At 41.6% G+C, this 144,179-nt stretch overlaps 1 protein-coding gene and 1 pseudogene across 4 annotated transcripts; one reads left to right on the top strand and one right to left on the bottom strand.

Annotated features, from left to right (window-relative positions):
- Positions 1–30,700: 30,700 nt before the first annotated feature.
- Positions 30,701–114,010, top strand: LOC112258323 (glutamate receptor 1). Of its 4 annotated transcripts, none has more exons than XM_024432627.2 (16): positions 30,705–31,125; positions 31,331–31,465; positions 62,200–62,439; positions 75,426–75,613; positions 80,847–80,900; positions 83,227–83,385; positions 83,494–83,661; positions 84,212–84,316; positions 85,172–85,282; positions 88,467–88,673; positions 91,985–92,475; positions 104,255–104,453; positions 105,185–105,432; positions 108,006–108,120; positions 110,186–110,320; positions 111,941–114,010. In XM_024432627.2, the coding sequence occupies exons 1-16, from the start codon at positions 31,041–31,043 to the stop codon at positions 112,103–112,105; spliced, it is 2,805 nt and encodes a 934-aa protein (XP_024288395.1). In that variant the 5' UTR covers positions 30,705–31,040; the 3' UTR covers positions 112,106–114,010. The 4 variants fall into 4 exon arrangements, 3 of the variants coding, with proteins under 3 accessions (XP_024288397.1, XP_024288395.1, XP_024288396.1); XM_024432628.2 differs by lacking the exon at positions 108,006–108,120 and adding an exon at positions 108,652–108,766 and having other exon boundaries at positions 30,706–31,125; XR_006084115.1 differs by lacking the exon at positions 108,006–108,120 and having other exon boundaries at positions 30,701–31,125; positions 111,941–112,065.
- A 16,609-nt stretch (positions 114,011–130,619) lies between these two features.
- LOC112259158 lies at positions 130,620–133,034 on the bottom strand (annotated as a pseudogene).
- Between the last annotated feature and the right edge of the window lie 11,145 nt (positions 133,035–144,179).

Below are 144,179 nucleotides of genomic sequence, written 5' to 3'. Positions count from 1 at the left end.
TGTTGTCGAATTTAATCCCGCTAACGGGTTCGGTGCGCAGAGAGGTTAAGTTATCTTTACTTTTACTCAAGTATGACAATTTAATACATTTTCCATCACTCGATGTGGCTGGGGGTTATAGCATTTCTTTCACATGACCCATCAATTTAGACAAATAATTCTAAAATATTTTTATCTGGACACACTGTTGACCTGGAATTCTACCTTATTGTAGGCTACTACTTTTAACACTTGTAGTCTTAATCTGTACTACACTACTCACTGTTAATTGGAAGAACCGATTCTGGAGATGATAAGCAGGTACAGAGAGTGAACATTTAATTTACACAGACATGGAACAGGAGAGGAACAGCATCAGAACCAGGTAGTACAGAGACATACGACAATCGATGCTGAAGCGGGGAACAGAGCTGGGGAACAGACAAATATAGGGGAGGAAATAACACAGGTGAGTGAGTCCAGGTGAGTGCAAATTAATCGCTGATGCGCGTGAGCAGGTGTGACAGTATCCTCCCCCCCTAGGGGCGCCACCCGGTGTCCCACCTGGACGAGCTTGACGGTCCGGCCGAGACATGGGCGCAGGCTGGGGCATAGAAGCCCAACAAAACGGCAGAGGCGTAGGAGCCTGGCAAACTGGCTGAGGCGTGCGAGACTGATGATACCCCTGAGACGTGGGAGCCTGGTGAGCTGGCTGAGGCTTAAAACCCTGTCGATCCAGCTGAGTCCTGATGTGGGATGGGCGAGCCAACCGGGGCAAGAAAACCCCTTGAGCCAACTAGGATGTGGAAGCCCGACGGGCAAGCTTAGGCACCCCTGGTTCCATCGGCAGCGGTCTCCGGACCCGACATCAACACAAACCGAAACGCCAGCACTCCCCGATGCTTCGTTTGATGGCTTCAGCATTATGTAAGAACCAACACTGGAGATGAGAAGCAGGTACGGAGATTGAACATTTCATTTACCCAGACATGGAACAGGAGAGGAACAGCGTCAGAACCGGATAATACAGAGTCAGATGTAGGGGAGGAAATAGCACAGGTGATTGAGTCCAGGTGAGTGCAAATTAATCGCTGATGCGCGTGACGAGAAAAGCAGGTGTGCGTAATGATGTTGGCAGGAGTGCGTAATGCAGGGCAGCCTGGCGCCCTTGAGTGCCAGGGGGGGAGAGCGGGAGCAGGCGTGACAGTTAATATTCCTTGAACATTGATCTGATGTCCAAAAGATTTTTAGGGCAACATTTCAATCCAAAGGTTTTTGGACATCAGCTCAAAATTGAAGGAATTTTATTTGAGTCAAAAACAGATACTCATGTGATAGGTAAGTGTCACGACTTCTGCCGAAGTTGGTCCCTCTCCTTCTTCGGGCGGTGTTTGGCGGTCGACGTCACCGGCTTTCTAGACATCACCGATCTATGTTTCATTTTCGTTTTGTTTTGTCTTGATCATACGCACCTGGTTTCTATTCCATTAATTATGTTCCTTATTTAACCCTCTGATTTCCCTCTCTGTTTTGTGCGTTATTGTTTGTCATGTGGGTTCTCGTTGTTCGTGATTGGGATTATTGTATTTGTTCCTTGTTGGAATCTTACTTATTTTGGAGTAAATTTTGGATGATTACTCAGAACTGTGTCCTGCGCCTGACTCTGCATTTTTTCATGTTACCAACGTCCTCACAGTAAGACATACAAAACCCTTACAGAGAGTCCATCCAACTGTCCATCTCTTAGAAAAAAATATAAACTATTGGAACCAAGACTTAAAAATAACTGATATTGGCGGGAATGTTGGAACATAATGAAAAAAATTACAGTTAACAAAAATGTACGCTTAATCCAGTGTAAACTAATGTGTAGAATATATTATACAAGAGACACAATTCACAAATTCTACTACAGAGTCATGTCCTATGTGTAAAACGAACAATGATTAAATAATGAATGATTTCCGGGAATGCAATAAAGTCCAAAAGTTATGGGCAGAGTTAGAAAGCTGGCTGTTAGAAGTTTTACAATGTAAGTTTACTTTTAATCCATCTACCTGCATATTTCAAGACATATGAAGGGCTGGTGAGATACCTAATGGGTTGGATAATTTTATTTTTGTTACTAATATTTAAGAACTTATTAAATAAATACTGGAAGCCAAATCATACCCCAACATTAAGACAATCAAAGAATCAAATACCTTATTATTTAAGTATAACATGTTTTTATAACATTTAAAAAGCATCATTTTTAGATAAAACTATACTAAATATAATCACTTCACCAAATAATTGATAAAAACACACTATTTTGCAAAAAAGGTCTACAGTAGCCTCAACAGCACTCTGTAGGGTAGCACATGGTGTAGCCAGAGGACATCTAGCTCGTGTCCTCCTCTGGGTACACTGACTTCAATACAAAACCTAGGAGGCTCTTGGTTCTCACCCCCTTCCATAGACTTACACAGTAATTTTGACAACTTCCGGAGGACATTCTCCAACCTATCAGAGCTCTTGCAGCATGAACTGACATGTTGTCCACCCAATCAAAGGATCAGAGAATTATTCTAGTACTGAAAGCGACAGCTAGCTAGGACTTCAGTGCATAAAATGTAGTGAGTAGTTGACTCAAAGCGAGAGAAAGAAAATAGTTTTGAACAAAATAATTTCTTCCAAAATTAAAGAAGAGAGAAATAAAGAGAGAGAGATAGAGTTTTTTATCATTTGTTTCAGTTTCAGTTTCACTTACTTAGCCGCAAATGCAGCTAGCTAGTTTAGCCTACTGAACCCCCCTGCTCAAACAGAGGGATGTTATGTTAGCTAGCTGGCTATGACTATCCAACACAGCACTTGGAACTCTTCCAAGTCAAGGTAAGCTTTTGGTTTTACTATTGCCACCGGGGCCCGCCGGTGAACCTGCTTACTGCTTTCACTGTAACGTTACTGCATGATTCTAGCGGGTTTGCTAACACGTTCGTTCTATTAGCTATGCTGACTATGACGTTACTTTAGCTACGGTGACAACGATGTAGGTTACGTGTAGCGGTTTGGCTTGGAAAGGTTTTTTCGCCTGGTCACATGCAACTGATGTGTTGTGCATTGGAGTCCACACGCAAAAGGAAGAGGTGAAAGGAGGAGAGCGCATAACGTAGACACAAGAAGGAATACAATGTGACTGCTATGAAACTGAACTGTGTCATGTAGAGTATTAGAGTATCATGTAGTAGCCTAAACCTATCGCTGTTATATTTAACTGGGTGAATGGGATATAAATGGCCGTCATTGTAAAGAATAAGAATGTTATTAATTAATTGACTTGCCTAGTTAAATAAAGGTAAAAGAATAAAAATAAAATCCAATATGCTGTAATAGAAATAAGGCCATGCTCATGAAAAATGAATCCTCTTCCCTCATCTGAAACGGCACTGATCTACTGCACACAGAGGGCTAATGTCAACAGTATGCATGCCAGCCTCTCTTGGCTCAAAGTAGAGGAGAGATTGACCTCATAAATTCAATTTTTTTGTGAGAAATATTGTGTTAAATTCCAAATTGTCTGTATAATCATAACATTCTGGAGTATATGCAAATTGCCATCATACAAACAGAGGCAGCAGATTTTGTGAAAATTAATATTTGTGTCATTCTCAAAACTTTTGGCCACGACTTTATATAAGAAACACTGTCAGCTTTACAAAAACAATAACCCAAGGTATCTCGCGTTCAACAGTGTTCCACAACAAACATTTGATTTGATTTGAACATACGTCGCACTCAGATGACATCCCTAGTTTGAATTTCTGAGTTTAGATGAGAAGGTATCTGCGACAAGCGGACCCCTGCTCCCGCTATCGGCTGGGGTAGAGGGTATGGCTGTCCTCTAGACCTGCCCCTCCAGGTGGAGTCCCGTGAACTTTCCCCCAGTTTCATCGGCCCTTTCCCCATCTCTAAAATCCTTAGCCCTTCTGCTGTTCGTCTTCTGTTGCCCCGCACCATCACGTGTCCAAGATAACCTGTGATCAACCTTGAGATTGATTTTGAGTGTGGATTTGGTGCCTTTTCTGCAGAAAGAAATGAACAGAGATGAGATGCAACACATCTAAATCACTTTTATATCCATACCATAATTTGCAAGACAACTTGTACATATCTTCTGCCCTCTTACACAACACCCTTTGACTTGTAGAATGACATAAAACCATTTTTTTGTCAAATAGAAAATGATGGAGAAATGAGCCAACAAGATGTGGGTGTTCAGGAGGGTGGGGTAGCCCCTCAAGTTTTTGCACTGAATTTATTCACTGCGTCTAATTAATCTCATCCAGTGATAAATGACCAGAACTGGCAGCAGTGTGTCCCATGTCCAGTCCATCTACATGCACTACAACACAACATAGAACATAGCTAGAGCGCAGTAGACAGCACATTCACACAAGGCCCAGACTGGCTACACCAACAATCAATAAAGTTCCATTAAGGAACATAGTAGCTTAATTACTTGTGATTGTGTTAGGGCTCTATTCAATCCGTCTCGCAGAAGTTCAGAGTTACAGCGTGATTTAAATTTGAAGGCAATGTTCACTTGTTAGTGGAGTCTGCATTCACGGTAAACGCTGCATACATCGGCTCAATCGGAAATTACCTTTACATTTCTATTGCTCAATATGTAAAGCTTCAGCAATACAGATTAAATAGAGCCCTTAATCTGTCAGGGGAGAAATGGCATGAAATTAAGTCAGATATACATTACCAGTCAAAAGTTTGGACACACCTACTCATTCAAGGGGTTTTCTTTATTTGTACTATTTTCTACATTTGAGAGTATTAGCGAAGACATCAAAACTATAAAATAACACATATGGAATCATGTATTAAGTGTTAAACAAATAAAAATATATATTTTTATTTGAAATTCTTCAAATTAGCCACCCTTTGCCTTGACGACAGCTTTGCACACTTTTGGCATTCTCTCAACCAGCTACACCTGGAATGCTTTCCCAACAGTCTTGAAGGAGTTCCCACATATGTTGAGCACTTGTTGGCTGATTTTCCTTCACTCTGCAGTCCAACTCATCTCAAACAATCACAATTAGGTTGAGGTCGGCTGACTGTGGAGGCCAGTTCATCTGATGCAGCACTCCATCACTCTCCTTCTTGGTCAAATAGCCCTTACACAGCCTGGAAGTGTGTTTTTGGGTCGTTGTCCTGTTGAAAAACAAATGATAGTCCCAGCCAAGGGAAAACTGAATAAGATGGCGCATTTCTGTAGAATTCTGTGGAAGTCATGCTGGTTAAGTGTGCCTTGAATTCTAAATAAATCACCAACAGTGTCACCAGAAAAGCACCCCACACCATCACACCTCCTCCTCCGGGCTTCATGGTGGGAACCACACATGCCGATATCATCCATTCACCTACTCTGCATCTCACAAAGACACAGCGGTTGGAATCCAAAATCTCAAATTTGGACTCATCAAATCAAATCAATTTGTATTTGTCACATGTGACATGCTTACTTACAAGCCCTTAACCAACAATGCAGTTTTAAGAAAAATAAGTGTTCAGTTTTAAGAAAAATAAGTGTTAAGTAAAAAATAGATAAGTAAAAATAAAAAACAAAAGTAACATATAATTAAAGAGCACCTCTGCTGTTTTCAATCAAGATCTCAGCGATCACTACCTCATTGCCTGCATCTGTAATGGGCCTGTGATCAAACGACCACCCCTCATCACTGTCAAACGCTCCCTAAAACACTTCTGCGAGCAGGCCTTTCTAATCGACCTGGCCGGGGTATCCTGGACTGACATTAATTTTCATCATAGGTACACTTCAACTATGACAGACAAAATAAGAAAAAAAATCCAGAAAATCACATTGTAGGATTTTTAATGAATTTATTTGCAAATTATGGTGGAAAATAAGTATTTGGTCAATAACAAAAGTTTATCTCAATACTTTGTTATATACCCTTTGTCGGCAATGACAGAGGTCAAACGTTTTCTGTAAGTCTTCACAAGGTTTTCACACACTTTTGCTGGTATTTTGGCCCATTCCTCCATACAGATCCCGTCTAGAGCAGTGATGTTTTGGGGCTGTTGCTAGTTGAGGTGTACCTATGATGAAAATTACAGGCCTCTCTCATCTTTTTAAGTGGGAGAACTTGCACAATTGGTGGCTGACAAAATACTTTTTTGCCCCACTGTATCTACCTCAACCCCATACTGTATTTATTTATTTATCTTGCTCCTTTGCACCCCAGTATCTCTACTTGCACATTCATCTTCGCACCTTCTTTTTTCTACTGTATTATTGACTGTATGTTTTGTTTATTCAATGTGTAACTCTGTGTTGTTGTATGTGTCAATTTGCTATTCTTTATCTTGGCCAGGTCGCAGTTGCAAATGAAAACTTGTTCTCAACTAGCCTACCTGGTTAAATAAAGGTGAAATATATATATTTTTAAATAACAGTATATACAAGGGGTACCGTTATAGTGTCAATGTGTGGGGGCACCGGTCAGTCGAGGTTATTGAGGTAATATGTACTGTACATGTAGATAGAGTTATAGTGACTATGCATAGATAATAAACAGAGAGTAGAAGCAGCATAAAAGAGGGAGGGGGGGGGCAATGCAAATAGTCTGTGTAGCCATTTGATTAGCTGTTAAGGATTCTTATGGCTTGGGGGTAGAAGCTGTTATGAAGCCTTTTGGACATAGACTTGGCACTCCGGTACTGCTTGCCATGCGGTTATAGAGAGAATAGTCTGACTATGGTGGCTGGAGTCACAATAATGCGAAAAACACACACAATAGCACAATTGGTTCGGGGACCGTAAAACGGCAGACATCTCCTCCGGGGCCATTATATGTCTCAGACCAAAGGACACATTTCCACTGGTCTATTGTCCACTGCGCGTGTTTCTTAGCCCAAGCAAGTCTCTTCTTATTGGTATCCTTTAGTCATGATTTCTTCGCAGCAATTCGACCATGTCTGATTCACATAGTCTCCTCTGAACAGTTGATGTTGAGATGTGTCTGTTGCTTGAACTCTTATCCTCTGCAGCAGAGGTAACTCTGGGTCTTCCTTTCCGGTGGCGGTACTCATAAGAGCCAATTTCATCACAGTTCTTGATGGTTTTTGCGACTGCACTTGAAGAAACATTCAAAGTTCCTGAAATGTTCCACAATGACTGACCTTCATGTCTTTAATTAATGATGGACTGTCATTACTCTTTGCTTATTTGAGCTGTTCCTGACATAATTATGGACTATCTTCTGTATACCACCCATACCTTGTCACAACACAACTGATTGGCTCAAATGCATTTAAGAAGGAAAGGAATTCCACAAATGACCTTGTAACAAGGCACACCTGTTAAATGTGACTACATCATGAAGTTGGTTGAGAGAATGCCAAGAGTGTGCAAAGCTGTCATCAACGCAAAGCGTGGCTACACTGAAGGATCTCAAATGTGAAATATATTTTCAATTGTTTAACACTTTTTTGTTACTACATGATTCCATATGTGTTATTTCATAGTTTTGATGTATTCACTATTATTCTACAATGCAGAAAATAGTTTTAAAAAAATAAAACAAATAAATGAGTAGGTGTCCAAACTTTTGACCGGTGCTGTACATGGGCGCACACGTGTCTACATTCATATACGTGAAAGTAACCTGAACAATAACAAGGTTCTTATACTTTGAATGTTTTGTTTAGAAACTATAAAGAATGCAGTAGTAATTAACATGGTAACGGGGGGAACAGATCTTTGCATTAAAATACAGTGCCCAAGCACGGAAACTATGGTGAATCTATTAATGGGTTCTACCATGTTCTAACCTTGTCGTTGCCGTCTTATGCCCTGTTGCTTCCTGTTACTTTCGAGTCATGACCCTGTTATTTCAGCGCAGTAAACTAAAGTGCTAACCATAAATCTACCCTCTTAATATTGACATTTTCTTTGAAGTGCATAAAATGTGCATATTAAACACGCCACTATGATATGGGAACTCACATTGTTAGTCAAAAGAGCGTTGAGCATTTGACAAGTCTATTTTTGGTGCATTTGACACAAAATCGTTTTTTTATTAGTCCATTACTTAATAGACCTGAAACATGGCATCTAAATGTTGGCTTTTTCTGTTCTTTATGGCGCGTATGCTGAAGCACTGCTGACCCCTCCAGGAGAGGCCCAGGGGTGAGCAGAAGCGCCTCCCAGCTGTGAGCCCTCAGGCTGGGCAGCTGAGGGAATGACAAGCCCCCTGCTCATGGAGCTGACTCCCTTTCCCATTCCTCTTGCTCAGCTTTCACTCCAAAAAACATGAGTAAAGGTAGTATCTGTGAGAGGTGAGCTAACTATACATGTGATTGTCTGTGTGTTTGTCTTTGTGGGTGTGCATTAGATGGAGGCAGCATTAGCAATGAAGCAAGCATGAATATAGATTGATTGAATGCAGCAGGTTGACTTGGATGTTTGCCTTTCACCCACTATAGGGGGTGTAAGACTGAGTACACACAGAACTCATGATTAGGAGAGAGGAAATGTTCTGTTTTCTATTACATTAGCCCTATTTCACTTGAGGAAATACAGTGCATTCAGAAAGTTTTCAGCCTCCGTGACTTTTTCCACATTGTTTCATTACAGCCTTTTTCTAAAATTGATTGAATCATTTTCCCTCATCAATCTACACACAATACCCCTTAATGACAAAGCAAAAACTGTTTAAAAAAAAACATTTTTGCAAATTCATTCAACCAAAAGAATGCAAATACCACATTTACAGACCCATTACTCAGAACTTTGTTGAAGCACATTTAACAGCAATACAGCCTTGAGTCTTCTTGGGTATGGGTATCTCCCATTCTTCTCTGCAGATGCTTTCAAGCTCTGTCAGGTTGGATGGGGAGCATCGCTGCATAGTTATTTTCAGGTCTCTACAGGGATGTTCCATCAGGCTCAAGTCCGGGCTCTGGCTGGGCCACTCAAGGATATTCAGAGGTCTGTCCCAAAACCACTCCTGCGTTGTCTTGGCTGTGTGCTTAGGGTCATTGTCCTGTTGGAAGGAGAACATTCCCTCCAGTCTGAAATCCGGGGGGCGCTCTGGAGCAGGTTTTCTCTGTACTTTGCTCCGTTCATCTTTCCCTCGATCTTGATTAGTCTCCCAGTCCCTGCCACTGAAAAACATCCCAACAACATGATGCTGCCACCACCATGCTTCACTGTAGGGATGGTACCAGGTTTCCTCCAAAAGTGAGGCTTGGCATTCAGGCCTAAGAGTTCAATATTGGTTTCATCAGACCAGAGAGTCTTGTTTCGAATGTTCTGAGTCCTCTAGGTGCCTTTTGTCAAACTCCAAGCGAGCTGTCATGTGCCTTTTACTAAGGAGGGTCTTCCGTCTGGCCACTCTACCATGAAGGCCATGATTGGTTGGGTGCTGCAGAAATTGTTGTCCTTCTGGAAAGTTCTCCCATCTCCACAGAGGAACTCTGGAGCTCTTTCAGAGTGACCGTCAGGTTCTTGATTACCTCCCTGACCAAGTCCCTTCTCCCCTGATTGCTCAGTTTAGGAAGAGTCTTGGTGGTTCCAAACTTCTTCAATTTAAGAAAGATGTCCACTGTGTTCTTGAAGCCCTTCAATGCTGCAGAAATTTGTTGGTACCTTTCCCCAGATCTGTGACTCGACACAATCCTTTCTCGTGGCTCTACGGACAATTCCTTCGACCTCGTTACTTTTTGTTCTGACATGCACTGTCAACTGTGGGACCTTATATAGACAGGTGTGTGTCTATTTGGCTAAGGTGTGTGTGAACTTCTGACTTCAACTGTATAATCCAACTGAAATGGTTTCTTACCAATGTGGAGGCACACTCTTAGCCACTCCACTCTCACTCATCAAAGTCAACTTATCTCACAAGAAGCAAACGGAAGACTCCAAGTTCAGTCTTTATTTTTTGGATTGCCCAACAATGTTTGACATTATGTATTTTTATGCACAGACAAAACAGATGACTAGAAAGTACCCAGGCAATTTATTTCCATTCTTCGCTCATCCAATCTGTAATTAGCTGATAAGGGGGATTTTGGCACAAGCATGGAAAGTTCCATTGAATTTCCCATGTTGGAATCTAAATTAAACATGCCTTGCTATGAACAGCACATTGGAAATGTATGAGTTTGTTGCCTTAATTTTAATCATCTTCAATGACAGATTATGTTAATGTCTGTTTTTACTGGAGGGCATTGTGACTAATACTTGTGCAGGGGAATTGAGAAATGATAGGACACCAACTGATGCACAAATTGAGAGGGCATGCCCAGATTTCCATTAAAACCACACCATAGCTCTGTCAGTTGGTACTTTTAGTTCATGGGTGAGAGGGCCACATTTCACATATTTGTCCACTTTGGGGTGGCAAAGTCTAATGATGATTTTCATGTCTGTAGTGTATATTTTGGTATGATAACCACATATTGGAGGTCGCTAAATGTGGTTATCACTGTCATTAAGGTTATGACCCCTATGCGGTTAGTTGGGCCAACAGGTTTGAGGATATGAAATGTAATGTTGTATTAGGGCTTGTTCTTTGTGGAGAAGAAGGACAAAACCCTGCACGTGTGTATCGACTACCAGGGCCTGAATGAAATCACGGATAAAAACCGTTACCCGCTTCAACTCATCGCCTCGGCTTTCGAACAGCTCCAGGGGTCTACCATCGGAAAACTGCATTCAATACAGCTAGCGGGCACTATGAATACCTGGTGATAACATTTGGACTGACCAACTGTGTTGCTGTGTTCCAGGCCCTGGTTAACAATGTTCTTTGTGACATGTTGAACCGGTTCATGTTCATCTACCTTGATGACATCCTCATTGTTTTCCTCACTGCGCAAGAACATCCTCCAGCGTCTTCTAGAGAACCAGCTGTTCGTCAAAGCAGAGAAATGTGAAATCCATCGCTCCACCATCTCCTTCCTTGGATACATCATAGCTGCAAGCAACATACAGATGGATCCTGGAAAGGTGAGAGCGGTGGTGGATTGGCCACAACCCACCTCCAGAGTGCAGCTGCAGCGCTTCCTGGGATTTGCCAATTTCTACCGCAGGTTCATCCGGGGTTACAGCATCCTGCCTTCTCCCCTTTCACCTCTCCCAAGGTCCCATTCACGTGGTCTCCAGCTGCAGACCAGGCGTTCTTGGACCTCAATACCAATTCACTATCGCCCCCATCCTAATCCATCTCAATTCGTGGTGTAGGTTGACGCCTCAGAAATTGGAGTCGGGTCTGTCCTGTCCCATCGTTCGGCCCAAGACCAAAAGCTATATCCCTGCGCTTTCTTCTCCCATCGTCTCAACACCACAGAAAGGAATTATGATGTGGGTAACCGAGAACTACTTGCGGTGAAGATGGCGTTGGAGTGGAGGCATTGGTTAGAGGGGGCAGAACACCCATTCATAGTATGGACAGATCACAAGAACCTGGAATATCTCTGCACTGCCAAGGGCCTCAACTACAGGCAAGCTCAATGGGCCCTGCTATTCACTCGATTCAACTTCAACATCTCCTACCTCCCATGGTCCAAGAATGTGAAGCTGGATGCACTGTCATGCCTCTATAGCCCCGCTGCTACACCATAGGACCCAGAGACCATCCTCCCTACCTCTTGTCTCACGGCTGCACTCATCTGAGGTATAGAGAACCAGGTCTGTGAGGCCTGGTTCTCTATACAGCTGCAACACTTCCTGGGTCAGTACCTGGTTGACTGTGAGGGTTATGGTCCAGAGCAGAGGTGCTGAGTCCCCGCTAGGAACATCCTGGACACAGCCCTCATCGCTGAATTCCACCAACGGTACCCGGTCAACCAGGTGTGTGCCCGGGTAGGACAGGTGGTGTCCCTAGGGGGGGGACACACCCAGATCTGTTTCACCTGTCTTGTGATTGTCACCACCCCCCTCCAGGTGTCACCCATTTTCCCCATTATTATGAAATACAGAGATATCTCATTTAGATAGGTATTCTCACCCCTGATTCAATACATGTTACAATCACCTTTGGCATTGACTGCAGCTGTGAGTCTTTCTGGGTAAGTCTGCAGAGTTTTTAACCATTTGGAGTTAATGAAGGGAGCTTGGGTTTACGCCATAAAGTAGTGAGTTTCAGTAATCTAGTTGGGAAGAGATACATTCATTAATGAGGGTTTTAGAGCCAGGACGGGAGAGGGAGGACCTGACTCTGGAGAGGTGGAAGAATGAAGGTTTGACAGTCTGTTGGATGTGGTGGTTGAAAGAGAGGGTGGAATCCAGGATGACGCCAAGTTGCATGCGTGGTGGGAGGGAGAGACAATGGTATCTTCAATGTTGAGGGTGAGTTTGAGTGTGGATTTGTTGACTTGTCTGCAGAAAGAAATGAACAGAGATAAGATGCAATGCATACAATGTACATGTAAAAACACAGGTATTAAAACAAAGATTTCTGAAAATCAACCTGCAATAGAGCATGCTGGGAAATATGATGATATATGTGATTTTGAGCAAACATGAATTTGTTATTTTACTCAACAAGCTTGTTCAAATTCAGCTCACTTCGAGCAGAGTCTGCTGAGTAAACAAACTTGAACACATTAGCTCAAATTCTTGTCCCTTTGAAGTCCACTCATAATAACGTTGATTAAGCAATTGTGTGTGTGTGTGTGTGTATAGAGATGGTGAGAGCATTAGTACATGGGCCTCAACACACACACAAACACAGTCCCACGATCTTTGAGCGCAGTCTGCATATTAAATGGCACTTCCATTGAGAAAATAAGCCTTTACATGGGGAAATATGATTAGCCAATATGAATACAGATAGGCCAAATGAAGATGATTTAATGATGATGTTGAAGATGGAGGACAGAAGATATTCTATCCTGCTGCATTAATATCATATTGATATAACATGAAATTTTCCAGTCTTTGATTGCTCTTTTACTGACGGCAGGGATTCACATGATGTCCCTAATGCCTGATCCCCTGTATCTGCCACATGTGCTGATGTACTATATATGGAATTAGCCTGTACATCAGAAGGCATCATGTACACACCAGCTCCAACTCATGGAGTCTCTCTCTGCAGTTGATTCCAGCCATTTCCAGCAGAATCCTTATTTAAATATAGCCTGACGAATCACACAAAATTATTCCGGTGCTCTGTCATTCGCTACATACTTTAGTCTGAGACTGCCAACATTGAAGTTGTTTGTGGTGAAGAAGGGCATGAGAGGTGTTCTACAAAACAAAGTCACCAATGATTGGATCTTCTCTAACCAATCAGAGTGTCAAAGCCAATGACAGATTTTCAAAATGCCGCTTTACCCACGTGTGTACTGCCTCTGGCCCAACCCATTGCTTTCTGGACCAGTCAGACGGCCCGAATTCCCCGCATTCGGTAAAGGGTTGGGGAGGTACTTAGATCCAGACTCAATACAGATAAGAAACTAACGTCCGTGGGCGTGGCGTAGTGTTTGGCCTTAGCAGGGAATCTGGGTATCCAGGGAAATGTAAATGAGCCGTGCAACAATGCACTTTCCAGCTGCAACATCAAGAGTGGCATATTGTGGATCTTCTAAAATAGCTTCCCAAAAGACAGGAAAAGCATTTGCACAGAGAAATAAGGCCTATACACCTACGCCGCTGCTTTTGCTTTGAAAATTCCACTGCTAAGAGTGATCAATATTTCAGTTAACTAGAAAAAATCCAGAGAGGGGAAACTTTTGCACACAAGAATCAGCAACAAAGAGGTCCATGAAAAAAAGGTTCCTATAAAAATCATTACAAAAAGGTGTTATACAGTGCATTCAGAAAGAATTCAGACCTCTTGACTTTTTCCCCATTTTATTACTTTACAGCCTTATTCTAAAATGGATTAAATATTTTAAAAATCCATCATCAATCTACACACAATACCCCATAATGACAAAGCGAAAAAACAGAAATACCTTATTTACAGTGGCTTGTGAATGTATTCACCCCCTTGGAATTTTTCCTATTTTGTTGCCTTACAACCTGGAATTAAAATAGATTTTTTTGTGGGTTTGCATCATTTGATTTACACAACATGCCTACCACTTTGAAGATGCAAAATATTTTTTACTGTGAAACAAACAAGAAATAAGATAAAAAAACTGAAAACTTGAGCGTGCATAACTATTCACCCTGGGCTTTGACTAGGCCATTGCAAGACATTTAAATGTTTCCTCATAAACCACTCAAGTGTTGTTGTGTAGGATCATTGTCCTGCTGGAAGGTGAACCTCTGCCCCAGTCTCAAATCTCTGGAAGACTAAAATTTCCCTGAATTTAAAGCACTCAAACTTCTACAGATGCACAATCGAGAGCATCCTGGCGGGCTGTATCACCGCCTGGTACGGCAACTGCTCCGCCCATTTAGCTCCATCCATCATTCCTTCATTCCGTCCCTGCCGATGAAAAATATCCCCACAGCATGATGCTGCAATCGCCATCCATCACTGTGGGGAAGGTGTTCTCGAGATGATGAGAGGTGTTGGATTTGCGCCAGACATTGCGTTTTCCTTGATGGCCAAAAAGCTCAATCTGACCAGAGTACCTTTTTCCATATGTTTGGGGAGTCTTCCACATGCTTTTTGGCGAACACATTAAGCAATGGCTTTTTTTCTGGCCAATCTTCTGTAAAAGTATACGGCTTAAGTGGTCCTATGGACAAATACTCCAATCTCCGCTGTGGAGCTTTGCAGCTCCTTCAAGGTTAACTTTGGTCTCTTTGTTGCCTCTCTGATGAATGCCCTCCTTGCCTGGTCTGTGAGTTTTGGTTGGCGGCCCTCTCTTGGCAGGTTTGCAGTGGTGCCATATTCTTTCCATGTTAAAATAATGGATTTAATGGTGCTCCATGGGATGTTCAAAGTTTCTGATATTTTTATATAACCCAACCCTGACTTGTACTTCTCCACAACTTTGTCCCTGACTTGTTTGGAGAGCTCCTTGGTCTTCATCGTGCCACTTGCTTGGTGGTGCCCCTTGCTTAGTGGTGATGCAGACTCTGGGGCCTTTCAGAATAGGTATATATATACTGAGATCATGTGACAGATCATGTGACACTTAGATTGCACACAGGTGGACTTTATTTAACTAATTTTGTGAACTCCGAAGGTAATTGTTTGCACCAGATCTTATTTAGGGGCTTCATAACAAAGGGGGTGAATACATATGCACGCACCACTTTCCTGTTTGAAAAAAAAATTCAATAAGTTATTTTTTTCATTTCACTTCACCAATTTGGACTATTTTGTGTATGTCCATTACATGAAATCCAAATAAATATCATTTTAAATTTCAGGTTGTAATGCAGCAAAATGTGAAAAACGCCAAAGGGGATGAATAATTTTGCAAGGCACTATAGGCCCTCAAAGAAAGGCCTTATGATATATGTAACATATTGTCATAAAGAATTTAATTTGAATGATAACATTCACTTAGACATTCACTTGGTGAAGACTACAGGACTGAATACAACAACCAACAATCTGTCGCTAACAAATACAGTCATGGGTGGTAACTACAATTTACTTGAAAGGCAAGGCACTGGGAAATATACAAATAAGGTAAAAATCAATTCTCAAGTTGAAATGTATGGTCACTCAAACTAAAATTCAATGCTGAGTGAACTTAGAATTCCGCTTCAGAATGTATGTTAGTTCAGCTACAGTATATGCCTAAATGTTGAGCAAACTCACAAACCAATTGCAGCTCGTTGCTTTACAATTGTATGTTGAATTATTATCATTTTTTTACTGTGCACACGCACACACACACACACACACACACAAAATTGAAATGTATTTTTACCTGGAACCCCCCACCCCCAAAGATCTTGGTTCAAAGGAATGAGGGGATGAGTTCAGTGGGTCATTGTCACAGAACAGGTCCGAAATGAGTCACACAATCATGCTACTGAGAGAACGTGGTGCTATCTCTCCTGCACAGCATCTCATTCTCAATGGCAAGGATGGACACTTCGGGATAAACAACAACAAGGAGACTGACAGACAGAAACACATGGCATGAGGTTCAGACAGAAAAAAAGGATTTTGGTCAAAGTTTCCAAAAGCCACAACTGGCAAGAGAAGGACCAATGAATAATGGCTTTATTTACCTAATGTTAATCACATTCTATTTCACCTTGAGTTAAAAACAGTGGGAGCAGATCAATCAAAAATATCTTTAAGTGAGGACCTCTCATTGTCAGCTTTCGGTAACATGTCTGTAACAGAAGTGTAGATGCTACTTCCAGTATTCAGACACAAACACAGATGAGACACACTCACAAATACACAAGCAGAACATCTCTGTTGTTAAAAGATCAAAAGCGTGTGTAGTTCACTTGTGGAATTTTGAGGATGAATTGAGGACGAATATTTTAGTCTGTCAGCGGATTAGGGCCATACCTTTCCACTCTGCCTGTTAAATCATACAGAGTCACAGGCATCCTGCATGGCTGCAACAAGATTATGGCTTTGGGAGGGAGAAATCATGCTTGTATGAAATTACCCGAAGACAAAAAATCCCAGGATGCCCCAATATCTAAACGGGTACTGTACACATATACACTGAACAAAAATATCAACGCAACATGTTAAATGTTGGTCCCATGTTTCATGAGCTGAAGTAAAAGATCCCAGATATTTTCCATATGCCCAAAAAGCTTATTCCTCACAAATTTGTTGACATTCCTGTTAGTGAGCATTTCTCATTTGGAAAGATAATACATCCATCTGACAGGTGGGGCATATCAATAATCTGATTAAACAGCATGAACCTTAACCTGCTGGGGACATTAAAAAAAGACCACTCTAAAATGTGTAGTTTTGTCACACAATACAATGCCACAGATGTCTCAAGTTTTGAGGGAGCGTGCAATTGGCATGCTGACTGCAGGAATGTGCACCAGAGCTGTTGCCAGGAACTGTAATGTTCATTTCTCCACAATAAGCCGCCACCAACATCATTTTAGAGAATTTGGCAGTGTAACCCAGCCAGCCCAAGACCTCCATATCTGGATTGTTTAACCTGCGGGATCATCTGAGACCAGCCACTTGGACAGCTGATGAAACTGTGGGTTTTGCACAGCTGAATAATCTCTGCACAAACAGTCAGAAACCGTCTCAGGGAAGCTCATCTGCGTGCTCATCGTCCTCACCATGGTATTGACCTTACTGCAGTTCGGTGTTGTATCTGGCTTCAGTGGGCAAATGCTCACCTTTGATGGCCACTGGCACGCTGGAGAAGTGTGGTCTTCAGGGATGAATCCCGGTTTCATCTGTTCCCGGGCAGGTGGCAGACAGTGTGTATGGTGTCATGTGAGCGAGCGGTTTGCTGTCAACGTTGTAAATAGAATGCGGTGGGGTTATGATATGGGCAAGTATAAGCTATGGACAAAGAACACAATTGCATTTCTTTATGGCAATTTGAATGTACAAAGATACCTTGACAAAATCCTGAGGTCTGTGCATTATCATGTTTCAGATAATGCACAGCCCCATGTCGCAAGGATCTGTACCTAATTCCTGAAAGCTGAAAATGTCAGTTCTTTCTTGGCCTGCATACTCACCATTCATGTCACCTATTGAGCATGTTTGGAATGCTCTGGATTGACATATACGACAGCGTGTTTCAGTTCCCGCCAATATCCAACAATTTTGCATAGCCATTGAAAGGAGGGGGACAACATTCCACAGGCCAAAATCAACAGCCTGATCAACTTTATGCGAAGGAGATGTGTTGCACTGCATGAGGCAAATGGTGGTCACACCAGATACTGACTAGGTTTCTGAACCACGCCCCTATCTTTTTTTTAAGGTATCTGTGACCAACAGATGCGTATCTGTATTCCAGTCATGTGAAATCCATAGATTTGGGCCTAATTAATTAATTTAAATGAACTGATTTCCTTATATGAACTGTAAAATCTTTGAAATTGTTTCATGTTGCATTTATATTTTTGTTCAGTGTATATACACATCAGGACATAGTGAATTCCTACACAGTGTAAATATGAAAATTAGAATACAGAATTTCAGAATGTGACCCACCGCTTGCAGGTCAGTATCAGACTGGAAATAATTTACATTTGCGATCTCCCGTATCTGCAAGCATGACCAATGGCATAACACCTTATTGACATCTGACTTGAACCAACCAATTAGACTATATAAACGTCAAATACATACTTATGCAGTGTCAAGTGGAAACATAACCAACCCTGTTACACTGGCAGGGAGAGATTTTAATGTCAAATATTTCTATTTTATAAAAGTTTGTGAATTATTTTTTTTTTTGGGGGGGGGGACTAAGCCAAAAGCAACCCTGAAAGTACGTTGTAGAACTTGTGTAACCACATGAATGTGATGAAACAGGTCACAGACAGGCAGGAGAGTTAGGGAAGCTGCTGAAGCTTCGTGAGCACACTGATTGACCTTGGTCTCTTCTAATGGGCTGGAGCACCACTGTGAGCAGCCAGGGTTCCATGTTTATTTACGTCACCTACTGGAGTAATCAATGTTTTCCTGTTAGAGAATATAAGAAAATGTGTATCCTGAAAGCTCTGCAGTGATGACCTACACAGTGTTTTACTGAGCAGCGTACCATAATCCCTGCAGTAGTGAAACTCATTAACTGGTGTAGTAAAACAGATCAACCTTTGTATAGTCTTTAGTGCATGATGTACATTATTATACATCATGTATTTATCTGGATCTAGATTCAAAGAATAGTAATACCCTGTTCAGGTTTCAGGGGGAGCAACCCAATTTGGATTGTAATAAGATCTTAATAAGTAACCACATACATCACTTCCAGTATTCCAAAAAATGTTTGGTCAGATACTGTATTTGAGTGGTGAGCAAGAAGAAAATCAGAACCACCCCCGGGTTAGGACTGGGGGTCATTTCTTTAGGTTGGGATATGATCCAAATTGATATGAGCCCTAGGTTAGAGCTGGGGTGATCATGGGTGTGCAGGAATCCTAATACTGATGACAACCATGGCAGGGTGATTGAAGGAGAAGGAACTCAGGGAGAACAGGAGAACAGGTCCAACTCCAGTGCCTTTGTCATATTGGATGTCCTCTCCCCTTCTCTCTGAGGTATTCCTTGGCTGACCGCCCCTCTACACAGACTGCACATCAGAACGGAACTTTGTCTGCCATATGTAGAGGCAAGCTAAGTTAGCTCAACAGACTGATTGTTGGCAGCGAAAGGAAGTTTGCGTTCCAGATTTGTGTAAACATTGCAATTAGTTACCTTCTGAGTTCCACTCCACTGAACAAGTGACTACAGGCAAATTTTCTAAGCAGATGAAAGTGTCAGATATGCATTTCCACCCTCTTATTTGGAGCATGTTTTATGATGTGTTTTGATTGAGGAGTCCAGGAGCAGATGTGGGGGAGGCTATTTTATTTAGGCTATATGTGTTTTCAATCACTTTTCACTCTGTTCATTATCCATATGAGTTGGCACAATGACACAATGTAAAAATTCTTACAGTAATAAGCTAAATCTGACAATACGTATTCCAATCATGCTCATAAAAGACAGTATTTTGTGACAACATGAAAAGTGAATGCACATTGAATGATCAATATTCAATAAAGAGCACAAATAATGTTTATAACAGCAGAGCCTCCACCTTTATTAAATAATTCCTTCCCCAAATATTAATGCTGTGCCATGAACAATTAGATTGGATGGCTGGCACAGAGCATCGTTTAAATATTAATTGAAGGATGTATTTTAATGTTTGATGGTGCTTAAGTGAGACAAAGTGTGCAGGACACCCTTGCTGACAGTACGCACTGCACTGACTACACTTCCTGCTCTGCTCTCTCCACAAGAACCTCCAATATACAGGTAATAGTAAGTAAAAGTAAAGTGAGTAAGTAAGTAAGCTCTACTTAGTAAAGTTAGTAATTCCAAGCCAGAACGGCCCAATATATAGATTTAGCCAAACATTATAGTTAGTTAACCATCATATTTAAAAGTTAACCTGATGATGATGGTAATGATGATACATTTAACGTTTTTAAATGATGGTGTATTGGGCATGCTCCCTGTTTAAGGACAAATGTAACAATATATTATGTTATGAAAATGTATTATGTTATGTGGTTTCATGCATAACACTGTAAACACTTGGGTTTATGGAACCTGAAAAAGTACGTTTTGTTTTTATGTTTAAATATACATGTGAATATGGTGTAATCCAACTCTTTACAGTACAGTTTTCTCTTGTAAGAGAAACTCTAAGAAATTATATTCACCAGTTTGCAGTTCTAAAATGTCTAAATACAGTAGTTTCGAGCTATAAACGTCCATGTTTCAGTTTCTTTAGCACTTTGTAACAATTTGCCTGCAAGTTGATATGAGTCACATTTCTATTTCCCCATAACTTTCTTGTTGATTTTTATTTTCTGCTGCAAGCTCAGCTTTCTAGCTTCCCGAATATAACAACATAAAAAAAAACATGGATAAAGCATTGACTTCATCTCCAACTTTCAGCAGGAAACCTCCAACACATTAATTGTCATATTATAAATTATTAATCACATTATCTGATGAGTTATTCATCAGCTTGCAACCACAGCAGAAGCCTGGAATGGAACACTGTGAGTGATGTAAGGTTGACTTTAGGTGTGTTTGCTTCTCTGCTTTCCCTCCGCCTCCTACAACAGGTATCTGACAGATGGGTGGGAAACGGCAGGCGAATAAGCAAAACAAAGTTGTTATCCTCAAATGACTGTATCTAGTCATGGCAACTTTGTAAACTATTTTGCTCTATCTTTTGTTTTGCTTTTGCACACTCCGTTTTTATATACTGTTTTTTTATTTTATTGAGTATGCCGTTTTGTAACTGATATTAATCAGTTAAATATATCTGGAAGATTGTTATTTTATCTGGCTTCTATAAGGAACAACACTGTTACTGTTCTGTGCTGGCACTTGAATGAATCATCCGCAAAAATATAAGGCCCTTTAGTTAGATGAGTGATTTACTGATGGAGCAGAAGAAAACAAGAAAATGAGTGTTGCGGAGGAATGTCTGAGAATATCCAACTGTTCTGAACCACTCCTCTCTCTACATTCAGGTTCCCCTTCTTTCCATGCCACAACTTAGCTGGAACCCCTACTAACCATTCCCTAAGCTACATATTTTAGCCTCACTTTATTCTCAGCAAAATGGCTGATGGGGGAGGAACATCAGAGTCAGTAATACAGCTATGGGTTGTAATAGACAAAGGAAGCACTTAAAAAGCTACCATTACAGAGGCTGTACTAAATATTCCTGTTGGGTGTCTGGTAACACACAAACACACCACACACATATACACTCAAAAAGTTTTCCATCTCAAATCAATTCAAATCAAATTGTATTTGTCACATACACGTGTTTAGCAGATGTTATTTGTGGGTGTAGCGAAATGCTTGCAGTGGGGCAAAAAAGTATTTAGTCAGCCACCAATTGTGAAAGTTCTCCCACTTAAAAAGATGAGAGAGGCCTGTAATTTTCATCATAGGTACACTTTAACTATGACAGACAAAATGAGAAAAAAAATCCAGAAAATGTTGAAGCATGTGGGGACAGTAGATTGGGATAGGAAGAAATTGAACATGTCTGTAAACACTCCAGCCAGCGCATGCTCTGAGGACGTGGATAGGGATGCCATCTGCTCCTGTTCTTCTGTGATCCATCACTTAAAACAGCATCTATAGAATTACAGTAATTTATTTTTTTGACAGCCGATATCTTAATTCCAGCATAAAACTACTGACTCCATTACCGTATTAATTAGGCTTCCATGATGTGTGATGAGCTCTGCGGTGCCTCAGTTCTGGCTGCCAGATTCACTTACTGCCGTATGTTTCCTGTCGTCAAGCATCTCAGAGACAATAGAAAGCTGAAAGAACCCTCTCAAAAAAGTTTTACTATGTGCTGCCTGTTATGTTTGCAAAGCTGCACGTTCTCGTTTCAATGTATGGGCTTCATTAGCAAGTCCTCACAGCAGGTGTCTGTCACGTCTTTATCTCATTTTTATCCTTCTCCGCCTCCTCTATCTCTACGCGTGTCAGTTTTTCTGTTTCACAAAGCCCAGGGTGCACGATGTTTATGCTCCAGCGCTGCACAGTCTATTTGTGGTGCTATAAAGTTGAAAGTCATTACAACCCCCAGAAGCAATAAAATGGCTTCAAAGAGTTCCACAGTTGTCATGACAACCAAAATAAAATAAATGATATATGATTTAAGGAGATAAGGCTGATGAGACGGAATTTCAAAGTAGCCCATGGAGTCACCCACATCTTGGTTTAGAACTCCTCCCCCAACAATGTTTTACCTGCAAATCAGCATGCTTTTACTTAATCAGGTTCCCTTGAACCATGAATCATAGTCTTCCTTCTCATGGACATAGAATCAAAATATGGATTAACAAAGAGGCCAATAGTGGTTTTCCTGGCATGTCAGTTTGAGCTTAAAGTTTGTCTGTGCATGGCACTTTATTTAACTAGGCAAGTTAGTTAAAAACAAATTCTAATTTACAATGACGGCCTACCCTGGACAAACCCTAATGACACTGGGCCAATTGCGCACTGCCCTATGGGACTCCCAATCACAGGCGGTTGTGATACAGCCTGCAATCGAACGAGGGTCTGTGGCGACGCCTCTAGTACTGAGATGCAGTGCCTTAGACCGCAGCGCCACTCTGGAGCCCCGGAAAACATGACATCTATTGAGTAACTTTAATTACTTAGTGTTCACATTACTGCAATATAATTACTGACTCATATTGCCATCACAATCACTTTCATTGTATGAGGCCTTAACTTTTAATAGCAGCTTGAACGTTTGCAGTTCCTACAGGAATATTCAAGAAGAAAATTCAGAACGTGTTTCACCTGAGAACCTGAGGTCTCCACTCATAGACTGGCTCAGTCAAAATTCTCTCATTGTCACTTAGGCAGCCTGCTTTCCCACTATGGGTTGTGGGTAGTTGTTTTCCTTTTCAGTGTTTGCACCATACCGGACTGTTTCGGTTTTCATTTATTCTCTTGTTCTTTTGTATTTAGTGTTCAGTTAATTAAAGGAAATATGAACACGTACCACGCTGCGCTTTGGTCTACTCCTTCTTCCTCAGACGAACATCGTTACACTCATGAGGTGACTTGCTGTGCTCATCCACTTCTTCCCTGCCATGACGGTGACAAAGCCATCCCAGTCTTCTTCAATCAGTGGAGTAATTTGACATCTCTACACTTCATGCTAAGGACACTATCTTCCCCTCTGGCTCTCCAGTAATAACATTTGAGACACAGAGGATGGAGGTCAGAATGTTCTGAGAAGTGTTAGAAGTTCAAGGGAAATGAGAGAAATGAGCTCTCGACAGATCCTCTCTTGCGTTGGGCCCCTAAAGGTCTCAGATGAGGGGTAGCATTTGCAGTGTCTTTGATGGTGTTTCTCTGACCTTTAGTGTTAACCTGCTTTAAAGTCTGACTGATCTGATACAATGTGGATAAGCAATGCCCAAAGAGGAGGCATACTGTTATCAAGCACTCTGTGATTGCTGGTTACTATTGCCACTCAGAACTATGTACGTTTTGATAGAGCAGTGGTTCCCAACCAGGTGTACTAGGGCCCCTGGGGGGTATTTGGCCTATCCACAGGGGGTGCTTGAGAAGACTCATGAGGCCATACGCCTGCTGATAAAGTGCCCTTGCAACAGGGAATAGAGCTATAACCATGTGTAGCTTATGTCTCTTTATACCAGGCCTTTAGAGGACATTAACAGACATACCTGTCAATCCAATTCTTGTGCAACATGTGAGTAAGTATTAGGGAGATCCAGACATGATACAGTGAAATTCACAGGCCAAATTTAAAAGGGCAACACGCTCCATGATCTCTGTTTCCTGCAGTTATGTCAAATGTCTCTATTTTCAGAGGTAGCATTGGAAATGAATTCACCGTACTTCCATTGTTGGGTAACACTTACAGTATGTTGAGTAACACAAGTCAGGTAACACTTGTTTACAGATATCCAGGTCTTCAGAGTATGCAGAGTTTCCTGGGTTAAGGTATATCAACACTCTTCATGCACTGGGAGAGTGCTGACTTGATAGTTGAGTTTCTTTTGATTCACACAGTGTTTTTTCTGATTGATTTAATCAAAACTCTCATTCTAGCAGCACACTCAGTACAAAAGCCACAGTTAGATCTATCATCTGTTATTCGATATAGTGTGTATAGAAATGGCTTATAAAGGCTTCGACTTAAAAATCAAAGATGCACAATCAAAGGCTCGCTCTCTTCTTCCCACATCAAAGACTTTGAACAGGAAAAGCTGATGTAGCCAGTCCTTCACAGACAGATTTGACAGTATGATTCTTACCCCTCATCATCCCATCTTGTGAAAAAAACTCCTGTGCGCCTCATTTTGAGACAAACACTTGCTTCTCCTCTCGCCTCCAGCAATAACAAGATATGACAGTTGAGATGCCAAAGTAAACTTAATATGAAAGGCAGGGGGCTTTTTTTGCACCACCGACTACTTTCTGTAATAATGACGGTAATAGCCCTTCTCCTTCCTCTACGTGGGTGAACGCACTGAGACCACCTGTCTCACTGTCTGCTTTTCAAAGGTGAAAGGCTTTTAAAGCTGCAAATGTTACCTCTGAGCACCAGTGAATTAGCCATGCTCTATCAACTTTCTCGCAAGCCCAGGAAAAGAGTCAGGACCTGGAGAGAAGCTAAAATAGCCAGTGTTTTGATTGCGCTGTGAACAAAAATGCACAATCAATGCGACACATAGTTGAAGAATAATGGAAGTCAGCTGGTCGAATGATTTCGTTCCATTATTCATCTGTTTAATATTTAATCCATTGGCCTCTTTACATAAATGGGTGCCATGTTGAAACGTGTCGTGCCTCAGGACTTGACCAATTACTACACACAATGTACAAAATGGGCCTGCCTGTCTGGGGCTATTTGTCCTGGCGTTCGACGTCTCAGATTCAACCAGTCTTTGAGATTTTAGTGGTCAACTCGTGTAATCAATGCACACACTATACAATTTACAAATTAAAGCCTCCAGTGATTCATGTGGAAATGTAAATCTTAAAGAGATACAGTGGGGCAAAAAAGTATTTAGTCAGCCACCAATTGTGCAAGTTCTCCCACTTAAAAAGATGAGAGAGGCCTGTAATTTTCATCATAGGTACACTTCAACTATGACAGACAAAATGAGAAGAAAAATCCAGAAAATCACATTGTAGGATTTTTTATGAATTTATTTGCAAATTATGGTGGAAAATAAGTATTTGGTCAACAACAAAAGTTTATCTCAATACTTTGTTATATACCCTTTGTTGGCAATGACAGAGGTCAAACGTTTTCTGTAAGTCTTCACAAGGTTTTCACACACTGTTGCTGGTATTTTGGCCCATTCCTCCATGCAGATCTCCTCTAGAGCAGTGATGTTTTGGGGCTGTTGCTGGGCAACATGGACTTTCAACTCCCTCCATAGATTTTCTATGGGTTGAGATCTGGAGACTGGCTAGGCCACTCCAGGACCTTGAAATGCTTCTTACGAAGCCACTCCTTCGTTGCCCGGGCGGTGTGTTTGGGATCATTGTCATGCTAAAAGACCCAGCCACGTTTCATCTTCAATGCCCTTGCTGATGGAAGGAGGTTTTCACTCAAAATCTCACAATACATTGCCCCATTCATTCTTTCCTTTACACGGATCAGTCGTCCTGGTCCCTTTGCAGAAAAACAGCCCCAAAGCATGATGTTTCCACCCCCATTCTTCACAGTAGGTATGGTGTTCTTTGGATGCAACTCAGCATTCTTTGTCCTCCAAACATGACGAGTTGAGTTTTTACCAAAAAGTTATATTTTGGTTTCATCTGACCATATGACATTCTCCCAATCTTCTTCTGGATCATCCAAATGCTCTCTAGCAAACTTCAGACGAGCCTGGACATGTACTGGCTTAAGCAGGGGGACACATCTGGCACTGCAGGATTTGAGTCCCTGGTGGCGTAGTGTGTTACTGATGGTAGGCTTTGTTACTTTGGTCTCAGCTCTCTGCAGGTCATTCAATATGTCCCCCCGTGTGGTTCTGGGATTTTTGCTCACCGCTCTTGTGACCATTTTGACCCCACGGGGTGAGATCTTGCTTGGAGCCCCAGATCGAGGGAGATTATCAGTGGTCTTGTATGTCTTCCATTTCCTAATAATTGCTCCCACAGTTGATTTCTTCAAACCAAGCTGCTTACCTATTGCAGATTCAGTCTTCCCAGCCTGGTGCAGGTCTGCAATTTTGTTTCTGGTGTCCTTTGACAGCTCTTTGGTCTTGGCCATAGTGGAGTTTGGAGTGTGACTGTTTGAGGTTGTGGACAGGTGTCTTTTATACGGATAACAAGTTCAAACAGGTGCCATTAATATAGGTAACGAGTGGAGGACAGAGGAGCCTCTTAAAGAAGAAGTTACAGGTCTGTAAGAGCCAGAAATCTTGCTTGTTTGTAGGTGACCAAATACTTATTTTCCACCATAATTTGCAAATAAATTCATTAAAAATCCTACAATGTGATTTTCTGGATTTTTCTTCTCATTTTGTCTGTCATAGTTGAAGTGTACCTATGATGAAAATTACAGGCCTCTCTCATCTTTTTAAGTGGGAGAACTTGCACAATTGGTGGCTGACTAAATACTTTTTTGCCCCACTGTATGTGCTTTTGTGGATCTGATTATTTATTGCTGACACAGACAAAGAGGTCCGTGGGACTTACCTAGAGACAATTCAAATCCTAGATGGTTCATTCAGCAACAAACACTAACATATGATGCATCGCCGTCCCATGATCTTTAACATAGTGGGTGAAATGATGAGGCTTATCTCCTTGCACTTTAATAGCCAGTTTTGAGGGCTGATGTTAAAATCTCTTTCACAAACATACCAGTCCTATTTCCTATGTTATTTACCAAATGGACAATTACTTTGTTTATTTGACTTGCTTAGTATACTGTAGGGGGCATGTCAGTGCTAAATACATGGTTGAAAAAGTTTAGTGCCACACAAGGCTGTGAGACAAGCTGTCCTTTCCCCTTTTCTGTCACTAGGGTATCTTTCCCCAAAAAGGGCAGTACACACTCTGTAGTCACCTTACATATAGTCACACAAGGATTACATACCCTCAGGCCATACTAAATTATTAAACTTAGAGCATTAATGTATTATTTAGGAATACTCAATTATATATTTGTTTTGTGTTTCAACCGACTCTCAACAACAACAGTAACTAACTCCCATAAGGCATATTCCTGGCACTTGCTTCAGAGGCAAAATCACCATGGGAGAGCTGGGTGAATTCCACAACGTAGAGGCCTTTTGATGCCACCCTGGTGTTACTGCTATGTGTACATTTAATATTTAAACAGCAAAAGCCATAATTGTAAACTAACAAGACACTGTTTAGTAAAATGGCATTCCAAAGCAAAGTTGTTCTTTCCCTATGTAATCTAATGATCTCCCGAGTTGGTAGTGCTCGTGCACACCTCTCTTTTAATTACTTTTAACAACACACTGTAAGAGCTCAGCATTCTATCTGTTGCTTGGATATGAAAGAGAGCGTTCGCATCCAAGTGAATAATGCAGATCTTGAACATTATAGCCTTGTAGGAGTGTTTGTGACATCAGTCATTGTAGTTTCAATTGAACAAATCAAGTGTCCATTGAACACATCAATTGTAAAACATCCATTATATTATTTGGGGATTAAAAAAAATCTATTTTCAACTAAGAACATAAAGTGATAATCACTTGTGCGTGTGTTGCTGACGACAGGCATCAAACTCTTTACCATCTGCACAACTCTAGAAGACAGTATAGCCCAGTGAGCTAAAGCCAAGACATTGGCTCTTGGAGCTAACACAAGTCTTCAGGTCTGAGTTAAGGTTATACTCTTCATGAAGGAGTGGTTCAGTGAACCATCTCTGATACATATGAAGTGACAGTGGTACCTTGCATTCCTCCTCCTACTCATCTCATTAGTCATTGTCCAGTACCATGGTGACGTTCCTGTTGAGGTGACATCCACACTCACCCTCAACTGTCTCCAAACACATTCACAAGTCAAACCATATTCCTTCTTACCACATAGTGTTTGTGTTCTAACCAATACACTGAAATGTTCATATTTCAGAAATATTCATCTTCTTGTACGCATTGTGAATTTAACAATGGCTGTCCCTCTGCTTGTGAAATTCTGTGATTCATTGTGGCAGTGAAAATGCCATCTTTACTCTGCACTACTATATTGCTGTATTTATGATATCTACATTTTCATCTAGAATCCAAGGTGAGGAAATGTGTTTGGATGACACTAATGTGTTATGAATACCACAAAACAACATGCCATGGATGTAAGCGCAATGAATGGGCTTTACTCCCGCCCCCTACTGCAAACTGTGCCCACAGCACATAGCAGAACTGATTTAAACAGCATTTAATTTCTCAGGTTTGTAATGCATTGTCATTCTGCATTTTATAGATGCTGTGTATGCACAATGCATTCATAATTGATTAATTTCCTGGTTTCCCACTGTAGTTTGTGGAAAATAGAGAAGTACGTTAACATGAATCGTTCATGTGCTCTTTGCTGTGAGTTTGCAATGTATAGAATTGCGCAGTAGATGCTCATGACAACAATGTTGTTTTAAAATGTTGCTTTACTGCTAGCATGGAAACATTGTAAACTCTGGGATGTGGATACAGATATATAAAGATATGTAAGATATGTAAGAGATGAAAAACTTTTTTTAAATCAAAGGCCTTTCACAAATCCAGTGTCAATGAGAGAGAGACTTCACTTGGACTAGACTATTTTATTTAACCGTTGAAGCAAGTAATGTCTTTATCTTTGTATTTGCCATTCAATTCAAACATTCCATATAGCCTGTGCTGATTGCCACACACACCCCAATTGCTAATCAGTGGTGGGAAAGGTACCCAATTGTCATGCTTGAGTAAAAGTAAAGATACCCGAATAGAAAATGACTTGAGTAAAAGTGAGTCACCCAATAAAATACTACTTTAGTAAAAGTATTTGGTTTTTAAATATACTTCATTATCAAAAATACATGTAATTGCTGAAATATATCTAAGTATCAAAAGTAAAAGCAAAAGTTTAAATAATTTAAAATTCCCTATGTTATGCAAACCGGACGACATAATTGTATAGTTTATATTTTTCCAACACTTACAAATGAAGCATGTGTGTTTAGTGAGTCTGCCAGATCAGAGGCAGTAGGGATGACCAGGGATGTTCTCTTGACAAGCTATAATTGACAATTTTCCTGTCCTGCTAAGCATTCAAAATGTAAGGAATACTTTTGGGTGTCAAGGAAAATGTATGGAGTAAAGAGTACATTATTCTCTTTAGGAATCTAGGGAAGTAAAACAAAAAAAAATCCTAAATCTAAATAGTAAAGTACAGATACCCCAGAAAACTACTGAAGTAATACTTAAGTACTTTACACCACTGCTGATAATTGTCTTGTCAATTGTTACTGTGTTCTCCTTGGTTGTGCAGACTGACACAGGTGCACATGCTTTTACCTAGTAAAGGAACATGCATTTTTAACCTGTTTCAGACGTGTTTGGAGAGTTGTCCTGCCAAGGGGATGTTTTACTACCCATGGTTTTACTTTTGCTCTGCAGTTTTAAGTAATGTTGAACCTCTTTGTATCGCTGTATTGTCCCGTGTCGCTTAGTTGGTATAGTATGCTACTTGCAACGTCAGCGGTATGGGTTTGATTTAGTTGGTAGAGCATGGTGCTTTCAATGCCAGGGTTGTGGGTTCGATTCCCACTGGGGGAAAGTAGGAACATATATGCACTCATTACTGTAAATTGCTCGGGATAAGAGCGTCTACTAAATTATTTTAAAAAAATATTGTTTTAAGCCTTTCAAGTGTTCGAATAAACAGGATCAATTGTTTCTTCCGTTTGCAAAAACCTACAGTATGGCGCCAAATCTGCCCATCTAAACAGAAAAACAAATATTATGCTGTCCAAAAAGAGCAACCACTAAAAATATATTCTCTCTCAGTGTCTCTCCCACGATCCAAAGTCATAAGGCTCAAGACAAGAGAACAATCGTGGGTTCAAACAAGGCTGTAATGAGGTTATTATCAGGGCAATCACGCAGCATTCTACGGCGCCCATTATTTTCCGATATCCTTGAATAGTGCGCGCAGAGTTGATCTCGGTTGCCAGTGAAGACAATCCGACGTCTTGTTTTCTTATTTCTGCTCCAGCAGCATAATTTAAACACTTTGTCCTATATGCTATTATGTGACAGAGCAGGTGATTGGGCTATACATTTTATAGTCTGCAATAACCTAATAAAGTGTCAATATTTTTTACTATACTTGTGTACATAAATATAATTATTAACTAATCAATTTAGGTTACACTTTATTACCAAAAATAGACAGGTGCATGCACAATCATTATGCCACAAACGTCTTGGCAACTCCGCTACTTTAACAGCTACAAAAGTGGTACAGTCTGGGCAAGGGATTTGGGCATTCCCAGTGCTGTGCCAATTCATTTACGCGTCATTTTCCGTGTGTGAATACTGTGCTAGAATGATAAAACCATCGTTCCCTCCCATTTCATACTGATATAATAATTGAAACTCCGCAGTCTATATCTAATGTAGGTAGGGCTCTCAGTCGGTTCGTTTATTGGCATGGTTATTCTTCTTAGGTCTGCGTGCACAGCAGAGTCAGCGAAAGAGAGTACCACCATAGGGAGAGAGCGGTTCTGAAGCTGCTATGAGACCAGGCTGCAATACAGTTCTGCAAATTCAGTTTGTCTATTACAACTATGGATGCATTGTGAGTCAGTGAACTGACAGAGCCTTGTGAGAAACAGAAGCAGACCTTTTGGAATTTGTCTCTTTGTTCGTCGCCAATGCAAAAGGAAATATGCAGCGAAGCTTTACCTTGGTCTTTGTCAGTTTTTGTGTTGGGTTTTGCTATGGGTCAAGTTTCCCAAGTAATATCAATATAGGTGAGTATTATCAACACGGAATGCTTATTATATCACTACTGCATCCTGTTAGTTTGATATCTAAACTGCTGCGTATTTCCAAAGTTGCATGACAGTCTCCAAACGTCAAATTTTGTAATACATTCAAATATTCGTTGTATGATGACAGTTGATGTGAACCTATTTTCAACCTTGTCTTCAATGATTGTCTTTGTCTTGCTAACAGGGGGATTGTTCCCAAAGGGCTCCCATGAAAATGAGGTTTTTCATTTTGCACTCTCCCATCACCAGGATATCCCCAGACTGGTACCACAAGTGGACATGGTCGACACCGCAAGTAGCTTTGCTATGACATATGCATGTAAGTTTAGCCTTTATCCCCCGAATGAAGAGTACATGTGATTGCAGTGTTCCCATTTTGATGACAGTGTTCAAGGTGTTCAAATGCTGTCTGGATTGCATTAACATATGTTGCTTTAATAAATGTCAAAGATCATGTCATTCACCCCTTCTACATTCTGACATTTTGATTTTGGAGGTAGGAAATTATCCTACCTAGGCACACATACCTCCATAAATCTGCAGTTTTCTGATAGATTAAAACAGTTTCATTCACCATATGTTGGCATCGTGCAACTACTTTTTTTTGTCTTTCATTTTGTCTAAGGAAGCTGCCCAACAGTTGGAGAATAACGGGCATTAAGGGCACCAGAATCTACTAAGAGATGTTCTTTTATTAATCATTTCAGTCATGAAAGGTGTCATCCAACAGGGGGAGTTGAGCTGTATCAGGGGGAAATGATGTGCAACAGCACTATCAGGGAACCATCATTTACAAAATATGAGAAGCAAATGATCTGAAAAATGACACAACCTACTCAATTGAGTAGCCTATAATAAAAACATTTCAGGCTTCCTAAGTTTCCTCAAGCTTCCAAGAATGTTAACCTCAGCCCTGTCTACATAAAAGGCATTAGACTACTAGACAGTGGCTTTTGTGTCCAGGGCTCTTGTTATAAGAGATCAGTGATTCAGTATTGTTCCTATCAATGCCTCCTGATTCTAGACATTAGTGTGAGCTGTTCAGGACATCAGGATTAGCTTTAGGAAGGGAGAAGCTGTGTTTTTATCAGTTGATTTAAATGGTCAATGTCTATCTAGATTATGTACTGTACATGTAAATAAAAGGGGCTATATAGGTTACGTGTATGTATTGTACATTTTAATAGACTGGACTATCTTGATTCTGTACTTTACATTTAAATAGACTGGACTATCTAGATTCTGTATTGTGCGTTTTAAAAAGACGTAGACTATGTAGGTTATGCACTGTAAATGACCTTTTTCTTCGGATAGCACAATTGATCATAGTCATGATCAACGTCATACTGATACTAGGCTGTATAAGACAGGAGACAACCTATTGATGGATTTCACGGTCGCGCCACTCTATTGTGATGGACGTTCTCAGCCCGACTGACTCCCATTCTGACTGTGCTGCCCCAGGCATTCTCAATGGGGGCCACTGATGATTTTGTCTTAAGTACACTATAGTGTCTTGGGAATACAAGGATATTTTTAAAGAAAGCAAACCATTAGTAGGAAACCCTTTTGTCATCATTTATCATACTGTCAGATTTACTTTAGACAGATGACTATGTGGCCATAATCTAGCAACCATCATCATAAAAAACATAATTTAATTGCCCAGGGTGAGTGAGACGAATGACAAGACATGGAGAGTCATAATAACAGTTACAATAATAACTGTATAGTAGAATAATAATAACATCCAATTATTATATTAGAACCATTAACTAGGCTACCAATAACTCAGAGAAACCACTTGATGCCTACCATGGTGAAGGATTAATGCGGAATGCATTGAGGTTATTCAGGCTAATGTGACTGCATGCATCACAAACACGTTCACACACATCTTCAGCCAGGGTCTCAGGAAGTGCAGACACAGCTGCCTGCTTTTCCGAGGCAGCACAGTATTACTCACCTTGTAGAGAGCTTGGACACACATGGTAAATGGAGTATGTGGACTCTTGACAGTCTCTTGTGCCACACATGACCTAAGGTGTCCCACATAGCTACATATCTTAAAGGGATATTTCAGGATTTTGGCAATTCCCCAGAGTCAGATGAACTTGTGGATAAAAATGTTATGTCTCTGCGTGCAGTTTAAAGGAAGTTGCTAACAAACGTTAGCGCAATTGCTAACTAGCTTCACCACAATACCTGGGACTCTTACGTTGACTGCTAGCATGCTGTCATTGCGCTAACGCTAGTTAGCATTGGCACACAAAACTAGATCTACCTTCCTACTGGATGCAGAGTCATCAAAATGGTATCCATGGGTTCATCTGATTCTGGGGAAGTAGAATTGACCAATATCTAATTAGAAATGCGCATATTTGCAGCATGTTTTTTTTTCTGGAAACATGAATGAAGTCGGCGAAATATTTTGGTTATATTTTGTTAATACACTCCAGGATATGTCCAGAGCAGATTATGGATAAATACTTTTCATCTTTTTATCTGTAAAATACTAAAGACATAAAATGTACGTAAGACATAAATAACATTTATGTAAAATGCATTTTTCCAAAGAAATTTTTTTACAACATATTAACAATTCCCTCTGGGCAGGTCTGGATAATATAGCTAAGCATAACCACACAAAATGTGAAATGTGGTGAATGCAGATTATTCTGAAGCTGAGAAAAATGAATTGCTGTGTGGGGAGAGTCTATCTTTCGGAAAATTGCAGTTAAAGACAAGTACACTGAAATAAGACTACCAAAATGCCAAACACCGATTTAGATCAAATCACTTTCTCTTCAAAGTAAGTTAGTAAATATAGTCCAGTTTGTAACATTCTGTATGAAATGGGCTTTTAAATTATGTGTAATTCAATGTAGAGAGCTTGTACATTTTAAAGTGGTTCAAATGAAAAAATGTGACATTTTTATGTTTCTTTTTTGAAAGTACTAATATGAACGGACCAAAATACCAACAAATCTCAAAATTGATAGTTCGATGCAAAAATGACATTTCAGCCTATAAGGTATTCAAACATTTCTATAAGTACTTGATATTTACTCTCTGACCACCTAAAGCTAACCACCACAAGTGTATAGGTTGAAACCATAATGTCATGCCCTGTATCCTGACATCAGGCCTATAGAGGGCAATGTCGGGGCATAGACAAAATAAGTGGTGATGGTTACAGTGTATTCTAGTCCAGTAAAACCAAGTGATGTCTATTCAAAAGACTGTTTTCCAGTGAAAAGGTTGAGAAAACCAAATTCAATGACTAGATATACTAGTTCACTAATCAATCGAGTCTAGAATTGTCATTCATTTTGGAGGCACAAACAGATAAAGATGGACAAAGTTGAATGGAATAGGATTTACCAGTCATCCCAAACCGCTATCTGTATGATCTATCAGTGCTGGAGTATTTTTTTGTTGAATTATACATTGTACTAGAAGCTAATCCTCATTGAGTGAAGAAGTTTTCTAAGTAGTCCATGGGTCAGACTAGAAGTTTGCCCACTTTGGGGTGGCAAAGGTCTGATGGTATTAAATTGTTCCCCACAAGCCCCTGTTCAAATTGATATATGATAACCTCTCTAAAAATGTAGCTATCTGTTTTTCATATTTATATATGCCATGTTGTGTGGGAGTCTATGCAATTGAATGTTCAAAGGCAGATTTTTGATAAAGGATTGTTGAGACAAGTTGGAACGTTCACATGCTCATTGAAAATTAGTTTCTCAAAAAACAATGCCTGAACATTCTGTTGGATCTATTGGATCTCATCTTAAGACCAGGTACCACAGGCTAAAATTACATTTTGAGATTTGGGTATTTCGGTGTATTAAAATTAGTTTTTTCAAAAAGTCATATCATACTACGGTCATCAAATTGTGATGAATTGAAATTACTTTTAAATGGCCATTTCATATAAAATGTTACAAACTGGAATATATGTAGTAACTTACTTCAAAGAGATGGTGACTGATTCTAAATAGGTGTTTGGGAATTGGTAGTGTACTTGTCTTTATCTGCCCTTTTCCACACACTAACTACTTTTTATGCCTCAGAAGGATCTGTATTCACCACATTTTGTGTTGTTATCCTCAGACGCATTCTCCAGATTTATACATAGGGAATTGTTGATATGTTGTCAAACTTTTATTCTAGATAACATGTTCTTGTAAAAAAATTGCCAAAAATGTATTTTAAGTACCTTTCTGTAGTATTTTACTAAGAAAAATTTATTTGCACAATCTGCTATGTAGAAGTACCGTCCTGGACTGTCTTAACAAAATGAAACCAAAACATTTAGGCAACTCAATATTAGGATGGTGTTCTTAATGTTTGCTATACTCAGTGTATATATGATTTATTTATATATACACACTACCATTCAAAAGTTTGGGGTCACTTAAAAATGTCCTTGTTTTTGAAAGAAAAGCACATTTTTGTCCATTAAAATAACATAACATTGATCAGAAATACAGTGTAGACATCGTTAATGTTGTAAATGACTATTGTAGCTGGAAACGGTAGATTTTTAATGGAATATCTACATAGGTGTACAGAGGCTCATTAACAGCAACCATCACTCCTGTGTTCCAATGGCACATAGTGTTAGCGAATCTAAGTCTATCATTTTAAAAGGCTAATTGATCATTAGAAAACCCTTTTGCAAGCATGTTAGTACAGCTGAAAACTGTTGTTCTGATTAAAGAAGCAATAAAACTGGCCTTCTTTAGACTAGTTGGGCATCTGGAGCATCAGCATTTGTGGGTTCAATTATAGGCTCAAAATGGCCAGAAAACAAAGAACCTTCTTCTGAAACTCATCAGTCTATTCTTGTTCTGAGAAATGAAGGCTATTCCATGCAAGAAATTGCCAAGAAACTGAAGATCTCGAACCATGCTGTGTACTTCTCCCTTCACAGAATAGTGCAAACTGTCTCTAATCAGAATAGGAAGAGGAGTGTGAGGCCCCGGTGCACAACTGAGCAAGAGGACAAGTACATTAGAGTGTCTAGTTTGAGAAAAGACACCTCACAAGTCCTCAACTGGCATAGTAGTACCCGCAAAACACCAGTCTCAACGTCAACATTGAAGAGGCAACTCCGTGATGCTGGCCTTCTAGGCAGAGTTCCTCTGTCCAGTGTCTGTGTTCTTTTGCCCAATATTAATATTTTATTTTTATTGGCCAGTCTAAGATATGGCTTTTTCTTTGCAACTCTGCCTAGAAGGCCACCATCACAGAGTCACCTCTTCACTGTTGACATTGAGACTGGTGTTTTGTGGGTACTATTTAATGAAGCTGCCAGTTGATGACTTGTGAGCCGTCTGTTTCCGGTGACCGGTTTGCTGATTTCAATGCTGTGAATAGAGTGCCCCATGGTGGCGTTAGGGTTATGGTATGGGCAGGCATGAGCTACGGACAATGAACACAATTGCATTTTATCGATGGTGATTTGAATGCACAGAGATACTGTGACAAGATCCTAAAGCCCATTGTCGTGCCATTCATCCACCACCTTCACATCATGTTTCAGCATGATAATGCATGGCCCCATGTCACAAGGATCTGTACACAATTCCTAGAAGCTTAAAATGTCCCAGTTCTTCCATGGCCTGCATACCCACCAGACATGTGACCCATTGAGCAGGTTTGGGATGCTCTGGATCAACGTGTTTGACAGCATGTTCCAGTTCCCGCATGAGGCAAATGGTGGTCACACCAGATACTGACAGGCTTTCTTTTTTTAAGGTATCTGTGTCCAGATGCATATCTGTATTCCCAATCATAATTAATTCATTTCAATTGACTGATTTCCTTATATGAACTGTAACTCAGTAAAATCTTTGAAATTCTTGCATGTTGCGTTCATATTTTTTTCAGTATATATACAGTCAAGGTAAAGTAAAGTCTATGTTCCCATTTATAAAGCATTTATAGCTAAGCACTTGATATTAATCAATTGTACAGTTTGCCACTGCTCTATAACACCAACATTAAACATCTATATATGAATTCTATGCAGTCAATGTAATTTAATTTATATTTTCCCATTCATAAAGGATTTATGAATAATTGTAAAAGAACAGGACCACAACACAGAATTGTAAAGGAAATTTTCCAGATGTAGCACATAAAACATTTGCTGAGGAGATCGCCGAAAAATCCTACTATAGACATTTTTCAGTTTGACTTTCAACAAATATTCACTGCATTGAAATTCAATTCCCCATTTCAGACTTGTAGCTCGAAAAAACACATTTTGTGAGTAAAACATACTTACACAGGGTGGTAAAGATAGTTAGCATTTTCCCCTTATTCACTAATGTAGCTAGCTCGAAGCTAGCTAAGCCCCTGGAAATGTCAACATGTCTTCCAACTTGGTCAGTAAACATTACAAAATCATCATAAAACTCATAAAACATTTAGTTAACAATGGTATCTATCTTACTATTTGAAGACTTACATTGTACTTTTGCACATTACAAACCTTTAACAACATGACAAGTTAAGCGACAGAAACATGACATTTTTTTCCATTTTGTCTGCACAGCCACAGAAGGAAAGTGTGCGAGGTCTTTGAGATGTCACTTCCTGGTGACTTCTCGCTTCTACAAAAATCGTCCATAAAACTAATGAAACATTTAGTTAAAACCTGTTGGTAACTAGGGGGCAGTATTTTCATTTTTGGAAAAAAAACGTTCCCGTTTTAAACAGGATATTTTGTCAGGACAAGATGCTAGAATATGCATATAATTGACAGCTTTGGATACAAAACACTCTAACGTTTCCAAAACTGTAAAGATATTGTCTGTGAGTATAACAGAACTGATGTTGCAGGCGAAAGCCTGAGAAAAATCCAATCCGGAAGTGCCCCAGGTTTCGAAAGCGCTGCGTTCCAATGAGTCCCTATTCAGCTGTGAATGTGCCATCAACGAGCTTACGCTTTCTACGTATTCCCCAAGGTGTCTACAGCATTGTGACGTAGTTTTACGCATTTCTGTTGAAGAATAGCCGTAGGCGGCCACATTGCGTAAGTGGTCACATGGTGGCTCCGAGAGAGATTCTCATGTAAAATACAGAGGTAGCCATTACTCTAATCGGTCCTACTGAAAAACTAATTGTCCCGACGGATATATTATCGAATAAATATTAGAAAAACACCTTGAGCATTGATTATAAACAACGTTTGCCATGTTTCTGTCGATATTATGGAGCTAATTTGGAATATTTTTCCGCGTTGTGGTGACCGCAATTTCCAGGCTCATCAAAGGTAAACGATTTAATTTGATTGCTTTTCTGATTTTCGTGACAAGGTTGCCTGCTGCTAGCAAGGCATAATGCTATGCTAGTCTGATAAACTTACACAAATGCTTGTCTAGCGTTGGCTGTAAAGCATATTTTGAAAATCTGAGATGACAGGGTGATTAATAAAAGGCTAAGCTGTGTTCCAATATATTTCACTTGTGATTTTCATGAATAGGAAGATTTTCTAGGAAGATTTACGTCTGTTGCGTTATGCTAATTAGTGTCAGGCGATGATTACGCTCCCGGACCCGGGTTTGAGAGTCACAAGAAGTTGTTTTGGTTCACAATTCCATGACTGAAAGTGTACGTACCATGGCTTGCAAAAGTATTCACCCCCTTAGCATTTTTCCTATTTTGTTGCCTTACAACCTGGAATTAAAATGTTTTTTTTGTGGGGGAGGGAGGCTATATCATTTCATCTACACAACATGCCTACCACGTTGAAGATGTAAAATATTGTTTATTGTGAAACAAACAAGAAATAAGACAAAAAAACGGAAAACTTGAGTGTACATAACTATTCACCCGCCCAAAGTCAATACTTTGTAGAGCCACCTTTTGCAGCAATTACAGCTGCACGTCTCTTAGGGTATGTCTCTATAAGCTTGGCACATCTAGCCACTGGGAGTTTTGCCCATTCTTCAAGGCAAAACTGCTTTAACTCCTTCAAGGTGGATGGGTTCCGCTTATGTACAGAAATCACAGATTCCACAGATTCTCAATAAGATTGAGGTCTGGGTTTTGCCTAGGCCATTCCAAGACATTTAAATGTTTCCCCTTAAACCACCAGAGTGTTGCTTTAGCATTACACTTAAGGTCATTGTCCTGTTGAAAGGTTGAAGCCCTGTCCCAGCCTGAAATCTCTGGAAGACTGAAACAGGTTTCCCTCAAGAATTTCCTTGTATTTAGCTCCATCCATCATTCCTTCAATTCTGACCAGTTTCCCAGTCCCTGCCGATGAAAAACATCCCCACAGCTTGATTCTGCCACCACCATGCTTCACTGTAGGGATGTTGTTCTCGGGGTGATACGAAGTGTTGGGGTGGCGCCAGACATAGCGTTTTCGCAATTTTAGTCTCATCTGACCAGAGTACCTTCTTCCATGTGTTTGGGGAGTCTCCCACATGCCTTTTGGCGAACACCAAACATGTTTGCTTATTTTTTTCTGGCCACTCTTCCGTAAAGCCCACCTCTGTGGAGTGTATGGCTTAAAGTGGTCCTATGTACAGATATTCAAATCTCCACTGTGGAGCTTTGCAGCTTCTTCAGGGATATGTTTGCTCTCTTTGTTGCCTCTCTGATTAATGCCCTCCTTGCCTGGTCCGTGAGATTTGGTGGGCGGCCCTCTCTTGGCAGGTTTGTTGTGGTGCCATATTCTTTCCATTTTTTAATAATGGATTTAATGGTGCTCCGTGGGATGTTCAAAGTTTCTGATATTTTTTTATAACCCAACCCTGATCTGTACTTCTCCACAACCTTGTCCTGACCTGTTTGGAGAGCCCCTTGGTCTACATAGTGCCACTTGCTTGGTGGTGCTCCTTGCTTAGTGGTGTTGCAGACTCTGGGGCCATTCAGAACAGGTGTATATATACTGAGATCATGTGACAGATCATGTGACACTTAGATTGCACACAGGTGGACTTTATTTAACTAATTATGTGACTGCCGAAAGTAATTGGTTGCACCAGATCTTACTTAGGAGCTTAATAGCAAAGGGGGTGAATACATATGCACGCACCTATTTCTTTTTAGAGTTTTTTGAAACAAGTAATTTTTGAAATTTCACTTCAACAATTTGGATTATTTTATGTATGTCCATTACATGAAATCCAAGTAAAACTATGTTTACATTACAGGTTTTAATGCAACAAAATATGAAAAACACCAAGGGGGTGAATACTTTTGCAAGGCACAGGGTGGCTACTTTGAAGAATCTCACATATAAAATATATATTGATTTGTTTAACACTTTTTCTGGTTACTACATGATTCCATATGTGTTATTTCAAAGTGTTGATGTCTTCACTATTATTCTATAGTATAGAAAATATTAAAATAAAGAAAAACCATTAAATGAGTAGGTGTGTCCAAACTTTTAACTGGTACTGTACATGGTTTAGTGCCACTATGTTGAAGCCAATAGTTTTGGCTATAGGGAAAACTGAGCTGTAACCTACAGTATGTGTGTGTGGTGGAAGTGGTGAACAGCACATTTACAGTACACACCCGTTTCCCCTCATGATAGTGGTGAAAAGTCATAGCTGGAAAGACAATCATGTTAAAGGTCCATGTGTAATACAGAACTAATCCTGTGTGATTACTTTGATATAGCAAGAAATTGTAACCTAAGTGACGTTGGTGTCTCCAAGGAGCTTGTGCCTGTTATGTGAATTGTTTAGCAGGCCCCTGCCTCAATGAACCCATTTAACCTTTTCATGCGCGAGTTCCAAACATCTCTAATGGTCGCCCCAGCGTGAGTTTTTTTTATGCACGTGATGTCAGAATGCACTCACTGTTCCAAAATGTGATTGTTATGCAACAAGACAGTTAACCCACACTGCCTTCAAACCAAGGTACACTGCCTGCTAGTTATCTATAGGCTGTTTCAACTTGTCAATTTCAGATTAGATTTTCTTACAGTAGTATGAATTGAGGTGTGTTCCGCCTCATTACTTCACCTGTGTAGCCCAATTCACTGTTGCAGACAATTTGTTTCAGGCGGATAAACTTCTCTCTTTGACAAGAGCCCAAGCGTTTCCCCAATTAAGTATGAAGTATGAAGACAGTGCGCATCTAGTCAGCACCCCCTGGCACATTGTCTGGCTGGTGGCCGCATTGCTTTCATTGTTTCCCTTACAAATAACGTGTGCATTCCTATCAAAGTAAGTCCCTTATTTTCTGTGTATCGTGTTGTCCTTTCTACTCTTGCATACCGTATATATGTATGCAGAATAATGTAGTGTTTTATTCAAATTTCTTCAAGTACTGGTGACAAATCATGCATTCCGATTCTTGCATAGATTGTAATAGACACGTGTGTAAAATACTTTGAAGGATGGACTGATTATGAGCTTATGCTAAGCTATTGTCCAGCTATGTGTGGTGCCATGTTTGTTGACATCATACAATGCATTCTGGTTGTCACTTTAGGGTCTGTCAGACCAAAGATGTTAGAAAAAACCAAGGTGAAGGGATAGTTCACTTGACTAACATATGGTACTGGGAACTCGGAAAAATTGTGAGGTCAAATTGACGTCAGTGATCTTCAGGTTGGAAAGCCAGAGCTCTAGAAAAAGACCCAAGTTCCGAAGTTGGAATTCCGGGTTGGATGACCGGTTTCCCAGTCGGTGCTAGTTCCTCCCCCAGAGTTCCCAGTTGTTTTAAACACGGCATCAGATTGTAACTGGTAGTCAGGATTGCCAGCTCAGACCCCCCTTTCCAAGGGTTTTAATTTTATTTAGTGTATAAACTTCCTGTGTTTGAAACCCCATTTATCGATAAATCCCCCAACATAGTAATATTTCCTGCATAATTTCCCCCCATGATACCCTTCTCCATTTCTACCCCCCATAGACTTGAAAACCCAACAAATCCCCCTAAAAGGGTTTCATGCCCGGTTTTCGCACCACAGTTAGTATCAGGAGTCAAGGTAAGACCCAAGTGCAGACTGTGTGAAGTAACAATGTTTATTGTAACCACTGGAGCAGGCAAGCGACAGGTCAAGGCAGGTAGGGGGTCAATAATCCAGAGCAGAGGCCAAGGTACAGGACAGCAGGCAGGCTCAGAGACAGGCAGTGGTCAGACAGCAGAGGTAAAAAAAAAAACCCAGAAGGATGAGGAAAAGAGACTAGAGAAAAACAGGAGCTGAGACAAAACGCTGGTAGGCTTGAACAAAAGACGAACTGGCAACAGACAGAAAACACAGGTATAAATGCACAGGGGATAATGGCGACACCTGGAGGGGGGTGGAGACAAGTGAAACCAGGTACTGGAATCCCCTGCCCCGAGGTCAAACCTTGAGGAGGCATCTCACCATGTAAGCTGGTCAGCCATCGATGATACGAGGGAGAAGAGTGGGCCTGGAAACAGGAGACAAGGGGCAGTCAGACATGGTGAAGAGAACCGGGGAAAATGTTCAAGCCCAAGGCAGGCAGAGCTGACTTCAGGCAATGAGTGTGGCAGGACGGGCTCCAGCCCACGATGGCACCAGTAGCCCAGTCAATGGAGAGATTGTATCGCTGGAGCCAAGAGATTCCCAATCCCACAGGACCCTGCGGAGACTCAACCAGCAGGAATTGGATCGTCTCACTGTGGTTCCCCAACACTTGTAGGTTGACGGGTGGTCTGGTGGGTGCCTATAGAGCACCAGTGTAGCTCTCTAACACCCAGGGGGAGGGAGAGGGGTTGATTGGGGATGCCCAGCTTGGATGCCAGGGTAACGTCCATGAGACTCATATTGGCCTCCCGAGTCGATGAGTACCTGAAGAGACTTGGACTGGTCGCCCCACAGCAGGTTGGCATGGAGAGGGCGAGTAAAGGAAGAAGAACAATTATCTTTTAAGACCCACCAGAGTACTCACACCAACAAATGAGCTGGGTCTCGTGAAAGGACAGGTAGACACAAAATGACCAACAGTACCGCAATACAGACAGCCTAGCCCTGCATCAGCTCGGGAAGAGGCAACTCGGCAGTCTTCGGAGGCTCTTGGATTTCCTCGGGTAACCTCGGATTCTCTTGGGGTCTTCTGTAGTTCATCAGATTTAAGGTGGGATCCTTGAGTGAGCGATTGGGACTGCAATCAGACCTCTTCTCCCTCCTACGTTCACATAACCGTCCGTTGATTTGGATGGTTAAGGTGATGAGTGAGTCGAGACCCGTCAGTAGTTTCCGGGCTGCAAGCTCCTCCTTTACCCCCACCAATAACCCGTGCAGGAACGTGACGAACAGCGCTTCCGGGTACCAAGTACCCTCCGCTAACAGCGTGCGGAACTCCACCACAATGTGGCAGACTGAGGGAGTCCTGCCGAAGCAACCTCCGTGCAGCTTCTTTCCTGGACACCGGAGCCTCAAAAACCTCCAGACTGAGGCAGATTGTTGCTCCCACACCGCCGCGGCCCAGGCGAGTGCCCTCCCGGACATCAGCGTAATAATGTACACCATCTTTGAGCGGTCCGAGGGGAACGAAGGCGGCTGCAGCTCGAAAACGAGGGAGCACTGGGAGAGAAAGGCTCAGCAGGTTCTACAATCTCCGTCGTTGTGCTCCAGGAGAGGTAAGTGGGGTTCCTGGGAAACTGGTGTCGTGACGTTGAATTAGTTAATGTGACGACTGTTGTTCATCGAATGATTAAAGTTTCTAATTGCGTGATTAACTGAATAAAGCAATTATTAACTCATTAACCTGGGGCACCATGGGAAAACAAGTTTTTATTGAGTTCCTATTTCCCAAATAAACTCAAAGAATATCAGAATATCGATTTTACAACAGCCGCTAATTAACCAGTTGCCTCTACCAATATCGTTCTGAACGTCGTATAGCCCGTGAATCTGCACGGAACTGGGTCTCACCAATGAGTTCGTACCACACCAATCTTAGTTGAATATTTATTTACTAAAAAGCTAAAAGGATGATTAAAGATACACATAGACAAAACACATTATAGGCTATTGATTAGAACTTAATATAACGGGCCAACACACTATGGCGCGTGTTACCCACAATGGGGATTTCAAAAGAGAAAAAAGAAAGTACACAAGAGAAATATACATTTGGGTGAATTTGTCAGCTATGCTATTCTAACCCTAGCTGCTGCTCTTATGGGTCCAAATTTAATGATGTAATTACGTTGGGATGATCTCCGAGGATTCTCTGCGTGGACCATCCAGGCTGCTCGAAGACGCACTACTCTGGCGCACCTCTCTGACCGTCCTCCCGATGTCAGTGTCCTTTTGGCTTAGGATTCTGTTCCCTCACCCTTTGCTCTGGAAGGGGTCTTCTGAGGACAGACAGCTCTGTAGCTCAGAGCTCACAGCATAGGAATGAAACCCTTTACATACCACGATTCGATGGGAGATGGAGGCTAGGTGGTTCGACTTGAATTCACCCACTTAGACACAGCTACTCATCCGTAGCTTGGGTAGAAAATAATATCTTTGTCTTCAAACTTGCGTTGCGTTCTGGGTTCGACTTTTTAGACCTTGCTGCAGCTAGGGTCACGTAGTCTTCTCTATAAATTCTATACTCACAGGTTTTATACCCTTGGGTCAGAAGTGGGCGTAACCGCCTTTAGGGCAATTCTCTGGGCGTACCAAGTTAATGAGGCAAGGTCTAGATTTTATTCAAATCCAATTTTAGACAACTAACTTAACATTTCATCTTCCCCAAAACATTCTCTTTGATTTGGATATTTTCCATACAACGTACAATGTATAAACATCAAACATCTATGAGGAAAACTCTTCACGTTACAATGTTTTCGTAATAACATAATCTATTAGCCTTTAATAACAAAACAAAAATGACATACATTTTCATATTCCATCTATCTTCATGACCACCATTGTGGCTGACGGAAACCATTGTTCCAAAGTCCCTTTATTTCATGTTTAATGTTATGAGGCTGGTTCTCCATAGTAACAGGACAAAGGAATTTGTCTGTGGCCTGAGATTTACCAGGGGCGTGAGGGGTCATAAAACCCCCCACATCTTCAGACCCCTAGATCTCTCCTCCTCTGTTGGGGTTGAGAGATAATCTGTAGGGTTGTGGTCTCCTGTAACCTGACCTGGTCAGGACAGTCATGACACTGGGGTGACGGCACAGCTACCAGCTGGGTTACTGAGGGGCTGGGAGGTTACCGTTGTGTCAGGCTGCCTAGTAGGCAACCCACGGAATTGCTCCCGCAATGCGTCCAAAGCTAGGTCGAGAAGTTCGGCCATGGCCTGGAACCCTTCAGACCGTGACACATCTCCTCGGGTCTACCAATGAGGTCTCCTTAGTAGGAGATGGCATTGCAGAGATGGCCCAAGTCTGCTGGATCAGTCATGGCCAGTTTGTACTATCAGGAATCAAGGTAAGACCCAAGTGCAGACTGTGCAGTAACAATGTTTATTGTATCCACCGGGGCAGGCAAACGATAGGTCAAGGCAGGCAGGGGTCAATAATCCAGAGCAGAGGCCAAGGTACAGGAAGGCAGGCAGGTTCAGGTCAGGCAGAGGTTGGTAATCCAGAGGCGGAGCAAAAGTACATGACTGCAGGCAGGCTCAGAGACAGGCAGTGGTCAGTAAAAGAAGAAGAAAAAAACCCAGAGGACTCAAAAGAAGAGTGACTTGGGACAACCAGGAGCTGAGACAAACCGCTGGTAGACTTGAACAATCAAGATGAACTTGCAACAGAAACACAGGTATAAATAAACAGGGAATAATGGGGGAGATGGGCGACACCTGGAGGGGGGTGGAGACAAGCACAAGGACAGGTGAAACAGATCAGGGCATGACAGTTAGACTAAGCAGTAGGCTTGTATTTGGGGTGATGATCTGTGAGGTGATAACATTTTATTTGCTTTGTGATTTGTTAAAAATGGTTAGCTTCTTGTCAAGTCGTGCTCCGGTTCTTGTATACAATGTCACAAGTACGTCGAAGATTTGTAATATGCTGGAAAGGGGCCAAACTCAGTTCATATTTTTCAGGCAATGGGCGCAGCCATATTGACTTTGACTTAGTTTATTTGCCTCTTATAGTGAATGGCATTCTGGGATTAGGGCATTTTCGCTTGTCAAACATAAGCAAACATGGCTGCCATCATAAAGAATTTAGCTGCTGTTAGCTTAGCTGACACATCTCTTTTATAAACAATATTACATTTCTCCCTTGTGGTCACCAGAGATGTGATACGTTGTAAACAAGTCTAGCTGTCATGTCACTAAATTATGTTTCATTTTTTTGTCAGCGCAACCTGTTATTTAGACTTGTTTATGTAATACGTTTGGCTGTGGATGTGTTCCATGTGATGTTTGGATGATGAAGTTTGCATTTATCCTTTACATTGAAAGATCAAACTGAGGACTAAAGTTGTGAAGACCTTTATTTCTCATCAGTAGAAAACATTGTTTAGATGCTTTTCAGACAAGAATGCTGTTTACGCATGTTTGTTGCGTCATGTGTTCTGTTGCTACTGTTCCAATCACGTATTTGCGATGGTACGCCGCAGGGACCACTCAACAATGATCACAAATATCTGATCGTATGCGTCAAAGGGTTAATCTATTATTCATTACATCATAACTAAACAGATTATTTTCTGCAGTTAAGAATTGTGAATATGTGGCTATTAACTCTGGGGTAATGCAGAAGGGGAAGTGCAGTTGTTAAAAATCTTTTTAAGTAGGAGGGGATTGAAAGTATTTAGCAGCTGTAGGACAAATGTTCTCCTGTGGTTAGGCTCTGTAATGCTTAGATTACGATATCAAGGGGAGTAGCAGGTATCCAGATGATAGCCATACTCCGTAAACTGTGGCAAGACATTGCTTGTTTGTAGAAAATGACAATGTGATCTGATACAAATGGGGCGCAGGAGCAGCATGCTTGATCAGGAGCCTGTGGGGTTGTGCCGCGGAGGAGGGCAGTGGCCATTAGGCATGGCATGGACCTCAGTGTGGGCAGTTGGACAGAAGAGTATGTGGGAATCAAAGGCGAAGTGTTGTTGTCCTCTCCAGTGCGCATGGGCAATTTCATGGTAACGGAATTACGCTGAGACTCGGATTTTCACTTTAAAATGTATACCAAACAAAAAAACTTTGATTCAAAACGTTAACAAACCATGCACTTTATGCACAAGGACTACTTTTAACTATTTCCACAGACAATTTTACAAAAACACATTTACATTAAGAACTGTCCAGATACAAACTGAGGGAGATTTTACCATAATTCTGTTACCAAACTTTAGTTGTGCACATTTTTTCCAGTAAATGTTTTTTAGATTTGTATTTACTGTGTAAATTGTTCAAAAGAGTCATTGTCCAAAGAGTGTCAGTGTAATTCCATTACAGGCAAAGATATTGTGCCACCTTAAGCCCCTGGTCTACTCCCATTGTTTGGGTATTCTATGCTTGTCAGTCTCAGACTACTGTCTCTCTATTGTGTGGCATACATCCATCAATGTGAGTGCATTGTTTGCCTCCTGCCTAAAGGTGTGGCTAGAATATGGAGGAATGAGTAACGTGACTATCTGATGTATTGTCTGATGCAGCCTCATCAATTTACATTGATTCTGAACAAAGTCACCGTATTTCAAAAGAAAATGCAAAGCAATTGATCTTGGTAGCTCTTGAGGCCTAAGGGAATTAATGTACAATATGTCTGGATAAAACAATTGGCATGTTGTCAAATTTTGAATGTGTGTGTGTGTGTGTTTTGTCACATGAATAGGACATCTGAACTAACAAGTGCAATCCTGTACACAATCAGTCCTTCTCAGTTTGAGCATGACATGGGGCCTTGTATTTTTCTAAGTCAAGGTGTTTCCAATAGATGTGTAGGACTATGCATTTCAGCAGTAAGAGAGAGGCACAAATAAATTCAGGTCCCCACTGTTCAGTCCTGTCAGGACACCCACACTAGTAGCACGTCATCCTTGTGTCAGGCTGTCCGGTGTGTTCGTTTCATCCGTCAGAGAGTGCTTTTGGTCATCCTCCCAACACGTCAGCTCCTTCAGGGTGGTGACATGCATGCAGCCAGGCCAGACACCCCAGTCATGTCACTCAACCACAGCCCCACAGCAGCCTACATGGTGATAGCAGTGTTTATGTTAAACACGCACAGAGAGCAGAAAGCCTCTCCCCTCTTCTTCCCCGCAGTCTTTTCAACAAGAAGTCCTTCCTGGCTCTCGTTCTCCACACACTACCGCTGAAGGTTCTGAATCATGCAGCCAACACCTACATTTTGTGAGGCATTGTCTTTGAAGCAAGGACGAGCTGCAGGCCCTGTAGCAACTATTAGCAGGGTTCTGGGATCTTTAAAAATAAAGCGCTGTCACACTTGGGCATTGTCTTTTAGCTCGCTGTTGTGGAATAGGTTGGTTTTAGGGGGTTTCTATGTTGATTGTATGTGACATATCTCATTAGCTTGATAGAGTTTGCCGACAGGAACAGACCCAAGGTCAGAGAGGACAGCTGGTCTCCTTGTGCAGGGTTGTTCAGATATACTGTCTGTTTTTTTCTGTCCACTCATATATGAGCTTTAAGTATTTGGTTGTATGGCCATATTTCAGACCGATTTTATGAAATGGCTTAGAACCCCTAAATGACTTGGTCCGCATTAAGTGACATTATGTCTGTATCCTTCTTACACTGGGTGAATTAGTGTCACAGCAGTCGGGAGTGCCACTAGGGCGCATCACACAATTGACAGAGCTCATGTAGCTATATAGTCTGGTGCAGTCTGGCTCTACTGATAGTGGCTATGGCAGATATCTTTTGGGAATCATAAAGCACCAAATCTCACTCAATAAACTCTGTAACAAGTTAACTTTTTTTGCACCAAAGCCAGCAGAACACGAGGGCAGATTGAAAGCCTTACAATTCACGTTAAGAGCCTGAGTCTAGGCCTAAGAAGTGGATTGTATTGAGCTCTGGCTCTGATTCATGATGAGGCCTGGCTCCAGTTCCAGCATGATGCTCGTAAAAGTCAATATGTGTTATCACTGTTTGTCAACACAAAGTGCCTCAGCAATGATACGGCTGTGTAAGACAGTCCCAACTGGACGGCCGGTCTTTATTTGATCCTCTCTGTAGCGAGAGAGCAGGCTGCCAGAACAGAGAGCCCCAGCTGCCATCAGCTGATCTTCACTGGGGAGCCAGAGGATCAGAGAGGATCATTCACTTCTGGAGCGTTCTGCATTTCCCCCAAAACACCCCAGGAGAAACACCTGTTTTTCTCACTGCTTAATGCAGGCTGTGACATGAACTACCTCAATTGAGAACAGTCCAAGGTCATGGTCATGAATAGGAATGTGTTGTATAGTTTGTATGAAATACAATGCAGGGTAAATTATGACGAGATTAAAAGGTACATGGGAAAATGTACTGTGGTAAAAGGAGATAACAGAACTGTGGAGTCTTGTATTGCCTTTGTATCTCCTAAAGAGAAAGATGTGTATCTTGAAAGTAATAAAATATCCTTTGTTAGCTTCTGGTATCTTTGGCATTGGAGGAAAATATGGCCGTGGCTTTTACAAGGACAAATTAATCAGAAGTTGTGATTTAAATAGAAACAACATAACGGACACAGTAAAGCTAATCAAATCAGCACAATATAATCAGACAAACTAGCATAATTCATCATAATAATAATAATTCATTCAAATCAGCATTACAAAAGTCATTCCAATTCTGATTCTTTTTTGGGCCAGTCTCCCCTAAAGGGGCAATCTGAATTTGAGACAATGACAAAGCGTTCTCGTCGCCACTATTTCGGTAATAAGCTGAGGGATGGGGTTGGATGCATTGACCATTCATGATATAAAAATGATCGTAAAAAAAAAAACGTTTTGAGGCTATACAGTGTTTGTTTACATTTACTTTGTTTACAAACATTGAAAGTAAAACAAGCTTATATTTTGTGTTCTGATGGGCTACGACAGTTTAACTTAGCTAATGAGGCATTTCTAACTTATATTCTTCAAAAATCTATGGGTGCCTACCAATAATTTAAGTCCATAAATTGATGTAGCAACTGCAGTTTGCCTATTTAAAAGGTACTGTTTGGTTAGCATTGGTTTTCTTTCTCCAGTGAACAGCCATGTCTACTTGAATTGAAGGAAGCTGAGTTGCTAGCAGATAATATACATACATCAAAATGCTCTATATAGGCCATGTGTATACAGCACCATTGCGGCAGTCATTTATCACGTCATTTTATGCCACCAGCTCTAGTCTTTTTAGATGGCTTTTGGCTCCAGGCTGACTCCCTACATGAGACTCATAATGAATAACAAGCAAACAATTGAAACTGAAACCTGCAGAGAGATGCAACAATGAGTGACAGTGCAGAAATGATTGCGCTACACTATGGAAAGAAATTAAAAGGTTCCCAGAATGTTTCATTAGGTAGTGGGAACAGTCTGGTGAGAACATTATGGGTTTCCAAAACACCACACCTGTCCAGTTGTGCTGACATTCAGATAGTTTTTTTATCAGGGTGAACAAAACATTCCTTTTGATGTTGCTAGAATGTTTACAGAAAAGCCATTGAGTTCTTTAAAATGTTCCCAGAACATTGAATTAGGTTGTGGGAACAGTTTGGGTACATTACAAGAGAGGTTCCCAAAACACAAGATATGCTCAGTTGTGTTGACATTCATTAGGTTAGGTTGGGTTGCACAGGACATTCCTATAGTGTTGTAAGAATGTTGACAAAAACACCTGGTCTAAGTTATTTAAAGGTTCCCAGAATATTTTATTAAGTTATAGGAGTTGTCTGGGATGTTGCAAGAATATTCTTGTGATATACACAGTTTCCACAGAACATTCCCACAATATTGCACAATTTCCAAATACAGTAATTCTGTTTTTATGACATTCATAACATTTTTTAAGTTTAAAATATGTTCATATACACCCCTAGGAAGAATGACACTTCCAAAACAATATTAACTTAGGACATTCCTATAAAAATCTAAATGGGTACATACCAATATTTTAAGTCTAAAAATGTATGTAACAACTGCAGATTGTCCCTTTAAAAATGTACTCTTTGGTTAGTATTGTTTTCTTTCTCCACTGAACAGCCATGTCTACTTGAATGAAGGCAGCTGAGTCGATAGATGATATGCGTACATCAAAGCATTCTATAGAGGCCATGTGCTGAGTGGCGCAGCAGTCTAAGGCACTGCATCTCAGTGCAAGAGGTGTCACGACAGTCACTGGTTTGAATCCAAGCTGTATCACATCTGGCCGTGATTGGGAGTCCCATAGGACGGCGCACAATTGGCCCAGCGTCGTCCGGGGTAGGCTGTCATTGTCAATAAGAATTTGTTCTTAACTCACTTGCCTAGTTAAATTAAAGGTTAAAATAAAAATAAAATGTAGACATGGTCATCACGTTTTCATAAATTCTTAGAAATGTTTGGGAATTACGTTATACTAAGGCATTTGTGAAAATCCTATAGCAATATGGAGTGGTGGAAGTGGCCGTGTGTTTGTAAAATTAATAGACGCTGCAGTAATTACAAACGAATAAAAACATCCGTCTTGTCCAGGACCGGAGTGTACGCAGACCGGTGAAACATCAAATCAGAGCTACTGTGGGCCTTTATGCAAACAAGCCATTGCCACACAGGCCTGCCATCATTCACTTTCAACTGGACTGTGTGTTTACAGGCAGTTGCAACAGTGCGACTTTAAAAAGTTTGGACACACCTACTCATTCAAGGGTTTTTCTTTATTTGTACTATTTTCTGCATTGTAGAATAATAATGATGAAATAACACATATGGAATCATGTAGTAACCAAAAGAAAGTGTTAAAACAAATCAAAATATAATGTATATATTTCAGATTCTTCAAAGTAGCCACCCTTTACCTTGATGACAGCTTTGTACACTCTTAGGCTCCGTGTTTATATTATTATACATAATAGAAACGCTAGCCTATTAGCCACATTATGACTGACTTGTGATCACTGCCCTTGTTAGTTTGATTGTATTAACATTCCTAGCCTTAGTTACATTTGTCCCTTTTTTGTCCAGAATATGGAGTCATTGAAACTGAAACAGTGCATCCCAAATGGAGGCGGCAAACAATGTAGCAGGCCAGAGGTGATTTACAATCTGATAGCAATATTTTTTGAACTACCAAGAAATGTATTGATTAATTATATTAATCATGCATTGAACTGCCTCCATCTACGTTGAGTCAAATATACTGTATATATTTTTTACATTTCTTATAAAGTTGGTTTTGTAGCAAAAACTGGGAATTTGATATTTTTGACTGATGATATGATTGGCTGTTTCAAATCTGCAAAGTAGTTAAAACGCTGTCAATTTCACTTGAATTTTAAAAACTTTAGGTTCACCTGTTACTTTGTGTGCTAAACGTGAAATGTTTTTTTTGCAATGGGAAGTAATAGTTGTACATTTCGATTGGGAAAGGCTTAAAATGGTTGTGTTTTTGTATTCTTATGATTGGGACCTACTGGCTTATTATGAGTTCATTGACTACTTATCCTTTAACATAATGCTGTGTGTGACCGCTGTCTTCCCATCTACCCTATGCAGTGGTGTAGTGGAGCCTAGAGAAGTGGATATACTATACTCTAATTTTGCCAAGAAGTTCCCAAATGGCGCGCCCAGCGAAGGAAAGGCACCGTGTGTGAAAAATGTTTTCTGAAGTTTTCCTATAAATTTTTAAGATTTTCAATCTCAAAAATCACACTTGTTTTCATAGAAAAAAAAATACAAAACTGTGATGGTCTAAGTCCACAACAATGCTTAAACCACATCAATCTGTTTGGGTGGGCCTGTCAGGGCCTGGCTCCCCAGTGGGTGGTTCTCTGTCTACACCCCTGATTCATTGTGCATCACAAATAGCCTACTAACCACCACTTCAGAATAAACTTTTTCAATGACTGGCTTGCATACCCATTGTTGCCTTTACATGCATGAGTAGCGTCCGCCTGCATGTCGATTTTGTCCATCCACACCAGACACGATCAGGACATGCAGGATGAAATATCAAAATTAACTCTGAATCAACTATATTAATTTGGGGACAGGTCAAAAAGCATTAAACATTCATGGCAATTTAGCTAGCTAATTTGCTGTTGCTAGCTAATTTTTCCTGGGATACAAACATTGGGTTGTTATTTTACCTGAAATGCTCTCTCTCTGAAATGGTCCTCTGACAATTAATCCACAGATAGAAGGGTAAACCGAGTTCATTTCTAGTAATCTCTTCTTCTTCTTCTTCTTCTTCTTTTTCTTCTTCAAATGGCGGTTGACAACCAACTTTAAGTTGCATTACCACCACCAACTACACTGTAACGTGGACCTCAGTTCACCTTTCAATCACCCACGTGAGGATATGTTCCTGAAAACCAATGAGGAGATGGGAGAGGCGGGACTTGCAGCACGTCAAGAGTCACACATAGAACCAAGTTCTATTTTTGTGCCTGGCTACGCAGACGTTCGTTGACACGCGCGAGCAGTTTGGATGCAATGATTGAATAACATTATTGTGTACATTTATTTTGCAACGCTCACTCACGTAATGCGAACAGTGTGGTCACTGAAACCTCTATTTTAGGTCTGTATTTTTACTGCTCTAATTAGTTTAGTAACCAATTCATAATAACAATAAGGCACTTCGGGGGGTTGTCGTATAAGGCTAATATACCACGGCTAAACGCTGTATGCGTCGTGCCTAAGAACAACCCTTAGCTGTGGTATATTGGCATATACCACACCCCTTCGTGCCTTATTGCTTAAGTGTAGCCTCCTCTCCACCACTCATCACTTCTTGTATTTGTGAGAAGTTTTGACATGTTGAATGCACTGAGCTTTCTGTAAAAACTACTAGCATAGAGCTCAGACACCCCTGCATACCCCACAAGACATGCCACCAGAGGTCTCTTCACTGTCCCCAAGTCCAGAACAGACTATGGGAGGTGCACAGTACTACATAGAGCCATGACTACATGGAACTCTATTCCACATCAGGTACTGTAACTCTTGCAAGCAGAAAAATTAGATTGAAAAACCAGATACAAAATACACCTTATGGAACAGCAGGGACTGTGAGGAGACACACACATACACATGATAACATATGCACTATACACACACTACACATGGATGTTGCGTTGTATATATGATGTAGTAGAGTAGTGTAGATAACAAATACAAATACCCCCAAGCCATAAGATTGCTAAAATAGTCCGGGTAGCTATTTGGTTAACTATCTGCTTTGACCCTTGCACTAACCCTTTTTGACTCGATGCACCAACACTGAGACTCCAACACATACACACCTACTGTCTAGTATCTATTCTGTTGCCTAGTCACTTCTCTCCTATGTACATATTTACATGTTGTATTTAAACCTTATTTTACCAGGTAAGTTGACTGAGAACACATTCTCATTTATGGCAACAACCTGGGGAATAGTTACAGTGGAGAGGAATGAGCCAATTTGGAAGCTGGGGATGATTAGGTGGAAATGATGGTATGAGAGCCAGATTGGGAATTTAGCCAGGACACTGGGGTTAACACCCCTACTCTTACGATAAGTGCCATGGCATTTTTAGTGACCACGGAGTCAGGACACCCATTTAACGTCCTGTCCAAAAGACAGCACTCTATACAGGATAATGTCCCCAATCACTGCCCAGGGGAATTGAGATATATATGTGTTTAGACCAGAGGAAAGAGTGCCTCGTACTGGCCCTCCAACACCACTTCCAGCAGCATCTGGTCTCCCATCCAGGACTAACCTTGCTTAGCTTCAGAGGTAAGCAGGCAGCGAGATGTTATGGGTGTTATGCTGCTGTAACCCTGCACAAAAACTCGGTACTGGAACAAACTACAAAAATCTCTGAAACTGGAAACACTTATCTCCCTCACTAGCTTTAAGCACCAACTGTCAGAGCAGCTCACAGACTACTGCACCTGTACATAGCCCACCTATAATTTAGCCCAAACAACTACCTCTTTCCCTGCTGTATTTATTTTATTTATTTATTTATTTTGCTCCTTTGCACCCCATTATTTTTATTTATACTCTGCACATTCTTCCACTGCAAATTTACCATTCCAGTGTTTTACTTGCTATATTGTATTTACTTTGCCACCATGGCCTTTTTGTTGTTGTTGCCTTTACCTCCCTTATCTCACCTCATTTGCTCACATCGTATATAGACTTGTTTATACTGTATTATTGACTGTATGTTTGTTTTACTCCATGTGTAACTCTGTGTCGTTGTATATGTCGAACTGCTTTGCTTTATCTTGGCCAGGTCGCAATTGTAAATGAGAACTTGTTCTCAACTTGCCTACCTGGTTAAATAAAGGTGAGATAAATAAAAATATATATTTTTTAAACTGGTACCCCATGTATTTAGCCAAGCTATCATTGCTCAGTGTGTATTTATTCCTCCTGTTACTATGTTTTTCTGTTATTATTGAATTGTTTTATTGTATTCTGCATTGTTGGGAAGGACCCATAAGTAAGCATTACACTGTTAGTTTACACCTGTTGTTTACGAAGCATGTGACAAACATTTGACTTGAAAGAAAATAGGAAGCCGATTCTAGATTTATCTTCGGATTGGAGATGCTTAATATGAATCTGGAAGGAGAATTTACAGTCTAGCCAGACACCTGGGTATTTATAGTTGTCCACATATTCTACGTCGGAACCGTCCAGAGTAGTGATGTTAGTTGTCGGGGAGCGATCGGTTGAAGAGCATGCCTCTTGTTTTACTAGCATTTAAGAGCAGTTGGAGGCCACGGAAGGAGTGTTGTATGGCGTTGAAGCTTGTTTGGAGGTTTGTTAAAACAGTGTCCAAAGAAGGGCCAGATGTATACAGAATGGTGTCCTTCTGCATAGAGGTGGATCAAAGAATCACCCGTAGCAAGAGCGACATCATTGATATACAGAGAAAAGAGTCAGCCCAAGAATTGAACACTGTGGCACCTCCATAGAGAATGCCAGAGGTCCGGATAGCAGGCCCTACGATTTGACACACTGAACTCTATCTGAGAAGTAGTTAGTGAATCAGGCGAGGCAGTCATTAGAGAAACCAAGGCTGTTGAGTCTGCTGATAAGAATACGGTGATTGACAGAGTTGAAAGCCTTGGCCAGGTCGATGTAGGCAACTGCACAGTATTGTCTTTTATCAATAGCAAGGACTTGTTTGATATCAAATGATGCAATTATGCAAATTATGCAACAGGTTCTTGGTTCTGATCAAGAACCTGATGGTCACTCTGACAGAGCTCCTCTGTGGAGAACCTTCCATAAGGACGCCCATCGCTACATTACTCCACCAATCAGGCCTTTATGGTAGAGTGGCCAGACAGAAGACACTCATCAGTAAAAGGCACATGACAGCCCTCTTGGAGTTTGCCAAAAGGTACCTAAGGAACTCTCAGACCATGAGAAACAAGATTCTCTTGCCTGATGAAACCAATATTGAACTCTTTGGCCTGAATGCCAAGTGTCATGTCTGGAGGAAACATGGCAAAATTCCTACAGTGAAGCATGGTGGTGGCAGCATCTTGCTGTGGGGATGTTTTTCATCTTGAGGGACAGGGAGACTAGTCAGGATTGTGGGAAAGATGAACAGAGATCCTTGTTGAAAACCTTCTCCAGAGCGCTCAGGACCTCAGACTGTGGGCGAAGGTTCACCTTCCAACAGGACAATATCCCTAAGCAAACAGGCAAGACAATGCAGGAGAGGTTTCGGGACAAGTCTCTGAATGTCCTTGAGTGGCCCAGTCAGAGCCCGGACTTGAACCCGATCGAACATCTCTGGAGAGACTTGAAAATATAGCTGTGCAGCGACGCTCCCCATCCAACCCAACAGAGCTTGAGGATCTGCAGAGAAGAATGGGAGAAACTCCCCAAATACAAGTGTACCAAGCTTGTAGCATCATACCCAAGATGACTTGAGGCTGTAATATGTACTGAGCAAAGGGTCTGAATACTTATGTAAATGTTATATTTCAGTTTTTATTTTTAATACATATGCCCAAATTTCTAAAAAACAGTATTTGCTTTGTTATTATGGGATAGCTAGATTGAGGAGGGAAAAAACAATTTAATCAATTTTAGAATAAGGCTGTAAAGTAATTGTGGAAAAAGTCAAAGGGTCTGAATACATTCCAAATGCGCTCTATATTTACTATGTGTATGTGATGTGAACTTCCATGAGGGCAACCAATGACGACACTCAATCTGCCACATTTTCTTGTCTACCAAACAGAGCTAGCTGGTAAATCAAGCTCTTGGCGAACTTCAGTCTGGAGTAGAGCAAATATGTCTTCACTCCTGAGAAAAGCCTTCAATGCTGTTATTTTCTTTTCTTTCAATTAAGTTATGCCCTCCAGTTCTGATATAACTGCTGCTATACCAGCATCAACACTAACCTCCTCAAGAGCAGACAGTTTTGTTATGATTTGACTTCTGCAAACCACAGGTGATCAGAGGATGTCGATTGGTCTGGCCATACTGTCACGTTCTGTCCATCGTTCGTATGTGTTTTCCTTGTTTTAGTGTTGGTCAGGACGTGAGCTGGGTGGGCATTCTATGTTGTGTGTCTGGTTTGTCTATTTCTATGTTTGGCCTGATATGGTTCTCAATCAGAGGCAGGTGTTAGTCATTGTCTCTGATTGGGAACCATATTTAGGTAGCCTGTTTTGTGTTGGGTTTTGTGGGTGATTGTTCCTGTCTCTGTGTTTGCACCAGATAGGACTGTTTAGGTTTTCACTTTTCTTGTTTTGTATAGTCTGTTCATGTATAGTCGTCTTTATTAAAAACATGAATAACCACCACGCTGTGTTTTGGTCCGCCTCTCTTTCACCAGAAGAAAACCCTTACAGAATCACCCACCAACCAAGGACCAAGCGGCGTGGTAAACAGAGGCAGCAGCAACAGCAGCAGCAGGAGAAGCGACAGGTGCAGCAGGAGCAACAGCAGCAGCAGCAAAGGCAGCAGCAGGAGAAGCAACAGAGGCAGCAGCAGCAGTGGGAGAGGCTGCACTCTTTGGATAAATGGACTTGGGAGGAGATCCTTGACGGACAAGGACCCTGGGCAGAGCCATGGATGGAATTGGAGCTGTCGGCGAAGCAGAATGCTGAGTCTGAGAGTGTGGAGGATGTATTGGACAGAGTAGAAAGAAAGCTGTTGGCTTGGCATAGTATGCACGGCATACCAGTGCCAGCACCACGCATCAGGCCTACAGTGCGTCCCACCTGTCCAGCGCTGCCGGAGCCTTCCTCCACTCCAGCGCAGCCAGAGTCTCCCGCCTGTCCGGCGCTGTCAGAGCTACCGCCCCTCATGCCAGAGGCGCCAGAGCCCCTCATTCCAGAGGCACCAGTGCTCCTCAGTCCAGCCTGCCCAGCGCCGTCTGAGCTACCCGTCTGCCCAGCACCGCCAGTGCCGCCAGTCTGCCCAGCGCCGCCAGTGCCGCCAGTCTGCCCAGCGCCGCCAGTGCCGCCAGTCTGCCCAGCGCCGCCAGTGCCGCCAGTCTGCCCAGCGCCGCCAGTCTGCCCAGCGCCGCCAGTGCCGCCAGTCTGCCCAGCGCCGCCAGTCTGTCCAGCGCCGCCAGTGCCGCCAGCCTGCCCAGCGCCGTCTGAGCTACCCGTCTGCCCAGCGCCGTCTGAGCTACCCGTCTGCCCAGCACCGCCAGTGCCGCCAGTCTGCCCAGTGCCGTCTGAGCCGCCAGTCTGCCCAGTGCCGCCAGTCTGCCCAGTGCCGCCAGTCTGCCCAGTGCCGCCAGTCTGCCCAGCGCCGCCAGCGCCGCCAGTGCCGCCAGTCTGCCCAGCGCCGCCAGTGCTGCCAGTCGGCCAGGATCAGTTAGATCCGCCATTCAGCCAGGATCCCCCAGTCGGCCAGGATCCCCCAGTCGGCCAGGATCCCCCAGTCGGCCAGGATCCCCCAGTCGGCCAGGATCCGCCAGTCGGCCAGGATCCGCCAGGATCTGCCAGTCAGCCAGGATCAGTTAGATCCGCCATTCTGCCAGGATCCGCCAGTCAGCCAGGATCCGCCAGTCAGCCAGGATCCGCCAGGATCTGCCAGTCAGCCAGGATCTGCCAGATCCGCCAGTCAGCCAGGATCCGCCAGTCAGCCAGGATCCGCCAGTCAGCCAGGATCTGCCAGTCAGCCAGGATCTGCCGGAACCACCAGCCAGTCAGGATCTGGTAGATCCATCAACCTGCCTGAGCTTCCCCTCGGTCCCGAGTTTCCCCTCGGTCCAGTGGGGCCGTTGTTAGGTTTCCTAGGCCAAGGTTAGCGGCGAGGGTCGCCACTCAAGGGACACTAAGGAGGTGGACTAAGACAATTATGGAGTGGGGTCCACGTCCAGCGCCAGAGCCGCCACCGCGGACAGATGCCCACCCAGACCCTCCCCCATAGGTTTAGGTTGTGCGTTCGGAGTCCGCACCTTGGGGGTTCTGTCACGTTCTGTCCATCGTTCGTATGTGTTTTCCTTGTTTTAGTGTTGGTCAGGACGTGAGCTGGGTGGGCATTCTATGTTGTGTCTGGTTTGTCTATTTCTATGTTTGGCCTGATATGGTTCTCAATCAGAGGCAGGTGTTAGTCATTGTCTCTGATTGGGAACCATATTTAGGTAGCCTGTTTTGTGTTGGGTTTTGTGGGTGATTGTTCCTGTCTCTGTGTTTGCACCAGATAGGACTGTTTAGGTTTTCACTTTTCTTGTTTTGTATAGTCTGTTCATGTATAGTCGTCTTTATTAAAAACATGAATAACCACCACGCTGCGTTTTGGTCCGCCTCTCTTTCACCAGAAGAAAACCCTTACACATACAGTGGATGGAAGGGAGGGGCTCAAATAGTTTGAATCTGGTCGTGGCCAGACTATATTTGTAGCAAAACAGAATCTAAGCTATGAGTTTGCGCTCGCCCAGTGCTGGGCAATCTTTTTTAAACATTTTTAAATGTATATATGGACGTTCTACATCCTTTTCAAATCAATGTCTATTTCTAATGACCAGCTTGGATATTAGTTAGTGCAAAAAGAAATTAAGACATTATGCAGTCCTATTTTGACAGTAACTATAGTCTAATTGTCAACCCAAAATTAATGATAATCACTGGATTAAAGTTGCCCATTAAAATATCTTGAATCATGCATTCCTGCATGGAGCTGTTAGATGAAACCATTTATTTATTGAATACCTCAGTCTATGTATCATACTTCTTGATAAAGCACTATGAATGACTTCACAAGATGATTACTCATGATTTTGGGTCCGACAAAATCATGGGCTGATCCCACAAACTGTAAAAGTTAATGGCACCAGTGATACCAGGGGAAAATGTTAGTCGGGAGCCCTGTAATATTAATTAAAACTTATGGTAGGAAAACACATGACAGGCACTAATTTGCAATATATCTTAAGTCATTAGCTTGGCTTTAATAACATAAAGGCATTAAGACAGACAGAGAACAAGAAGAAGCACATAATGACAGCAGAGAAGATGCTGAGACAGATAGACGGCACAACAGGGAGGCAAACAAAATGGCTAGAGCAGAGGCGCAGGTATAGTATTGAGCAGTATCTCCAGTGGTGTTTTAACACATTGTATTTGTTTTAAACATGAGCTGGTTAAAAAAAGAGGAGCAGGACCATGTTTCAGTCACTTTTGTGTTTTGGAACTCTAGTCATATCCCCACAATGTTCCCAAAACCCAAGGAAACATTCTGAGAACCTTTACATATCAGACAAAATGTGTTCTGAGAATGTTCTTGTAACATCAGGTGAATGTTTTTTGCAGCCTAAAATAAACATTGTATAATCATTCACACAACAGGACAGTTTTGGGGTTTTGGGAACATATCTTTTGTGATGTCCCCACAATGTACCCGACCCGACTGTTCCCACAACCTAATTAAACATTCTGTGAAACTTTAAAGAACAGACGAAATGTGTTCTGGCAAATGTTTCATACAAACATGGTTTAATCAACAGCACAACTGGACAGTTTTTGTGTTATGAAAACATTTGCCACAACCTTGACGAATGTTCTGGGAACTTTCCAAATCAAATTTTGGTTTGCTGGGAAAACATTACAGGTACATTGTGTTATCACCTGGAAACCTAATGAGAACTTTTTGGGAATGTTCTATGGTGGTTGGTACAGATGTTGTGCACAACATTTTAGTGAATGCTAGCAGAACATTCCAAGGATATTTCATTTAAAATAATTAAATAACAATTTTATTTAGCAAAAACATTATCATCCCAATAGATAAAACCCTAAATAGAACTTAATGGGAATCTTCGCTAGTGTTCTGGAAATGTTCCCTGTTTGCTGGAATAATACTATGTTGCATTCCTGATATGATGTTCTCATACAAGCAGGACTGTTTCCTCGACAGAGGAGAGAAAAATTTTTATGTTTTATAGTAATTTCCTCCAAGTCTACAAATTTTGCCATGAATAGTAAAGACAATGTTTGCTTTAAAGCAAGTTTGCTGCAATTCAAAAATGTTGCCATGGGGCAGAGAGAAGATTTAGAAATTTCACAAGTAATTTCATGCAATTCTACTGATCCATAGGGTGGAGAGAAATGTTTGCAGTTTTTAACATGATATCCGAGAGTGGGGGCCACCCGGGTCGGTAATTCAACCATGATCACTACACGCTTAGAAAGCTGGCTAGACTAATTAACCGATCACATTTTTTTTGTTTGCTGACACGGGCTAATTGAGTGACTATCAGTGACTGACATAAGAGAAAAATTGCTGATGCACAAACAAATTTAGAATTTGCACTTTGTGTATACAGTAAGTTGAGACCTCGACTGAGTTCCTTTAAAATATCCCCGGGCCTACTTAAGGCGGTCCCGTCTCTGTTCTAGGGGAGTTAACATGTATGTCTACACCCATTCTAATGTCTCACCGATTTCCTGTCTGTTCAGTCTTTTGTATGAATAAACATAGCAATCAGATGTGATCACCTTTCCCATTCTTTCTTTTCTCCTCTCCATAGTTTGTTCACAGTTTTCCAAAGGAGTCTACGCCATCATCGGACTGTATGACAGGAAGACCATGAACATGCTCATGTCATTCTGTGGGGCTCTCCACGTCTGCTTTGTGACACCCAGTTTCCCCATAGAAACCAACAACCAGTTTGTGATCCAGCTGAGACCGGAACTCCAGGAGCCCCTCATTGCCCTAATCCAGCACTACAAGTGGACCAAGTTCGTTTACATGTACAGCTCACATTCAGGTACTGTTCATCATTCGGTCATTTTTGTTTTGTGGAACCTCTTGAGAAAGTCAAACTGTACACTAGGCTACTTGGCAAAAAGAGATGCATACTTTCACAATACACAGATAAAGCACAGTTGATCAATGTTAAGCTCAGGCGTCTGCAATTGTTGTTGTGGATACATTTGAAGTAACCGAGCTATTATTCTGGATACGTTCTATTATTGAAGTATTTGTGGATATATTGTTGATATTTGTTAGGTGTATTCTCGCTCAGTTCAGAGTGGCATTAATTGAAATGGTTTGGAACGTTGTACAGTCAGACTCGTCCAATTAAAGTTTGCTGTACTGTTTCCTCTCTGACTACGAGTGTTGCCATGCTGTATATGGTATGTGATATTGTTTTACAACATCTGTGGATGTATTTGTGTTTGTTAAATGCGTTGTTTGGTATTCTGCCAGAAGCTCCTCTAGATGTGTAAGCTGTACTCTGTAAACTGTACGTCCTCAATGCACATTTTGTGCTTGGATGGGCCACTCAACTGTAACCATCACTCAACTTCAGTGCCATCAGAAACAGATGCAGCTAGTAGGAGATGTGAAGGTTAATGATGCAGAGTCTGGTTGATGCAGTGGATGTGCCCAGGACATGTAGACCTAAGTGTCTGAACCGTACTTGTTTGCTTATTTTTTAACATGTACAGTCTGTGATCTGCACATAAGTGGTTCTTTGACAATGGATCGTTTTTTGTTGTTGTATATTTCCGGTGAGATCCATGCAGCGGGACAAATGCTCCATCGATTTGTTTATCTAGCCGTAGCGCTTTAGTCTTGGATAAGGAACTCAAGGTTGTCGATTTCTTCATGACACATCCGAGTGACACACCCCCCTCACCGCCATTGATTCAAGCCCTGTTGCATGGATACTGCACTGCACAGTCAGTGGTTATTTAAGCCTTTTAGGGAACTTCACTACAATGTTTATGTCTGTGACTATGTGACTATATGTCTGTGTAATGTGTGTGTGTGTGTGTGTGTGTGTGTGTGTGTGTGTGTGTGTGTGTGTGTGTGTGTGTGTGTGTGTGTGTGTGTGTGTGTGTGTGTGTGTGTGTGTGTGTGTGTGTGTGTGTGCATGCGCTGTGGCTTACATTACATATGTACTCTTCAGGATATAACCAGAGATGAATCACTCCTGCATTACTCTAACTCTAAAGCCAGAGCTCAGGTCTCGAGATACCACACTGCCCTGCTCCGTAGTGTGACGCCTCAAGGCTAGACTCCAGAGAACAGTTTTGTAACCATACGGCAAGACATGATTCCCCGTAGTCTGGTGGGTAGGACCATTGGGCCAGTAACTGAAAGGTTGCTGGATAAAATCCCTGAGCTGACAAGGTAAAAATCTGTAGTTCAGCCCCTGAGCAAGCCAGTTAAACCACAACAACTGCTCTCCGGATGCAGATGATGTAAGTGTAAGGCAGCTCTGATTCAGAGGGGTTAGATGTGGAAGATGCATTCCGTTGTACAACTGACTAGGTATCCCACTTTCCCTTAAGTGTTACATTACAGTATGATTGCTAGGGTTGGAACGATAGCAGTTTCACAATATTTTTTTCCCCCATGACTAAACGTCAAACATGAAGCAGACCTAACATCTTTGGTCCTTTAAAAACCTTCTGAATGTAAAATATTGTGTGTTATAGATTGGAAAATAAATACATGTGACTCTGGATGACAACAACATCCTGATGTTTGTTTACAACATTAGGGCTGCATTTCTAAAGAAGTTAAATTCCTTGCCTAGATACTAACTAGTATCACGATACTGGTATCGTCCTGGCCCTAATGATTGCCCTCACAGACTACAAGAGGACTGTAAAAGGTTTAACTTGTTTTTTACTTTTTGTGTTGTGTGGTATCTTTTGTTTTCCGTGACTCTTTATAATTGTAATCCAGTTTTCTGGCTCCTCCTTGCTAGTTTACACATATGTTTGCAATAGTGAAAAGGAAGACAACGCCATTGTTTCGCAACAAAGGCTCAGCCTCTTAAAACCTAGACAGGGTTTATATTATAAAGACCAAAATCCGCACTGTATATCGGGGTTAAAAAATCTACACTTACACAAATAGAGACAGTGCAGAAATTGAATTTGGGTTTGTGCGACATTTTAGAGAAGCTGTGATGGGCAGGTCAGTGAAAGCAGCAGAGAAAGGGACCGATAGCAGCCCAGGCTGCTTTCTTTGCCAATCCCAACACTGATCTCTTCCGTTTCACTGCTGCAGTGGTGTGACGCGTTGCTAGCGCTAGACAGATAGAGGGAGCACAGCGTTTGTCTCCCTAGTTTATCTGCAGGTTAGTGCTGCTCAGTGGACGATAAAGCTGGTTTGCTCTCCGGTGTGAGACAATTTCACAGCTGCTGAGACGAGCTCTATGTGCCTGTACAGTGACGTCAGGAAGTGTATTGCAAGGCGAGCAGAGGCAGTTTAAAAATTTGATTCGACAGTGTATTAATTCACATTAAATGCATTTAAACCTCACTGTTACTTCTGACAACCTACTTTTGTCATCTGTTGCGTAATCCATGTCGCAACTCAAATTTGAAAAACGTTACTTTCTGTTTCTATATATGACAGAAAATAACAGACTTAGATAACCATTCAATCTCTCTCAGAGCATGAAATATTTTGTTTTTACTGCTAATGAATGCAAAGGCAAAATTATTATACATAGCACACATCACTAGGAGATTTTTCTTGTCAGATCACATGGTCAGGAAAAGTCTTAGCCCCGTGCATCACGAATGCATGATGTAATTGCTCTATCTGCATACAAATTAAAAGCTGTGACTAATTTTATGAGGGCATTACTACATAGACTGCATGGCTCCAGTGATAGCTTGATATAGAAAGGCAGCAGCTTGCTGTGGTTCCAAATGTATGATCTCCATTTGGGTGTACTTGGTTATTTTTGGTAAATGATATGCATTGTTAATGTTTATGCAAATCATATGCGGTGTAGAAAGAGATCTATATTTATAATTTCTTCTCTACCCAGACCTACATGTCATCTTATGCTCTTCCTTCTGAACAAAGCTGTTGTTTTAGAGAGAATTCTGAGGACTTTGGTACTGAGGTCGCCCACTGGTTGATTCAGACAACATGTACTACTATAAACAGAGGGCAAAGAGAAAAACAACAGCAATCTCTCCCACATCACAACTAAAGAAATCATCTCCCACTTTGTTCATGCCAAGGAGGTTTTGGGGGGCTACCTTAATCAACATCATCTGCACCCAGGGAGCAATTGTTAGGGGTTAACGGCCTTGCTCAAGGCAGTTTTGTTCTGAGGGAATACGGAATGGAGGATCGCACAGAACTTTTGGAAGAGTTAGAGAAGGAAAGTGAACGTGAAGAGATTGAGGACAAATTAATTGTGGGGGCGGTACAGTGATGACTGCTGAGAAGGAGCTGAGTGTAGAGGGAAGCGGTGTGGTGAGGAAGGTTGCTGCCAAGTGCAAAAAGAGGCATACAGGTTCTAGTTTCTCAGAGATGGAACCTGCCGAAAGTATGGATGTAGTACGTGCGGTGAGGACCGCCGAGGTCGGGCCTCGTCCCGAGGATGAAAAGGATCATTCTGGCTCAGTGGCAGTGAGATTTGTGGCGAGAGTCGATCCTTGCATTTTGGCTGATCCATATGTGGTGTAAGGTTGGGTGGAGAAGAGGTTGGGGACTTTTGAGTTGGTGAGAGTAACTCGGAGCGGAATAGTGATGATTTATTGTGTTTCTTCGGTCCAGAGGGAGAGGGCGCTACGGGTCACGTGATTAGGGACAAGAAATGTGACTTTCTTTGCTCTCCGGAGCAGGGCGCCTTTGAAAGAAGTGATAACGGAGGTGGCATTGAGTGTTGAGGAGGATCAGAAATGTAATATTGCCAGTGTCTGTGATGCCCACCATTTGGTGCGATGCAGACCCCCGGTGGAGAGCGTGGGGAACCAGAGAAGTGATTGTCTGTCCTGCTGTGTTTTGGTGTAGAGTCTTTGCCTGACAAGGACAAGTTAGGAAGTGTAAGTTATCCCTTGAGAGCTTTTGTTTTGAAATACTACAATGTTTAAGGTGTCAAGTTTATGTGCATGTTGCAGCAGTGTGTAGAAGGGAGATTCCTAGATATGAAAGTGTGCAGGAGGGCATGAGACGAAGGAATGTGTAGTATCGGTGAAGAAAGTTGTGGGGGTGCCAATGGGGCTGGAGTTTCGAGGTGTCCAATGAGAGAAAGGCAGGTTGAGGTTGCCAGGGTTAGAGTAGTAGAGAAAGTGTTGTATGCCGAAGCAGTGAAGAGTGTGGTAGAGGAAGATGGTTTCAAGGTGAGGGATACTGAAAGGATTCCTGTGAGTAGACAGAGAGCGATGGGAAGAGTATGTGCTTCAGTAAGGTGGGCTTTTTAGCATTCATAGCCATGCTTGTCAATTGTACTGCATAAATGGATCAGAAGTCACAGAAAATAGAGGTTGTGGTGGCACCAGCTGAGAAGTACTTAAGATTATGAGGATTTACTACAAAACAGTTGCAGGGGGTGTTGAGTGATAAAAGGAAATGGGCACACCTAGTCAGTTGTACAACTGAATGCATTCAACTGAAATGTGTCTTCCGCATTTAACCAAACCCCTCGGAATCGACATCCACGTCATCGGCACCCGGGTTAACTGCCTTTCTCAGGGGCAGAAAGACAGAGTTCGGGAGTGTTCTGTCCTCTCAGACCGTTTGTCTGGAGGAGGATTAGATAGGGTTAAATAGTGGAATGGGGTGGTGTTTTTTTGTTGTTGAGCGTGCTAATAATTTTATATTACCATATGAAGAATTTAATGTAGGTAGTTCACACAACAGTACAGTAGGTGGAGGTGAAGGCACCTAAAAGTTGAATGCGATCCGCCAACCAAATCCTAAAGGTGGCGGCTTGCCTTTTTAACAATGCCTGGAATTGCCTCTATACTATAACATATGAAAATGCTAAGTAGCCTACTTACCTGATGAATTATAAAGTAATTTCTCAGGTTGGTCATTTTCAGGTCAGAGCTGAAGTTGGTGTGTTTAAATTGCATCTGATACTTTTGTTTTAGCTCTATTGTTAATTGTTGCCTTAACAAGATTGCCTAGCAGTGGTACTTTGTAGGAGGCTGTCTGTTTTGATCAAAAATGTGATTTGAAGACAGACACTCTGGCCCTGAGATAAAGGTGAATGGGGGGCCTCTTTGAAGAGTATTTGGAAATTCAGGCATTTGGAAATTGCTTCCAAGGATGAACCAGACTTTGAAGGTTCTAAAGCCTTGACATAATTTTCTGGAATTTTACAAGCTGTTTAAAGGCACAGTCAACTTAGTGTATGTAAACTTCTATCCCACTGGAATTGTGATACAGTGAATTATAAGTGAAATAATCAATCTGTTAACAATTGTTGGAAAAATTACTTGTATCATGCACAAAGTAGATGTCCTAACCGACTTGCCAAATCTATAGTTTGTTAACAAGGAATTTGTGGAGTGGTTGAAAAACTAGTTTTAATGACTCCAACCTCAGTGTATGTAAACTTCGTCTTCAACTGTACATAAAGTGCTTTCATTTCTAAGTGGTAAAAAATATGTATGAAAATAAAATCTAATAAAAGTTGACATTCTGCACTGTCACCTCATATGACACATTTTATCAAGACAAATGCTGGAATATAGAGCCAAATTAAACATTTTAGCTTCACCGTCCAAGTACATCAAATGTGTAGGGGAGTGTACGATATGTCAGAAACAATGTCTCAGAACAGACAATCCTTATTTCCATGCTAATACTTCTGCTTCAAAACGGATTTACATAAACAGAAGGGCACACGAGAAAGAAAACCCAAGCCTCACTTCCTCCACCACATCATTAAACATATGGGTGAACATAAATCGGTGGGAATTTATATGGGGGGAATATTGATGTGCCAGTGTTATTGATACAGGGAAGGAAAGGCATTGATACAGGGAAGGAAAGGCATTGATACAGGGAAGGAAAGGCATTGATACAGGGAAGGAAAGGCATTGATACAGGCAAGGAAAGGCATTGATACAGGGAAGGAAAGGCATTGATACAGGGAAGGAAAGGCATTGATACAGGGAAGGAAAGGCATTGATACAGGCAAGGAAAGGCATTGATACAGGGAAGGAAAGGCATTGATACAGGGAAGGAAAGGCATTGATACAGGGAAGGAAAGGCATTGATACAGGGAAGGAAAGGCATTGATACAGGGAAGGAAAGGCATTGATACAGGGAAGGAATGGCATTAATTCAAATGGTTCAGCTGCAGTCGCACGTCACCCATCTAAGTTCCAAGTCGTGTTCCTCAAGGAGAGAAGAGACGTGAATGGGGGAAGGAAGGGGAGAGGGGGGCCACTGAAGTAGTTCCCTCCACTTCATAGGCTCTTTTTACTATGATCACCCCCAACTGCATAATGTCTTCAGATTAGCTGTCTTCAAACATACTTCCTCCATGTCTTCCTCATTGCAAAATACTCTAGCCTTTCCATTTCCAGTATTAAACGGGGGGAAGCCATTTGAAATGCTAAATTTGTCCCTTTTTAAACTTTGGGCCTTTGGGAAAGCAGATACGAAGCAGCACATATAATTTGGCTGAGGAGAATAAATAGGCATGCAGACAGCAGCATGGTGCCTCAGCTTGGCTGTCAATTTTAGGTGTGGTGACAGTGATTTCAGGTGACTGGTGTGAAAACAACCTGCGCAGCTCTGCCTCGCACGCAGTCTGCTGTTTAGCTCGGTGATATCCTCTGTTCCCTCTATAGTGGCAATGTGCTAAACAAACCACTCCTGATCAAAAAGCATTCTGAATTTATAATACCTGTTTATTTACCAAGGTGGATTTAAAGGCAAGAGTACACATAGTATGTACAGTGCCTTCAGAAAGTATCTACACCCCTTGACTTACACATTTTGTTACAGCCTGAATTCCAAATTGATTCAATTGTTTGTTTTTTCTCACCCATCTACACACACACACAATACCCCATAAAGTGAAAACAACATGTTTTTTAAATGTTTTTTTGTAAATGTATTGAAAAATAAACGTTAGAAACACATTTGGCAGTGATTACAGCTGCAAGTCTTTCCGGGTAAGTCTGTAAGAGCTTTGCACACCGGGATTGTACAAAATTCTTCAAGCTCTGTCAAGTTGATTGTTGATCATTGCGCGACAGCCACGTCTTGCCATAGATTTTCAAGCCGATTCAAGTCAAAACTGTAACTAGGCCACTCAGGAACATTCATTTGGCCATACATACATTTGGCCGTGTGTTATGGGTTATTGTCCTGCTGAAAGGTGAATTTGGCTCCCAGTGTCTGTTGGAAAGCAAACTGAACCAGGTTTTCCTGTGGGATTTGCCTGTGCTTAGCTCTAGTTTCAAGTTTTAATGTCACATGCACGTGTACAGAGAAATGCCTTTGTTGCAAGCTCTAAATCCAACAATGCAGTAACAATAACAATGTAAAACTAAAAATAACAAGTTAAAACCAAAACACAGGAGAAATAAGAATAACAACATGATAAAGTAAGCAAGTATACTATACAGGGTCAGTACCAGTACCATATTTAAAATGTGAAGGGATACTGGATCGACATACATACATACATACAGACAGACAGACAGACAGACAGACAGACAGACAGACAGACAGACAGACAGACAGACAGACAGACAGACAGACAGACAGACAGACAGACAGACATACAACCGTTCAAAAGTTTGGGGTCACTTAGAAATGTCCTTGTTTTTGAAAGAAAAGCAACAACAACAAAAAATCTTAATTAAAATACATCAAATGAGTCAGAAATACATTGTCTACACTGTTAATGTTGTAAATGACTATTTTAGCTGGAAATGTCTGACTTTTAATGGAATATCTACATAGCCATTCAAAGGCCCATTATCAGCAACCACCTCCTGTGTTCCTGTGTTCCAATGGCACGTTGTGTTAGCTAACCCAAGTTTATTATTTTAAAGGGCTAATTGATCATTATAAATCACTTTTGTTATTATGTTAGCATAGCTGAAAACTGTTGTCCTGATTAAAGAAGCAATAACACTGGCCTTTTTTTTAGACTGTACGCCTATGTAGTTATTCATAATATCTTTTGAAAAGCAGTATCCAGCCACAATAGTCATTTACAAGATTAACAATGTCTACACTGTATTTTTAATGAACTTGATGTCATTTTAATGTGCTTTTCTTTCAAAAACAAGGACATTTCTAAGTGACCCCAAACTTTCGAACGGTGGTAGTTTTCTGTTAAAGTTGGAAGTTTACATACACTTAGGTTGGAGACATTAAAACTCGTTTTTCATAGTTTCCACAAATGTCTTGTTAACAAACTATAGTTTTGGTAAATCGATTAGGAGATCTACTTTGTGCATGGTAAAGGCAAATTTTCCAACAATTGTTTACAGAGATTATTTCACTTAAAATTCACTGTATCCCACTGTATCCAGTGGGTCAGAAGCATACACTAAGTTGACTGTGCCTTTAAACAGCTTGGAAAATTCCAGAAAATGATGTCATGGCTTTAGAAGCTTCTGATAGGCTAATTGACATCATTTGATTCAATTGGAGGTGTACCTGTGGATGTATTTCAAGGCCTATCTTCAAACTCAGTGCCTTATTGCTTGACATCATGGGAAAATCAAAAGAAATCAGCCAAGACCTCAGAAAAGAAGTGTAGACCTCCACCAGTCTGGTTCATCCTTGGGAGCAGTTTCCAAACGCCTGAAGGTACCACGTTCATCTGTACAAACAATAGTACGCAACTATAAACACCATGGGACCACGCAGCCGTCATACCGCTCAGGAAGGAGACGCGTTCTGTCTCCTAGAGATGAACGTACTGTGGGGCGAAAAGTGCAAATCAATCCCAGAACAACAGCAAAGGACCTTTTGAAGATGCTGGAGGAAACAGGTGCAAAAGTATCTATATCCACAGTAAAACGAGTTCTATATTGACATAACCTGAAAGGCCGCTCAGCAAGGAAGAAGCCACTGCGCCAAAGCCGCCATTAAAAAAGCCAGACTACCGTTTGCAACTGCACATGGGGACAATGATCGTACATTTGGAGAAATATCCTCTGGTCTGATGAAACAAAAATATAACTGTTTGGCCATAATGACCATCATTATGTTTGGAGGAAAAAGGGGGAGGCTTGCAAGCCGAAGAACACCATCCCAACCATGAAGCACAGAGGTGGTAGCATCATGTTGTGGGGGTGCTTTGCTGCAGGAGGGACTGGTGCACTTCACAAAATAGATGGCATCATGAGGCAGGACAATTATGTGGATATATTGAAGCAACATCTCAAGACATCAGTCAGGAAGTTAAAGCTTGGTCGCAAATGGGTCTTCCAAATGGACAATGACCCCAAGCATACTTCCAAAGTTGTGGCAAAATGGCTTAAGGACAACAAAGTCAAGGTATTGGAGTGGCCATCTCAAAACCCTGACCTCAATCCCATAGAGCATTTGTGGGCAGAACTGAAAAAGTGTGTACGAGCAAGGAGGCATACAAACCTGACTCAGTTACACCAGCTCTGTCAGGATGAATGGGCCAAAGTTCACCCAACTTATTGTGGGAAGCTTGTGGAAGGCTTCCCGTAACGTTTGACCCAAGTTAAACAATTTAAAGGCAATGCTACCGAATACTAATTGAGTGTATGTAAACTTCTGACCCACTGGGAATGTGATGAAAGAAATAAAAGCTGAAATAAGTCACTCTACTATTATTCTGACATTTCACTTTCTTAACATAAAGTGGTGATCCTAACTGACCTCGAAGACATGGCATTTTTACTAGGATTAAATGTCAGGAATTGTGAAAAACTGAGTTTAAATGTATTTGGCTAAGGTGTCTAGGCATCAGGATATATGATGAACAGTAGCAGCAGCATATATGATGATTGTATGGGAGTGGATCTGTGTAGAGTCACTAAAAAAATCTAAATCAAATGTATTTATATAGCCCTTTGTACATCAGCTGATATCTCAAAGTGCTGTACAGAAACCCAGCCTAAAACCCCAAACAGCAAGCAATGCAGGTGTAGAAGCACGGTGGCTAGGAAAACTCCCTAGAAAAGCCAAAACCTAGAGAGGAACCAGGCTATGAGTGGTGGCCAGTCCTCTTCTGGCTGTGCCGTGTGGAGATTATAACAGAACATGGCCAAGATGTTCAAATGTTCATAAATGACCAGCATGGTCAAATAATAATAATCACAATAGTTGTCGAGGGTGCAGCAAGTCAGCACCTCAGGAATAAATGTCAGTTGGCTTTTCATAGCCGATCTCTACCACTCCTGCTGTCTCTAGAGAGTTGAAAACAACTATACATGCATGTGCATGTTATGTGTGTGAGAGCAAATGATGGAGTGAGTGTTTGTATGTGTGTTGGAGTATCAATGTGATTAGTGTGTAGGGCCCTGTGAATAGACAGTGAAAAAAATAGGAATAAAATAGAAAATGTCAACTCAGCTGTTAGCTATTTAGCAGTTATATGGTATGGGGATCATAACCTGTTCAGGAGCCTGTTGATGTCAGACTTGATGCACGCTTGTCGTGCGGAAGCAGAGAGAACAGTCTATGGCTTGGGTGGTTGAAGTTGTCAACAATTTTCCAGGCCTTCCTTTCACACTGCCTGATATAGAGGTTCTGGTTGGCAGGAAGCTCGGCGCCAGTGACGTAATGGGCTGTCCGCACCACCCCCTGTAGCGCCATGCCATTGAGGGCGGTGCTATTTTCATACCAAGCAGTGATGCAGCCAGCTAAGATGCTCTCAATGGTGCAATTGTATATATTATTTAGGGTCTGACGGCCCATGCCAAACCTTTTCAACGCGCCTTTTTCACGACTGCGCGTATGTGTGCGGACCATTTTAAGTTCTTAGTGATTTCGACATGAGGAACTTGAAGCTCTTGACACCGCTTCACTGCAGCCCCGTCAATGTGGATGAGGGCGTGCTCATGCCTAAATTTGCTGTAGTTCTTCCAGCCCCACACTGCCAGGTCACTGACCACCTCCCTGTAGGCTCTCATCGTCGCCAGTCATCAGGCCTACCAAGTCGTGTCGTCAGCAAACTTGTGATGGCCGGTCAACATGGTGTACAGGATGGGACTAAGCATACACCCCTGTAGGGTCCCCATGTTGAGGGTCAGCTTAGCGAGGCGATGTTGCCTACCCTCTCCACCTGGGGTCAGCCCATCAGGAAGTCCAAGATCCAGTTTGCAGATGGAGGTGTTCAGTCTCACTCCATCAGCTTACTAAGCTTGGTGACGAGCTTGGAGGGGGCAATGGTGTTGAACAGTGAGCTGTAAACAATGAACAGCATTTTTCACATAGGTATGCCTCTTATCTAGGTTGGGTGAGGACAGTGTGGGGTGCAATTGAGATTGTGTTGTCTATGGCGGTATGCAAATCGGAGTGGATCTATTTGATGTGTCTCATAACCAGTCTCACCAAAGCACTTCATGATTACAGATATGAGTGCTAAAGCCGGTACTCATTGTGGCATGAAGCCTTTGAGTTCTTGGGAACAGGAAGGATGATGTCCATCTTAAAACATGTGGGGATTACAGACTGGGACAAGGAGAGGTTGAAAATGACCTTGAGTATATCGGTTAGCTGTTCTGCGAATGCTCTGAGAATGCACCCTGAAATACCATCGGGCCCCGCGGCCTTGTGGGTATTGACCTGATTAAAGACTTTACTCAAGTGGCCCCGGAGAGCGAGATCACCCAATCTTCTGGGTTGGTGGCGCCCCTCACTTTATTGTCCCCCCAAAAAACTCCCTTGTTATTGCCGATGACAAGCATACCCATAACATGATGCATCCACCACCATGCTTGAAAATATGGAGAGCAGTCCTCAGTAATGTGTTGGATTTGCCCGAAACATAATGCGTTGTATTCAGGACATAAAGTACATTTATTTGACACATTTTTAGCAGTTTTACTTTAGTGCCTTGCAAATAGAATGCATGTTATGGAATATTTGGGTTCTGTGCAGGCTTCCTTTTCACTCTGTCATTTAGGTTAGTAATTGTGGAGCAACTACAATGTTGTTCCATCCTCAGTTTTCTCCTATCGCAGCTATTAAACTCTGTATTTGTTTTAAAGTCACCATTGAAATCCCTAAGCAGTTTCCTTCCTCTTCGGCAACTGAGTTAGGAAGTACGCCTGTATCTTTGTAGTGACTGGGTGTATTGAGACACCATCCAAAGTGTAATTAATATGCTCAAAGGGATATTCATTGTTTGTTTTTACCCATCTACCAATAGGTGCCCTTCTTTGAGAGGCATTGGAAAACCTCCCTGGTCTTTGTGGTTGAATCTGTGTTTGAAATTCACTGCTCGACTGAAGGACATTACAGATGATTGTATGTGTGAGGTACATCGATGAAGTAGTCATTCTAAAATCATGTTCAATACTATCATTGTCCACAGAGTGAGCCCATGCAACTTATTATGTGACTTGTTAAGCACATTTTTACTCCTGAACTTATTTAGGCTTGCCATAACAAATGGGTTGAATACTTATTGACTCTGCTTTTCATTTGTAATACATTTTTGAAAAATATATTTCCACTTTGACATTTTGGGGTATTGTGTGTAGGCCAGTTACACAAAATCTTAAAGTAATACTTTTTGAATTCATGCTGTAAAAGTCAAAGGGTGTGAGTACTTTATGAAGGCACTCTACTACAGAAGCTGATTAGAGAAAATCAACTCTGTTAATTCAATAGGTTTTGTAGGTCACAACGTTGTTGTGACTTGCTCCATTCAGTAGGTGAAGTCAAGTAAGCAGGTGTAAATGCAATATAAGTGGCTACAAAGGGATGAAAAGAAATTACATATATAGACCTAAATTTGGTTTACTTACTTAAATATGCCCAGACTAATTAGTATTTTACTTTGGTGTTTGTCTTGTCATTTAGGCCTGACAGTACTCCAGAAGATTCTGGACACTGCAGCAGAGAAGACATGGCAGGTGACATCAGTGAACCTGGACAGTGGTATGGATCAGACGGCTTTCTTGAAGGTGGTTCAGGACCTAGAGAAGAAGAAGGAGTACAACATCATCCTGGACTGTGAGCTGGAGAGACTCAACATGATCCTCAACCTGGTAAATAACATTGGATTGACAGACTGTCCAGTAATGAAAAGGGAGATAGATGTAAACTAGACACATTACTTCAATGGTGGGATGGGTTCACTCCAACAAGAGGACCACTCAGCTAGAGTGACAAAATAACCCTTTCTCCTCTTATTTAAGTGTCACGTCTACTCCTGCTCCTCCCCTCCGGCGTGCGACGGTGCTAACCACCGGTCCTGGGAATCATCTTTGCGTACACCTGGCACTCATCATTACGCGCACCTGGCACTCATCATTATGACTCACACCTGGACCTCATTACCTCCCCTTTATAGGTCCCTTTTGTTCATTCCTCAGTTGGTACTGCACCTGTGTTCATGTTACCTCGCTTCTGTCACGCTGTCTTGTTTCACGTTTGTTGTGTTCATTAAAGGTTTGACCTGCGTCTTTCCTCATGATGTCATTGTTACCAACAAAAAAAATGGGAGCAGCAGGAAAATTGGATATCTCTCAGACGGTCGACGAACAGGGTTACCTTCTGCTTCAGCACCATGACCAGCTGGCACAATTGGGGATGACCATGGATGAGGTCCTTTGCAGTTTGTAGGATCTCAAACATTTCCAGGAGGTGGAGAATACTCTAGAACCAGCCTACCCAGTAAGCCAGCCCAACAGCCCATTCAGCAAACTGCTCAGGGCAGCGATGCCCATTTATCCCTCCCAGAGAAAATGACAGTACCCAATCCAAATGCTGTGGCTTCTTACTTCAGTGCACACTTTATTTTACACACCAGATGGAAACCCCTACCACCGAGAGGTGTAAGGTTGCCACGGTTATTTCTCTGCTGACAGGGCGGGCATTGGAATGGGCTACGGCGGTCGAGGAGAGGAGCTAAATTCATGAGGGGTTCATGGCTCTGTTTAAATGGATCTTTGATCATCTCCCGGAGGGTAGAGAGGGAGGTGAGCATCTACTTCAATCACGGCAGGGAGATCAGGTGGCTGCTGAGTACGCGCTCACCTTCCAGCGCTTCGCACGCTATTTAGAAGAGGTTTGCGCGACGAGATCCAGACGGAATCTTACCCTGGACGCGCTCATAACCTTTTCCGGGAGTGTCGGCATTCTCATCGCTTCTTTCCCTCCTTCAGCGAACACTTGGAATCAGAGCCTGAACCCATGGAGGTAGGGGTCACACACCTCCCCGCGGCGAAGCGCTGCAGACTGATACAACTGGAGCTCTGTATGTACTGTGGTCAAGGAGGGCACAGACTCCAGCGGTGTCCGGCACATCCAAATCCTGGATCTACTAGAATAGCGGGACGGTCACGTGATCTGCCATCCCCTGGGCCAGGAGCTAATATTCCATCTTCATCACTTCCTGCTAGGCTATTTTTTGGTGTCCATCTCGGTGGTTGACTTTTTAAATTTATTTTATTTCACCTTTATTTAACCAGGTAGGCTAGGTTAAGAACAAGTTCTCATTTACAACTGCGACCTGGCTAAGATAAAGCAAAGCAGTGTGGCACTGACAACAACACAGAGTTACACAGAGTAAAAAATAAACAAGCTAATAACACAAACTATCCCTCATGTCCTGTGTCAACAGTTTTAGTGGATTCCGGTGCCGCAGGGAATTTTCTGGATCAGACCCTTGCCGCCTCTCTCAATATTACTTCATACACGCCCTCCTCTCCTTTTCCGGTGCAAGGCCCTGATTGTCGGCTATTAGGATCCGGAACCATTACACACATCACTCAACCGCTTACCCTCACTGTGGAGTCCAATCATCAGGAGAATATCCCCTTCATCATCAGTTCACAAGATCATCCTCGGCCTCCCTTGACTTCAACGCCATAATCACACCATTTCATGGTCGAGGATGAGAATCACAGACTGATCACCTGAATGTCAGAGGACCTGTTTCCCTGTTCCCTGTGGTTCCATGTCGGTTGAGAGCCCTTTGGTTGCCTTTCAGCCCAACATCCCGGAGGTATACCAGGATCTGAGGGAGGTATTCTCCAAGACCCGGGCCACCTATCTCCCTCATTGCCCCTGGGACTGTGCCATCAACCTGCTTGCTGATGCAACACCTCCATGCAGATGCATCTGCCCTCTGTCTGTGGCTGAGACCCAGGCCATGGAGGATTACATTCAGGAGGCGCTCCAACAGTGGTTCATCAGCACCTCTACATCTCCTGCGTCAGCTGGGTTCTTCTTCGTGGCCAAGAAGGGTGGAGGATTACACCCTTGCACTGGTTACAGAGGACTCGAAGAAGTATTGGTGCCGTCTGCTGTCGAGCAGCTCCATGGGGCCTGCTTCTTCACCAAATTGGACCTGCGGAGTGCCTACAATCTCATCCGCATCCGGGAGGAGGATGAGTGTAAGACTGCATTCGGCACAATGTCTGTTCACTACGAGTACTTGGTGATGCCCTTTGGCTTAGCCAATGCTCCGTCAATGTTCCTGGCATTCGTCAACAAGGTGTTCAGGGAAATGCTCAGATGCCAGGTGATCGTATACATTGATGACATCTTCATCTACTTGGTTAATCTGGAGGATCACATCACACATGTTCGATCAGTCCTGGAACGCCTCCTAGCCCATCAACTGTTCGTCAAGGCTGAGAAGTGTCAATTCCATCAGAGGGCGGTCTCCTTCTTGGGTTACCAAATCAGCCAGCAGGGAGTGAAGATGGATGACAAGAAAGTAGATGCAGTCAGATCATGGCCAGTCCCAACCACACTTAAAGGGTTACAACGGTTTTAGAAGTTTGCCAACTTCTACCGTCGATCATCAGGAATTTCAGCTCTCTCCTTAAGGGAGGGTCCAGCAGCCGATGAGGCCTTTTGTCTTCTCAAGGGACGTTTCACCACCACCCCGGTGCTGAAACATTCAGCTCCCACTATGTCCTTTGTGTTGGAGGTGGACGCTTCCGAGGTAGGCGTGGGGCAGTTTTGTCTCAATGACAGGGGAACCATTCATCATTCTCACCGACCATCGGAGCCTGGAGTACATACGGACAGCGAGGAGACTGAATCCGCGCCAAGCCAGTCGGGCCCTTTTCTTCACCAGGTTTAACTTCACACTAATCTGTCGCCCAGGCTCAAAGAGCACCAAGGCCGATTCCTTGTCCCACCTCTACGATTCAGGAGAGGGCCCTGTCCTGAGTGAGTGAGCCTATAATCCTATCCTCCGGAGTAGTAGCTCCTGTGATCTTGGACTTAGTAGCTCCTATGGTCTGGGACGTATATGTGGAGAGCCGCCAGGGAGCCCGCACCCCTGAACTGTCCTGCCGGGAACACCTACGTTCCTACAAGGATAAGGGATCGGCTGCTGACCTGGGCACACCCCACAATTTTTTGTTTTTGTCCGAGTAAGGGAAATCCTGTAAATTACGAGGACTCGATGTATTTTGAAAGATGAGACATTAAAGATTATAAATTCTGCTTTAATGTCACAAACAAGCCAAACATCGGTGAGTCAAAGTGCACTTCACATTTGCATAAAACTCATGTGATATACACGGTTTGATGTACAGTTACAAGAATGCCTATGTTCGTATTTGTAAGAAATTTTGAGATGAACCGCACATAATGACAACCCGCTTTTCTGAATTGCCTTGTGAAAGCCTAACACTAAGATTGTATTTTATAATTTAACTAGTCATGTTGGCAATAGAACACGCTTACAAATGATTCCCCCTGACCCAGATTGAGATTTATAATGGGCCGTTTTTGGATTGTGTAAACAACAGTAATTGTGTAAAGGCGGGGATGCAGGCCAAAACTAAGTGTGCTTGTTTTAGTTCCTCAACGACACAGCTAGGAGAACTCAAAAAGCAACTTGTGGTTGAAGATTCTTTGAGTCACCAAAGTGCATTGAAATTACTTAGGAACTGTACACACTTTGGACAGTTCCTACCCCAAATTTTCCAAGAATATCTGAGTGTATTTTCAGATTTAGTTATCAACAAATGCAGCAAAAAGTACAGTAAAGATCAAATGCACATAAAATCAAGTAATGTTTGTATTCCCTCTTGTGTCAAGTGAACTGTTGTGTCCTGACGTTTAGTCTAATGTTCCCATAATCTCAACTGTTCTGTATTTAAAATTGGAACCATGGTTATGCATTTCCATATTTCTTCTGCATTGAACCACTTCATTTTAGCCCTGTCCATATAGTCCAATTCCCCTGAGTGTAAGGGGTTAAAAGGATTCAGTTTGAACATGTAATGTTGATGGTGTCTCTGTGCTATACTTTACCGGTCTCTGGACAGGGGATAGTGGAGAGAGGTCTGTAGCGAAGAGAAAGATATGTATGATTTTAGATCATAACATCAGTCTGTTCTCCGGGAACAACAACAGTTCCCTGGTAAAAGTTATTTACTGTACTGGAAATGTCATCCCCACAGTGAGTATATTTAAAAATATATACAGTATATATATTTTTTTAATCTTTCAAAACCATCAAAAATCTTTTTATAAATGTTGTGTATCTTGTTTGAGAGAGAGAACAGTTCCCTTGAGCTATTTTGAATATGTCTCTTTAGTACTGTCTTTTTCCAATGGACAGAAGCTGTATGCCGATGTTAGAATTTGACATCAACATGATATTGAGCAGAACAGGCCCTGTAGTCATACAAGTTCCTCTGTGTCCACTTTGCCAACAGGTCACCCAATTCTGATCCTTTGCCAATTATTGGAAAATACCAATTAGTAGAAAAAGATACGAGATGGGGTGCCTGTGTAAACGCAGCCATGGTGTCTGAATAGCAGAGAGCTAGTGAAATTAGTATGTTCACAAACATGTAGGTTTCAGATGAGCCTTTGGAAATCAGTGGTCAGGCTCAATTAACCCTGACGGCTGCTTCATTTTGTGTCCCCCAGCCAGAGGCTGTCCCGGGCCTGTCAATCACAGGTGTACTAGTGATTTTGATGCAGATTGTGCACATGTATTCATTAAAGATCTAATTGGGCTTCCCACAGTGACATATGCCAGATCCTTCCCAGCCCTCCACGGTGAGTTGTTCCAGCTGCCCATTTTCTACTGAGCCCTGATATTTTACTCCGACATCCAGGCAGAGATGGGTGATGAACAATTAATTCCTCAAATATGGGACCAATTAGCTCCTATTTTGGGATGACCACGATTAATGGGACGCTTCAATCCACATCTGTAATGAAATAGCCTCATCTTCATTAGACGTGATGCAAAATGCTTGATCCAAATGACATCATTTTCCTTTCTATTATCCTTTCCAGATCGCTGCTCAGAAGAAAAACCTAAAAAAGTATCACTACATATTGGCAAACCTGGTAAGTCTGGCCCTCTCTGAAACGATGGAAGCTTCAATGCAATATGCAAGCTCCATTGCATAATACAATTTCATGATTTATTTTCAATCTATTTCAAATGTCATCGTATATATGACTGAAACTCCCAGTTAGGAAACACTACTGTGAAAGTTGTATGAATTTGTTTTGTTCACAACACTACAGATGCCACAGTGAGAAGTAAAATAATAGCTCCATCCCCACTGACGGATCAAACACTTTGAAGCACAACTGTAGCTTAAATTTATGCAGCATTGATAGAAACTGATTGTTTAGATTAATCGATGGTGGCGTTGTTCCATGTATTGGTGCCTCTTCATCTTCTCTGTATCTGACTGACTGTAGCTCTTCTGCTTGTCTATGCAGAACACAATGTAGACAGATGGCTGATTACCCGCTGAGCAAGGGAATGATCCTCCTGCAAGGAATTGCAAGGCTCTGAGCTTTTTATGTGTAGGAAAATGTATGTGTGTGTGTGTGTGTGTGTGTGTGCGTGCGTGCGTGCGTGGGTGTGTAAGTGTGTGTGCGTGTGTAAGAGTAAGGGCGTGCATGTTTACACTATACTTGTGCTTATGTATTTGGTATTGGAATGTGTGTGTGTGTGTGTGTGTGTGTGTGTGTGTGTGTGTTCTTTGCATAACTAAACAGAAGTTATTCCTCCATTGTTAATGGAATCAATTCATTGCTTGATGTTTATATTCATTGTCCACCATCCCTTTATTATTGTTAGTAGGGTAAAATGATAAGCACTGTGATGGTAAATCAAATTCAGCAGGGACCTTATGAGCTTATAGTAGACACAATAAATATGAGGCAGAAGGGACTCTGTTAGAATGCTTCTGCATTTACACTTACTGTATCCAGGTGTACTGTAAGCATAGATGTTTCCATAGAAATAGAACTGTAGTGTCTAGTAAGTTATTGAATTGCTATGGTTGACTCTCACGTTAGCATAGCTTCATACAGAGATCTGAAGTTAACTGTCGCCCTAGAGGCAACAAGCTAGCATCTTGCTTTAGTGGTATGTTGGGTTAACTTTTACGTGTGTTATACGGAGTACTTCTTCAGGAGAGGATGCAGTACGTTTGGCTTGAGGTTGCATGTCAAGAGCATGGTTTAAAAGTGCACTCTAGAGGGCTCAACTCAGAGATCTGGAAACATTTGTGGTAGACCTCATAATTGGACTGTGAAACAGAGAGAAAAAAAACAGTGACTTCACAGGCAGGATTGTTAAATTCATAATTGGATTGTGCTATAGGAAAAAGAAACACCCCAAAACTGCAATTGTACAAGTATGATTTCTTAGTTTATAATTGGGTCCAGTAAACGGGGGAGCTGTCAACTCTAGAATAATGATGATCATAAAGGCAGCAAGATGCAACACTCTGTGTGAATAGGATCCCTGCGGTTCATTACCATGGGAGCTATTTTCTGGAGGGGGGCACACACACACACAAACATAAACTCACAAACACATTCACACTACCTCTCTTTATTGATTAAGCATGGCCTATGTAACAAGACTTGATCTTAGTTATCAACCGGTGAAGATCCCCTATACTTCCAGCGTTCTTCTGATTAATTGTAGCCTCGGGGTAAGAATGAAATATGTGAATATGGGACTTTTTATCATTCAAAGAAAGCATTAAAATAGTGTCTGCTGAAGCCTGTTTCCGAGGCAAGCTGCAGTATGACTCCAGATGGGAGGTTTAATGCATGTTTGATGCTCTTAGACTCAGGAGATGCAGGTAATTAAATGCAAATACGGTGAGGGGAGTCTCTCCCACATGGTTGCCCACCATATCCCTACGTCAATCAAAGAAAGCACTAGGAACAATTCAATTTTGAAGTACCAATTTGAAGTCCTCAGGCAATTTTCTTGATGTGTGTCTGCTGTATGTTTTAGTATGCACACTTACCCGTGTGCTGGAAGACTGTGAGAGTGCCGTCCTGTGTTTGACTTGAAACAACTGTGTTATTCTATCTTTGCATGAATATAAGTAGTCATATTTGTAAATCAATATAACAAAAGTGGGCAGATGAAGTTGAAAAGACAGCTCGTCGAACTGTAGAAAAGTGTTTTTTTTGTCCTGCGCTTCATAGATTTGTAATGATTGCGTGGACTTTTAATCTCTGGCTTCTCAAGTGGGGTTGAACAGCTGAATAGCAGCTCTGAGAAATCAAAACTTTCAACACCAGCACTCTGAAAAGAGACTGCCATACAATTATCTGCACCATCATTACGGCTGGGACATTTTTGGCTCTGTTTTGTTTACTTAGCTCAAGTTTGCTTCGGTTTCTTTCCTAGGGCTTTTTGGACATGAACTTCACCGAGTTTCAGAAGAGTGGTGCCAATATCACCGGGTTCCAGCTAATGAACTACTCCGACGAAAATGTCAGCAAGGCCATAGAGGAGTGGGTGGACTTTGACAGCAAAGACCTCAAACTACCCAAGGGAAGACTGAAGGTATGATCGAACTGTCTCATTGTTCAAAGATCTCCCTATTCAAGTTTTCAAGGTTACAATAAACATATGTTAGCCTCTAATGTTGCCTCCTCGGATTTGCCCTCTCAGTACACAGGAGCCCTCACATACGACGGAGTGAGCGTCATGGCAACTGCGTTTCAGAACCTTCGGAAGCAGCGTATTGACATTTCCCGGCGAGGTAATGCTGGCGAGTGTCTGGCCAACCCACCAGCTCCCTGGGGCCAGGGTATCGACATCCAGAGAGCCCTACAGCAGGTAGGCAGTTAGCATCACACACTCCACAGCCACAGCTGGATGACAATGACTTGGATTCAAACTCAATACTAGCCGCACAGGTAATGAATCATGTATGACAATGAGAAATACTGTACAATACAATAAAATACAATGCAATAAAATACAATACCATCTTAATTAAGTACTATTGCGTTAAAACCCTCAGTTTCAGGCCCACCAACATTTTGAGAAACAGCAATTGCAAGCCTATGAGCAATATGTAATTCTTAGATAGTTATCTTGTGACCTGGAGACTTATATTATGTTAGACATCATGCAATGTCAACCCAACCAACTGGTAATATTATAATCCTGAGATAGCAATCTTGTGTTCTTGAGATAAGAAAAATGATGTCATGCTATTTTTGCTTGTAGCTATGATGAGCTATGAGCTATACAGTATTGTGTGAAATGTAGCAGATGTTGATTTCTTTGTGTACTGTACTTAAAAAGCCTTGAGCGTTATTCAGATTCCGAGAGTTAGCAGTTCTTCATACCAAACCTGGTCTATATCTGGTTTGTCCCACAGGTTCGGATTGAGGGATTGACTGGACATGTCCAGTTTAACGAGAAAGGCCATCGGACCAACTTCACGGTCAGCATAATGGAGCTGAGCCCAAGTGGACCACTGAAGGTGAATCTGGACTTGTCTATAATCTCTATAATTATCAATCAACCTCTTTATCATCCTCAGGGGAAATCTATTGTGTACAGTTAGACAGTATACTGTATGATATTTGACCTAAACACAGTCGACACAGTAGAATGAATCCATCCGATTTGATTTAAATGTTTGATTTAATGATTGATTTAATGTTAATGACAAATTATTATTTATTTTTCAATAGAAATGGACTGGTCATTTACTAACAATATGCCCAGCATCAAGAACAGCTGGAGCCAAGCAAAACATAACAGTAAAATGAACAAAATGGCATTATCTATAATGAGTGTCTCCAATGTTCACGTCATGTCAGAATGTGACATAATGTGACATACTGCTTTCATAGCGTAGTTGTTTTATTTTCATATTATGTTATTCATATGCAAATCATTTCTTTACATTGAATCAGAAAATGAGTTACCCTAGTTGTTTGAGTTTATAATATACCCATTTATATTTCACATGACAACCAGAGGCACATTAGCTATAGAACTTAGTGATCTTGCATATGTGGAGCAAATTCCTCTTATCATTTAGTATGCAGGGAGTTTGTGCATTAAGATGGCTGTATATTTCTCTTTAATGTGATCACCAAGACAGTCTTACAACCTGAGAGTAGGACAGGCTGGCCAAGAAGTACAGTAGGAGGCGTTGGTTATCACGGAGTATGGCTTAAGGACTAGCTAGGGGATTAACCATATGAGTTAAGGGATGTGCTTATCCCCACAATACACTACAGTATATTCATACGAATTACACTATAAATAGAAATGTAGGATTTCCTCTGCTATGTGTGTTGACATACTGTACCTCTTCCGACTGCAGGTGGGCTACTGGAATGAGAATGAGAACTATGTGAACACAGCCGTATACACGCCAGTGGTTGAAGAATTCTTCGGACTGCAAAACAGGACATACGTTGTGACCACTATCCTTGTGAGTCTCACTAGCTTCACTGAAAGCCTCTGTGTTTGTATGGTGATAATGTTCCATGGACCAAAAGACGACAGTTGTTTAAAGCTGCGTTTGGTATGGAAACACAGAACAGTAGAGTCGCTTTTATCAACCCATGTGGCAGTATGGCAGTGCAGTATGATGTTACAAAGTCCTGAGAACTGTTGGTATTTTTTGGCCCTAGTGATATCTGCACAGCTTTGTAAACAGAAGGTAGCTGCAGCAAAAGAACAGATACACAAATTCTCTCATGTTGTCATATGACAATGCCCTGGCAGCAGAACCCGTGGTATTAGTGTGTCTTTGAGGGCTGTCCCAGAAGCGACTCTCCTGCCTGGCTATGAAGTCCGAGCGGTCAGAGTTGGCAAGCCTGCTGATTATGCTCTTTCCCTTTCTGCATGGTGACTGCATTCAGCTTCTCCGTTGTAGCTCTGCCATATCAACACATCAGAGAGGTTCAGGTCACCTCTGATCAGTCCCGTCGGCTGTGCTGAATAACACTGCCAGTCGAACGAACTGGCATGAGAATGACGGCCAGGTGGAAAGGCTATACTGAAAAATAGGGATTTTTTTGGTTAGATTCACAAAGGGATAGAAATGATTGGCAACTATCCCAGAGAAATTGGAGAGTGTATTTATTTAAACTTTTCATATCCTAATTGCAGGGTTTCTATTTTGTACAGCACATTCATCCATGTAAGCCATCCCTGTTGAAATGGTCTATCAATTCCAGTGGGTCAAGTTATCTACATGAGGTAGGAAGGGATCAGGGAGGGAGAGCCCTTACCTGTTTCAAAATGCTTCAGGCCTAATCTAAACTCTTAATTCTGTCCTTTTGACACCACCATCTCGACCACACCATGGTCTATTTCCAGATTGTACGCTATGCTGTGTCCACCTGTAGCCTTGCCATGAGGGCTGTTTTCACAGCAGCTCTGTTCTGCTTTATCTGGAGGGCAGAGCTCCACACAGCCCCTTTACAGTCACCCCGGCCTGGCCAGCCAGAAATAGCAGGAGTGCTGCTCGCCCATCAGATCTGAGTCAACCCACACTAAGGAGAAGGTGCGAGAGGGTGGCCATGAATAATGCCATTTGAAGGCCCCTTCCTGTAGGCTACACAAAGAAATGTACATACATAGGTGTGAAGCCCCATGGTCAGGGATGTAGTGCTGCTGTAGCACGCCTGGTAAAAATATTTCAGTACATTTTATTCTGATTTAATTACCACAAAAATTCCATGAAAACGATAGAACGAGTAACTACATAAATATGTAGGCTATTGCAGCCTATAGGTAGGTAAATGGTGGTTTCCTCCCTTTCTCCTCTCTCTCTGGCAGTGGCGTGAATTATGATTAACCGTAGTCGTGTGTGTGTGTGCGGAGGCCCGTCGGTCAGACGCTTGACCACTTTGAGCGGGCCAAATCCAACATAGCAAGATAGACAGAATACTCTACCAGGGGTTTCTAAAACGGCTGTCCTCAAAACAGTTTGTTATGGACTTGGGGCTAACGTATGCCCTACAGTCCGAGAGCTTAGCTTACAGAAAAGTACTACCTCTGTTGCGTATTCAGACAAACTGATCCACCGCATGAACCTCATCATCACACTAACGAGATCAAGGATCCAAATTTACAGCGTGTCTGCCTTGACAATCATAAAGCTCCATGGGACTCCTCTTGCGCAGAGGAACCCAGAATGATATGCGAGCACTTGGTTACGGTACTGTTCTTTCACCACCATGATTCCAAGCGTGTTCAAATCGCTTAAAATAACCCTCATCAAGATCTGTTGCCTATTAGTTCTACTCATCACTTAATAATAATAATAATAATATTACAAATAGAAACTTCTCACTTCTCACAATGATGCTCGATTAGTAAAGGTACACCAAAGCTAAATCAATGTCTTGCAAGATCACATAATGATTCATTAGTATTTTACATAACAGAATCAAATATACACTGAACAAAATATAAAGTCTTGGTCCCATGATTCATGAGCTAAAATGTCAAATCACAGACATTTTCCATACTCAAAAACGTTTTTCTCTCAAATTGGTTACCATCCCTGTTTGTGAGCATTTCTCCATTGCCAAGATAATCTATCCACCTGACAGGTGTGGCATATCAAGAAGCTGATTAAATAGCATGATCATTACACAGGTGCACCTTGTGCTTGGTACAATAAAAGGCCGATCTCAAATGTGCAGTTTTGTCACACAACATAACGCCACAGATGTCTCAAGTTTTGAGGGGGAGTGCAATTGGCATGCTGACTGCAGGAATGTCCACCAGAGCTGTTGCCAGAGAATTTAATGTTCATTTCTCTACCATAAGCTGCCTCCAATGTCATTTTAGAATTTGGCAGTACGTCCAACGGGCCTCACAACGTGCCTGGCGTCGTGTGGGCAAGCGGTTTGCTGATGTCAACGTTGTGAACAGAGTGCCCCATGGTGGCGGTGGGGTTTTGTTATGGGCAGGCATAAGCTACGGACCACAAACTCAATTGCATTTTATCGATGTCATGCCATTCATCCACGCCATCATCTCATGTTTTAGCATGATAATGCACAGCCCCATGTCACAAGGATCCGTACACAATTCCTGGAAGCTGAAAACATCCCAGTTCTCTAAGACATGTCACCAGTTTATGCATGTTTGGGATGCTCTGGATCGACATGTACGACAGTGTGTTCCAGTTCCCGTCAATATCCAGCAAATAATATTTTACACCAAAAACACCTCAGTCATTTCTTATCTGAAGCTGAATAGACAAAAAAATATCAACTGCACGCGCCACTTGTTTGAGGATATTAAAAATATAATATTTTCTTCATGCTTTATGTGGTCATAGACAGATGTTGCAATTGGAGGATGCATTTTATGCATAGGCCTATTCTACAATGATATTCAATAGGCTACATCTGTCAGTACAAACTTTGATTGAGAAATTATGACATCATTTTAAAAAATTGCACTATACCACTGCCCAATGTTTGCATAGAAGGTGATATAGTATACCGTATCGTGTACATTATCCCAAAGAAAGGTAGACAAGGAAAGCTTTATAATAAATGCCCCTGAAAGAGTCATGGTGAATGCCTGCAATATGTGATGAAAATGTGTAAAAGAACCAGACAATCAATGTTGTCCTTCATGTTTCCAAGGAATCTCCATATGTGATGCTAAAGAAGAACCACGAGCAGCTGGTGGGGAACGATAAGTATGAGGGCTATTGTGTGGAGCTGGCCGCCGAGATCGCCAAGCATGTGGGCTACACCTATAAGCTAGAGGTCGTGAGCGATGGCAAGTACGGAGCCAGAGACGCTGAGTCCAAGATGTGGAACGGGATGGTGGGCGAGCTGGTTTATGGGGTTAGTAACCATCTCATGAACATACCAGGCACCTCACTAGGCTCTAAGAGGACAAATGTGTTTATCATATACTCTCCGACAACACAGCAGTCCATGGAACTCATCCAATGGCAAGGACAATAATAGCTTTTTAAGTTGACACAGCCTGACTCATTTTTAATGTAACCGCTCATTCGGTTTATAAAGTTGGCAGTAACTAAAATAGAATGCTGCAAATGTGGTACAATGTTTGCAACAGTACACACGATTGTACCATCCCTATTCCCAAACTTGTTATAGTCCTGTACCCCTTCAAACATTCAACCTCCAGCTGCGTACCCCCTCCAGCACCAGGGTCAGCACACTCTCAAATGTTGTTTTTTTGCTATCATTATAAGCCTGCCACACACACAGAACTGCTTGTTGCAATTTCAATGAGGCTCTCTTGTTCAGATATCGGTAAGTGGACTAGAGGCAGGGCATGAAAGGAATAAGGAATCCAGTTGTTTGTGTCATCCGTTTCGGGAAAGTACCTGAGTAATTGCGCACCCAACTCGCTCAGGTGCTTCGCTATAACACATTTGATATTGTCCGTAAGCTTGAGTTCATTTTCACACAAAACAAATCATACAATGATGAAAAGAACTGTGTGTTGTCCTTGTTAATGCAGACAGAGAAGAGCCCCAAATTCTTAATCATAGCATCAATTTTGTCCCACACATTGAATATAGATACAGAGTCCCTGTAATCCAAGATTCAGATCATTCAGGTGAGAAAAAACATCACCCAGTAGGCCAGTTGTGAGAAACTCGTGTCATCATGCAAGCGGTCTGACAAGTGAAAATTATGGTCAGTAAAGAAAACTTTAAGCTCATCTCTCAATTTAAAAAAAGTGTCAATACTTTGCCCCTTGATAACCAGTGCACTTCTGTATGTTGTAAAAGCGTTACATGGTCGCTGCCCATATCATTGCATAATGCAGAAAATACACGAGAGTTCAGGGGCCTTGCTTTAACAAACTTAACCATTTTCACTGTAGTGTCCAAAACATCTTTCAAGCTGCCAGGCATTCCCTTGGCAGCAAGAGCCTCTTCGTGGATGCTGCAGTATACCTAAGTGGCATCAGGAACAACTACTTGCATTCGCGTTACCACTCCACTATGTCTCCCTGTCATGGCTTTTGCGCCATCAGTACAGATACCAACATGAGCCGCAGCTACGTTTGGCTACATACGGACTGTTAGTGGAATTCCCGCGAGAGAGTAACGGTTAATGTGATTGATGTTCATTATTTGACTAAGCTACCTGTATTTGACATTGTGTTGTTATTTCGCTGAAAACTAGATGTTTCACTGCCAAAAATCAAATTAAACCAAGGCTACTCAGGTGAGGGGAAAAAACGAATCCAAATGTATAGCCCCGTTGGAAAATATAAATGGACTGTTTGAAAATGTGAAGAAAAACTGTGAATCACATTTTTATTTGGCGTACCTCCAACGGCATTGCGTGTACTACACTTTATATATGTTTACATACCCTACATTACTCATCTCATATGTATACAGTACTCCATACCATCTACTGCATCTTATCTATGCCGTTCGACCATCACTCTGTCACGACTTCCGCCGGAGTCGGCCCCTCTTCTTGTTTGAGTGGCGTTCGGCGGTCAACGCCACTAGCCTTCTAGCCATCGCCGATACACTTTTCATTTTCCATTTTTTTTTATTGTAAGGCTGTATCTGACGGCTGGTATTTTGTTGCCGGGTTTTGTTAATACGCCCGTTTATTTCCTGGTACCGGTATTTTTCCCGCACCACAGTATTGTGTTTATACTGGTGATTTCTTGTATTAAATACCTTGTCCATGCATCTCAGCTCTCTTGCGCCTGACTCCTTTCACCAGTTACCGACAGCCTTGATACACTCATTCATATATTTTTATGAACATATTCTTATTCATTCCTTTACACTTGTCTGTATAAGGTAGTTGTTGTGAAATTGTTAGGTTAGATTACTTGTTAGATATTACTGCATGGTTGGAACTAGAAGCACAAGCATTTCGCTACACCCGGATTAACATCTGCTAACCATGTGTATGTGACAAATAAAATTTGATTTGATTTGGGCATACCCCAGTTTGGGAATACCTGCATCACAACCTTCACTATAGCTCTTCCCCAGTGATATGCTTCAATATTCAACCAGACACTACTTTAAACCTATTTTTAACCTAACAAATGTCTACAAAAGACAATGATCTCATTAGTGGATGTTTGTCACATACTAAATACACAAAACAAATTCAATGTGGCTTTTCGTATAAATACTGTTCTGTTCTCTGGAACACGTACAGATCTACATTGTACGTTATGTTGCTGCTGTAGCCAAAGGACATACTGTGGTGCAGTTTATTTCTTTCCAATACTATGTAGGGTTAACATAAACATCTTTGAGAAGAATAACAATGTATCATAGAAGTGTGTCACAGCTTGGCTTCAGCCAGGACACAATGTGTCCCTATGAGCTCTAAGATATGTTCTGACAAAGGTATACTATACCTCTCACTTTACATGTCCAGCAGCTCCCTCCATGTCAAAACATAACTACACAATGCAGATGGGCCCAGACAGGCTGTCAATGTTGAAGTGGTAAGGTACCAAATAGTCGGAAGCTGTTGCCCGTTACCCACCAAAAAGTTGAGTAACAGGCAACAGAATGAGCATAATACAGTAGCTGAATGTGTATTCCAGGAAGTCTGTTATTAAAAATGTCCCTTACCAAACTGTCACTTCCCATATCTTCAATTTTTTTCATGGGAATCATGTCAAACCCTATTTCTCTGCCCTCAGGAACTTGAGATGAAAGATACGCTCTAACAGTTTGGTCTAGGGTAATGTAGAATATGTTCTGTCCATACAATGACAGAGGTGCTGGGTGGACTCAACCAAATCAAGTCTCGCTTGGAGGGTTTTTGTTTTTTCTCTCAGAGTAGTAAGCCTAATATTTCTTGAAAGCGATTCATTATTATTCAGCTTGAAAAGACTGAGTGTTTATGTAAGCTGGAGCTCTCTAGAGAGATATCTCAGAAAGTCCTCTCTTATGAAAAGAGTTTACTATTACTGTTGTTTATGCTAATCACTGTCCATGGGAATAGTTATTTACATTCCTTCACCTCACCTTAGGAAATACTTTTGTCATCTCCACTTGAAGACTTTATGGGTGGAAGGACGAGTACAGAGATGGGATTTCTGAGTGTAGGGATACTGTTGGTGAATTGATTTGAATTGATGGATACATAGATAAACACGTAATTATCTCCTTGCCTCCTAGAAAGCGGATGTGGCAGTAGCCCCGTTGACCATCACCCTGGTAAGAGAGGAGGTGATCGACTTCTCCAAGCCCTTCATGTCCCTGGGCATCTCCATCATGATCAAGAAGCCTACCAAGTCCAAACCAGGAGTCTTTTCCTTCCTGGATCCTCTGGCCTACGAGATCTGGATGTGCATTGTGTTTGCTTACATCGGCGTGAGCGTGGTTCTCTTCCTGGTCAGTCGCTTCAGCCCGTACGAGTGGCAGGGGGACGACTCCGATGGGGAGGAGGGTCAAGAGCAGCAGCAGAGACAGCAGCACAACCAGCCATCGTCCTCCAGTCCCAGAAGAGAGCCAGGTCAGTCCCAGTCCCAACAGGGCCAAAACCAGGGCCAAGGACAGGGACAGGGCCAGGGGCAGAACGAGGGGCACACCAATGAGTTTGGGATATTCAACAGCTTGTGGTTCTCTCTGGGCGCCTTCATGCAGCAGGGCTGTGACATCTCGCCAAGGTAGGTGATCTGTTTTCTACCCCTGCTGTTAACTGTAGTGTTTCTATTAACAACGTTAACGTCCTTCCTCATTCATCAGTATTACTATGTGTCATCATCAGCAGACATAATCTTGAATTGTGTTTTTTTTTTATTGTTGTACTTGAGTAATACAGTATTTGTTAACGGTGAGATCCTCCATACAATGTCTTAGAACAAAATAACCCAGGTAATGCGTGAAAACATTTGAACTGATAAAGGCAGGTGACCATTGTCAATCTACTGCAACTGCACTCTCCTAAAGATAAATCCTCCAGTGTGATGAAATGCATTGTCCACCCCATAACCCCTTCCACATGGTGATGAACTAGGTCAAGAATACAATAATTACCCCACAGTGAAGACAGCGGACATGAGTCATCAGCAGACAGGATACAGAGGCATCCTGCAGAACAGGACAGAAGCAGTGCAGAGTGACAGACTGACTGGCAGACACTATGGCTGGACTGGGCCTTGAGGTGGTTGTGTTCTATTGACAACCCACGGCAGTAGTAATGAGGTCCAGGCCAGACCCAGGCCAGGGGTACCCTAGCCCAGGTCAAGCCCCAGGGCCCAGTGCATAGAGTCCAGTGCACAGAGTCCAGTCCAGGCCAGGAGGCTGCTTTTGGAGGGGCTTGTTGTGCTCTTAGCAGGGCAGACGCTTCTCAAAGAGGAGATCCAAAGGTTCCTTAAGATAGTGTTATTTTTGGGGACACAAAAGAGGGTTTCTTTTTCATACTGATTCTCTGTAAATAGATATGTCAATTTCAAAAGAAGAATTGGAGTAACTAGATAGATTTGGTTATGGTGCTTACCTGATGCATTCCTTCCAGTGAGTTAACAATAAAGCAAGCCTTTTTTGACATTGTGCCACCTGTGTATCTCACAGAAAGGAAATGACAGACATATTGGATTGTAATTGCTTTGGTTGTATTTATGTGTCTCCTTACGTACTGCTCTCTTGGCATAGGGCAGGAGTTCCATTCTCATTATCACAATTCCCTGCCCTGCGCCTTTGTTTTCAACTGACCATACTGTCCTGCGTCCCTGCCTGCCTGCCTGCAGGTAAAGACACTCTGATCCTCGCCTGGCATCCTTTGTTCTTTCATATTCCACTGTCAACTCAGCTCAGTTAACATGTGTGTATTATACGTTTATCCTCTCATAAAGTCATATGGGGATTCTTTACAAGATCAATAGTGCCGGATCGTTTTGGTGAAGTTCCTGCTGATGGCTCACTGCCTCCCCCTCCTCTGGGTGCTTGGCTTGTGCTAACTGCTGGCTCCTCAGCCACCGTCTGACATTTAGGTAGGACATGTGTATCCTTTTACTTTGGGGGAACTAATGGGCTCAAATTAGATTACATTTGCAGAAAGCTGCCTGTGACAGATGTTGTTTTCCCTGTCATAGATGCGTCCGTTTAGCTCTGCCAGAATGGTTAAGCTTCAGGAGAAGAACCTCCCAAGCACTCCGTCTTAGTTTGTACTGTACATGTTTATTTTCCTCTCCCCTATTCCTCTGTCTTTTTATACTCTCCGACCAGGCATGGTGGTGTACTGCAGATGGGTGATTGCTCTAAATCAAATCTTTACAAATGCATTGATCTTCTCTTATCTGCTATTTTGCCCAACATTTATGTGCCTTCTCCTCAGTTGACTTGCTTGGGAGCGCTCTCCCACTCTCTCTCCCTCTTTCTATGTCTGTCTCTGGGTTTCATAGTCTAAGCCTCTGGGCGGACGGGTGATTTGACTTTGTCTCCTAGGCTGTCAGAGGAGAGGAGGTCTGCCTGACACAGTGGTGATTCACCTCCCTGCTACCTCAGGGGGTCAGACAGTGATGAAAGAATTCAGTGGGAGGAGGAGCACTTTACCCATGGGGCCAGAGCACAGATAAGCTACATTCATGTCTCTCACACATAGTGGGTCTCTTAATCAGTAACACATCACAATGGAGGTACTACTTATATAAGAACACATCTCCCATTAGTTTGAAGACTCTTATGCTTCGCTCTTTCTCATTCTGAGATTGTTTACGGCAAGAATGTGCACTGAGTATACCAAACATTAGGAACACCTTCCCAGTATTGAGTTGGACCCCCACCCCCACCCCCTTTGCCCTAAGAACAGCCTCAGTTTGTTGGGGCATGTACTCTACAAGAAGGAATTCCACAGGGATGTTGGCCCACAGTTGTGTCCAGTTGGCTGGATGTCCTTTGGGTGGTGGACCATTTTTGATACACATGGGAAACCTTTGAGCGTGAAAAACCCAGCAGCATTGCAGTTCTTGATACAAACCTGCGTGCCTGACACCTACTACCATACCCTGTTCAAAGGCATTTCAATCTTTTGGCTTGCCCACTTGCCCTCTGAATGGCACACAAACAATCCATGTGTTAATTGTCTCAAGGCTTTAACCTCCTCTTCATTTACACTGATTGAAGTGAATTTAACAGGTGACATCAATAAGGGATCATAGCTTTCATCTGAATTGACCTGGTAAGTCTGTCATGGAAAAAGCAGGTGTTCTAAGTGTTTTGTATACACATGTAGGTTCTTCAGTATTGCATACATTTCACGGTGTGCAATGTGAGGCTGAGCGAGTATGTACACTACAGTGATGGTACTGTATCTCTGAGGGGGTCTAATTTGCTGCTGAGATGTGGGGGATTGTGAAAGGTCACCTGAAGGTCAGTATAAATAGAAAGGTCAACTAGCTACCCATGCTGGGGAGTTCAGTGAGAAGGCCTGCAGTGCAACAACTCAAATGTTAAATATAGACAACAGCTCTGAGGGAGCAGTTTAAAGACTGGTCGGCCAGCTGCGTTTGGCAGGATGTTATTTGTCAGAGAATGCGGTAACTAGCAGACCTGCCATGTTGTGCATAATGATGATAATCTCCAAACAGCCAGATCGAAACGTGACTTTGAAGAACAACATCTTTACAAGAGCAATGGGAGACGGAAGGAGCAGCTTTGTGGGCAAACCCCAGCTATTTATTCATGGTAAAAATGTGTTTGTTCTCTGTAAATGTCAGCACTGCCACTTGGAGAGGGCTCGTCACATTGCAACCCACAGGAGCCGCTTAACGCCTAGTTTAACTTCTGAGGTAAATGTCTGTGTGTGACATCTTAATGCATGCTGATTACAGATTACTGATTCATTTAACAGACATAAAGCTGCATTAATCCAGCCATCATTAATGAATTAATTCAGCATGTACACTGAGTATATAATACATTAACAACATCTGCTCTTTCCATGACATACTGACCAGTGGAATCCAGATGAAAACTATGATCCCTTATTGATATCACTTGTTTTAATCCACTTCAATCAGTGTAGATGAATGGGAGGACACAAGTTAAAATCTTGTTAATCTACCCATCGTGTCTGATTTCAAAAAGGATTTACAGCGAAAGCACACCATATGATTATGTTAGGTCAGAGCCTAGTCACAAAAAAAGCATACAGCCAATTTCCAGACAAAGAGAGGAGTCACAAAAAGCATAAATAGAGATAAAATGTATCACTAACCTTTGATGATCTTCATCAGATGGTACTCATAGGACTTCATGTTACAAAATACATGTATGTTTTGTTTGATAAAGTTCATATTTATAGTCTCAGTTTACATTGGCGCGTTATGTTCAGTAATATTGTGCCTCGAAAACATCAGGTGAATTTGCAGAGCCACATCAATTTACAGAAATACTTATCATAAACTTTGATAAAAGATACAAGTGTTATGCACAGAATTAAAGATATACTTCTCTTTAACCTCTAGTGACACACCATCCCGTGAACGGGACTGTTGTCATCATCTGACACTAATTAGCATAACGCAACGGACATAAATATTACTAGAAAATATTCATATTCATGAAAATCAAAGTGAAATATATTGAGACACAGCTTAGCCTTTTGTTAATCACCCTGTCATCTCAGATTTTCAAAATATGCTTTACAGCCAAAGCTAGACAAGCATTTGTGTAAGTTTATCGATAGCCTAGCATAGCATTTTGTCCAGCTAGCAGCAGGTAACTTGGTTACGGAAATCAGAAAAGCAATCAAATTAAATTGTTTACCTTTGATGAGCTTCAGATGTTTTCACTCACGAGACTCCCAGTTAGATAGCAAATGTTCCTTTTTTCCAAAAATATTATTTTTGTAGGAGAAATAGCTCCGTTTGTTCTTCACGTTTGGCTGAGAAATCGCCCGGAAATTGCAGTCACGAAAACGGTGAATTTTTTTCCAAATTAGCTCCATAATATCGACAGAAACATGGCAAATGTTGTTTATAAGCAATCCTCAAGGTGTTTTTCTAATTTCTATTCGATAATATATCCATCGGGACAATTCGTTTTTCAGTAGGACCGAATGGAGTAATGGCTACCTCTGTATTTTACGCGAGAATCTCTCTGGGAGCATCAGGTGACCACTTGCGCAATGTAGCCGCCTACGGGTATTCTTCAACGTAAATGTGTAAAACAATGTCACAATGCTGTAGACACCTTCGGGAATACGGAGAAAGAGTAATCTGGTTGATAGCCCATTCACTGCTCAATAGGGACACATTGGAGCGCTTTCAAAACATGAGGCACTTCCGGATTGGATTTTTCTCAGTCTTTCGCCTGCAACATCAGTTCTGTTATACTCACAGACAATATTTTTACAGTTTCGGAAACTTTAGAGTGTTTTCTATCCTAAGCTGTCAATTATATGCATATTCTAGCATCTTGTCCTGACAAAATATCCCGTTTACTACAGGAATGTTTTTTTCTCCCAAAAATGAAAATACTGCTCCATAGTCACAAAAGGTTAATGCAACCGCTGTGTCAGATTTAAAAAAAGCTTTACGAAATAAGCACACCATGCAATAATCTGGGTACGGCGCTCAGACACAAAAACAAGCCATGACAAACATTTATTGTGGAACTGGGATTCCTGGGAGTGCATTCTGATGACGATCATCAAAGGTAAGTGAATATTTATAATGCTATTTCTGACTTCTGTTGACTCCACAACATGCCCGCCATGTTTACTCTGGGCACGCTTTTCATCCGAATGTGAAAATGTTGCCCCCTATCCCAAACAGGTTCTATAGAAGGATTTTCACAACTTGAGACAATTGATACATGGATTGTCTATGTGTGCCATTTAGAGGGTGAATTGGCAAGACAAAATATTTAAGCGCCTTTGAACAGGGTATGGTAGTAGTTGCCAGGCGCACCGATTTGTGTCAAGAACTGCAACGCTGCTGGCTTTTTCATGCTCAACAGTTTCTCTTGTGTATCAAGAATGGTCCACCACCCAAAGGACATCCAGCCAACTTGACACAACTGTGGGAAGCATTGGAGTCAACATGAGCCAGCATCCCTCTAGAATGTTTTCTACACTTTGTATAATCCATACACCAAGGAATTGAGTCTATTCCGAGGACAAAAGGGGGAGGTGCAACTCAATATTAGGAAGGTATTCCTTATGTTTGGTATACTCAATGTATACATGACAGCTAGATTTAGCGCAAACACTAACCTTTTTGTTCTCCCCTGTGTAAAGCTGATAGGATTCTCTCCCATTCAATGAGGCAATCTAATAGTTTGAGTTTTACTGAGGGATTGAGTGAGGCAGTGAAGAAGTGACCGTGTTGATTATGAACACCTTTGCCAGCCCTCGCCCCTCTCACTCTGTCTCATACACTCCTCTTCTATTGCTGGAGGAATGTGTGCTGCACCTCTAACATTACTGTAACGTTTCACACCATATTAATGTAATTTACTGGACAAGTATTGCATACTTACCTATGTCATAAGAGGCTTCTGTAGATAGGTGAGTTGTGAAAGGGTTAAGATGGGTTTTAAAATAATTAAATATAATCTGGCTTCTTCTGACAGCACATCTTTTGCCACTAGCCAGGGTGATATCAACTTACTGAAATAAACGTGTATGTGTGTGCACACCAGTAGCGGTCGGTGCCATTTAAGATGAGAGGACACTTTTTTTCTTTCTTTTTTTCAATGAGCATGGCCTCATTTCTTTTACCACATATTGGATGACTGTCATTCATATTCCATTCACCCAGTTCAATGTAACAGTGATAGGTTTAAGCTACAACATGATACTCAAGTTTTTCCTATACACATCATGAGGTTGCTACAACCTAGCCTATGAATGAAAGTTTATAACGTAGGTGCACACAAGTCAATCATTTTTTTGGAGGTGACACTTGGACAGTCACACATTCAATACCGCCTTGCACACTCTTGCTTGCATCTAGCTGATTTAGGGTGTAATTATTAGTCCAGCAGTTGCAAATGAGAATGTTCTATTAGACAAATTCAGTTATGTTTATCCCCGTTTTGTTCCATTTGCTTCCTTTTAATAAGCGTTTTTTCCCCAACAGAATCGGCGGAATGAATACACCCCTGATCACTTGTAAAACAGTTCACTTTCATAGCAGCCACGTTTTATTCGTTCTCGCATCTACACGCTCTCCTCCTCTCACCTTTTCCCTTGGCTTGTGGACTTAAATGCACAACACATCAGCTGTATGTGACCAGGCGACAAAACCTTTCCAAGCCAAACCGTATCATAACTTCTACACAGAGCCTACATCGTTGTCACCTTATTAGAGAAAGTAATGTCATAGACAACATAGCTAATGGAACTGAAGCATTAGTAAACCCACTACAATCATGCAGTAATGTTACATTGTACAGTCAGTAAGCAGTTTAGCACTTACACCTGCTGGCCCCGGTGGCAATAAATGAGTAAAACCAAAAATGTACCTTGCCTGGGAAGAGTTCCAGTGTTGTGTTGGATAGTCATAGCCATCTAGCTAACATAGTATCCCTTGGTTTGAGCTGGTGTTTGAGTAGGCTGCACTAGCTTGCTGAATTTGCTAGCTAAGAAAGCTCAATTGAAAAAAATCTTTATCTCTCTCTTGCTTCTCCTTAATTTTGGAAGAAATTGATTTGTTAAACTGTTAAACTATTGTCTATCTCTTTGAGTCAACTACTCACCACATGTTATGCACTGCAGTGCTAGCTAGCTGTAGCTTTTGCTTTCAGTACTAGATTCATTCTCTGATCCTTTGATTGGGTGGACAAAATGTCAGTTCATGCTGCAAGAGCTCTGATAGGTTGGATGTCCTCTGGAAGAAGTTATAATTACTGTGTGAGTATATGGAAGGGGGTGAGAACCATGGGCCTCCTAGATGTTGTATTGGTCAATGTACCCAGAGGAGGACGGAAGCTAGGTGTCTAAACCATGGTGCTTCCCTACAGAGTGATGTTGAAGCTACTGTAGACCTTCCTTGCAAAACAGTGTTTTAGTCAATTATTTGGTGACATTAATATATTTAGTATAGTTTTATCTAAAAAGGAGAACTTTTTTAAATTTGTAAAAAAATAAAAAATAAAATGAAATTCACTGAAGAGGATGGTCCTCCCATTCCTCTTCTGAGGAGCCTCCGCTGGTGTACACAGTGGAGAAGGATCACTGTGTAATCATTGGCTAGTCCCACTGTCCTCCTGTCTGTGTCTGCAGTGAGCCATGGTCTTGAAAGGGTCAGATCTCCAGGCCCCAGGCAGATGTGATCATCAGCGTGACCAGATGCCCAGACGCTCCTCTTCCTCCCCCAGGCACAGCCTGTCATTTCAGCTCTGCAGTTACACACACACCCCAACACCCAGCCATCCCATAGCTACAAACTTTTACACTCACACATTCTCCTCCTTTTACAGTACACTGTTTCTCCGACCCACACACGCACACAGTCATGCACGTACACACACACACACACACACAAACTCAACCCTGCGTGCCTCACAGCCCTTTCACAGTGCAGAGGTGACCCAGTCACCCTGAGTGTTATGACATTCTCAACATTGTTTAGCAGAACAATAGTTCTGTCAAAAACAGAGATGACCGTCCCATCTGAGCTGTGTACTGCTATCATTGCACTGTCCTGTTCAGGTAATCCAGACCTCTGGAGACTCGTTACCTGCTCAGACTTGGCTGAAAGACCTACTGACATAACACTGCCTCCCTCTGATGAGCTCAAATGTTTGGAGAGGACAGTTCACCGTGACGGAGAACTTAGTGTGTGTGTGTGTATGCGTGTGGGCATGTGTTTGCTGTAGCACACACTTGGGAAATTATGTAATTTTAATTTTACTGTTGCCATTGGCAATTTTGTGTATCGTTATTGTACCTCATTACCTCTTATATTGAATTGATGGCAGTGTTATAGCTATCCACATTAATATCAACCCTGCTGACCAGTTAGTTGCATTTTCATGAAAATGTAAGTAAACAAATGTCAATTTTAGAAGAGTTCCCCGCTGCTAACATGCTGGAAGTGTAACTGGACGACCATGCTGAGGTTTTTCCCATCTTGGGGCTGGACCTGGAGCATTCCCCTGTGTCCAGTTCTTGTGCCTGTTAGCTGCCATGAATTGAAGTTGAAAAGAAGAAATGGCTTATTAGTGTGCCTGCTTGAAGGCAAGAACACTCTAGATTTCTTACATACTTACGTTATTATTATTATTATTATTCCGCTCTATCTAGCGCTTAAACTGCTTATGTTATTAACACCAAATCAACGTTAGAATGTGCTGACAGACCACTTCAGGTCCCTTAAGAACGTCTTTTTGAAACCTCTTATACTTTTTGTACTACAACCATATTTGCATAAAACTCAATGCAAGTCAACAGCTATCGACTTGAATGCTGAAACATTTGAAAATGGATACGCATCTCCTCTTTCACCGTTTAAACCAACGATAAGATGCTGAGAACGACCCTGCTTAGATTTCATATCAAAGGCTTTTTGATACAATTTATACTTTTTGCTATGTATTTAAAACGTACAATATTTACATTAGAGTAAATGGTGACAATAAGAGGTAGATTTTCACAGTGCCACTACTTTCTAACTGTTCAAGATAGAAACTCTAAATGAACTTCATTATTTAATTTCTCTGTCTTAAATTTCTCTGTCTTAAATTAGCTACCAATGCATTTCAATTGCAAAAAGGGGTGAGACTTGAATGATAAAAATAAATACAAATTCTAGACCCATCTCCTCTTTCACCGTTTAAGCAATCAACACCAAACCATCGTTGAGATATTCAGACTGACCCAACTTATATTGTTTGCATTCAGATTTTTTATACTATAATTTTTTTTCTCAACAATAACAATTACAAATATGATTTGCATAAAATAACATGGGTTTAAATAAGAACCATAGGAATACAGTGGTAGCTATTCCAAATGGTCCTGCTCCTTGGCCAATTACAAGACCAACTTTCAAAACTTTATGAACTACAAAGCAATTTAAGTTGCGTAAATTAGCATATAACTTAATGGGTTCAATGCCAACTATAAAAACACAGTGGTAAACATGTTAAATGCTACTGCTCTTTAACAATACAATCTACAAACATTTAAACAACGTTAACATCTATATTTGCATAAATTAGCATAAAATAACCGACCAACTCTTGAATCGTTTAAGAGAGAGACACCAAAACAACTTTCACATGTTCAAGCTATCGTATCCTATTAATATTTCAATCGATTAATCAATCTATCAATTCTCCCATCTACCTACTTTTTCAACTATAACAAGTCACTACCATTACTACTGAAGTTACTTCCAGTACTATAAGTTATTTCACAACCACAAGCTAGCAAACACACATTTTCTTCTGGAAATGTACTTCTCTAGTTGTTTTTGCTTTCCTTTGTTGGTATTATCAGTGGCATTCTCACATGCCACCCCCCCACCCCTATTCCTGGGCTCCCTCTGTTGTTGCTGTTTTTAAATTCTCTTTTTAGTGTGTGAGCTGCATTGTGCAGCAGGGATTCGGGGCAATAAAACAAGCTTTTGTTCAGCAAATCTTCCAGAGAAACGGTTGCAGTGATTTCTGGATTTGGAAACAGGTCTGTGGGTGAGGATGTTCTTCTCCCCGAATATGCAGGGTGAATCCAAATACTGGAGTCAGCTTATCCTCTGCTTTCATTAAGACAACAGAGAACAACACTTTGCTATTTTTATTTTCACACAATTACTCTGCTTTGGTTAGCTGCCTTGCTGCTTCCAAGAGAGAAGTGTCATCTTTGAATAATCTGCATTTACCCTCAGTGCTCCTGTAAGGCTGAACGCCATTTGCTACAGATCTATCAGCTTTCCCCATCTTCCCCTCGGCCCACACAACTTTCATGTTTGTTTACGCCTGATCTGCCTGAATTTGAGAAGATTGTTTCATACAATGCATAATAATTGGATGGGTGCAGCCTACAAAAGACAATCCAACAATACATGTTTCTGTTTACATAAATGTGATCACTGTTTCGCAGCGACGCTGTGATCTTTGGGGCAGACATGCTGCTGCAGCTCTCTGTCCCTACTGTGGTTTAGAACACATTTGTAGCAGAACGTAAGAAGGCTCTCAGATTTAGACCTAGGATGGGTTCAGGGTCCTCATTTATCAAAGGTTTGCGTGCGCCAGTTTTCCCGCAAAGGTTGGTGTTGATCCCTTTTGAATTTGACGAGAAAGTATGCGTATCTACATGCAAATCTTAGACCATGCGCACGCACAATTTCTAGCGGTTGATAAACTGTATTACAAGCAAATATAGTCATTTTGGGGGAAATAGCGTTGTTTGATGCACAGGAATTATAATAATGGTAGTCTAATAAAAACATAAATGTAGGCCTAATGATAAAACAGATGTATTTGCCATTGGAGGAGATCAAATAGCAGCATCCCACCTAATATGTTTTACTTTCAATCATATTACAGGGCATGTTTCTCCTTTTCTGACAAAACTGGTTTATTCCCGCTACACAACAAATATTAGGCTACCATTTATCCATCGCTCATTTGATAGTCGACCACGCTCAAAAGTAAATAGACCAATAGCCTATTTAAAATATTTGACAGTATCGGTAGGCTACAGCATTTCTGTGTGTAAGCAGTGCAACATCATAGCCTGTTTAATCTCAGAGCCTATACCGAGGCAGGAGATAGAAACACAATCATTCGTCTTTTGCATAGACGTGTGGGCTGTAGGCAGCATTTACATGGAAATTGTTTGAATATACAATCGATCTTGCAGATTGTGCGGCCAGTGTTTGGCACTTATAAGCGGGTTGCTTTTTCAGTTTGAAAGTCACTGCAAAAGATTAGCCATTGTGCTTTCTTTTAGAAACTGACATGGCCCAGTTCCAACATTTCCAAATCATACAGCAAATGAGGGTTTTTGTTACCATAAAATTGAATGGAAGTGTTAGGTGCCTCCTAAGAAGATGTAGGTGCAGGAGTCAGGAGAGCAAGGAAATTCCAGTTTACACAGTCGTTTATTATAAGTCCCAACCCACCAAAGAAATCTCTACTCCTAAATAAAGTACCAACGGTACAACGACAGTGAGGAAAAAACCCTGTGGCGCAAACACGCAAACACGCCCCCCCTCTCTATTTTAAGAGCATATCTTTTGCTCATATTGTGTATGTTAGAAATCTCACTAAACCTGTGGCATTGTGAGAAATTGTGATTATCCAATTGATTGAGTGGTTATCCGTAGTGTCAACAGAATGCAATGCAGTGTCATTGTGTGCCAAGAAACTATTAGTTTTACTCTTGAAAAATGGATTTGTCACTCATCTCACGCAACACTTTCCCTTTTCATTTGCTTCTATCGTAGATTGGCAATGTTTTGATAATTAAAGATACCTCTCTCTTCTCTCTAGGTCCCTCTCTGGTCGCATCGTGGGGGGAGTGTGGTGGTTCTTCACCCTCATCATCATCTCCTCCTACACGGCCAACCTGGCTGCTTTCCTCACAGTAGAGAGGATGGTGTCACCCATAGAGAGTGCTGAGGACCTGGCCAAGCAGACAGAGATCGCCTATGGTACCCTAGATGGAGGCTCCACCAAAGAGTTCTTTAGGGTGAGCTGCTGCTCTAATCAAGTCAACTCAAATTGTATTTGTCACATGCGCCGAATGCAACAGGTGTAGACTTTACCGTGAATTGCTTACTTACTAGTCCTTAACAGTTCAAGAAATAGTTAAGAAAACATTTACTAAATAAACTAAAGTAAAAAATGAAATAAAAAGTCACAAAAGAACAATAATCAGGCTATATACAGGGGGTACCGGTACTGAGTCAATGTGCGGGGGTACAGGTTAGTTGAGGTAATTTGTACATGTAGATAGGGGTAAAGTGACTATGCATAGATAATAAACAGCAAGTAGCAGAAGTGTAACAACAAAGAGGGTGCGGGGGGGGGTTCAATGTAAAGAGTCTAGGTGGCCATTTGATTAATTATTCAGCAGTCTTATGGCTTGGGGGTAGAAGCTGTTAAGGAGCCTTTTGGACATAGACTTGGCACTCCGGTACCGTTTGCCGTGCTGTAGCAGTCTATGACTTGGGTGACTGGAGTCACTGACCATTTTTTGGGACTCTAGATGTTATTCCCCAGGTCGTTGCTGCAAATGAGAACATGTTCTCAGTCAACTTACCTGGTAAAATAACGGATAAATATATATATATTTTTTTAATCATTGAAAAAGAATAGTCATTTAAAAAAAAAATATTGAACCTTTATTTAACTAGGCAAGTCAGTTTAAGAACAAATTCTTATTTACAATGACGGCCTACCCCGGTTTTTGCACCCCAGAGATCGAAGATTGCCGTGTTTGAGAAGATGTGGTCCTACATGAAATCTGCCGACCCGTCAGTGTTTGTGAAGACCACAGACGAGGGCGTGGTGCGGGTCAGGAAGTCCAAAGGGAGGTATGCTTACCTGCTGGAGTCCACCATGAACGAGTACATCGAGCAGAGGAAACCATGTGACACTATGAAGGTGGGCGGGAACCTGGACTCTAAAGGATACGGCATTGCCACGCCCAAGGGATCAGCACTAAGGTAATTACAGGCTGGTCACATCACCATGACGATCGACCACATGTTGTGTTTTACATGTGAATGCCAAAGACACAATGAGGTGAGTGAGCTTACATAAATTATGAATTATTTTCCAGATGTAATTCTAATGTAGATAATAATGAGTGAAGAGATAATTGCTTCAATACATTTAGTTAAATGTTATATTAATTTCACAATTCATGGGTAAATTATGCACATTTTGACTGTTTCAGTAATAATGCATAATCCTTACATAATAGTTAATGTAGTGGTATAGTGAGATCTCATTCAGCCATAGATAACTATAATGTACTTATGGTTTGTAACCACTCTCACCAGAATTCTAGAATGCTTGTGTCCCCACTGTCTCAACTCAGTTAATAAAGTATCATCAACCTACTTATGTTGGAAGCATGACTGTTCAGTCCTTTCACTTATTCATACAATATCATGTTACAATGTCTTTCTCCATTAAATAACTAGGCAAACGGGACGACAACGGTTATGACAATATAAATTCAGTCTTGACATATAGTACATGAAAGCCAATTAAAAGGAACTTTAAATGAAGCCCTGATGTTACTACCTGCAGCTTTTTATCTTCGAGCTCTGTGGTGCTGTTACACGGATGAATTTGGAAACACAGTAGACAATGGAGACACTACAAGAGATGAGTACTTTGGTAGTAAATATCAAATGAGAATTTTTGCAAGAAACAGCCCGAGAAATAGAATCGTACATTTTAGTTGTTACCTTTCCTGTACCATCTCTCATGATTTAATTACCATTTTATTTTAGTACCAAAAAACAATTATTACCCAGTATTTGCCTAGTTATTTCAGGGCAAAGGCACTGTAACACAGTTTTATTTATGTAAAATTTAGGAAGTCATGAGTTTAACCACTTTCCATGCATCTGTGTTCAATCCGATTTTATTTTCCTCATATTAACATGTCTTTCATGAACCAATCGCAAAGCCCATAGGCTTTGGCAACCACACCTAGCAGCCTTTTTCATTGATCACTCATGTCATTTACCTAGTTTATAGTCTACCAATTCCACATTACCTGCATCACATATGTTTGATACACATATACTATCTTTATCAATGTGACTGAAGAGAGTGGTGTTTCACAAAGGCTTTCATAGTTACACTCACTGATGTGGTACAGACTGGGCTGGACTGCCTCATACATGCTCTGCGATTAACTGTCTTGTATCACACTGTGGCTTGGAATTCAAATTCGCTATCAAGTTCTGAGCCAATTATGTGAATTGATCTTTATTTGGAGTTACGTACTGTATATGGGATTGATGTTTTCCTATTCTATATTCTTGAAGTTGCAAAAATTTTGCTCTTGAGAACGAACCATCTAAAACTAGCTCTAACCAATCAATGATCACCATGCCACAGTGTACTATATTTGCACTTTAATGATTGTCTGTGTATGTTGGAAGTAGAAAATACTGTTGAAATAACTACTGTATGAACTGTAACAACTGTGCCACATCGGATGCACAGTATTCTATATGAGCTTTGTTTTTGATCATTTGGAAAGTCTCTTCACCATGAGTTCTAAATACGACCAATGTTGCTCTGTCAGATTTGGACAACACCCTTATCCACCATCATAAAGTTGTAAACTGTAATCAGTTCTCCATAATATCCATGAAACACAACTGGACCAAGAGTCATTCACTGCTATGCTTCTGATGTGGCCCACCATTCCATCTCACCCTTGCCTAATCTTGCCTTACCTGTTGAAAACGTAATGTTCTTCCTTCCTGTTTTTCCCCACATCAACGTCACTCACATCCTTTTATTTTGTCAGCTGCATCACAAGAAAACCAATGCTCTCAAAGATAAATGCTACTAATCCTAATACAGGATGTGGATTTCTTTTACTCATCCAAAAGGCAGACTGACCTCTTTCTTTCCAATTCTCTCTGGATAAGAAAGAATTCAGGGGTTTTACTGAGAAAGACTCTAGCTTGCTGAGGTTCATGCTGCTATATGTTTCCATTAGTCTTCTTTTCAGCAGCACCTTCTGCCATGTTAGTAATGAGAGGGTTGTCCACAGTGGATCAGCAATAGCAAAGGGTGAAGGCTTTGGATGGTGCTCCTTGACCACAATAATAACATAATGAATGAATGATGACTGACGGAAACTGAATATTGCAAAGTGAATCAGCAAGTTGGCTATTTATGTCTTTTCCTTATCCAGGGAACTACTTATTTCAGGAAATGGTCATAGAACGATATAATCACACACCAAAATCTAAGACATCACTGACATGTATAGCTCTCCTACCTACAATCCTTGTCTTGCTTGGTAAAATCTGTCATGGTTTAGCCATATTATATCATTTGTACATACTAGAAACAAATGTTTTTCTTAATTGTACAGTGTCAGCCACATTATTAGTTACTTTTGTTTTTATACATTCCTCATTGTTCTGACGACAATAGCTACTTTTTAGTATTTAGACCTTATTTCTGAACCACCTCTGCCACACACCACATATCACATCTCCATAAATGCTGACCAGTATTATTCTATTATCATTTCAAGAAACCCAGTAAACTTGGCAGTGTTAAAACTGAACGAGCAGGGCCTGTTGGACAAATTGAAAAACAAATGGTGGTACGACAAGGGCGAATGCGGCAGCGGGGGAGGTGATTCCAAGGTCAGCCCCAGTATGAGAAACCTAGCGGGTAACCACGACGATGGGGGTAACCGGCAATGTACCTTGAAAAACACACTGGCTGCAATACCACAAATCCCCCGTCGTCCTTGGTGACGTTAGTTTGTGTAACCATAGAACTATACTGTATTATAAATTCTTCAAAAATGTGCTGTTTACTTTCAAAGTAGTTGTATTAGCAATCCCCGAAAGAACACAGTTTTGAGTATGTTTTCTCAACTACTGTCTTTATAGAGCAACAATAATTGACAGGTTTGCATATCTGAGTGTTTACATTTTGCCGGTTACCCAAAGTGATATAGTAATACACATCTTGCAGTAGGGAGAAAGGACACAAAGCTAGATGGAGTATTAATGCATATCACTTTGGCAGTGACAGTTTCAAGTTGTGATTGTGTTTTTTTTGTTTATCTATCTAGATATCTATACATAATAATGGGTGTATGTTTACTATGTGCTGAATAACATAAGATAACATGGGTAATGTTATTTATGTTATTTCCCTGGTTGAAGAATCCCCGTAAACCTAGCGGTGTTGAAACTCAATGAGCAAGCCGTCTTAGACAAACTAAAGAACAAATGGTGGTACGATAAGGGAGAGTGTGGAAGCAAGGACTCCGGAAGAAAGGTCAGTCCATGTGTTGGTCCTATACTTAACACCAAGATTGAGCATTAGCACTTCTGTAAGGTCCCTCGTCCCCTCCCTAGCACTCAGCACTTTTTCTCTTTGTCTCCAATCTGCCATTTACCCAAACTGGTGTCCTTATAACTGCGATTCATGTCAGCTGTGGAACTCAGACACCTTAGTGATTAGTGTTAATTGCTGTGTCCTCACGTCCTATGGATAAGTCAACGGCCCGTAATTAGATCTTGGCAAATGCTTGTTTCATCTAACCAAAACGTATACCTAGTGTTGGATTCTCTTCTCCAAAATCTGAGTAGCTAATGCTGATGCAGCCAATTGTGATGATAACAAATAGAAGTTGTATTGTATATGAAAAACATGGCTAAAAACCGTAAAGTTACTGTCAGCTCCAATACCATCTTTTCCCATGTCTGGAATATTCTTGAGTCATCAACGGACAAAGTATTCACTGTTTGCTGACTGAATTTAATTTTGATTGATTTGTGATCTTAACTTTCAAAATCGAATAAAGAGACACAAGTGTAAATGACGGTGCGGAGAGAAAGCCCTTGATACGAGACCAACTCCATATCTCGATCTTCTCTCCCAGAATCGGCCCCTCTAGTGCTGTTTTCCTCGTCTCTGTCTTTTATTTAGACAGTGTGCATGCTATTGTATAAGACCCAAGGCACGGCCTGTTGGCCACCAAACCCAGACCATGCATGTCATGGATGTGCACAACCCTCTTGTGGTGTCATGACTACTATGGTTTGTCGGAACCAATTGCCCTCCCTTATTTGGTGCATTTATTTGAAAATGTAATGATATCTTATAGAGGTACCCCTACCTATGAAGTAAACCTAAAACAATGTTGACCTTTTTTCCTCTTGCATGGTTCCACTCTATTTAGAATACACAACACCAACTACATATAATTCTGGGACTTCCTGGTAAAGGATAAATAAATAAGCGAGGAGATGTAGAATGGAATTCATGTTTTTTTCATGCATATGTGATTTTGACTGAGTGGAAATTATGTCACGTAAAAGATACAGTATACCATAAATGCACATGAATTCGCTACTTTCTGAGGATATGTTCACCCCAAGCTTGTTAGATATGCATGACTCTGCATGTTTCTGTCAGTCTTAGACACATACTGTATCAAGTTTGTTGTTGATAGGAGTCACTTAAATTAGAAAGGCATGCCAGCACCTTTATAGGTGATAAACAATAACCTGTTGATTAATCATGAAGGCACGCTTAATGGTATGCGCCGTATAAGGTCACTAGGACAGTGTAGTAGCCTTAGAGAGCAGTTGTATGTTTATCCTACCTTTTATACTTGTGTATTATGATGTGCTGTGGTGTGTCTCTTGGGCGTGATTTGGTGCAGCTCACCCTGTGTCTCTGTGTCTGTAGGACAAGACCAGTGCTCTGAGCCTCAGCAATGTGGCTGGGGTGTTCTACATCTTGATTGGTGGGCTGGGGCTGGCTATGCTCGTGGCCTTGGTCGAGTTCTGTTACAAGTCCAGGATTGAGTCCAGGAGGATGAAGGTAAGTGCAGGACTACAGGCAGCGCTTGCCATAACCTTTATGCAATGACGAAGGCTCTGTAATGTAATAAGAGCCAATATTCATGACTCTACCTTGGCACCCATTATTGTCTACTTATGCCGCCCCCTATGACTCATACAGAGATACTGTACATCCCACTCAACTACAGGACTGAAGACTAACGCACTTTGTGGGGCACAGAGCTGCTTTAATGAAGGGTTCTATGCAGTCCTACAGCTACTAGATGACTATGATTTGAGTAATTGTGCTGAAGAGTTTGTGTGTAGGTGGAGAATATGTCACACCACTTCTTAGTTGTACAGTACTTATTCTCCCCTTGTGGTGTATTGTATCTTCTGGAAATAGAGACGTCTGTGTTAATGTTTGTGATCTCCATCTCTGGTGACCCTTGAAAACAATCACATTTTAAACTGGCAGATGCATTTGATCATGCTAGAGTAGAAGTTCCTATTTAGATCAAAGGTATCTTTTCATCTTATCAGAGAGTTAGTTCTGTATATAACTTTCATTTGCCACTTCTCATTAACCTCAGGAACTTAATGCTTAATATTAGAATGTATCATTTAAAAAACAACAACATTGTATTCATTTAGCAGAGCCTCTTATCCAGAGCTACTTACAGCCAGTGCAGGGTTTCCCAAACAACGTTTCGGTTTTGAATGTATTTATATATTTTAAAAAACGAACATCCAATTACATCAGTTAAGAAGACGTGAAACTAGGGACTTTTTTGTTGTTGTTGCATATGAGCAGCAGAAGTGATTTAATGACGGGATTATATTTGAATGTATGAATGTACATGCCTGCTTTACAGTACACGTTCAACTCTCCAGCATGAACAGTCGTTCTGTTGAAAATGTTTCCTTGTCATGTCGTGTAGACAGCAGAATCACATAACTGCTGTGTTTAAAGTATCACAGCCACAAATCGCTGCTGCGAATATACCAATTAGTCTGCATCATCCGAAGAGCATAATCCTCGGAATCCATTGAAGTGTGCTGGATTTAAATCATTTATACACAGAGGATGTAGCAGCCCACATCTAGATCATTAGCTCCAGTTTCAAGCCTACAGGGTTTCATTATGTTAAACTAATGCAAAAGAGAGTAGGCTGGGAGCTAGCGCCGCGCGGTTCTGCTTGCATTATTGTTATGGGTTCGGCCTCGTATTTTGCATGCTACAATTATTGCACATGGCTCTCCACTGTGTGAAATAAACAGAGAAAAATAAGCAGAGAGAATGAGTTCATGCTCTCATCTTTCACAAGAGTTTACGAGGGAATAAAAGCAACTGAGTGACTCCGAGTACAGAAGTCAGGATTGTCAGTTTGCAAATCCCTGCTTTATACAAAGTCACTGAATCGATAATGATGACTTAGTGGCTGTTTCAAGTAATTTTGTAATGTTTTTACGCATAACCGAAGGATTGAACTCAGAAAAGGAAAATTAACCCAGTAGAGTTCAGTAGATTAACTCAGTAGAGTTCAATAGTTCAACAGATTACCTTAGTGGAGTTCATTAGTGTTCATGCGTAACTATCATGTGTTTCTCTGTGTTGTTGTTATGTAACACAGTAGTGTAATGAAACTCTCCCATGCAGCAAATCATTGATGCGGCCATGCTGAGCTCCACCCTGAGCAGAATGACCAGGACAGGGAGCGGGGGAGAGAACGGACGGCTGGTCGCCCATGACTTCCCCAAAGCTGCTCAGACTCTCCCCTGCATGAGCCAGGCGGGCATGGGCCTGAGCACCACGGGCATGTGATCGGGCAGCCTTTCCCCAAACCCCACAAAAATGAGGAAAGGAAAAAGAGAAGGTGGGAAAGTGTTGCACTGCGGCATTTCGCTCAACCGCCACTGAACTACTGCCAAGAGGATTCACTGACTGCTCATGCTGGACTCCTGAAGATAGAAAACACGAACAAAATGACTTGTCTAAAGAGATTTATCCGGATCTCTTCTGCTGCAATAAAGAGGATGTCTTGGACTTTGATCGAGGGCATAATTTCGAGGTGTATCTAAAAAGAGAAGCTCTTCCCCCAACCCAAGAATAGTGACACTTATTGCACTATGCCAATTCAGTTTGCCCTGTTTACTTTGATATATCAATAACAGTCATGAACAGCTATGTCGTCTGCCTTATACTGAACAGTGGTTTTGTTCCTTGAGACACAAAGATCCAAGCATTTCCAAATCCAAACATTTGGCTCACATCCACTTAGTACACTATCTATAGATGCATACAGTATACTGAATAAAAGTATTGTTGTATGTTTGCACTGGAAGGACACATCACAGGACTGGATGATTTTGTTTTGTCATTCTGTTAATGTCACTCCATTGAAATGGAATGCCTCCTACTTACAGATGTCCTCTCTAATTTGCTCAACACCTGACATGGAGAAAAATGTGACATTTTGAAATGACTATTTAGAGCGAAGTTTTTGTGCAGACATGACATATTTCCCAACCATTTTCTCTGTTGTTCATAAATGTTTTAAACCACCAGTCTGTAGGCAATCTATTACCTGTCATTTGATACCACAGTGATATCCTTTAAGTGCAGTGACGTTTGTCAAGAATCCAACTAGATTTCAAACTAAGGTGAAAGGATTAAACGGAGTACAGATAGAAGAGATTATAATTTCTACCTGCTATTTCATGATGCATTTTGCCATTAATACTTCAGGGTTGAAGTATAAGCCATTGACAAAGAGATGGAAATGTTCCACTACCAATTAGCTGGTAAGTAGATGGCAGTACAACATCCAGTGGTTTAACATCTTTGACATTAATGAGATGATTAATAGAGTGGCTTTAGAACTGCAAATGAGGGGATGTGAGAGGATGGCAGAATTAGCCCACAAATTAAGGTGTGCCTTTTTATTTAACTCTACAAATCCACTAACGTTTCATTCGTTTAAACCTACTAAATTAAAATAAGGCATATGGTTGAAGACAGTTTCCCACAGCTGATCCATAGTACATCTAAGGTGAGTACCAGTACATGAATGGATTTGTGATAAACATTCCCTTTTAAGAACACTCTTAAAATGGACTCAAAATACACACTGTATATTATACATGGTATTCTACTGTTAAGGGAAAGCATCTCATAGTCCACTGAGCAGCCATCCATCATATCTGTTACTATCCATCACCTAGTATGTTACTGTATGACTTGAGAGTAATTGTATTCTATACATTTTCTCCATATTTGTCATCATCTTTGGCATAGCACAATAAAAGGGAGTGTCACATAACTGAAAATGTTTTTGTACCTTAATCAATTTGTTTAAATAATAATAATATGATATGAACTATATGTGCAGACACCCTGATGATATTGAAATGGTGTTCCATTCAGTTGACTATTGGTTCAGACAGTTTTGTTTTAATCTGTTTTCAGTCCAATTCATTTTGTGCATTTATAGTGAGATTCAATGTATGTTTTCCTTTAAATACTATTTTTTGGTCTGCCACTACTTTGTTTAATTTACTTCTATAAATGCAAGAAACAGCTACCTTATGTCTTTGTGTTCACATTTGTCTCAAGAGATAGCTTTTAGAAAAGACTAATCCAAGATGTGACTTGGATTTCAATAGGTGGGGACATAAAACTTTGTTTAGTCACAGTGCTCTCAATAAAATAACTTTTGTAACCACATGACTGGGATTGTCTGGATTCTCTTTTCCTTTACTCAGCGCTCTATGGAGGACGGATGATGAGGCTAAGAGTGAAAATAGTCTGGGGAGAGAGAGAAAGAGACTCTCCCCTTGGGTGCCTCTATAGTCTATAGTGTCATTAAATCAGTGAACTGAAGATGGGTAATTGTTTTAAGAGTGCCTTTTAGAATCCTCACAAAAGGCCTGATGAAGTATCTGAAACTGGAGGTATCAAGTGGATCCCACCTCATTACTTACGTAGGAGTAAAACTTTTTCTCCTATTTACCCTCCCCTGATTTTACTACAGGTGAGTACCAGTACATAAATGTGTGTTTGGTGTTGAGTACATCGATCATTGTCTCAATGGTCTTCCTTTCACATGGCCTGCTGTGCTGTGAGACTCTTCCTGTTGGCCCAAAGTGGGGTATTGATCATAATAAATGCCACATTTGTTCTCACTTTAATTTCCCCCACGGAGCTGACCTTTCCAGGCAAGGCGCTGTCGGAGAAACCCCAGCCCATTTTCACTCGATATCAAACACAGGAAACATCCTGAGGCATTTTTTGTGGTTTTAAAAGAAAGACAAAAAGGTTCAGACTTGATCCAATTTCAGGGCTAGCTGAAACCTACTGGGCCTCAAATGGCAGTGTTTTAGATATTATCTGTCTGTTTCCCTCTGTTCCTTTCTGTTCCTTTCTTTCTGTTATTTTCTCTGAGTGAAAGAGTTTTTACTCTTCAAAGAGACAAAATGTCCAATGCATCGAACATATAGGACGGGGTTCCTCAACTGGCTACTGATCATTTATTGTTTATTGTTGTATATAATGGACTGTAAAAACACCAGCATATCCAAGTGATTATAATTTTGGAAATCTGTTCCAAAGTATCCCCACACATAACAGAGAGATATACACTGACACTGACCAGGTGAATCCAGGTGAAAGCTATGATCCCTTATTGATGTCACTTGTTAAATCTCTTTGTCAGTGTAGATGAAAAGGGGAGACATGTTAAAGAAGGATTTTTAAACTTTGAGACAACTGAGACATGGATTGTGTATGTGTGCCATTCAGAGGGTGAATTGGCAAGACAAAATATTTAAGGGCCTTTGAACAGGGTATGGTAGTAGGTGCCTGGCGCATCAGTTTGAGTCAGGAATTGCAACGCTGCTGGGTTTTTCACACTCAACAGTTTCCTGTGTGTATCAAGAATGGTCCACCACCCAAAGGTCATCCAGTGAACTTGACAAAAACTGTGGGACGCATTGGAGTCAACATGAGCCAGCATCCCTGGGGAACGCTTTCAACATCTTGAAGATTCCATGCCCTGACAAATTGAGGCTGTTCTGAGGGCAAAAAGGGGGCTTGTTTGGGCTTCTTGCTGTGAATTTGCAATCTACAAATGATCCGCTCAAGCTGAATCTACTTGATTATCCCTGGTCCAGGACCTTTTGTTCTTTCTGTTGTGAACTGGAGGCACCAGACAGCATAACACAACACTAATGACTGCACTGGCATCAGGAGGGGAGACACAAGCTAAAAAAGAGCTGGCAATTAGTTGAGAAGCCCATAATTGTGAGTTAATGGGTCATTACGTTATATTGTTCCCTCATTAAAACTTTCTGGGGAAGTCTTGTAGTGTCACAGGGCTAAGTCACTAGTTCAATCTGATCTTGGTACTTCTTGGTAATTTTCTGCTGATTTAGATTGCATTATTAGTATTATTAGCTTGTTCTCTATATAGAGACAGTCTGATGATGTTGCTCCACTAGTCGGTTCATAAGTGAATCATCAACATTGATCCAGTATCTAACCTGATCAAATGCAACCTCTAATGTTTTATATATTGCAGTTTCCTGCATGCCAATGTTCCATAGGCCTACATACAGTACCAGTACAATTCGTACAGTATCTGCACATGCCTACGGTACAAGAATGGTTTAGTAGATCTACCCCACACTGTAAAAAATGTTGGAAAAAATGGATTCTAAAAGAACTTTATCACAATGTCTGAGAGCGAAATATAGAAATGGAAGAGTTTCAAGTAAAACCATAGGTGACATTGTCCCTCCCGGATGTTCCAGCAGCTGTCCACTGATAAGGCACTCCAGCATCCCGAGTGGGCTCCTGAGTGGCGCAGCGGTCTAAGGCACTGCACCTCAGTGCAAGAGGCATCACAACAGTCCCTGGTTTGAATCCAGGCTGTATCACATCCGACCGTGATTGAGAGTCCCATAGGCGGTGTACAATTTGCCTAGCGTCGTTCAGGTTTGGCCGGGGTAGGCCGTCAATGTAAATAAGAAATCTATGTAGAAATCAGTACTGTAGATTCACCCAGATTCAAGTCTACCTGCCTGTGTGAAGAAGGAACTGTATCAATGGCTATGGAATCAACCACTGAACCAATTTGCATGAAATTGGACATTATCTTCTTCTACTTGGTCTAAAATGTCAGACAACATGTTAGAATAGCCTCAGATTGGAAAACAGCATGTTTATCTCCTACATTATGTACAGCAGTGGCCTATTTGTGACACAAGTCACCTCAATACACATTGTAGGGATATGGAGCTGTTTAACCACATACAGTTGAAGTCGGAAGTTTACATACACTTAGGTTGGAGTTTTTAAAACTTGTTTTTCAACCAATCAACCACTCATTAACAAACTATAGATTTGGCAAGTCAGTCAGGACATCTACAGTGTGCATGGCACAAGTAATTTTTTCCAACAATTGCTTACAGACAGATTATTTCACTTATTATTCACTATCACAATTCCAGTGGGTCAGAAGTTTACATACAGGTAAACTAAGTTGACTGTGCCTTTAAACAGCTTGGAAAATTCCAGAAAATGATGTCATGACTTCTGATTGCTAATTGCCAACATTTGAGTCAATTGGAGGTGTACTTGTGGATGTATTTCAAAGCCTACCTTCAAACTCTGTGCCTATTTGCTTGACATCATGGGAAAATAAAAATAAATCAGCCAAGACCTCAGAAAAAAAATGTTAGACCTCCACAAGTCCGGTTCATCCTTGGGAGCAATTTCCAAATGCCTGAAGGTACCACGTTCATCTGTACAAACAATAGTACACAAGTATAAACACCATGGGACCACGGAACCGTCATACCGCTCAGGAAGGAGCGAAAAGTGCAAATCAATTCCAGAACAACAGCAAAGATGCTGTGAAGATGCTGGAGGAAACAGGTACAAAAGTTTATGCATCCACAGTAAAATGAGTCATATATCGACATAACCTGAAAGGCCGCTCAGCAAGGAAGAAGTCATTGGTCCAACCTGCCATAAAAAAAGCCAGACTAACGTTTGCAAATGCACTTGGGACAAAGATCGTACTTTTTGGAGAAGTGTCCTCTGGTCTGATGAAACAAAAATTTAACTGCATGCCCATAATGACAATTGTTATGTTTGGAGGAAAAAGGGGGATGCTTGCAAGCTGAAGAAGACCATCCCAACCGTGAATCACAGGGGTGGCAGCATGTTGTGGGGGTGCTTTGCTGCAGGAGGGACTGGTGCACTTCACAAAATATTTGGCATCATGAGGCAGGACAATATTGAAGCAACATCTCAATACATCAGTCAGGAAGTTAAAGCTTAGTCACAAATGGTTCTTCCAAATGGACAATGACCCCAAGCATACTTCCAAAGTTGTGGCAAAATGGCTTAAGGACAACAAAGTCAAGGTATTGGAGTGGCCATCACAAAGCCCTGACCTCAATCCTACAGAAGATATGTGGGCAGAACTGAAAAAGCGTGTGCGAGCAAGGAGGCCTACAAACCTGACTCAGTTACACCAGCTCTGTCAGGGGGAATGGGCCAAAATTCACCCAAATTATTGTGGGATGCTTGTGGATGGCTACCTGAAATGTTTGACCCAGGTTAAACAATTTAAAGGCAATGCTACCAAATACTACTTGAGTGTATGTAAACGTCTGACCCACTGGGAATGTGATGAAATAAGTAAAAGCTGGAATAAATAATTTTCTCTATTTATTCTGCCATTTCACATTCTTAAAATAAAGTGATGATCCTAACCGACCTAAGATAGGGAATTTTTATTAGGATTAAATGTCAAGAATTGTGAAAAACTGAGTTGAAGTGTATATGGCTGAGGTGAATGTAAACTTCCGACTTCAACTGTCGTTCTTTATATTTTAGCATATGCTCTCATCCAGAGCAACTTACAGGAGCAATTGAGGTTAAGTGCCTTGCTCAAGGGCACATCAACAAATGTTATGTTTCATCTAGTCGACTGAAGGATTCAAACCAGCGACCTTTTGGTTACTGGCCCAACGCTCTTAACTTCCAGGCTACCTGCTGCCACCTTCATATAGCTGTTACCCACAAGGTTCCATGGTTCCTTGAGTGTGTATAGTCTCTGGGTTCCACCCCGGTCACCCTCTAGCCACGCCGGATCCATGGGACGTCTCTATCCTAAACCCTAATCTTAAACCCTACCCTTACCCTAAATTGAACTATAATAACCCTTACCTAACCCTAACCTTAACCTTAACCCTTACATTAACCATTCAATGGGGTGACGTCCGAGTTGGACATCCCAAGGATCCCACTTTTCCTTCCTGTTTTGAGTTGATATAGCAAGTGAGTGTGTTAGGAAGAGAGGAAGTAATCCAACAATGTGTACATGGGTACACATTGTTGGATTAGTTCATGGAGCAAAACATGAATTTAATAATGGAGCATTTTCTAAATTCAAATGAACCCCCTGCAACTAGACATGGAAGTTTAGAAGTCTTCCAAGTCGGGAATTAAGTATTGCCAAGTAAAGGTTGGTCGAATGTTCTCTCTGCTATGCGTTACCCTACCTACTGTGTACTGGCTGTATGGAAGCATTCACATCTCAAATCTGTTTTACCGATCTAAAACAGAATGTTTTTTTGCATTTTAATTTGGCTGAGCCTATTAATTTGAGTTTTTTTTTTAAACATTTTTTTATTCTGTTATGCCATCTGATTTATTTGTGAATAAACACAATTCTTTACATGATGTTTATGCCCCCCCTTGTATTTCTATTAGCAGCGTTGGGTCCAGTGATAACTGACCGTTGTATGGTTGCAAAATTTCTACGCCAACTTGGTTGTCTCTTGATGCTAATGTTGTTGTTTTATTATTTCATGACTGTTTGATAGTGAGACCAGTTATACATTTTTGTTGTTGTTCAGTATGGAATTTTGCTTAGTTGACAGTATTCTCCAAGTTTCAAGCATTAGACGTCTTCTAAAGCAGTTCATTTTTTAACTTTAGAGAGCCAAATGGATCTCCATCATCCACCAAAGAAAACCTTCCTTATCTGCAGTCACACTTACTGCCAACCTCTGAATTTGAATGAACTGGCTTTTTGACATGGACTGACAGGCTATTGAGAGTTATCCATCTTCATACAGGTAGTAAAGTGACTTCTTTTTCTTTGTGAGTAAAATAAGTTTGTGCATTACAGTATGGGGCTCTTAAATATAATAATTTTGTCCCACTCTTATCTCTTCCACCCACCTTTGCATCTTAAAAAGGTTTGTAGCTGAAATCCCAAACTCACTATGTACAGAGTGAGCTCGCTGATTCTTGACATCACATAGACGCCATAAGCTCATATGAAAAGGTGCCTTTTCATCAGGAATATTCAGGAATATTTGCAGGTATTTATCAAATAAAAAAGACACCATTCCTGATATACCACGCAATAATGACAGCACTTTATTATCCCTCTCTTGCTCTCTCCATCTCCCTCCTTCACACTTCCAGTTGAATAAGTCCCTGAGTGGGGAGCATTATAGGAGCATTGTTACAGCTGATAAGAGAAATTTGGAGCTGAAAGATTTCTGTTGTTGTTGACTTGACTTTTTCATTTTCTCTCGTGTGCCTTATGCAATGCTTGCAGTACGCACTGTATAAACCATAGCATCTTCATCTAAGACCTCTCCAGGATAGATGAGCGCTGGCTCAATCACTCTGTACATCACGTGATCTAATGTGTTGTCAACCTCTGGCCATCGTTCCATGTGGCGACAACAAATGAACAATAGCTCGTCCCTCCAGAATGGACTGACCCGTATTGCCTGCCTGGGCTAATGAAGCAGATCTCCCCAGAGCCCAGGGTGGAGAAGAATAAACCCGTCTTGTATCAAGTCAACTGTCTGTGTCTGGTCTTAGACTAGTGGGCTAGGGAGCCCAGGCAGCACAGCAGTATCATTACACACTCAAGGAGAACTTCATTGTTCAAGGTGTTAACACTCTACCTCTCCATTTTCAGTCCCCCAAAAATGTTGCCATGCCAACCTTGCAATTCTACCGACATGACTTGAGTCCTTGAATGAGCCTGGTTGCTGCAGAGTCAGAAGCGTTTCTGTTTCATTACATCTCTTATTGTTACACAGTGGTAAACTTCAAATCAAATCAAATCCAATCACATTTATTTGTCACATACACATGGTTAGCAGATGTTAATGCGAGTGTAGCGAAATGATTGTGCTTCTAGTTCCGACAATGCAGTAATAACCAACGAGTAATCTAACCTAACAAGTCCAAAACTACTACCTTATACTCACAAGTGTAAAGGGATAAAGAATATGTACATAAAGATATACGAATGAGTGATGGTACAGAACGGCATAGGCAAGATGCAGTAGATGGTATCGATGAGTAATGTAGGGTATGTAAACAAAGTGACATAGTTTAACGTGGCTAGTGATACATGTATTACATAAAGATGCAGTAGATGATATAGAGTACAGTATATACATTTTTTTTGTTCACCTTTATTTAACCCGGTAGGCTAGTTGAGAACAAGTTCTCATTTGCAACTGCGACCTGGCCAAGATAAAGCGAAGCAATTTGACACATACAACAACACAGAGTTACACATGGAATAAACAAAACATACAGTCAATAATACAGTAGAACAAAAGAAAACACAAAGTCTATATACAGTGAGTGCAAATGAGGTAAGTTAAGGAAATAAATAGGCCATGGTGGCGAAGTAATTACAATATAGCAATTAACACTGGAATGGTAGATCGGCAGAAGATGAATGTGCGGGTAGAGATACTGGGGTGCAAAGGAGCAAAATAAATTAATAAATACCAGTATGGGGATGAGGTAGGTAGATAGATGGGCTGTTTACAGATGGGCTATGTACAGGTGCAGTGATCTGTAAGCTGCTCTGACAGCTGGTGCTTAAAGCTAGTGAGGGAGATGTGAGTCTCCAGCTTCAGAGATTTTTACAATTCGTTCCCGTCATGGGCAGCAGAGAACTGGAAGGAAAGACGACCAAAGGAGGAATTGGCTTTGGGGGTGACCAGTGAGATACACCTGCTGGAGCCCGTGCTACGAGTGGGTGCTGCTATGGTGACCAGTGAGCTGAGATAAGGCGGGGCTTTACCAGCAGAGACTTGTAGATAACCTGTAGCCAGTGGATTTGGCGACGAGTATGAAGCGAGGGCCAACCAACGAGAGTGTACAGGTCGCAATGGTGGGTAGTGTATGGGGCTTTGGTGACAAAACGGATGGCACTGTGATAGACTGCATCCAGTCTGTTGAGTAGAGTATTGGAGGCTATTTTATAGATTACATCACCGAAGTCGAGGATCGGTAGGATGGTCAGTTTTATGAGGGTATGTTTGGCAGCATGAGTGAAGGATGCTTTGTTGCGAAATTTAATTTTGGATTGGAGATGCTTAATGTGAGTCTGAAAGGAGAGTTTACAGTCTAACCAGACATCCAGGTATTTGTAGTTGTCCACGTATTCTAAGTCAGAGCTGTCCAGCATCACTAGTAGTGATGCCGGACGGGCGAGCAGTGATTGATTGAATAGCATGCATTTAGTTTTACTTGAGTTTAAGAGCAGTTGGAGGCCACAGAAGGAGAGTTGGATGGCATTGAAGCTCGTCTGGAGGTTAGTTAACACAGTGTCCAAGGAGGGGCCAGAAGTATACAGAATGGTGTCGTCTGCGTAGAGGTGGATCAGAGAATCACCAGCAGCAAGAGCAACATCATTGATGTATACAGAAAAGAGAGTCGGCCCGAGAATTGAACCCTGTGGCACCCCCATAGAGACTGTAAGAGGTCTGGACAACAGGCCCTCCGATTTGACACACTGAACTATATCAGAGAAGTAGTTGGTAAACCAGGCGAGGCAATCATTTTAGAAACCAAGGCTGTCGAGTCTGCCAATAAGAATACATATACATATGAGATGAGTAATGTAGGGTATGTAAACATTATATTAACTAGCATTGTTTAAAGTGGCTAGTGATATATTTTACATCAATTTCCATCAATTCCCATTATTAAAGTGGCTGGAGTTGAGTCAGTGTGTTGGCAGCAGCCACTCAATGTTAGTGGTGGCTGTTTAATAGTCTGATGGCCTTGAGATAGAAGCTGTTTTTCAGTCTCTCGGTCCCTGCTTTGATGCACCTGTGCAGCCCAATGTGCTGAGAATGTGATATTATGAAATGTGTTCAAACTGAGTGTTAAACTGTACGATATCAAGTGTGCCATAAGGCATGAGATCAAATCCGTGCACAAAGATGATTGGACATTATTTCACAGACACAGAGATTTCTCTAATAGCAGGTAGCCTAAAGTTGGTCCATTGGACAGGTTGTGTTGTCCATAAAGTGTGCATGAAGAAACTCCTTTCAAACTGTTGCCTCTGGTTGGCAGCCTAGACATCCAGATGTTTAACACATGGACACGTGCACTTTGACCTTACCACACATCAAAAAATATGGAGTCTTTATAATGCCTCTTCCTTATGTAATTAGGATGACAGCTCCATAATGTCTAATGCATCTTCTATGTATTAGGAGAGGCAAATGCCTGATTGAAGTTAATCAGATTATGGTGGCATTGGAGGTCCACTTGCATCTGGAGAGGCTTTGAACGTCTATAGGCAACAAATAATTGAGTTGTGAGTGCAGAAGCTTGACAAGCATTTCTAACATATTAGAAATGCTCGTCAAGCTTCTGAAACATCCACAAAGGATTTATATGACAGGCATTACAACTATCCGTGCTGCCTATATCATGTAGTAGCAGTGCCTTCAGAAAGTACTCACACCCTCTTTTAATTTTTTATAAAAAAAACAACTTTTTCTATATTTTGTTTTGTTACAGCCTGAATTTAAAAGGGATCAAATTGAGATTGTGTCACTGGCCTACACACAATACCACATAATATCAAAGTAGCATTATGTATTAATTTCAACAAATGTATTGAAAATGAAAAGCTGAAATGGCTTGAGTCAGTAAGTATTGAACCTCTTTGTTATGGCAAGCCTAAATAAATGTAGGAGTAAAAATGTGCTTAACAAGTCACATAATAAGTTGCTTGTACTTTTTAATAAGTACCTCATCACTGTACCCCACATATACAATTAACTGTAAGGTCCCTCAATCGAGCAGTGAATTTCAAACACAGATTCAGCCCCAAAGATCGCTGCAGCTGTACATAGTCCATCTGTAAATAGCCCACCCAATCGACCTACCTCATCCCCATACTGTTTTTATTTTATTTACTTTGCTGCTCTTTTACACATCATCATCTGCTCATTTATCACTCCAGTGTTAATCTGCTAAACTGTAAGTAATCGCACGTATGGTCTATTTATTGCCTACCTCCTCATGCCTTTTGCACACACTGTATATATAGACTTTATTTTTTCTACTGTGTCATTGACTTGTTTATTGTTTACTCCATGTGTAACTCTGAGTTGTTGTCTGTGTCACACTGCTTTGCTTTATCTTGGCAAGGTCGCAGTTGCTAATGAGAACTTGTTCTCGACTAGCCTACCTGGTTAAATAAAGGTGAAATAAAAAATAAATAAAAAGATCAATGGAGATTTCGTTGAAAAACCTTTGGCAGCGATTACAGGCTTGAGTCTTCTTGGGTATGACGCTACAAGCTTGGCACACCTGTATTTGGAGGGTTTCTCCCATTCTTCTCTGCAGATCCTCTCAAGCTCTGTCAGGTTGGATGTAGAGCGTTGCTGCACAACTATTTTCAGGTCTCTCCAGAGATTGGGTTTCATTCCTGGCTATGGCTGGGCCACTCAAGGACATTCAGAAACTTGTTCCAAAGCCACTCCTGCATTGTCCTGTTGGAAGGTCTTAGGTCCTGGAAGGTCTTTGCCCCAGTATGTGGTCCTGAGTGCTCTGGAGCAGGTTTTCATCAAGGTTCCCTCTGTACTTTTCTCCATTCATCTTTCACTCGATCCTAACTAGTCTCCTAGTCCCTGCCGCTGAAAAACATCCCCATAGAATGATGCTGCCGCCACCATTTTCACTGTAGGGATGGTGTCAGGTTTCCTCCGGATGTGACACTTGGCATTCAGGCCAAAAAGTTCAATCTTGGTTTCATCAGACCAGAGAATCTTGTTTCTCATGGTCTGAGAGGTCTCTTTATGTGCTTTTTGGCAAACTCCAAGTGGGCTGTCATGTGCCTTTTACTGAGGAGTGGCTTCAGTCTGGCCACTCTACAACAAAGGCCTGATTGGATGGAGTGCTGCAGAGATGGTTATCCTTCTGTAACTTTCTCCTCCACAGAGGAACTCTGGATCTCTGTTAGAGTGACCATCTGGTTCTTGGTCACCTCCTTGACCAAGGCTCTTCTCCCCAGATTGCTCAGTTTGGCCGAGCGGCCAGCTCTCGGAAGAGTCTTGGTGGTTACAAACTTCTTCCACTTAAGAATGATGAGACCATTGTGTTTTTGGGGACCTTCAATGCTGCAGATTTTTTTTGGTACCCTTAACCAGATCCGTGCCTCGACACTATCCTGTCTTTTTTGCTCTGACATGCGCTGTCAACTGTGGGACCTTATATGAACAGGTGTGTGCCTTTCCAAATCATATCCAACCAATTGAATTTACCACAAGTGGACTCCAATCAAGTTGTATAAACATTTCAAGAATGATCAATGGAAACAGGATGCAACTGAGCTCAATTCGAGTCTCATAGCAAAGGGTCTGAATACTTAAAGTATTTAAATAAGTTATTTCTGTTTTGTAATTTTTATACATTTGCAAACATTTAAAAAAATCTGTTTTCGCTTTGTCATTATGAGGTATTATGTGCAGATTGACGAGGAATTGTTTCATTTAATCAATTTTAGAATAAGGCTGTAACCTAACAAAATGTGGAAAAAGTCAAGAGATCTGAGTACTTTCCGAATGCACTGTAGTTACTACACGTAAAGGTTAGCTACATGTAAGCTTTATGAGTAATATTACAAAGATCTCTCCACTTTGTACAATCTAGCCAGGGGTAGACAACTTATAGTGTGGTTTAGTTGATCATTTAGTTTCTGTGCATCCTTCATTTGAGTGGGAGGCAGCTGAAACCCCTAGCGGGACTCAATGGTGAGTGATCGCAGTAATTAACACAACACACAATGAGGGTGAACAAAAGGCATTTTACAAAAAAAAGGAAATATGCGCAGACTTATGAAGTCTGCATTTAATCCCTTGCCACTTTCAGTTATTAACATGTTTTTTGTCACTATACACAACTAGAACGATTGAAGGAGGGAAGCACAACATAACATGTTACTGTGACCAAAATGTTGTTTCAAAGTTGAGTGGCAGCGAGACAAATCCCTGTGAGAAGATTAGGGATTTAAATGACCATCAAAGGCAGAAAACAACTGGTTGATAAACATGAGGAGGAACAGGGTGAGCTCACTGACGCACGGGCTGATGAATGACTGAGACTAAATCACTTCATCAACACTACATTATGGTCAATGAAGCAAACAACAGCGATATCTTCCATATTTTCTATTACAGAACAGAATGAGTCCTTCTCCTCCTCAGCCACTGACATAATCAGCCCTTCTTCATAATCATAATGCCGATAATTGGAGTAGAAAAACACAAGATGATCATCTCTTAGCTATACTGATTGCAAATTGATGGAAAGTTTAGAAAAGTCATATATTTCCATATTGCTTGTGCTTCTGGGACATTATCAGACAAGGATAAACTCTCTTCACAGTCAAAGAGCTGATTAACTAAATCGTGCAGTTAAACTACTTTGTTCAAAGCCACAACCCTGACCTTTGACTGATGCTGACTGGTTCATACTGTCTGTCACTAATGTAGGCTGCTAATGCGTCTATATCAAGATAGTACAATAGTCCCTAATACACCCTAAGTAGACATTTCTGTTAAGAGTCCAAGCTGTTTTTGTATAATATGTACGAACTTAAGCTATCTGTTATTCTGCATGCTGGTATTGTGTTCTTGTCGTCTATGGTAGTATGGGTGATAAGTAGCCTAAACCAGAAGAATGGTTAGACTTGTCTATAACTGGGTGCGTATCTCCATCTACTGGACATCTTGTGTATTGCTTGTGACATCATTATGTCTTGGTGCTTTTATTTGAGCTATTAAGTTTATTTTCTACTGTATATTATTAAATGCACAATGTGAAACGTGAACCACTAATGTTCTAAAACTCCAAACGCAGTCCTTAGATTATCATTTAAAAGTCATACAATTAACGTAAAGAACAGACAGTGACCACGAGCGTTTTAACAAATTATTGGTGGTAATTATTTTGAATTACGTTCAGATAATTGGATATGATGAGGATTTTCATAAGGGAACAGGGATTGAAGTGTGAGGATGGAGGAAACGTGCTCTCCTCTCCACAGTACACCTCGCTGAGACTGGGATAGTGATACACAAGGAACCAGAGCAGGCTTCGTTTACCATATGATAGAATCAATGTCTTAGTAACACTAGGCTACCCATTAACCCTTACATGACCTGTGGCTTTTAGATACTTCAGTGATGGTGTTGTCACACTGAAACCCTCATTTGTGTATTTGTGTCCCAAATGTAAAAATATACTGTAATATTAATGATATGTTTTTAGTTTTGGGGGCTTTCTCCTTAATGGACAAACTCTAAAAGTACAAATTATCCATAACCTGTAGGTAGGTAAGTCAGTCAGATTGCAGTTCAGCACTTTTGCTTTTTTTTCTATAACATGTAAGGAACACAGTATATGATCTATACTTGGCCAGTAGATTTTTCAGTCATGGGTGGCACAATTTGGATTAAGGGGGAGGGAAAGGGGCGGGGCATATGCAAACCTAATATTAGCATATCAATACAGTGTGTGGTATAGTATTCTACAGTATACTACAATATTATATACTAAAAACTACATGATCGAGGGATATGACGTAGTATATTATTCTATAGTAAACAGTAGGTTGCAAGTTTAAACACCCGAGCTGACAAGGTCCTGCCCCTGAACAAGGCAGTTAACCCACTGTTCCTAGGCCGTCATTGAAAATAAGAATTTGTTCTTAACTGACTTTCCCAGTTAAATAAAGGTTAAAAAATAAATATTATGTTAGTCTGTTACCTTTCTGAGGGCTCTATAGCAACCTGTCCCTGGGCTCTGTCTGAGAGAGTATGGTCCCGCTCTCAGCTCAGCCGTTAATAACAAACCCACATCATTAGTCTGCTCTGCTCCTGACAAAGCTCAGTGCTGCAGACACCTGACACTTCTTTGTTGACTGGGACCAGTTCACGCTTCCTCCTGGAAAGAGAGCAGGGAAAAATGTTTGTCTCATAGTGGAATATAGTTAAGAGTCCAAAACAAGTACACTGAATAACTTACTGAATATTAATTCAATGTTCAACTGCACTGTTACAGTTTAAGGGGTTCTGTGTTGGCATTCAATCAATTGACCTGTAATAAGGAACATTGTTGAAAAAGGATAATGACTTCACATGACAGTAATTATTTCAATTTTAAATGGTACTGGATCCTGTTTACAAAGAGGAATATCATAGTGTTCATATTGTAGCAAAATTATTAGATCCTACATACTGTGGATTGAATTATTAGACTCCAATTCCTAAAACAAACACACACACACATGTACAGGCACACACACGTGTGCGCACAGACACAGTCACACATAAACACACACACAAGGAAGTGACTCAGACAAAACAATGCCCTTACAAAAGATATGAAATGTAGCTAAAAATCAAATCAAATTTTATTTGTCACATGCGCTGAATACAACAGTGAAATACTTACAAGCCCTTCACCAACAACGCAGTTTTAAGAAAAATACCTACAAAAATAAGAAATAAAGTCACAAATAATTAAAGAGCAGCAGTAAAATAACAATAGAGAGGCTATACACAGGGGGTACCGGTACAGAGTCAATGTGCTGGGGCACCGGTTAGCGGGGGCACTGGTTAGTCGAGGTAATATATACATGTGCGTAGATTTATTAAAGTGACTTATGCATAGATAATAACAGAAAGCAGCAGCAGCTTAAGGGGGTAATGCAAGTAGTCTGGGTAGCCATTTGATTAGATGTTCAGTAGTCTTATGGCTTGGGGGGTAAAAGCTGCTTAGAAGCCTCTTGGACCTAGACTTGGTGTGCAGTAGCAGAGAGAACAGTCTATGGCTAGGGTGGCTGGAGCCTTTGACAATTTTGCTGTGGTAAGTAGTAGTAAGTAGTTGCTAATTAGCTCAAGTTGTCCACGATGAGATTCGAACACACAGCCTTTGTGTCACTAGACATTTGCATTATACAACCACTCACCCTCCCCAACAACTTCCCTCCTATTGTTTCTGTCTGAAGTAACTTACTGTCTTTATCTGTGATTGAAATGCACTGTATGCAAAATCATGTACTGCACACAAAGAAAGTATACTTTTTCGTGTACCTGTACACATTTTCAAATTGTGTCTATTTCGCAATAATCTGTGATACTGGGTTTGAAATAACCATATCCTTTTTAATTACCTTGATGCATCATGAACAGGGGTGCTCAGCAGCTGTCTACATGGCCTGCAGGATCATAGCCCAGTGTCATCAGCAACGACTATTATTATTACTATATCTGTAATTGAGGTTAAAAAAAGAAGACCCACAACTATAATCAACTGTATAAAATACATATATTCTCTGGTGCCTTGGAGCATCATAGACAGAGATCCCCAGCATGCAGCATCATAGACCACAGTCACCAGCAGCTTTGGTCTCAAATCTACATAAAACAAACATAAAAAAAACAAATATAACATATATACATACATACAGTACCAGTCAAAGGTTTGGACACACATACTCATTCCAGGGTTTTAAAAGTATTTTTGACTATTTCCTACATTGTATTTTATACATCAAACTATGAAATAACACACACGGAATCATGTAGTAACCAAAAAAAGTGTTAAATGGTGACAGCTTCACACTCTTGGCCTTCTCTCAACAAGCTTCATGAGGTAATCACCTGGAATGCATTTCAATTAACAGGTGTGCCAAGTTCAAAAGTTCATTTGTGGAATTTCTTTCTTTCCTTTAATGCATTTGAGCCTATCAGTTGTGTTGTGACAAGGTAGGGTTGGTATACAGAAGATAGCCCTATTTGATAAAATACCAACTCCTTATTATGGCATGAACAGCTCAAATAAGTAAAGAGAAACAACATGTAGGTCAGTCAAAAACTTTGAAAGTTTCTTCAAGTGCAGTCGCAAAAACCATCAAGTGCTATCATGAGGACCATCACAGGAAAGCAAGACCCAGAGTTACCTCTGCTGCAGGGGATAGAGCTACCAGACTCAAATATTGTAGCCCAAATACAGTTCAAGTACCACACATCTCAACATCAACTGTTCAGAGGAGACCGTGTGAATCAGGCCTTCATGGTCAAATTGCTGCAAAGAAACCCATACTAAAGGACACCAATTATAAGAAGAGACTTGCTTGGGCCAAGAAACACGAGCAATGGACATTAGACTGGTGGAAATCTGTGTTTTGGTCTGAGTCAAAATGTTAGATTTTTGGTTCCAACCGCCGTGTCTTTGTGAGACGCAGAATAGGTGAACGGATGATCTCCGCATGTGTGATTCCCACCGTGAAGCATGGAGGAGGTGGAGGTGCGATGGTGTGGTGGTGCTTTGCTGGTGACACTGTCAGTGATATATTTAGAATTCAAGACACACCTAACCAGCATGGCTACCACAGCATTCTGCAGCGATATGCCATCCCATATGGTTTGCGCTTAGTGGGACTATCATTTATTTTTCAACAAGACAATGACCTAAAAACACACCTCCAGGCTGTGTAAGGGCTATTTGACCAAGAAGGAGAGTGATGGAGTGCTGCATCAGATGACCTGGCTTCCACAATCACCCAACCTCAACCCAATTGAGATGGTTTGGGATGAGTTGGACCGCGGAGTGAAGAAAAAGCAGCCAACAAATGCTCAGCATATGTGGGAACTCATTCAAGACTGTTGGAAAAGCATTTCAGGTGAAGCTGTTTGAGAGAATGCCAAGAGTGTGCAAAACTGTCATCAAGGCAAAGGGTGGCTACTTTGAAGATTCTGTAATCAAAAATATATTTTGATTTGTTTAACACCTTTTTGGTTACTACATGATTCCATGTGTTATTTCATAGTTTTGATGTCTTCACTATTTTTCTACAATGTTGAAAACAGTAAAATAAAGTAAACCCTTGAATGAGTAGGTATATTCAAACTGTTGATAGGTACTGTAAGTTAAAGTGCTAAGAGTCCTCTATGGTGCCAGCCTCTCAGCTGATGATGAAGACCCTGGGTGCATCTTCTCTCATGGGAGGCAGGCTCTCCATTTCCTCAATGAGGATGTGTTTGTCTTCCTGTTTCTTCTCCAGCAGCTGACACATGCTGCTGGTCAGGCCCTCCAGGGTGACGTGGATGTCTTTGAACAGGTGCAGCATGGTCATCCCCAGGACGATGACCAAGAAGCCACCCATGGTGCATACCACGTCTACCCCAGACATTGTGAGCACGATGGTGGTAAAGCACACGTAGTAGATGGGGTAGACCAGCAGTGTGTTGAAGGTGTCCAGGGATTTGTTCAGATAGTTGACCTGGATGACGATGGAACTCACCAGGGAGGCCAGTAGGATCCAGGTGAGCGGGTGGCGCACCACGGCTGGGCCAGAGAGCACTGTGCGGTTGGCGATGCCCAGGCCCTTAACGGAGGAGACGGTGAAGGCCCCCAGCAGGCAACAGATGCCAATGTAGACCAGCATGCTGGTCTGGCCCACACGGGGTAGAAGTAGAAGATAAGCAGCAGGCAGGCCACCAGCAGGATACTGGCAAACACAAGGGAGCCTAGAGATACAGAGCAGATACACAGGAGCCATAAAAGTGAGGCTTGGCACAGAGGAGAGAGAGAAGTGTTGCTCTATGATGTGGTGGATGGTGGTTAGGGAACAGACAGGTGTTATTCCCTGGTGCAGAAGTATCGTCCGTCATTATGTCTACATATTTGCTCAACAACGACGTTAGCATTTTGTTATCTTTTAAGTTCTCTCCTCTTGATTACATGCTCATTACCTCAATATACTTTAATGAATATAAATAATGTACCTGGGTCAAGTAGTTTGTCAGTCAACTGATGCAGGGTTGTCACTTCCTCTTCTTCGGGTGCATGGATCACCATGAGGATGCTGCCCGGTACGCTGAGCACACAGCCCAGCTTCCCAAACAGATTTAGAGTCTCCCCCAACAGGTAGGAGGAAAGCACTGCACTGTGTCGAGAGAGAAGCCACAACTACAGTCATTTCAATATCAAGGCAAACCACAACACAGCAGATAACTGTAAAACAATGACTTACACAGAACAGCTTCTGACAATTAAATAGTTTTTTAGGTAAGTTTTGGCCAGAAATATTCTCAAAACGTTTGAATTTCTTTTTTGTTTTTAAGCAACTAATTGACCAACCATTTCATTCAGTTTTTTTCTGTGAGCTCAATACACAGTTTCTCTAGAGATAAATCAGATGAAGCCCGAACTGTGTGATGTAGTAGGGAGTTGTAGTTTCCATCAGGCCAATATTCTCCATAGTTTAGCTCAGAAAACATTGTAATTAACTACAATGACCACAATCCATTGCCGCTTACGGTCTGTATGGGGCAGACACGGAGATGAAGAGAAGAAAGAAGAACGTGTGATTGAGAGGCGTAAAGAGCAGTTGCTTCGCGAGCTACCTGAAAATACATGATCTTAGTGATTGATAGTTGGTATTTAGCAGCCATAAAAGTATGCCTTATTTATCAAAATCAAATCAAATGTTATTTGTCACATGCGCCGAAAACAACATGGGTAGACCTTACCGTGAAATGCTTACTTTACAAGCCCTCTTACGGCTCGGTGTCCCGCTAGCGTTCCACTACGACAACATCCGGTGAAATTGCAGAGTACGAAATACAAAATCGTAACATTAAACATTCATGAAAATACAAGTGTCTTACATCATTTAAAAGCTTAACTTCTTGTTAATCCAACCGCATTGTCAGATTTCAAAAAGGCCTTACGGCGAAAGCATACCATGAGATTATCTGAGGACAGTGTGCCACATCAAAATACTTTTTCAAACCAGCACAAAATCACAAATAGCGATAAAATAAATCACTTACCTTTAAAGATCTTCCTCTCTTTGCAATCCCAAGGGTCCCAGCTACACAATGAATGGTTGTTTTGTTTCTTCAACTGTAGGTATTACAGACTCGGCCAGGGACAGGTTGAAAATGTCAGTGAAGACACTTGCCAGTTGGTCAGCGCCTGCTCGGTGTACACATCCTGGTAATCTGTCTGGCCCTGCTGCCTTGTGAATATTGACCTGTTTAAAGGTCTTTACTCACATCAGCTTAGTGGGTTGGAGTCCTGATCCTTGAAAGCGGCAGCTCTACCCTTTAGCTCAGTGAGGAAGTTGCATGTAATCCATGGCTTCTGTGTGGGGTATGTACATACGGTCACTCTGGGGACAATGTCATCGATGCACTTATTGATGAACCCGGTGACTGAGGTGGTATACTCCTCGATGCCATCAGATGAGTCCCGGAACATATTCCAGTCTGTGCTAGCAAACCAGTCCTGTATCTTAGCATCTTAGCAGCTTTCGTATTGAGCAAATAAAGGTGGACTAGAGTTTTTTTTTCTCTTACTGCACATGTAACATGGTGGTAGAAATGAGGTAAACAGATTTAAGTTGATTTTCTTTGAAGAACTCCTAAAATAATGTTTTTTTGTCGGACAGGAGAGGCTGCAGCTCTATAGAGATGAGATGATGACTTGGAATGAAATAATTAAGTCATCAAATAAAACTAATGTTCATAAATGATGTTTAATAAGTGATGAGCAGTATCGGACAGTCACTACCATCATGAGACTTGTATTAATTGTTTTATTCTGTGTTGTTACAGCATTGAACCCACATAATGCACAGCGCATTTAATGTAAAAAAAATGAACAGACCTCAAAAATCACTAATCACTCAGCACTCGTTCACATATACCAACATAAGGGTACAACATGATAACACTAGCTAGGTTTTCATCTAATTGGCAACAGATTTTCATGCGAATATTCTAAAATCTGCATATAAGCAGCATGTGCATTTTCCCACCAGAGATATGTTTCCATCAAATTGACTTGTGGCAGATAAAAGGCTGTGCGTGATGAGGTATTGCACATAAAAATACCTTTAGCCGTTAAATTCACATCTACCGAATAAAAAATATTCTATGGCATTTTCAACTCTGCTCTCACAAAAAAGATGGTGCATTTCTCACAAAACATTAGGAACACCTCCTCAGAACAGCCTCAATTCATCGGGGCATAGACTCTACAAGGTGTCGAAAGGGTTCCACAGGGATACTGGCCCATGGTGACTCCAATGTTTCCCACAGTTGTGTCAAGTTGGCTGGATGTCCTTTGGGTGGTGGACCATTCTTGATACATATGGGAAACTGTTGAGCACCTAAGTATGGTGATAATATTGTATCGTGAGGTCCCTGGCAATTTCCAGCCCTACAGTGCTTCTGGTGAATATTTTGTTTCAAATATTTTTTATTAAACACACACAAGAATGGTGTATAGGTATACAAGACAGGTATACAATTCTTATCTAAACATAAAAGAGCATACAGGAACAACAAGACCCAGAGTTCTGGGTGCAAAACAAATAATACAAAACACGACATACAAAACAAGGACACGTAGAAAGAAAGAGGGAAGATGTCCCCCTTTCCCCCACTTATCCCCCCCTATCCCCCCCTTATTCCCCCAACGCCCCCCTCCCTATCCCCCTCCCAACTGCTCGGTGGGGCATATTTTTATGCATCTGTCAAACATGGAAGGTTTAGCATTCCCAAATGTTGGGAGGTGTTTTCTAACGTAGTCTCTAATTTGTAGGTATCTGAAAAATTACTTCTGGGAAGATTATAAGTTTCCCTCAGCAACTCAAAGGAAGCAAAGGTCCCTTCTATGTATAAATCCCCTATGGTACTTATCCCCAACTCTCCCCATCGCTCAAAGGTGTTATCAAGGTTAGAAGGGGCAAAGGAGGGATTCCTGGCGACAGGGAGCATGAATGACATTGGTCTAAGCTCAAAGTGGACTTTAATTTGCTTCCAGATTCGGACTGTGCTATGTATAATAGGATTGTTACAATAAAGTGACATCTCCAGATTGACAGGCGACAAAATCACAGCGCCAATAGAGAAGGGGTGACACTCCTCACGCTCCATACTAAGCAACGCGGAGCGGCCCAGTAATAAAATATAAAATTTGGGAGAGACAATCCTCCTTCCATCTTGGATTTACAGAGGTGTTTTTTTACCTATCCTGTGTGTTTTATGATCCCAGATGAAAGGATTGATAATTGAGTCCAGTTGTTTATGAAAGGATTTAGGTATGAATACTGGGATGTTCTGATATAGGTAGAGCAGTTGTGGGAGGAAGACAATTTTAATGGCATTAATTCTTCCGAGCAGAGAAATTGGGAGAGTTCTCCAAAATAGTATGTTTGCTTTGAGTTTTTGTATCAGACAGGGGAAATTCTCTTTAAATAGTAAGGAGTATTGTTTGCTAACTACAATTCCTAGGTAGGTACATTTTTCTGAAGATAACTTAAATGGGAGATGTTCTAGCCAGGAGGTATTTTGCGACCGTATGGGCATTAATTCACTCTTGTTCCAATTTATTCTGTATCCCGAGAAGGTACCAAACAAATTGATCACATCAAGAATAGCTGGGATACTAGCCTGGGGTTCTGTTACATAGAGGAGGATGTCATCTGCGTATAGGGAGATCTTATTTAGAGTATCTTTAGTATTATAGCCGTGTATTGCTGCATGAGATCTAATCGTCTGAGCGAGCGGTTCGATAATTAGGGTGAAGAGCATAGGCGACAGCGCACAACCCTGCCTTGTCCCCCTGTTGAGGTTAAATCGGGGCGACAATGATTGGTTAGTGAGTATTCTGGCACAGGGGTTCCTATATAAAAGCTGGATCCAATTTATGAACCTATCTCCAATATTACATTTCTGTAGGACCTTGAATAGATAGGGCCACTCAACTTGGTCAAAGGCCTTTTCGGCGTCAAGAGATATGACGGCAAGGTCCACGTTGGGTAACCTCTGAGAATACATAATATTGAAGAGGCGCCTGAGATTGAAGAATGAGTTTCTGTTAGGGATAAAGCCGGTCTGATCCGAATGGACCAATTTGCCAATTAAAGTGCTAAGCCTGTTAGCCAGAGTTTTTGCTAAAATCTTTTGGTCTGTATTAAGGAGAGATATTGGTCTGTATGACCCTACCTCTTCTGGATCTTTACCCTTCTTATGTATAACTGTAATGAACGCTTCATCCAAAGTAGAAGGGAGAGCTCCATCCTCATTGGCCTGAACCAACATTTTGTGCAGATAGGGAGAGAGCATGTTGCTGAATGTTTTATAGAATTCACCAGGGTATCCATCTGGGCCCGGGGTCTTGCCACACTTTAGAGATTTAATTGTTTCTCGAATTTCATCAAGAGATATTTCCTTATTCAGGAAGTTAGAATCTTCCTGGCTCAGGGCAGGAAGATTACAGTCCTCCAAAAATGTTTGCATAATTAAGGGGTTAGGATCCGCTTTAGATGTATATAGAGTCTCATAAAACTGCCGGAATCTGTCATTGATGTCTTTGGGGGAAGAGAGTAATTCCCCAGATGCAGATTTAACCCTGTGAATCATTCATTTTTTCGAAGTTGTCTGGTGAGTAATTTGTGTGGTTTGTCACCAAACTCAAAATATTTTTGCTTGGCATAAGAGAAAAGATTTAGCAATTTTAGCTGAGAGAATCTGATTATATTCTAATTTTAAAGAGGTGATTGTTTTATGTTTCTCCATAGATGGATGGCTAGCATTCTCCCTATCCAGTAAGTGAATTTGTCCCTCCAGTTCTTCCAGTTTTCCTCTGTTTTGCCTACTCCTGGCAGCCTGAAAGGAGATGATACAGCCTCTCAGATAAGCCTTCAGTGTTTCCCACAATAATGCTGGGGAGGTCTCTGTGTTGTCATTGGTATCAAAGAAAAATGTAATTTGGTCTTTAAGATATTCACAGAATGTTGGTTCTGTGAGGAGCTGAGGATTCAACCTCCAGACCCTCTCGTTTGGTACAATGCCACCCAATCTCAGGGAGAAGGTGAGTGGACTGTGGTCCAAGATTATAATATCATGATACCTCACATTACAGGTATAGGGGAGTAGTCTAGCATCCAACAGAAAGTAGTCAATTCGAGTGTAAACCTTATGAACATGAGAGTAAAAGGAGTATTCCCTACCCGTAGGGTTAGCGATCCTCCATATATCAAATAAGTTCAAATTTTTTATGTAGGTATTCAAGAATTCGCTTGAATAGGAGGTAGGGGTTTGCTGGGTAGAGGATCTATCAACATATTGGTCTAGCACACAGTTAAGGTCCCCTCCAATGACCAGGTTAGTATGGGAGATATCTGGAATCAGGGCAAGGACTCTTTTGAAAAAAGAGGAGTTGTCAATGTTTGGCCCATAGATATTTAGTAGAGTTACTGAGGTAGAGTGGATTTCTCCTATTGCGATCACATACCAACCCTCTTTATCCGCAATAGTGGTTTTATGTAGAAAGGGAATTCCTTTCCGTACCAGAATCGCTGTGCCTCTCGTTTTGGCAGAGAATTTAGAGTGATACACTTGCCCCACCACCTACACTTAAGTCTGCTATGAGAGTTTTTCTTCAGATGGGTTTCTTGCAAAAATATAATATCAGACGAGAGTGCTTTCAAGTGGGCTAGGACCTTGCCCCTCTTAATTGGTTCGTTTAAACCCTTGACATTCCAGGAAGTGAATGTAAGCCCCGCCCTCCTCTCGTTTGTAGTTCCTATGGTGGCCTGCATACCATGTAACTTGATAAAAAGGTAAGAAAGCGCACCAAACCATCACGATCAGCATATGTAGCACCTACACCCGAGCAGTATCCAACCCACCCCTCCCCCTGCAATCACCTTCACTTCCCACCCTGTTCCCCTAATTTCCCCAACACTTACCCCCCCCATCAACCCACATTTAACAGGCATGTATAAACAGGAGAGAAAAAAAAGCAAAAATAAAAATAATAAACACATTGTCTGGCCAATGCCAAAAAAGCACGGCGCGACCTCGAACAAGAGGTAAAACTAAAATAAAATCCCAACTATAAGTTCACCTCTCACTATCCTAGAACTTCTACTAACATATGAACCGAGGAGGCTCCCGCGAGTTAAGTGTTCAGTTAGCATCTAATAAACCTAAACCGAATAAGTTGCAACTTAAACATATTGCGCATTTAAGCGTCATCCTGGGTCAATCCCAGAGATAATCAAGATATAGCCTCAAGATTATATTGCTAAGCACTGCCGGTCAAAAAATAAACCATCCGCAACCGACATAGTCAGCCGTACATACTGTGGGTCAGGAGATCGGAACAAGGATTTGTTAAATTAACTGTTCCCCCCCATAAAAAAATATGTTTAATAAAAAATAAATATATACATATATACATATATATATACACATACATACATACACATACACACACATACACACATACATACATAAATACATACATACATACATATATATATATATATATATATATATATATATATATACATACATATATACACATATACATACACACATACATACACAAATATACACACACACACATACACATATATATACATACACACACATACACACACATACATACATATACATGTATGTATACATACCCACACAAAAAAATCATATATATATTTAAAGAATACGTATATACATCCATACGCACATATACACATACAAACATTCATACCCCAGAATAACAATCTACACTGATTTAAAATATACACATACATAATACTAAAATGCTAAGAGAAAATAGTAATAAAGTACAAATAGTAATTTTATGTACGCACACCTACACAGACATAAGCACTACAGAGGGCTGGTGGGACTCTAGTCGGGAGAGAGGCCTACGGCCAGACAAAGGCAGAGCGGCACAAAACATCAACTTGCTAACCAGGTGTCTGCCCCCTCCCAACCATCACCCCCAGTCCCCTGCAAGCAATAAATAAATGGTATGGTAGTAAGAATAATGTAAGGATTGTAAAATAAATAACGAAACAAAACAAAAGTGGGGGAATATAAGTATATCCGTCCGAAGGTGTCAGTGTTTTTTACCTGGAAGTAAAAAATATGCATCGCTGAGCACAGCCGGGATGAAAGTGAATTTAACGTTAAATGAGAGCTCTGACCGCCATCCATTGGTCTGCTCAGCGTCTTACATGTTCGGTAGCCCTTGTTGAGCCCGTTTAATACGTTTTCACCCAATATGGTATAGTATGGATTCGAGTCCATGAGCAGACCCTAACACGCAATAACTAGGCACTCTAACCTGTACGGGGGATTGGTGTATATCCCCGGATAAACTTCTCTGCGTCCAAAACCGAGGAGAGCCAAATCTTCTCAACGGAAGGCGGGGTAATTCTTAGTCTTGCAGGGAAGAGTAAGGCTGGGCGAAGATGGAGTTTGTAGAGTTTGGTCATGGACGTTGGCCCGGTCCAGGCACTGGGACAAGGGAGCGATGTGCGCGGTCCAGCTTTGGATCCGAATTCAAAACATCCGATCCCATTGCATCCTTCAATAGCTTGGCGAAGAAGTCGGTGGGGCGAGAGCCCGCCTCTACCCCCTCTGCCAGACCAACAACGCAAAGGTTATTACGTCTGGATCGGCCCTCCAGGTCCACCACTTTCACAGAAAGCCTCTGCACAGTATCCTGCAATGACGTGCATAGCTTCTCTAACTCGTCGATCCTACCAGCATTGAATTCAGAAGCTTTCTCAAGGTCCACAATACTCTGGCCATGCGAAGCGACCGTTCGAATGATGCTCTCGATTTTGGTGTCCAGTACAGCAATAGTGGCCTTAAGATCCTCAGCTATAGCAACACGTAGCTCCCCCAAAGCCCGGGTAAGTTCTGTAAGTGTCACGTTGTTGCATGTGCCTCCCGCCATGTCTGTCTCGTTATTTAGTGGGGAGTAGGCCTCCGCTGTGGATTTATTGTCCTTTGGTCGCTTATTACTCTGCATTTTCATATAAAAAGTTACAATCTTGTATTAGAAAGAAACGTTTGTTGTAAAAAGTGCCATAAAGTAGGTTAAATTAGATTATTTCGCAAAAAAGTTGCAGGAGCCTCTCACGCACAGCCGTTCACTCCAACATGCTAGCTCCGCCCCCCAGGCTGCTTGCTTCTGGTGAATATTGAGAGTAGATTTTGCTACTTGGCAAAACAAACTCACTGGTTAGAAGGGCCACCCCACCATAGCCAGACCTTTAAATATTCATGACCACATTCACCTGCACAAACACAGACAAAGCACTCAATAAAATAGAAGACAAACAAATAAATAACATCAAGCAATAACAAATGAAGTTGATTGATTGCTTGACATGAAACATCACTTTAAGTTCCAACCTCCTGTAAAGGCCATAAAGTTGTGTCATGCCCTCAGAAAACCTTGATGCTAGTACAGTTGTTATATAACCGAATAAGAGAACCCTTTCCCAAGAAAGCTAAGGTAACTGAGCTAAACGACTACCGCCCCGTAGCACTCACATCCGTCATCATGAAGTGCTTTGAGAGACTAGTCAAGGACCATATCACCTCCACCCTACCTGACACCCTTGACCCACTCCAATTTGCTTACCGCCCAAATAGGTCCACAGACGATGCAATCTCAACCACACTGCACACTGCCCTAACCCATCTGGACAAGAGGAATACCTATGTGAGAATGCTGTTCATCGACTACAGCTCGGCATTCAACACCATAGTACCCTCCAAGCTCGTCATCAAGCTCGAGACCCTGGGTCTCGACCCCGCCCTGTGCAACTGGGTACTGGACTTCCTGACGGGCCGCCCCCAGGTGGTGAGGGTAGGCAACAACATCTCCTCCCCGCTGATCCTCAACACTGGGGCCCCACAAGGGTGCGTTCTGAGCCCTCTCCTGTACTCCCTGTTCACCCACGACTGCGTGGCCATGCACGCCTCCAACTCAATCATCAAGTTTGCGGACGACACAACAGTGGTAGGCTTGATTACCAACAACGACGAGACGGCCTACAGGGAGGAGGTGAGGGCCCTCGGAGTGTGGTGTCAGGAAAATAACCTCACACTCAACGTCAACAAAACTAAGGAGATGATTGTGGACTTCAGGAAACAGCAGAGGGAACACCCCCATCCACATCGATGGAACAGTAGTGGAGAGGGTAGCAAGTTTTAAGTTCCTCGGCATACACATCACAGACAAACTGAATTGGTCCACTCACACAGACAGCATCGTGAGGAAGGCGCAGCAGCGCCTCTTCAACCTCAGGAGGCTGAAGAAATTTGGCTTGTCACCAATAGCACTCACAAACTTCTACAGATGCACAATCGAGAGCATCCTGGCGGGCTGTATCACCGCCTGGTATGGCAACTGCACCGCCCTCAACCGTAAGGCTCTCCAGAGGGTAGTGAGGTCTGCACAACGCATCACCGGGGGCAAACTACCTGCCCTCCAGGACACCTACACCACCCGATGCTACAGGAAGGCCATAAAGATCATCAAGGACATCAACCACCCGAGCCACTGCCTGTTCACCCCGCTGTCATCCAGAAGGCGAGGTCAGTACAGGTGCATCAAAGCTGGGACCGAGAGACTGAAAAACAGCTTCTATCTCAAGGCCATCAGACTGTTAAACAGCCACCACTAACATTGAGTGGCTACTGCCAACACACTGTCAATGACACTGACTCTACTCCAGCCACTTTAATCATAGGAATTGATGGGAAATTATGTAAATATATCACTAGCCACTTTAAACAATGCTACCTTATATAATGTTACTTACCCTACATTGTTCATCTCATATGCATACGTTGATACTGTACTCTATATCATCGACTGCATCCTTATATATTACATGTATCACTAGCCACTTTAACTATGCCACTTGGTTTACATACTTATCTCATATGTATGTACTGTACTCGATATCATCTACTGTATCTTGACAATGCTGCTCTGTACCATCACTCATTCATATATCCTTATGTACATATTCTTTATCCCCTTACACTGTGTATAAGACAGTAGTTTTTTTGGAATTGTTAGTTAGATTACTTGCTCGTTATTACTGCATTGTCGGAACTAGAAGCACAAGCATTTCGCTACACTCGCAATAACATCTGCTAACCATGTGTATGTGACAAATAAAATTTGATTTGATTTGATTTGACAGTGCATTGCTACGGTCAGGGTTCCTGCCCAGTTTCGAGTGCTACAACAACCTTTAACAGTGGCTGGATGTACGGTTCAATATCCCTTTTCTTATGGATAGCTGAAATATCATACTGTAAGGTCATAGTGCAAGAACTACTGTCAGTCGATACCACTTCATTTCAATGAACAGGAACAAAGCCCTATACTGTAGATGTCTTTTTGTTTTTCTACATCCTTAAACATTGTTTCCTGAGAAGACACTCGCCTGCTCTTGTCTGTTCATTACAGGCTATTTTAATATATTTTTTTATTTCACCTTTATTTAACCAGGTAGGCAAGTTGAGAACAAGTTCTCATTTACAACTGGGACCTGAACAAGATAACGCAAAGCAGTGCGACACAAACAAGACAGTTACACATGGGATAAACAAACGAACAGTCAATAACACAATAGAAATATCTAAGATTAGGGAGGTATGGCAATAAATAGGCCATCGTGGCGAAATAATTACAATTCAGCAATTAAACACTGGGGTTATAGATGTGCAAGTAGAGATACTGGGGTGCAAAGGAGCAAATAAAATAGGCTAGACGAAGCAGAGCCTTCTTCTTGCATCACACTTCCTCCAATCAGGAAGGCAGACAGCACTGCCAGGGTCAAACAAATCCAGAAGTTATAGTTGCTCCATTTGTTGCCGACAGCTGATAGCCCTGTCTCAGTGGCATTGTGATTGTCAGTGAACGAGGTGTTAAGTAGGCCTGTCTCCCCATTGACTATACAAACAGCAGTCTTTGACAGACACAGCAGCCTTATTATGGAACCTGGAAAAACAAGCAGAGTGCAATAACTTTTAACATGATAGCTTTATAAAAGCTATTATGCTATTATTGTGTATTTACCATGTACTTTTTAAGTAAATACCTGGCGTTTCTGTAAAATAAAGTACACTGCTCAAAAAATGAAAGGGAACACTAAAATTACACATCCTAGATCTGAATGAATGAAATATTCTTATTAAATACTTTTTTCTTTACATAGTTGAATGTGCTGACAACAAAATCACACAAAAATCATCAATGGAAATCAAATTTATCAACCCATGGAGGTCTGGATTTGGAGTCACACTCAAAATTAAAGTGGAAAACCACACTACAGGCTGATCCAACTTTGATGTAATGTCCTTAAAACAAGTCAAAATGAGGCTCAGTAGTGTGTGTGGCCTCCACGTGCATGTGTGACCTCCCTACAACGCCTGGGCATGCTCCCGATGAAGTGACGGATGGTCTCCTGAGGGATCTCCTCCCAGACCTGGACTAAAGCATCCTCCAACTCCTGGACAGTCTGTGGTGCAACGTGGCTTTGGTGGATGGAGCGAGACATGATGTCCCAGATGTGCTCAATTGGATTCAGGTCTGGGGAACGGGCGGGCCAGTCCATAGCAACAATGCCTTCCTCTTGCAGGAACTGCTGACACACTCCAGCCACATGAGGTCTAGTATTGTCTTGCATTAGGAGGAACCCAGGGCCAACCGCACCAGCATATGGTCTCACAAGGGGTCTGAGGATCTTATCTCGGTACCTAATGGCAGTCAGGCTACCTCTGGCGAGCAAATGGAGGGCTGTGCGGCCCCCCAAAGAAATGCCACCCCACACCATGACTGACCCACCGCCAAACCGGTCATGCTGAAGGATGTTGCAGGCAGCAGAACATTCTCCACGGCGTCTCCAGACTGTCACGTCTGTCACATGTGTTCAATGTAAACCTGCTTTCACCTGTTTCTGACCGTTTGAGCAGACACATGCACATTTGTGGCCTGCTGGAGGTCATTTTGCAGGGCTCTGGCAGTGCTCCACCTGCTCCTCCTTGCACAAAGGCGGAGGTAGCGATCCGGCTGCTGGGTTGTTGCCCTCCTACGGCCTCCTCCACATCTCCTGATGTACTGGCCTGTCTCCTGGTAGCGCCTCCATGCTCTGGACACTACGCTGACAGACACAGCAAACCTTCTTGCCACAGCTCGCATTGATGTGCCATCCTGGATGAGCTGCACTACCTGAGCCACTTGTGTGGGTTGTAGACTCCGTCTCATGCTACCACTAGAGTGAAAGCACCGCCAGCATTCAAAAGTGACCAAAACATCAGCCAGGAAGCATAGGAACTGAGAAGTGGTCTGTGGTCACCACCTGCAGAACCACTCCTTTACTGGGGGTGTCTTGCTAATTGCCTATAATTTCCACCTGTTGTCTATTCCATTTGCACAACAGCATGTGAAATGTATTGTCAATCAGTGTTGCTTCCTAAGTGGACAGTTTGATTTCACAGAAGTGTGATTGACTTGGAGTTACATTGTGTTGTTTAAGTGTTCCCTTTATTTTTTGAGCAGTGTATATTCCTGCTATCAGAATATCTAATGAAAAGATACCAATTCAAAACACACAGTTGAAAGAGCAGTGTATATTCCTGCTATCAGAATATCTAATGAAAAGATACCAATTCAAAAC

Source organism: Oncorhynchus tshawytscha, linkage group LG09 (assembly GCF_018296145.1).
Source record: "Oncorhynchus tshawytscha isolate Ot180627B linkage group LG09, Otsh_v2.0, whole genome shotgun sequence".
Lineage (NCBI taxonomy): Eukaryota > Metazoa > Chordata > Actinopteri > Salmoniformes > Salmonidae > Oncorhynchus > Oncorhynchus tshawytscha.
The sequence above is the reverse complement of the archived record's forward strand: the minus strand, read 5'-3'. Positions and strand labels throughout refer to the sequence as shown.

Coding starts and splice junctions, on each gene's coding strand:
- LOC112258323 (XM_024432627.2), top strand. CDS start 31,041: ATGCAGCGAAGCTTTACCTTGGTCTTTGTCAGTTTTTGTGTTGGGTTT. Junction 31,126..31,330: donor CCCAAGTAATATCAATATAG/GTGAGTATTATC, acceptor TCTTGCTAACAG/GGGGATTGTTCCCAAAGGGC. Junction 84,317..85,171: donor GCCCAAGTGGACCACTGAAG/GTGAATCTGGAC, acceptor TTCCGACTGCAG/GTGGGCTACTGGAATGAGAA.